General features: G+C 43.0%; 2 protein-coding genes across 3 annotated transcripts; one reads left to right on the top strand and one right to left on the bottom strand.

The window, feature by feature from the left end:
• The first annotated feature begins 6,102 nt into the window (after positions 1-6,102).
• On the top strand, positions 6,103-30,166 carry CLEC3B (C-type lectin domain family 3 member B). 2 transcript variants are annotated; one of them, XM_075271264.1, is made up of 3 exons: positions 6,103-6,213; positions 27,469-27,570; positions 29,500-30,166. In XM_075271264.1, the coding sequence occupies exons 1-3, from the start codon at positions 6,120-6,122 to the stop codon at positions 29,898-29,900; spliced, it is 597 nt and encodes a 198-aa protein (XP_075127365.1). In that variant the 5' UTR covers positions 6,103-6,119; the 3' UTR covers positions 29,901-30,166. The 2 variants fall into 2 exon arrangements, with proteins under 2 accessions (XP_075127365.1, XP_075127366.1); XM_075271265.1 differs by having other exon boundaries at positions 6,104-6,213; positions 27,472-27,570.
• A 19,089-nt stretch (positions 30,167-49,255) lies between these two features.
• On the bottom strand, positions 49,256-95,706 carry CDCP1 (CUB domain containing protein 1). Its single transcript, XM_075272229.1, has 9 exons — positions 95,470-95,706; positions 64,047-64,253; positions 63,072-63,425; positions 60,773-61,129; positions 58,555-58,770; positions 56,583-56,972; positions 54,525-54,893; positions 52,660-52,744; positions 49,256-50,188 (listed from the first exon to the last, which is right to left on the bottom strand). The coding sequence occupies exons 1-9, from the start codon at positions 95,516-95,518 to the stop codon at positions 49,717-49,719; spliced, it is 2,499 nt and encodes an 832-aa protein (XP_075128330.1). The 5' UTR covers positions 95,519-95,706; the 3' UTR covers positions 49,256-49,716.
• Between the last annotated feature and the right edge of the window lie 14,095 nt (positions 95,707-109,801).

The following is a 109,801-nucleotide window of genomic DNA, read 5'->3' as shown; positions in this document are numbered from 1 at the left end:
GCAGAAACTGAGCGGAAACCACATGGACCCCATTATAGTCTATGGGGTCCATGGATTTCCTTAGGTAACCGCTTTTTTTATCCATATAGGTTTCCTTTTGGGGGGTGCCCAAGCAGACTCCCTGAAAAGAAACCTGAATGCAGATGTGAATAGGGCTTAAGATTGAGGTCATATCCTTCCACAACTGGGATCAAATGTTTGAAGAGAAGCAGTGTTTGGACAAGCATGGTCTTGTCACTGAAAAAAAGCACAATGTTATACATTATGAAGTAGCTGTGCTTGCTGTTGCGCCCCATTCAATTGAATGGGACTGAGCTGCAAACAGACCATATGACTGATGGGAATAATGTTACATGGCCCGCAGTTGAAGTGGATAGATTGGCCTCTGTAGTCACATGTATCATAGGACTTACGGCTAGGAAAATCACAGCTGGTGAGAAATTCACATCCACTTTGGCCACACTGTAAAATGCAGTGTCTTTTGCAATGTGGGGCCCCGGTCTAAAGGAGCCTTTCTGAGATATATACTTTAATACTTTTAGACAATGTTTTGCTGCCTAACCCTATTGAATTTCAAATAGAGATTGTCTTTACTTTAGTGTTCAAAGAGAAAGAGGGTTTAAAGGGAAGCTGCTAACAAATGGCACAGGAACTGCAAGGATCATAGGAAATGTTAAAGGGGTTTTCCCAACTCGCCTGCTCACCAACCTGCATGCTGTCTGCTCTGTTCGCTTTCTGGTTTTCTCGGTACATTGGTGGGCGAGGTTTCACTTGCTGTTGCCCAGACAAAGCCAGATCTGCTATCTCTCTTCATAGCAGTATATGTTTGTAGTCAGTAATGAGGGATGGTTGTAAAGAAATCAGCACAGTATCACTGGAAGATGCACAATATATAACAAGTATGAAGCTGATGCACAATATGAAGCTGATGTAGCAGAGCTGGATATGATAGGTGATGAGAATCCCAAATTTACAGGCTACAGGACCAAGAGTCAGCTTTCAATAAACACAGTTTTAGGTCTCTGTTTACATACAGAGGTAACAGAGCTGTGTGAGCAGAGGGAGGGGGCGTTCCTCCCCGCTCCACAGTACAGCGCGATTGGCGGCGTGAGGCAGAAGAACGTCTCTGGCTAATGGTCAGAAACGCCCTTCTGACCATAGAGCACTACGGTACCGGCACCGTAAGCTCTTTACACCGGGCACAGATCGGGAAAGCCGACAGTGCGCTGAAATCAGCGCACTGTCGGCTTTCTGGCAGTATATAACACTGCATGTGCCCAAAAGTGGTGAAAGGTCCTCTTTAAGCACATTTTCCATTCTAAATAAAACTCTTATTGCTGGAGACACTGGATTGCAATACATTATACTTTAGCACAGTTATTCAATAGGAGGGTCTGCTTTACAGAGTGCAAATTCTGTACAGCTTTCTTGGCATTAATCTGATCCAGTTCAGAAAAGCGGTGCCAATACTGGCTTTTGAATCAATAGGCGTGCCAAGTTCTAACTAAAGCTTTAAATTTCCTCTTAAAGTGTCTGCACAAACAGTAGATTGATTCAGTCTACCTGATCTATTTCTATTCCTCTTTTAATGTTTTTCAGTGACCTACTTTTGCTAAAGGATGACACCATTGTTTTGTTTTTTTTATCACACCCTTACTACACTCTACCACAAGGATCAATAACCTTTGGCACTCCAGCTGCTGTGAAACTACAACTCTCAACATGTTCCATTCAAGTCTATGGCAGTTCCAGGAACAGCAGAGCCAGTATGCATGCTGGGAGTTGTAGTTTGACAGCAGCTGAAGTCCCAAAGGTTGCCTACCCTTGCTCTACCAGAAATTGTTTGTCTGACCCAAACTAGTCCTACAATGTAGCAAGATCAGACATCGGTTCTCAAGACAACACATCTTGAGCTTGTATATACATTATAAGAGTCTGTTTCCTGAATTTTGTATTTATCTTCAGTTCCTAGCAGTTACCTTTCTTCCTTTGTCCAACTTACTTTTGTGTTATTGACTACCTTTGCATATTGCAGTCCTTCACATACAGCATAAACTTAAGTATATCGTAGTGGAGTCACATTATTATGATCACCTCCTACCTCTGCAACATGTAATCCATAAAGGAATTGATGTGTCATGGCTTGGCAAGGTAGGTATACACATTGTGTGATAGGCTGTCTGAACACACATACATGTGGACAAAATTGTTGGTATCCCTCGTTTAATGAAAGAAAAACCCACAATGGCCACAGAAATAACTTGAATCTGACAAAAGAAATAATAACCAAACTACATGTTGACAAACCACAAAGCTTCTGGGAGAATGTCCTATGGACAGATGAGACAAACATCGAACTTTTTGGCAAGGCACATCAGCTCTATGTTCACAGATGGAAAAATGAAGCATATTTTGAAAAGAACACTGTCCCTACTGTGAAACATGGAGGAGGCTGTTATGTTCTGGTGCTGCTTTGCTGCTTCTAGCACAGGGTGTCTTGAATCTGTGCAGGGTACAATGAAATCTCAGGACTATCAAGGGATTCTAGAGAGAAATGTGCTGCCCAGTGTCAGAAAGCTTGGTCTCAGTCACAGGTCATGGGTCTTACAACAGGATAATGACCCAAAACACATAGCTAAAAAGAATGGCTAAGAGGAAAACATTGGACTATTCTGAAGTGGCCTTCTATGAGCCCTGACCTAAATCCTATTGAACATCTTTGGAAGGAGCTGAATCATACCATCTGGAAAAAGCACCCTTCAAACCCGAGACAACTGGGGCAGTTTGCTCATGAGGAGTGGGCCAGAATACCTGCTGAGAGGTGCAGAAGTCTCATTGACAGTTACCGGAACCGTTTGATTGCAGCGGTTGCCTCATAAGGTTGTGCAACACAATATTAAGTTAAGGGAACCATCGTTTCTGTCCAGGCCTGTTTCATGAGTTTTTTTTTTTTTTTTTTTTTTTTATTCTGTTGAAGTGGAAAGCAATGTCTGACTTTCATTTATTCATTTTCATAGAATTTTTATTTATTATTACTTTTGTCAGATTCAAGTTATTTCTGTGACCATTATGGGTTCTTCTTTCATTAAACGAGGGATACCAACAATTTTTAGGTTTCCTTTTATACTGTATATGGTTTAAGGAAAGGGGGATGATTTTTTTTTTTAACTTGTTTTAAATCCATTAAGGGTCTGATCATCTATCAATATACTGTAGTACTAATGTATTGCAGTATATTGTAAAATCCAAAGACTTATATTATCACAGTGAAGGCCAGGCAATTATGGTGATGGCTCAGCCTATGAACATACACCATATTTACGTAAAATCCCAAGATCTGCCATATTATTATGGCAGATGTCGAAAGGGGTGAAATCATTTCTGACCAATTTTGCAGTGTCGGGGATAGCGGTCGGGGAAAGCCTGATCCCTGATCGCTATACATATTCTTAATGGGAAGGGGCCCGGCGTGCTGCCAGGCCCCATCCTAATAGATGCCAGCCCAGGGGACGTGATTAAAAATAAGAAATTCTTATACTCACCTCTACTGGGCTTCTGACAGTCCTAACCATCCTCTCCAGGGCTCTTCCCGCCTGTGACTGAGGTTATCGGGTAATGAAATCACCACTGCCCACGTGGCCGCTGAGGCTCAAAAAGAGGCCACAGCTGTGACATCTGGGGCACAGCACCTCAGTCACAGGCAGAAGAGGGCCAAAGAAGATGCTGAAGAGAGCCAGATGGAGCAAAGAACCCTAGGAGAGGTAAGGCAAGTATAAGTGTTTGTTATTTTTAATCACCTCCCTTGGGCCTCTACTGAAGCAGAGGGCCAAACCTCACGAATATTTGTCAAATTTCATGGGGTACACCTGAGGTGGCTGAGAATGGGACATTGGGAGCATTTTATACAGTGTGGAGCCACTGTGGGACACATATTATACTGTGTGGGAGCCACTGTGGAGCATATAATACTGGGTGGGGGCCACTGTGGAGCATATTATACTGTGTGCGGGCCACTGTGGAGCATATAATACGGGGTGGGGTCCATTGTGGAACATATTATACTGTGTGTGGGCCGAGTCCAATATTGATGCTTATAGGCCAAATGCAGGCACTTTCAGTGGTAGACAGAGGTCAGCATGGTCACTTTAACTGGTCTATGGCCATGTGGAAAGCTGCACATCTCTGTGTGTTCTGATATTTTTCCATTATAGCCAGCATGAACTTTTCCAGCGCCATATACACAGTAGCTGACTGGAATTGGACTACATAAGATAGTCTTCTATCCCCACATACATCAATGACCTTGAATGTTCAAGATCCAGGTGAAAATTCACTATTTGGTATGTATGGAAAACTGCTTTCCAGAATACCCCACAAGACTTGCCATTTTGGAGATGCTCTGTTGTCTAGCTACCATAATATGGTAATATGGAATAAGGTATCTGGCCTTTCCCCCATTCAATGTATTTACACTTAAATGGTATTCCTGGGCTTATAAGATTGAGGAACTAGCCTCTGTGAATACCACTTTGGTTTTACAGACCATGAGACTGTTCAGAACTGCAATACAAAGCACAATCTCTATACAGATGTACGGTGTTGTGTCTAGTTCTCAGTGAAAAGGCAGCAGTGTGATTGCTGTAGTCATAGATGGAAACCTCCTTCAATAAAACTGTCATAAATGCAATAATAAATGATGAATATACAAATTTGTAAATATAACCTGCTTTCCTACTTGATATTGAGTGACGAATCCGAGTGGTTCCGTGAGGCTAGGCTCACATCTGCACTCGGGTTTTGGTTTTGGGGGTTCGCGTGGGGATCCCTGAACGCAAACTTAATCCGCATAAAAAAGTGGTTACCTTAGGACACCCACAGACCCCATAGACTGTAATTGGGCCCGCATGGTTTCGGTTCTGTTTCCGCCTGAAAAGGGCCGAAAAATGCGGAGAGAAAATGCAGAGAGGGGAACGTAATCTCCATACGGAGTACAAGCGCAGATGTGAACCGAGCCTTATGGTTCTGTTTTTTTTCCCTGGTAGAATAGCAGATCACACTACACTACAGGTCATCACGAGCAACAAAAATATATGTGTAAGGGAATTTCTAGAGTGACAATTCCCCAGTAGCTGCTGGTGAGCCGTGGGAGAAAGGGCACCATAGACAGTGAGCCCTAAGCTGAAACCCACTGCTGTACCTTCCTACTTGCCTGTCCTATCCTGAGCAATAGGCCACAACTGGTCGACAAAGCCCTTCCTATATATGTGACACAAAGAACGCAGACAAGTCAAAGAACAACAAAGAGAGGTTAGCTAGCCAAGGGTCCGGTAACAGTCGAGCCACACAGTACAGAATCAAAAAACAAGAGAATAGTCATAAGGGAAGCCAAGGGTCAGAGATCAGTAATACAATAGTAGCAGAAGAGGAGCTTAGCAGGGACAAAGTCTAAGGACAGAGCCACAATAGCCAGCAAGCCTATGTGGGCTGATGGCCTGTATATAGGAAGCAAAAGATCTACCCTAGGCTTGATTGGAAGACAGGCTGTCAATAACACAGGCAAGACTAGAATGAACTATTTGATAAACAGGAGATGGTGCAGGAGATGGTGTGGTGGAAATTCAATTACAGAGATAGGTAATAGAGCAGGATTCACACAGTGCCATGAAAAACTGTAAGCAAAGAATCAAACTGTGCAAGCCTCTTTCGCCGCAGCGTGCGAGCTGAGGGTGGCATAGAGACCTGCAGAGATGTTACAATATGACTAAATAAAGCTAGTGTGAATAAAGCCTTATACAAAGCTAAGGCTACACTTATAGCATAATGCTTTCTGTGCTACAGCAACTGAGAAAAAAATCCTTCATATACAAAAAAACGTTTATTGAATTTACATCATTATGGATGTGTCTGATTTAAGTTTATATTGCCAATGTAAGCATCTATCAGATTTTATTAAGGTCTATAACTTTACAGTTATTCATATTAAGAACTTCTGTAGAGGATCACAAGTGCCTGCCTGGATGGAGGAGTTCCTGAACAGCATGTTTTTATTATAGGCGTATTTAATAAAGTGCAGGAACGCAGTGTGCTTCAGACAGGAGACTGCCAGTGGTGAGGTTATCATGGAGCTCACACGAGCCTGCCTGGTTCTGTGCCTCTTCTGCTGTGCCCAAGTCACGTATCAGCAGAAAAAACAAAGACAAAATAGTAAGCAAGGTAAGTAGCCATGCATGTCTCAGGACTCAACGTCATTATTCTTAGGTAATATCAGATTTATCATTTCATAAGATAACACATTAGAGACATAATTTACATTAAGACTAGATTGTGTTCTTCTGTCTGACAGTTTTTATGCCTCGTGTTCATTTCTAGACTTTATTTGAATTTCCAGGACAACTATGATCTCAATAACCTATGCCAGCACTACTGAGAACATACAACTTACCATAGATACAAAGGGGTTTGTGTTTTTTGTTTTTCATTATGGGGCCAAATTTAACCTGATTTATATACTGTCAATTTATAGATAGTTGGATACTTTATACAGAAATTATGCTTTTCGTAGCTCAATACCCTTTGAGGCTTTAATGTTACATAACAGTGATGGAGAGAATCCAGTTCATCATTTCTTGTAATAAGTTTATGAAATGAATATGTCTTCAGATGTCTATAGAAGTAAGAATACAGGTACAGTATGTAGCCTTGGCCTAAGGCAGATTGTGCCCACTACTTGCCATATACTCAACTTAGAATGACAATGGTCTGGTTATGGGTATGGAAGAGGGGTTAATGGGAACATTTCTGAGCCTAGTACCTGGTCTCCAGTGGTCTGCACAACTCCTCATGTTCCAACACGGTTTCTGTTTTAGTCACTGATTCACTGCAAGGATCCTGCCAAACAGACAGCCAAAGGAAGACAATGGCACTTGTAGGGATAGTCAAGGACTGCAACAGTAACACTTATAGACATACAAATTTACACATACACTATACTTGCTATCTTTTGGCAAGTGATGTCAGGGAGATTCCATGAAGCAGCTTGATGTATTCCCATTTACATAGTCCAAGTCCCCATACACTGCTAACCTAAAATTTCATGAAAATTAATAAACCCCATAAATATACTCGAGTATAAGCCGACCCGAATACAAGCCGAGGCCCCTAATTTTACCACAAAAAAACTGGGAAAACTTATTGACTCGTGTATAAGCCTAGGGGGGAAATGCAGCAGCTACTGGAAAATTTCAAAAATTAAAATGGTCGGAGTTTTTGGGTGCAGTAGTTGGTGGGTGATGTGGAAGGGGATGGGGTGTTTTGGTGGTCTGTCTGCCCCTTCCCTGAGCTTGAGGACTGAGGTCTTTTTTTCCCCCACTTGGAATTCAGTCTGGCTGAATATAGGGTATTAATCCCTTCCCGACGGAACAGGAGCACTGCAGATACCCTATATTCAGTAGACCGGGCACTTTCAGACACAGGGATACCTAATGTGTATGTGTTTCACAGTAATTTTCTACTTTTGTATGTATTCTAGGTAAAGGAGTGATTTACAACTTTTATTTATTTATTTTTTTTTTAAATAAAACATTTTTTTTTTGCACTATTTTATGGGAGATTCTATACATTAATGTTGTGGCTGGTCATAGACCCCCCCTCCTAAAAAAAATAAATTAAAAAAAATACTTTTTCAGCACAAAAACTGGGCTGAAAAATTTGGCTTATACTCGAGTATATACGGTACATACACACACATAATATATATACATACAAATGTGGTTATATAGCAATGTCTGTGCAGGTCCTTTTACAATAACGGGTCCTGCACATATCTGTGTCTTCACGTCTTTTCACATATTGTGGTGGTGGTGGTGGGGGTATTTCTATATTGTCATTGTAATAATATTTTTATTTAATGCATTTATAGAAGCATAAATTAGTACATATACATTTCTATATGCCACAACAAAATTATATTTAACCCCTTCCCGCCGATGGCATTTTTTTATTTTCGTTTTTCGTTTTTGACTCCCCTCCTTCTACACCCCATAACTTTTTTATTTCTCCGCTCCCAGAGCCATACAAGGTCTTAATTTTTGCGGGACAAATTTTTCTTCATGATGCCACCATTAATTATTCTATATAATGTACTGGGAAGCAGGAAGAAAATTCAGAATGGGGTGGATTTGAAGAAAAAATGCATTTCTGCGACTTTCTTACGGGCTTTGGTTTTACAGCGTTCACTGTGCAGCCAAAATGACCTGTCCTCTGTATTCTGTGTTTCGGTACGGTTCCAGGGATACCAAATTTATATGGTTTTATTTACATTTTGACCCCTAAAAAAAATTCCAAAACTGTGTTAAAAAATGTTTTTTCTAAAAGTCGCCATATTCCGACGGCCGTAACTTTTTTATACGTAAGTGTACGGGGATGTATAGGGCGTCTTTTTTTGTGGGGCCGGGTGTACTTTGTAGTTCTACCATTTTTGGGAAATGTTATTGCTTTGATCACTTTTTATTCAAATTTTTATCAGAGTCAAAACAGTGAAAAAACGGCGGTTTGGCACTTTCGACTATTTTTCCTGCTACGGAGTTTACCTAACAGGAAAAATATTTTTATAGATTTGTAGAGCGGGCGATTTCGGACGCGGGGATACCTAACATGTATATGTTTCACAGTTTTTAACTACTTTTATATGTGTTCTAGGGAAAGGGGGGTGATTTGAACTTTTAATTCTTTTTATATTTTTTTATATTTTTTTTAACTTTTTTTTTATTTTTTTTTCGCATTTATTAGAGCCCCTAGGGGTGTTGAACCCCAGGGGGTCTGATCACTAATGCAATGCATTACAATGCTAATGCATTGCAATGCATTGCAAAAAAGCATCCTTTCTTTTGCAGGCTGCATAGACCAGCCTGCAAAAGAGAGGATTTGCAGACAAGCCTGGGAGTCTGTACAAGGCTCCCGGCTGTCATGGCAATGGGACGTCAGCCCTGGAGCATGCTCCAGGAGCTGGCGATCCCGGCCAAAATGGCGGCGCCCATGCGCCGCTGGGAAAATGGCGCCTCCGGCGCCTTTGATCGCGGCGCCGGAGGGGTTAATGCCTCCGATCGGTCCGGGGACTGATCGGAGGCATTAGAGCCGGTTGTCTACTGCTTAAAGCATACTATTACGGCGCATGTCGGGAAGGGGTTAATAACTGTAAGCTTTCCCTGTGCAGAGCATGTATTGGTATAAATAGAACCAAAAAATAAGAGATTTGATCTTATATCAGTTATCACATAACATATGGGCTATAATCCAACAATGCCAAACTGAATGAAATGTAAAAAATTGATTTTATTTTTATATACTAGTGTTCTAATTTCTGGCATCAAATATTTGTAATTATTCATTTATTTTGTTAAAATTATACCCCAAACCTGTCGTTCTGGCCCTGAATTCAGTTTCCTGGCTGGAAGTTTCATTTGCTTTGTTCACACACTGGCAGAACTGAGAATACCTATGTCTAAAGGTAGTTAACCTTGTACTAGACATGTAACATAATGTAAAGTAAAAAGATGACAAAGGTTGTATAAAAATAATTTATTAAAATACATTATGTAAATGACTGTATGGTTACCATAGGTTTACTAATCCTAATCTTTATGAAGCTAGTTTAGTGTGAAACCGTAGCATTACCAGGCGATACATTGGTCACAGAGTAGTTATTGGGCACTAACCATCAGGATTTCTTTCTGAAACCTTGCAGTATTTTGTACCAAATATACAACTTTAGTGGCTCATAAGGTTTTTGTTGACTTTTAGCAAATTATGACCTTTTCCCATCTCAATAGATAGTGACAGAGTAATGTGGATAGATGAAATAAATCGATATTCGGAAATGTAGTATCTTTAGATTCTATAACAAGGAGATCACTTGAAATGGGTTTTATCACCATAGCCCTTTTATTATCTCTTGACTTTTAAAAGTCAATGTAATGAATTTATCAAGTTCTGCAGTCCAGAATTCTGCTCTTAAAGTTAGGTTTTTACATTTTTTTGAGCTGTTTTGTCCATACATGGTATATTTTTGATGCAAGGTCTAACAAAAGCAAAAGCAGGAGCTGGCTGAAAACAGCAAACAGTAGAATCAGCTATATAAAGTTAGTACAACACTGTGAGCCAAGACAGACCCCAAGACGCTTTCCAGTGGCGGATCCAGGCTTTGCGGGGCCCTGGGCAATTGACTTTTGCAGGGCCCTAGTTACCGGGGGGTCTGGGGGGTACCCCTTTACTGTATTATATACTCCTCAGTACCCCCCACTGTATTATATACTCCAGTCCTCAGTACAACAAACACATCATACTGTCATACACTGACTTACCCATGTGAAGAGCCACAGGCCACAGCCGAGCGTCCTCCTCCTTCAGACTGCACTGCAGGACTGGAGCGATGACGTCATTGCGCCTGCGTCGGCCTGGCTACACTGACAGCTTTCAGTTCTATGTCTGTGCATAGAACTGAAAGCACAGCAGCGATCCGCTCACTATCAGGGAATCGAATCGGATTCCCTGTTATTTAGTGAGCGATCCACACAGTGGCGTAACTAGGAATGGCGGGGCCCCGTGGCGAACTTTTGACATGGGGGCCCCCCGACACCGAAGATCTCGACCGAGTCTCTCCTACGCATTCCTGCGCGTTCTATTATGTCCCATAGTGGCCCCTGCACACAGTATTATGTCCCATAGTGGCCCCTGCACACAGTATTATGTCCCACAGTGACCCCTGCACACCGTATTATACCCCATAGTGGCCCCTGCACACCGTATTATACCCCATAGTGGCCCCTGCACACCGTATTATACCCCATAGTGACCCCTGCACACCGTATTATACCCCATAGTGGCCCCTGCACACAGTATTATGTCCCTTAGAGGCCCCTGCACACACTATTACACCCCATAGTGGCCCCTGCACACAGTATTATACCCCATAGTGGCCCCTGCACACAGTATTATACCCCATAGTGGCCCCTGCACACAGTATTATGTCCCATAGTGGCCCCTGCACACACTATTATACCCAATAGTGACCCCTGCACACAGTATTATACCCAATAGTGGCCACTGCACACAGTATTATGTCCCTTAGTGGCCCCTACAGGACTAAATACTGTCACGTCACCGCTGACCGCTATACCAGGACAATTGTAGATAAAAAATCTGGTCATGTGCATTACAATTTAGTAACTCACCAGCCGCACTTTAGACTGTCCATTCTCATCTTTTGAACCTGTCACAGAAGAGGAAGTCTCCCAGCTACTTTCTTCATCTCGCCCCACAACCTGCAGTAGTGACCCCTTCCCCTCACACCTTCTCCAATCTCTGTCCCCTGCTGTCACTACTTACCTTACTAAAATATTTAACCTCTCTCTCTCTTCTGGAATCTTCCCATCCTCCTTCAAGCATGCTGTTATAATCCCGCTACTGAAAAAACCCTCCCTGGACCCATCCTGTGCTGCTAACTATCGACCCGTCTCTAACCTCCCCTTCATCTCTAAACTTTTGGAACGCCTGGTTTATTCTCGGTTAATCCGTTATCTCTCTGCTAACTCTCTGCTTGACCCCTTACAATCTGGTTTCCGCGCTCTGCACTCTACTGAAACAGCTCTCACAAAAGTCTCTAATGATCTACTAAAGGCTAAATCCAATGGTGACTTCTCTCTTCTTATTCTTCTGGACCTCTCTGCAGCTTTTGACACTGTTGACCATCAACTTCTCCTCACTATGCTCCGCTCAGTCGGCCTCAATGACACTGCGCTCTCCTGGTTCTCCTCTTATCTCTCAGACCGCACTTTCAGTGTATCATTTGCGGGCTCTGTTTCCTCCCCTCTTTCCCTTGCTGTTGGGGTTCCTCAGGGCTCGGTCCTCGGCCCCCTGCTCTTTTCTCTCTACACAGCCCCCATTGGACAAACCATCGCCAGATTTGGCTTCAGGTACCATCTTGATGCTGATGACACCCAATTATACACATCTTCCCATGACATCACCCCTGCACTCATACAGAACACCAGTGACTGTCTCTCTGCTGTCTCTAATATCATGTCCTCGCTCTATCTGAAACTAAATCTCTCTAAGACTGAACTACTACTGTTTCCACCATCTAACAGATCTGTCCCTGATATATCCATTGCAGTCTCAGGCCTTACTATAACTCCTAGGCAGCATGCCCGCTGCCTTGGGGTCATATTTGACGCAGACCTTTCCTTCACCCCTCATATTGAATCACTCGCACGTTCATGTCACCTCCACCTCAAAAACATCTCCAGAATACGCCCTTTCCTTACCAGAGATACACTAAAGACACTTATTGTCTCTCTGATTCATTCTCGCCTTGACTACTGTAATTCCTTACTAATCGGTCTTCCCCTCACTAAACTCTCTCCTCTACAATCTATTCTGAATGCAGCAGCCAGGCTCATCTATCAGGCTAGACGCTACAGCGATGCCTCCGGTCTGTGCCAGTCACTACATTGGCTGCCTATTCATTATAGAATAAAATATAAAGTTATCACTCTCATCCACAAGGCTCTCCATAATGCCGCACCTCCCTACATTTCTTCCCTCATCTCTGTCTACCGCCCAACCCGTGCTCTCCGCTCACTCAATGACCTAACACTTACATCCTCTATTATCAGAACCTCCCACGCTCGTATACAAGACTTCTCCCGAGCTGCACCACTTCTCTGGAATGCTCTAACCCGGACAATAAGATTAACTCCCAACTTCTACAGTTTCAAACGCAAACTAAAGACGCATCTTTTCAGACAAGCCTATCACAATTCCTAATGCACAAAATTGTCTGAACACTGTATAAGCAATGCTGCCCCTGCTACCTCTTGTGTCACCCCCTCTACCTCATAGATTGTAAGCTCTTTTGAGCAGGGCCCTCAGTCCCATTGTGTGAAATGATGTTCTTTGTTATGTATGTCTGTATCTGAACCCTATAAATTGTACAGCGCTGCGGAATATGTTGGCGCTATATAAATAAAATGTATTATTATTATTATTATTATTAACTCCATGTGCCTCATATTAATAGCAGTTAACCCCATCATGTCCCTCACATTAAGCCTTGTGTACCTCACATACTGATATGTGAGAGACATGGAGGTAATAAAGTATCTTCATTACTATTACCCCCATATGTCTCACATATCAGTAACTCTTATGGTGAGGCACACAGGGGTTAATGTGAGGGACATGATAGGGTTAACTGCTATTAACATGAGGCACATGGAGTTACTAAAACAAAAGTAATCACCCCAAATGCCTGATATTAATAAGTAACCCCAGTATGTACCTGTGGACCTGTTTTCTTTCTTCAGTTTCATTTTCCTGGATCAGCTTCTTCCTTTCTTCTTCCTCTCTTCTGGTGTGCAGGATGGCAGGAGCTCGGCAGGGATAAGCCCCGCTTCCTGGGCTCTCCTCAGCCCTCTCATTGGTGGGCAGAGGACAGGCAGAAAAAGGGAGGGGGGAGAGAGGGGGAGCGTCCTGAAGCGCTCACAGGAGCCAGAGCTGCAGCTCCTGTGTGTCAGCTGTTGCTGCAGCTTCGGGGCCCGCTGTTGGTGGAAAGTATTCCACCAACAGGGGGCCCCGATCATTGTACTCCCCCTGTACCACCTCCCCCCTCTCTAAGTATCGCTGCGCATCAGATACTTGGAGCGGGCGGAGGTGGGCATCTGCAGGCAGCGCTGATGAGCTGACTGTCTGTCACTGTCAGTGTCTGATTCCGCGGGGCCTCGGGCTGCGGAGGTGCAGGGCGCTTCAGGGCCGGCTCGGGCCCGGATCTCATGAAGGCCGGCTCCAGCCTGTGCTTGGCTGAGGCCTGTCCGGCCTGTGTCGTGCCTCGGCGCGGGGCCCCGGGCGGTTGCCTGGCTCGCCCGGCCCTGGATCCGCCCCTGACGCTTTCAGCAGCCCTGACCGCGAGGTCAATGGGACTTTGGTAACAATTCAGATTCCCAGATACAGCAAACAGTAGTTGTACAAATAATAAATGCGCTGCAATCTGAACCCAAAACCAGAAACCACAATGGACTTACTGGATAAAACTAAAACAGGTGATTAGTCATACAGGCATGGGTCAGAACCAGAAGAGGACATTAGAGGCAATATCAGAAGACAAAAGCGATGTCCAGTAGCAAGTCAAGGGTCAAATCCAAATGGGTATGTCAATGGCAGAATCAGCAGGCAAACAAAATGTTTAATAATTGTCACAATCTCATTACAGTAAGGACATAGCATAGTAATTTCCTAGGACTGGTGTTATAATCAGAGATGACAGAATGACATTTGAGAAATTTAGCACAAATTATACCAACACAGACTCCAACTACACTGACTTTAAAAGTTCCCCTTATGATATATTTCCACAACTATGTGATGTATTATTGAAATCAGTGCCTGTATTAACCCTGTGATGTCCCTCACATTAACCCCTGTGTGCTTCACACAGAGGTTACTGATATGTGATAGACATGGAGGTAATAATTAAGCATCTTCATTATTGAGGTCCTTTATTAGTACCTTCATATGTCTCACATATTAGTCATATTAGTAACCCTTATGTGAGGCACATAAGGGTTAATGTAAGGGACATGATTGGGTTAATTGCTATTAATGTGAGGCACATGGAGTCACTAAAACTAAATTAATAACCCCAAATGCCTGACATTACTAGGAATAGTAACACCAGCATGTCCCTGTTTTTATTTTTTTTTTCTTTCTCCTCCTCCTCATTGCTCCTCCTCTTCTTTGCGGGATGCACAGGCATCATTGTAGCAGGCAGGGTCCTTGTGCTGTACAGTGATAAGCTTCACCTCTTGGGCTTTCCTCACCCTTTGCATTGGTGGGCGGAGAGGGTAGCAAGAGCAGAGGCAGCGTCCTATACCACTGCTGTAGCAGAGTACTGAAGGGACACTCCCTCTTCTTTCAGTACTTGCAGGTCCTGCCCTGGCTGCCATGCCAGTAAAATACGTCACGCGTGCTAAGAGTGGCACATGTGCCAGGGTTTGCAGATCCCTGGACTAGATAGTCTAAAGGTATGTGAGATTTAATATCCAGCATCAGCCACTGTGATAAATCTGACACATTTACAGACTACCTTTCTAAGATTACACTCTGTAGCTATTACCTGGGCCATAGCATTTTTTAAAAATCTAGTGATATGAAAAATATTACAAATCTAAAAACATACATTTAATATAAAACTTTACTTTTTTTTGGTGACGCATTCACTTTCCCATTACGTCTTACCAGCAGCACAATGATGGGGGGCATTTCTGTCCATGTGTTACTGATAGGGTAGATGAAATGTTTAATCGAAATAGCTAATCCGACCCCCTGCTATATAAGGGGAATACAGTAGACTCTACCCAACTGTGTTTTTTTCTGTTCTGTGGGAATAGGACAAATGGTTGGAGGGGGGGGGGGAATTAAGTCTTTTCCATTTCTGGTCATAATCTCTATGTTCTTTTTTTATTCCCTCTTTACCCTGCGGGAGGAGGGGATCTTAATGGTTAGGCTCATTCACTGGTAATTCTTGTAGGCTGCCGTTCTGTCTTGGAGTCTGCACCTGCTGGGAGTGCTGTTCTTCTGATGCGGTACTTCCTCCTATTACTTGTGCTTTGGATTATTAATTTTCTGGCATTAAAGGAATACCTCACTTCCAACGTGTCAATTGAGCCAGAAAAATGGGTGGGACAAGGGTGCTGGAGTAAAAGGGGAACCAGCGCGTCTCTCCCATGGCTTCTTCTCTACTATCTTCCCCATTCTCCTCCTTCCCTAAATTAAAGGGGTTGTCCCATGACAAGGATCCTATCTATACTGCTTGTTAATGTGGATTTAAGACATTTCCTAAATACACTGCTTCAGCAAAACTGCTTTGTTTGTCCACTATCTTAATTTATTCACTTCATTGTTGACACTTCGTTTCTATGACGCTTGGGATTATCTGCTCATTTCCCAAGTGACGTAGCTGACTGCTCTCAGGGGGGGAGGGAGGAGGGGCTAAGTGCACAGGAGCGAGCCTGTGTCTGTAGCTGTTCCTGTGTCTACACCACATGTGACCTAGCTTCCTGCTCTCAGATAAATGAGGGGGGAAATGAGTGCTGCTTTCTTATATAAAACAGTCTAAATCCTAGTGGGCTAAAGGACCTGGTCCCTCTTCTCACTAGGATTTAGCTTTCTTATATAGAGCAGGCTAAAAGCTAGTGGGCAGAAGGACCTGGTCCCTTAGCCCTCTAGGATTTAGCCGACGCTATATAGAACAAGCTAAATCCAAGTGTTATAGGACCTTTGATGACATCACAGGCCCTTCAGACATCGCATAGGATCACGCTATGTGGTGGGCGGAGCTACACGCGGATTTGGGGGCGGGGCTAAACTGGAGGTAGTCGGACAGTGTGGCTTTGTATATAAAACCCCACCCACCAATTGACGTAGAAATCCAGGAAGAAAGAAGTCTTTGCAGCAGCAAAGACTGCTGAGCAAGGAACATGGGAATACCTTTAATGAAAGGCATCCTGAAGTTCCCACCTTATAGATTAGATCTCAGAACTTCAAACACCATGGCCTTTGGTCGCTCCATTTTGAAAGAGAAGCAGTGATTTTTATATTAATTTGTTTCCCATTTGTCCTAACAGCAGCATGAGGATCCCTTCCTGTTTGTGTTTGATTTACTTTGCCCCTTATATAGATGGGGGTAGGGATAGTTATTTAAATTAAACATCCCGTCTGTCCTACTAGTAACACAGGGGCAGAAATACCCCCCCCCCCCCATTAGTGTGCTGCTGTTAGGACTAAGAGAAAACAGATTAACATTAAAAAAAATCTGAGTTCTCCTTGTCTTTTGCTCAGAGTGGTATATGTGCAGGGAAACATCAAAGGGTGGTCTTGTATTGTCTTGTTTTTAAAGCCTGAAGCCCCAGTAGAGTAGAGTTATCACTGGTTGAAGTAAAGCTTCATATACTGGCAACTCTCACCTCATCCAAAACACAGAGAAACACATGCAGCAGATGGTGTACAGTGATAGAAGAATACATTTTTATTCTCCTGTTCCTGTCACTTTAGATGCCCCCAGGCAGGGCCGGCTCCAGGTTTTTATGGGCCCTTGGGCGACAGAGCCTCAGTGGGCCCCCTTGTAAAGGAGGTGGGGGAGTCGAGACACTGTGTGTTGCAGATGAAGCGAGTGACATCACACAGGAGTGTGGCGTCACCAACACCATACCTCCCAATTTTTAAAGAATAGAAAGAGGGGCAAAATGCTCTGCGCACCGCGGCAAATTTGGCTCCACCCACTTATGTTGACTCTGCCCATTCTCATTAATTTATCATGTGCTCCCACACAGTATAATTCTCCTACAGTCACCCGTAAATTATATGCCCCCCCTCCATCTATCCCCCAGTTTCATATACACCCTTCCTCTGCCCCCAGTTTCATGTCCCCCTCCATCTCTGTCCCCAGTTTCATCACGTTCTCCCCCTTCATCTGCCCACAGTTTCATGTCCCCCATCTCTGCCCCAGTGTCATGCTGTTCCACCCCCATCTGCCCCAGTGTCATGCCGTTCCCCCCCCTCCATCTCTGTCCCCAGTTTCATGCCATTCTCTCCCCACCCCCTTCATCTTCCCCAGTGTCATGCCATTCCCCCCCTCCCCTTCATTTGCCCCCCGGTTTCATTGGGCCCCCTCCATCTCTGTCCCCAGTTTCATGCTGTTCTCTCCCCACCCCCTTCATCTTCCCCAGTGTCATACCGTTCCCCCCCTCCCCTTCATTTGCCCCCCCCGTTTCATTGGGCCCCCTCCATCTCTGTCCCCAATGTCATGCCATTCCCCCCTCCCCTTCATTTGCCCCCCCAGTTTCATTGGGCCCCCTCCATCTCTGTCCCCAGTTTCATGCCGTTCTCTCCCCACCACCTTCATCTTCCCCAGTGTCATGCCATTCCCCCCCTCCCCCAGTTTCATGGGCCCCCTTCATTATGTTCCACCTTAATAATTAATACAAAAAAAACACTTACACTCACACTTACACTCACCTTCCATCGCTCCCCCGACACTCCTCTCTCCGCTCTCACTCCATTCACATAGGCGATTAAAGCAGGAGCTGTGTGTGAGCTCAGCTCCTGCTTTAAAGCTGCGGCCCTACTTGCGTCTGTAGGCGCGATGTGATGACGTCATCGCGCCTACACACGCACGCCGGGCCGCAGCTTTAAAGTAGGAGCTGATCTCACACACAGCTCCTGCTTTAATCGCTTATGTATTTAATTCAGCTCATCGGCGTCTGTCGGACGCCGATGAGCTGATATCGGGACAGGCAAGTGCTGGGGCGGGCAAGTGCCGGGGGGCCCCCAGAGGCTCTGTGGGCCCCGGCACTTGCCCGACTATGCCATGCGCTGACGCCAGCCCTGCCCCCAGAGGAGGGGGTACCATGGACTTTTGTTTATGATATCACCATTCCCCATTATCAATCAGTGAGCAGACTTGCCATTTAAGGGGAACATGTCTGGTATTTTTTGTCACCATGAACAGGAGGCAGGAATAGCTGGGGACAGCACAACTAGGCTTTTAGAATAGAAAGATTACAGAGGACACCAATGGAAATGGAATTACTTCATCCTGCACATGATAGGACCAGTTTATGATGGAAAAACCACCTGACAGGTTCATTTTAACCAATTAGATGCTGCAGTCAATGCTGGCTGTAGCACCCCAGTGGTTTTACAGAATTAGGTAAAACTAAACTTTTTTCCCCTTGTTCATAAAATAATTTAAAACTCGAATCTGGTAGTAAAACTACAAGATCTTATAAAGCTACATAGAAATTAAATGTAAAAAGTTATGAAAGCTGGTATACAGAGAAGAGATAAAATGTTATTGGTGTAAGGCTAAGGCCTCGTTCGCATCTGTGTCAGTATTCCGTTCGGGAGAGTCTGCATGGGGACCCCCCCGAACATACTACCAAACGCAAGCGGTATGCAGTGAAAGCACATGGACTCCATAGACTATAATGGAGTCCGTGTGCTTTCCGCGTGGTCTCCGCACGAGCCATGCGGACAGGGAAGTAGATCATGAACTACTTTTCTGTCTGTATGTTCCGTGTGGAGACCGTGCGGGAAGCGCACAGACCTCATTATAGTCTATGGGATCCATGTTATCAACTAGCACTGTATAATGGGGTCTGTCAGGTGTCTGTTGGTTTTATACTAAAATCGACAGAGAGATAGGTCCTCCGTGCAGGACTTTTCTCTCTGAAGATTTCAGCCTCCAATGTAGATGTGAACATAGCCTGAAACATCACTGCAGTATGGGTGACCATATATAAAAAGTTATATCATATATATTAACACTCTGCACAAGCAGCTCACAAGTTGCAACCATGACAAGCCCCCTCACAAATGTGCCTATCACTAACACATAAGACACATGACACATGCATACAAATTGTACATAGAGCACATGCCATATGTGCACCACTCACAATCACACTAAGGAACCTGTCATCAGGTTTGGGGCCACTAAACCATCAGCATGCGCTTATTCCACTGGGGTTTAGAGTCTCTCTTTAACCAATTGTAATTTTCTGGAGATGATTTCCAGCCGCTCTGGACACCACTGAAGCCAAGGACAGTACATCTTATTTCACTGCATACTCTCATTGAAGCAATGTGTGATGTCCTTGGCTTTGAAGCTACAATACATATGCACCCAAAACCGCAGGTCAGTCTTGAACTCATCTTCTGACTCCTCCAACTTAAAAACCAACAGATGTACTAGATGGAGACTGATAGGTTTAGGATCTTAAACCTCACTAACATACAGGACAGGTTTGTGGTTTAGTGACCCCCAAACCTGATGACAGGTTTCTTTTAACTAAATAATGTATCTAATACAAAGTAGTGTGCAAATCCCAGGCTACCTTATATATAGGGCACCCATGCCATGTTCCATTTTTCCCTTAACACAGTGGTGCAGCTGCTCATAGAAGTCTCCTAAGCTGCAGATTTGATACCTAGCACTTCTGGTTGTACATAAAAGGGACAGAAGTGTACCAGACGGGTCTCCTCCTGCTCTCTCTCCTCCTTCCTCCTCCTGACAGCAACTATTGTCGGCTCCAATGCAGCATCAATGTATTGTGCTGCCACCTACTGGATAAAATATTTATGTCTCCTCTAAAACAGAGGAGACATATTATTACAGCTTTCTTGTGTGGACTCAACAGTGCCCTCCTGCTGAATTGACTTGTACATTTGGTCTGTTCACACATAAAAATTTGGCCTTCAGAGACCAAAACCACTAACACATCTGCTAGTTAATTGCAAGTGTCACGGAGCAAAGGTATACGTCTTCCTCCGGATGGTCTTTTGAATCAACACGGACGCAAGAGGTCGGGAGACAACAGCAATTTATTGTAATCCACAAAGTTAGTAGCCGGCGGCGGTCACATCAACCGTAATAACAATAAGTCCACAGAAGTCACAATCCAATGATAACTTTGGTTCCTTGGTCCTGTAACTAAGTCCTGGCTCTCTGCAGAGCTGTGCACAGGCCGGCTAACACATACTAACTGCTAGCTATATACTATATACTAAACTGTTACACCTATACCTGGGGGTGGGAAGGGCTGAGCCACAGATCCTTCCCCCCTCACCTATGCCAAGGAGAGCAGACTCCCTGTCTACTATGGACAATGCACCATCCAACATCTTCTTGGAGACACTGATCAGATTATCTCCACCCATTGTCCTCACTAGTTAGAGGTATTTGCATACAATGTGCTAACACACTAGACCCGAATCAGCCAACTACACACTGATGTTTACAACAGGTTAGAGAATACATTCCACATGAAATATATATTACACATTGCCTATAGTATAGACTCTAACCATCCCGTGACAAGTTGTCACGGAGCAAAGGTATACGTCTTCCTCCGGATGGTCTTTTGAATCAACACGGACGCAAGAGGTCGGGAGACAACAGCAATTTATTGTAATCCACAAAGTTAGTAGCCGGCGGCGGTCACATCAACCGTAATAACAATAAGTCCACAGAAGTCACAATCCAATGATAACTTTGGTTCCTTGGTCCTGTAACTAAGTCCTGGCTCTCTGCAGAGCTGTGCACAGGCCGGCTAACACATACTAACTGCTAGCTATATACTATATACTAAACTGTTACACCTATACCTGGGGGTGGGAAGGGCTGAGCCACAGATCCTTCCCCCCTCACCTATGCCAAGGAGAGCAGACTCCCTGTCTACTATGGACAATGCACCATCCAACATCTTCTTGGAGACACTGATCAGATTATCTCCACCCATTGTCCTCACTAGTTAGAGGTATTTGCATACAATGTGCTAACACACTAGACCCGAATCAGCCAACTACACACTGATGTTTACAACAGGTTAGAGAATACATTCCACATGAAATATATATTACACATTGCCTATAGTATAGACTCTAACCATCCCGTGACAACCCCTCCCCCTCTCAAAACATGTGCATGACACAATTGGCCTACACAGGTAAATTGGGGAATGCACATCAGTCTCTATAGCTCATATGTCCTCCTGCCGGGATAACCCATCTGTGTTCTGGTGTTGGTTCCCTCGGCGGTACTGAATGGTAAAGTTGTAGGGTTGAAGGGCTGGCATCTGTCAGAAAATCCGGTGGATCCATGTTGGCTTCTCCCTGAGCTTGGCTTCGGGTCACTGCTCCCACAAAGTGGCACTGTAGATTTCCAACATCGTTGCCTAACAGAACATCGGCCGGCAGCCCGCTCATCACACCAATTGTGCATCGTTTTGGTCCATAACCATAGTCGAGTTCCACGGTAGCTTTAGGAATACGTCTTTGAGTACCCCCTGCCAACTTGATAGAAATGCCAGGACCCTCCTCTAGGGCCTCGGGTCGCACAACTCGGGGGTCCGCTACCGTTAGGAAAGCTCCCGAGTCCCGGAATCCAACAACTGTTCGGCCATCCAGTAGGACCTCCTGCAAGTGCTTCCTCTGAAGGTTTGCGGGATGTGTGGCGGAAGGCTGAATCCCATAGACCCCTGGAGGTGGAACAGATGTGTCATTCATGGAGTCATCTGGAAATGGGGCCAAACTTTCTGTCCTAGGAGTGGTTCCCAGGTAGTGAATAGGCCGGGATGCCACGGTGGCCCGTGCCCCCATGTTAACAGGGCAACTAGCTTGCAAATGTCCAGGCCGCCCGCACCCAAAACATCTGCGCTCTAGCATTCTTCCAGTAGGTCGTTGTCTAGGGACAGGGTTGTTCATAGCTGGAGGCCGATGGGCTGGGGCAGGGGTAGAGGGGGAATTGTAATCCTGAGGCCGGGCACGAAAGGTGGTTGGCTGGCTGAAGGGTGTCTGGCGGACTGTGGTAGTTTTCCGCTCCTCTGCAAACAACCTCTTCCACTGCGGCTTGATGGTCAGGCCCTCATCTGCAAGAGAAGCAGCTTGCTCAACTGTGGCTGGGTTCCGTTCCAGCACCCACTCACGGATCTCAGCGGGGCACTGGGAAAAGAACTGTTCCTTAAGTATGACTTGGAGGATCTTATCGACTGTGACAGCCTCCTCTCCTTCTAGCCAGCGCTTGCATGCTTGCTTCAACTTGTGGGCGAACATGTGGAAGGAGCTTCCCCCATTGTAAGACAAAGAGCGGAACTGAACTCGGTAGGTCTCTGGAGTGACTGCATAATACTTCTGCACCGCTCTTTTAATGGCCTCATAGTCCCGCTGATCACTAGGGTCCATGGCTCTGAGAGCTTCCGCAGCCCCATCTCGTAGGTGCCCCACCAGATACCGGACCCAATCCTTCTCTGGGACTTCCATCAGGTGGCACTGGTGTTCGAAATCCTGAAAATATCCATCAACATCCCCAGCCGCTTCCTCAAAGGTCTTGAAGTGTTTATGGGAGACATATGGTGGTTCTCTCACTGTTGGGCTGGGGGTCGACGTTTGATTATAATTCCTCATAGTTATCTCAGCCATTCGCATTTCATGCGCCATTCTTTCCTTTTCATGCGCCATTCTCTGTTCCTCCTTCTCCGTTTCCTGAGCCCTCTGTAATGCTCTACTCCTTTGCTCTGCAGTTGCTCCTAGCCCCAGCACTGCCAATTCCTCCTCATACAAAACAACCCATCTGCTCTTTTGGGTCTGTACCTGCCACTCCTGTATCTCTACTGTCTCCTGGGGGCAGCCCTCCTCATGGTCGCTTTGCAGGGTCATCTCCTCCAGTGCCTCGATCAGTTGCTCTTTCGTTCTTCCCTGGTAACTCAGGTTTAGTTCCCGGGCCCTTACTTGTAGACTTGCCATAGTCCAGTTCCTGTATTCTGAGGTTGTGGCTCCATTAATCGCTGAGCTGCTGTAGTCCATCTCGCTGTCCACTGTTGATCCCACCGCTGCCAACCAGTTGTCACGGAGCAAAGGTATACGTCTTCCTCCGGATGGTCTTTTGAATCAACACGGACGCAAGAGGTCGGGAGACAACAGCAATTTATTGTAATCCACAAAGTTAGTAGCCGGCGGCGGTCACATCAACCGTAATAACAATAAGTCCACAGAAGTCACAATCCAATGATAACTTTGGTTCCTTGGTCCTGTAACTAAGTCCTGGCTCTCTGCAGAGCTGTGCACAGGCCGGCTAACACATACTAACTGCTAGCTATATACTATATACTAAACTGTTACACCTATACCTGGGGGTGGGAAGGGCTGAGCCACAGATCCTTCCCCCCTCACCTATGCCAAGGAGAGCAGACTCCCTGTCTACTATGGACAATGCACCATCCAACATCTTCTTGGAGACACTGATCAGATTATCTCCACCCATTGTCCTCACTAGTTAGAGGTATTTGCATACAATGTGCTAACACACTAGACCCGAATCAGCCAACTACACACTGATGTTTACAACAGGTTAGAGAATACATTCCACATGAAATATATATTACACATTGCCTATAGTATAGACTCTAACCATCCCGTGACAGCAAGTCTATTGGATATAGTCTGCCATCTACTGCGATATGTAAAAGCTGTAGAAGCCAAATAGTAGAACATTTTTACCACTTTCCCGATGCAGCTATTTTTATTTATTTTTAATTCCTTCCAATAGCCATAACTTTTTTTTTATTTTTCAGTTCACAGAGCTGTATGAAGTCTTATTTTTTGAGGGGAAGATTGTATGCCATAGTGGTAACATTTACAATTCTATACAATGTACTGGGATGCTGCAAAAAAAAAAAAAAGCAACATTTTTGTATGGTTTTTATTTCTATAGTGTTCATTGTGTAGCCAAAGTGACATATTACCTATATTCTGTGGGCCGTTACAATTACAACGATACCCATATGGTTTTTGTTTTTGAAAAAAATTCCATAGAGTCACCATATTGTGACACCTCTTTAACTGTAATTTTTTAATATATCTGTATATGGAGCTGTGTAAGGCTGTGCAAGGCTCCATGTAGCGCTCCTTCCGTTCTGTGCCCAAACAGCAATGTATACCCAAATATGACATTAAAGGGGTATTCCCACCTCACATACTCATCAGTCTTTACTGCTGTAAAATCTTCTTTCTTCCTGGTTTCTTGCATCATTTGGTGGGCGGGGTCTCACATGCAACCTGCCCTTTAGCTCTGCCCCCAAATCCGTGTGTAGCTCCGCCCACCCATATTGGACTATGAAGTACAGGCAGCAGCAACTCCATTCTGTGTTACATACAGAGACTGCCTGTCTCTGCCATAATGAACACAACTGAATTAGCTAGCCTGATAACTGGGAGAACAGAAGAAATGAAAGCAGCTCCTCTCCCCTATCTGCTAACAGGAAGCTAGGTCACGTGGTGTAGACACAGGAATAGCTAGATACACAGGCTCGCTCCCGTGCACTTAGCCCCTCCTCCCTCCCCCCTGAGAGCAGCAGATACATCACTTGACTCATGAGCAGCTAAGTCAGGGCTGTGGCTACAAAGAATTGAATAAAGTAAGATAGTGGACAAACAAAGCAGTTTTGCTGAAGCAGTGTATTTAGGAAAAGTCTTACATTCACATTAACAAGCAGTATAGATAGGATCCTTGTGATGGGACAACCCCTTTAAGTGTGTAATCCCGGGTAAACAAGTGTCATACATGTGGGCATAAACTGCAGTTTGGGCACACAGCAGGGCAGAGATGTGAAGGAGAGCTATGTGCTCTTGGAGCACAAATTTAGATTGTTTGATTTTTGGATGCCAAGGCACCTTTGCAGAGAGTAAAATGGCCCCTACAAAATGGGGTCACTCCTTGGGAAATTCTACCTATGAGTCTCTGCAAAAACTATATGTTGTCCAAAGACCAGTCCCTCTAAATCTATACCCAAAAGCTAATAAGCGCAGAGCTCCTCCTTCTGATCCCTGCTGTGTGCCCAAACAGCAGTTTACACTCACATGTACAATGTTTTGTACCCGGGATAATCCACATTTTAGTCATTTTTAATTTTCATACCCCCAATTTTAATAAAATCTGTTAAACAGCTGTGAGGTCAAAATGTTCACTATACCCATTGATAAATTGCTTGAGGGGTGTAGTTTCAAAAATAGGATCACTTTTTAGGGGATTCCACTGTACTGGTACTTTAGGGGTCTACAAATAAGACATGGCACCTAAAAACTACTCTAACAAAATCTGCTTTTCAAACGTCCAGTGTCGTTCCTTCCCTTCTGTTCACTGCTTTGTGCCCAAACATCAGTTTACACCCATATGGAGTATTCATGCTTGGATATCCATGCTCGGGAGAAATTGTATAACTAATCAATACATGCGTTTTCTCCTTTAACCTCTTATGAATATGTACATTTTAGGGCTAAATGAACATATTATTGGAAAAAAATGAAATGTCTAAATTTCATCTCCATATTGTTTTAATTCCAGTGAAATGCCGCTAGAATTGTAAGCTTTATAAAGTCCAAAATAAATTGAAGGGTAATTAAAAGGAGATGCCAATATAAAGCAGAGATATGGCAGATAATATTTATTAATGTATTTGGGTGGTATGACAATCTTTCTAAAAAGCAGAGTAGTTCACAATAAATGCAAAAAATATTGACTAATGTTTACCATTAGCATGAAGTACAACATGTCATGAAAAAACTATCTCAAAATCACTTGGATAAGTTAAAGCATCTCTAAGTTATTGCCACATAATGTGACAAATGTCAGTTTTGAAAAATGGGGCCATGTCTTTTAGAATTTTTTGGCTGTATCATTAATTGTTTAAATGATTGGAGTGGAGTGGAGAGTATACTCATAATCTACAGATGGCAAAATACTACAGCTAAACCTGTCACTTGGCACACTGTGCAGTGAAATTCATTTCTGGCTCCAATTCACAAAAAGGTAATCCTTAAGTTAAGAAAAGTGTAAAAATGTGCAGCAAAATTAATATTGACATGGAGAATATGAATCATAAAAGATCACAAAAGATAAACACATGAAAATTGAGATATGATCATTTTGGGCGTATTCAAATTTTATTGAGTTTTTTTGAACAAAACAAAATTAAGACATAACTTGCAGGGAAAAGCAAATAAGAAGAGATCTGATCATTTTGTACAGTGGCTGGGACATGGGTAGGTAGGTGATATTATTACTTAGAGCACCATGGGAACAATAAAGGAGGAAACAACACACAAAAGCAACTACATATTGCTGTAAGCTGTATGGTATTTACAGGGTTATGGGGCTGTTTCTCCCCATTATTCAGAGTACAAAAGTGCATATAGAGCAGCTGTCTGTGCATTATAGAGTCTAACCTAAGGGTCTCACGGAGCAAAGAAGAAACTGTCTTGATACAGAAAATTGAATGGTACCTTACAGGACTCACCAGGCACAAGACAATTTCCACCCTTAGGTTAATGCCCCACGTTGCGGAAACGCAGCTTTTATTGTTGCAGATTTTGTTGCAGTTTTTTGAATCAAAGCCAAGAGTGGCTACAAAAGGAATAGGGAATACCTAGGGAATACGTATGCTTCTAAATTTTACTCAATCCACTCCTGGCTTTGGCTCAAAAAACAGCAACAAAATCTGCAACAAAAAAAGCTGCATTTCAGCAACGTGGGGCCATAGCCTCAAAGAGGACTTTTTCATTTCCTCAGGCACATGCGGTTTTATATACCGCTAGAAAGCTGGCAGGGTGCTGAATTCAGCTCACTGTCTGCTTTCTCATTATGCGCCCTGTGGCTGGAGATATCAGTCTAGCTGGGCTGTGAAGAGCGCCTCCCCTGACAGTACACATTCATAGGAGGTGTTCCTTACCGCCATTATTGACTCACTGCAGTAGTTATTATGTGATGACTATTGTTCATCCATGAAGAAAATAAAATTTTGATGTACTGTACATAACTTTACTTTGAGTAATTATTCATACTGTTTATACCATTTGCTTATTTAGCAGATGTAGTGAGTATGAAAATGTATGAAGATCTAAAGAAGGATTTGGACGAACTTCGCCAGGATGTAAATCACCTAAAGGAACAACAGGCACTACAGACAAGTGAGTGGTCAATTGGACACTTCACAGAGAACCTGCCACCAGGTTGGAAGAGCCCAATGACACACGTCATCTGGCAGACACTGTCACTCTGAGCATTTTGGTGTTTTGTATATTTGAATCCTTTCATCTGTACTGAATATACAAATCTTGTTAATGTTGATGCATATTATGGTATATAAGCCATATGGTTGGCATCTCGGGGGCAGGTCTCTGTGTGCTTTATGTAACTCAGTGTTACCATCCACTTGGCTAGTATATCCTTATTTGCATTGACACTATCAGGGCTTATAACTTTGGAATGGCAGAACAGATTTGGATAAACAAAAACACCAAAAAGCTCAGGGTGACAGCGCCTATCAGAGGTTGTATGCCATGGGACTTTTCAGACCTGGGGCCCCATGAAAAGCAGACAAATATAAAATATTTGTTTAGTGTGCTTTATATAAATAAAGTTTTAATTGCTTGCATTTTTAGAACCTGTGTTTAGAGTTCTTCTGCTACAGTATCCCCTTGCTTTCTCCCTAGACTTCTTATCTAAAATCCATCTGTTTTTCTATATATTTCTCTATACATTCCTAATATGGGTTGTCCCACATAACCTCCTTTTTTTCACTTTTATGTCTATCACATCCATAAAAGTTAGATAGAGGTCTGGCTTTTGTGATACTCAATGTTGTCAAGGGACTGAGCGAAGTTTGGATTGTCATTCAATATGGATTTCATTCTATTGAAGATGTAAAATCCTCTGCAGGTTCTTTTTTTGTATTGATTTTTATTTTATTTTATTTTTTTCCACATAGGGATGGGGTTCTCAAAACTCCATGCACATGCATTCTAAGGTAAATTGTGGATTTGCACTGTGTAATCTGCTCTGCAAATCTGCTGTCTATGAATTCACCTCATCCGAATGAGTGGGAATGCATTAAACAACCAAATAAGCATGCCCTTTTAGAATCTCCCATGTATCTGCATAGAGGGCAAGTGATCGCCGCTATAATATCTGGCCATGGAAGAGATTTAGTGCATCACAATTATAGGCAATGGTTGGTTGGACAAATAGCTAACTTGCTATTTTTTCTATCTGATTGTTACTGTTATGGAACAACCACTTAATGTAGGATCCCATACACCAAAAGAGCTACTGAATGTCCATAGGGCATTTTCCACTGTGAAATCACAGCGACAAAAACCTCCCAAAATTTGGTGGTTTTTTTTCTGTGATTCACCTGCAGATTTATCTACAGTCTGCCCAATGGCTCCGTTCCCATGGAGTAACACGCCGCTCATTCTGACACTTAAACACGTGTCGCTGTAAAACAGAATCCCATTGACTTTAATGGGTGCCGTCTTACACATGCTACACATTAAAATCAATGGGTTAAAAAGCCTCCCATTGATTTCAATGTATAGCGCGTGTAAGATGGTACCCATTGAAGTCAATGGGATTCTGTTTTACAGCGCTCACTTTGACATGTGTTTATGTGTCAGAATGAGCAGTACATTATGCTGTGGGAACGGAGCCTTCACACGGAGTAAACGCGCGTGTATTTTTGCAAAATACACATGTAAAAATACACATGTAAAAATAAGACTCCCATTGACTTCAATTATATTTTTTAAAATACGCCTGTAAAATGTCATTGAAGTCAATGGGAGTCTTATTTTTACATTTGTATTTTTACACGTGTATTTTGCAAAAATACACGCGTGTTTACTCCGTGTGAAGGCTCCCCTAAGTTCACACTGAGTAAACGCTAGCTTATTTTAAGAGTGGCAGTGTGTATGGGATTCCCAGACAGTTATTCATTTTCTTTATGGGAAACCCCTTTAATGTTCCTACATTTTAATAAGCTTTTTTCTTTATTTTATTTGCTTTTTTATATATTTTTATTCTAGTATTATTCTAAATAATCTTTTTTTTTTCTCCAGTTTGCTTGAAGGGTCACAAGGCCCTAAACAAATGTTTCCTAGCCTTTTCTGAAGCAAAGACTTACCATGCAGCCAGTGACACCTGCATTTCACAAGGAGGGACCCTGAGCGCTCCAGAGAATGGCGATGAAAATGATGCTGTATATGATTATGTTCGCAAGAGTTTAGGTTCAGGTTCAGAGGTGTGGATAGGGATCAATGATATGGCTAATGAAGGAATCTGGGTTGATATGACTGGTAGCCGTATCGCCTTTAAACATTGGGAAACTGAAATAACCACTCAGCCTGATGGCGGCAAACAGGAGAACTGCGCGTCTCTTTCTGCTGTTGCCATAGGCAAGTGGTTTGATAAAAACTGCAAAGAGACGCTGCCTTTTGTGTGTCAGTTTGCAATTGTTTAGCTGCCTCCATTACTATACTAAGCTAGTCACGCTTTAGAGCACTCATGTAGCAAAATTTACAAGAAAGTCACCTGAAAAGCCTTAAAACTCATGATAGTGTAAGCATAATAGTAATAGACTAGACCCAAGACTTTAACTTGCTGCCACAAATATATTTATTTACACATTATCTATTGTATATAGCTTATTGACAGTGGAAGTAATTAATGTCAAGCGCAATCTCAATTGTTTGATGATGAAAGTATGCAAATAAAGTCTTTCTTATATAAGACCGTATAATGCTGTGAATTGTTGGACTATATAACTAGATGGATTAAAAAACAAATGTTTATGTTTACTGATATGTTATTATTATTTACCATTAAGGCTCCTTGACAGTCCGGGCCGCCAAACTTAGGACAGATTCTATTCCTGTCCAGTTTTGTGGCCATGCTTCACTTCAATCACGGCCAGTGGGTGAGCACACAGTCCTGTACAATTAGACTAAGTGTATTGGGTTGTGCTGTAATATCAGACCCTGCTAATGGACAAGAGTGGTGTTGGAAAGCTGGCGAGTTCATGGTCAGAGAGCTCTAGTCAAACACATAATGGTTAAGTTAAGATTAGTAAATCAATGAATATTTTAAGCCTCATTCAGACATCTGAAGTTATGGCAACTGAACCACATTGAGGTGAGTGAGCTGAATTTACATCACCACGAAGCCCCAAAAGAAGGGATTCTAGGTCTTAGAGACACATCGAAGTCACATTAAACCTAGAAATATAAAATACATGTAAATACTCGTACTCGATCGAGTACTACTTGTTATTCAAATGTAAAAGTTCGATGCAGAACCAGCATTGATTGGCCGAATGCTATACAGTCGGTCAATCAATGCTGGTTCTTCTCCTACCTTTAGAAGTCTTCTCCGTGCAGCTTCCCCACGGCCTCTTCCGGCTCTGAATTCACTCTGCCAGGCATCGGGCCTGGGCAGAGCCGACTGCGCATGTCCGCTTGTAGTGCGGGCATGGGCAGTCGGCTCTGCCCAGGCCTGATGCCTGGCAGAGTGAATTCAGAGCCGGAAGATGCCGCAAAGAAGCTGCAAGGAGAAGACTTCTTGGAGCATCCAGCCCAACCCTCACTCGTGGACTTGGTAAGTGTAATTTGATCAAATGTTGCCTACCCCTGAAACGAGCATTTCCCCCCATAGACTATAATAGGGTTCGATTTTCGATTCGAGTAGTCGAATATTGAGGGGCTACTCAAAGCGAATATCGAACCTCGAACATTTTACTGTTCGCTCATCTCTAATAATTAAGTTTCCATAGTTTGTCAGTCTGCAGAATTTTCACCATGTTCCTGAAACAAGGTCCTGTAGAAATTCTATAGAGAATATAGGGCTTAAAGGGTTTTCGGGCAGAAAATCTTTTTTTAAAATTTTTTTAAAGAAAAGTCTGTTAGTGCTAGTAATGGGTTAATAAATGCACTCATATACCTTTAGTAGTATTTGGAGCGATTTCTGGGTGTCTCTGGTTGCTTTTGCGTCTTCTGCCGTTGTTTACATGGTGTTAGCTTCCTGCTGTGCAGCATCCTGTGTAGCTTCTATACTAGTTCCCTCTCACTCAGCCCCCCTCCTCTCTCAGTCCATTACAAAACCCTCCCTGCCTCACTAAGACTAGCGATCCCACCCATTACTAGCCCATTTCACCCTCCCCCTGTCTATCCTAGCTAACCTATTCCACCCACTGCTAGAAGACAGGAAGAGGGGAGGAGCCATCCCGGACATAGGAGGGCTTGGTAAGTATTGATGGAGGTGGGGGAGGGGGGAGAATACTGGTGCTGTTTTGTTTTGCAAGCGGTGAAACGGAACATCACCGGATTATCAGAAAGTGTCCCTTGGGTGGCCATATGACTGCTCCAGGAATATGAATAATTCTAGATTTTTTTTAAATTGAAGTAAATTAGAATTTAGGTAGGGGGAGGGGCTTTAGTTTGTGGGTTAATTCTCAGTTTATCCTTGAAAACCCCTTTAATTTCCTGCTGATCTGCTCCATCTTTGGTGGGAGTTTACACATGGTGTTAGACATAAGAATCTTTTGTTATTACTGTAGACAGGCCTGATCAGGGAGGCTACTTGCTTCAGCCAGTTGTCTTGAAGCCAGATACAGGACTGTGAGAAAAAGCAACATGGCTGAGCTCTTGTGACACAGAGTTTTCTTCAAATATTTCTTAGTTACACTTCCAATAAGAGATAAATTAGAAGCAAAAGATAAAAAGGAAATGAATGGAGTAAGGGTTGATATATTTATGGCCGTTTTCTATGTTTAACAAAACACAAATGGTTAAAACCTACAGTATACTTGGGTTATATTTTTGGAGACAGAGTGCAATCCTCTGCAATATGTCGTAATCACTTTTGGCACATGTTTTATATTTCTACAACTCAGAATCTGTTTCAGTTTTGTTTTATTGTGTGCAACTCTTCTGAAAGTGGTGAAGACTTAATTTACAGAAGGGAGATTGACAATATCAACCCAATAGGAAAATATAAAACATCACTTTTATTGATAATCAGATAAAATGTCCAAAAGAAAACACTAAAAAGTGGTTGAATCACACCACATTACAGTGTTATACATAATACTGTGAGATAAGAACATAGGGAGTAATGATTAAAGGCTATTTCGCCCTACAAATAATTACTCTTGCTCCCAACATGTATAAATGTGGCCATAACTCAAAAAGCTGTCTATATACACAGAGACTAGGATTGAGTGATTGAGAAAAATTCACGATCGCGATCGGAATCCCGAACACAATCTTTTTAGGTGGGATCGAGATCGGTGATCATTTCCCACAATGCTTTGCTAGCTAGTCTCCCATTCATTCTAATGGGAGACTAGCTAACATTTCTAGTAGCTACTTACTTGAAGAGATGGCTTGTCCGGTGCCTGGTCTTCTCGTTCTTCTTCGCCTCACTGTCCCCTGCTTCCCAGATTAGGAGAGTGCGGGCGGGTCAGGAGAGTGTGGGCAGGTACTGGGAGGGGAGACGTCACGGCTCCCCACTCTGTTCCCGCCCACACTCTCCTAAGCTACAAGCCCCGCCTTCCTAGCTCTTTAAACACTAACCTGGAAGGCGGGGGCAGCGAGGCAAAGAAGACCGAGAACACCGAGCACCGGACAAGCCATCTCTTCAGGTAAGTGGACACCAGGGGGCACTAAGTAGCCAGAGGATTAAAAAAAAATCCTCTGGCTACTTAGTGATTAAAACAATTCACTACACAGCGTGGATTCTAACAATTAAAGCGTTAAATTGTTAGATTCCATGCTGTATAGTGAATAGGATTGCTATTAAAATCCGATCTCCGATTAGTAAAAAAATCCCATTGACTTGCATTGGGATCGGAATTGGGATCGGAATTGGGATCGAGATCGGGTTCGAATTAAAAATGATCGGAAATCGGATTTCAAAATCGATCCTGAAAAGTCAAGATCGGCTCAACCCTAACAGAGACCCATACACATAGATTCCACAACAATCCACCCATTCTTTGAGATTACTGGTCTATTCTCACCCCCCAGAGGAGAGGGCAGGTACTTTGAGCTGGGTCACTATTGGAGACTAGCTAATACGAGTATGACTTCCACATATATAACTAATTCTTAAACTGTTCCTACGCGTTTCGTCTTACGATCAAGATTCATCAGGGGCTCTTAGATTTCTTTTCTACAACAGGTAGCAGTCAAAACTGCTGTTGTTTCAGATATACGATATAATGGACTGACCGTCATGCATCATACATCAATTAGCATAAAGCAGATCTATAATAAATTATATTTATTAACTAATTTGGGTGGTATGACTATCTGTCTGAAAAGCACAGCGTTTCCCACTTTGAATATTAGTAATTTTTCCAAATTTACACAAAATTTCCTATTTTTCCTATGTTATGTCACAAGAAAAAGTTTCAAAATCACTTCAGTAAGGTAAAACATCTCAAAGTTATCACCACATAAAGTGACAGATTTGAAAAATTGGACACATTTCTTTAAAGAGGTTTTCTGAGCGATAAATAATTTTTCAAAAAAAGGTCTGTTAGTGTAATTTATAGGTTAATAAGTGCACCCAAATAGCAGTGTTTTGAGTGATTTCTGGGTTTCTCTGTGAGCTCTGGCATTTTCTGCATTTGTTGATATGGGCATCTTCCTGTTCTGTGTTTTCCTACAAACACCATGATGCTTTGAGTTTCACTCAAGGCGGACTAACACCACCTCCCTTTCTCACTCCCTCCTCCTCCCTTTCTCACACCCCCTCCCTGACATCCTAGCTAGCTAACTCAACCCCTCCATCCCATCATACTTACCTGTCTTCCGGTCTGGACCTGCTACTATTGTACCGGTGTAGGCAACCGGCAGACATCAAGAAGAGGAGGTGCCGGCCACCCAGAAGAAATGAACTCTTGTGCCCTAAAGGTCCGGACTGGTAAACAGGTAAGTATGATGAGATTGGGGGATGGGGGTTTACTATAGGTGATGTTCTGTTTCCGGAATAGGAAATGGAACGCCAAAATTGAAAATTAGAAAATGTGCCTGAGGCGGTCCTGGCAATCTAGGTACACTAAGTGGTACACTAAGTAATTTAGAAGGTAGGTGGGGGAGTAAGTTAGGGAGGGTGTTTAGCTTAGATTAGAAAGATCAATTAATTTCAAACAATCTCTTTAGACTGATTTTTGTATGTGTAGGGTTTACAGACATGAGAGAGGTTCTCACTGTTAGACACAGTTAACAAACCTCTTTTGAAACGTTCCCCATATCATCTCTATGAAGTTAGCTCTATGCATTCCGGCAGTACGTTCTGGCAGTGACGTATTATAGTACAGATGGGGCGCATATGTGAGATGATTGATAGTGTTTGATCTCTATGATTAAATTAAGTTTTATACTCTACATACATGATACAATAAAATACCTCCTGCAAAGTATTTCCAGATAGATGGAGAACGTGCAGAACATGAACATAGAGGAAAACCATATTCAGGCAACTACTGTAAGCCAGATGTGTCCTCTATAAGAAGCTGAGCTAACGGAATGTACTTTATATTCTTAGAATAAATTTCATTTTGTTTAATCAAATAGTTTTTGAATCTACAGTTTTATACATTTGGAATGTATCATGAGATGCAGTTTATAGATATATTAAAGTAGATTTTCACTTTTATAAACTTTGACATATTAGAATATAACATCTACAGCTCAGAATCTACAATATTTTTGAAGGCATCAGTGACTTCAATTTTGCTTGACTTTTCTAAAAGTGACGAAGACTTGACCAGTTCTTGTTATGCAGGTTCTACACAAACCATCATTCTTAAGCGAATACACCAATGATAATCTCTGTGTGAAAAGCCAAACATCATAAAATAAACATTCCACTAGTGGCCATTGTTTTCTTTTGATTGAAATTAGCTTTATTTTACAATCAGTCGTCAGATCATAGATATACATGGGGGCCATGACCAGTGTATATTGGATAACGATACAATAATCTCTCAATCACAGAGACTTCCTGCCTCCACCACCATCAGGTCTGGGGCAGTGAGGTCCCACAGTGCTTCACAGAGCTATGCTGGGAGACATCTCTGTCTGGGAATCTGCCACGCCTGAAGGATATTGAAGCAGAGATTTGTTCCTCTATCATGAAGGGTTCGTTCATTACCAATACAGCTACAGGATCAACAGGGTTAGCAATACCTGACAGGAGTTTGTCAGCAGCCTCTAGATCAGTGGTCTTCAAAGACTAGACATTGCTGTCGTACTCTCTGATAACTGCCATCACCCCCTTCTGGTACTCCATATTAGATTTTGTGTCCGTGCAAAAAAAACAAAACAGTTTCATGGCGGAGAGGCTGCATACGGACATCGGCGGTTTGCTTTAAAAACCCATTGAAATGAATGGATTTTTAAACTAAGCTGTTTTTTTCTCCAATTTTGGCGGAATTACGGCGGGCAGACAGCGCACAAGTGTAAACGCCCCCTAATATTTTTCCCAACTCTTCAGTCCAGTCCTGGCTTTGGCTAAAAAAAACCCACAGCAAACTCAGCAATCAAAAAAAGCAGCTTTATCATTTAGCCTGAAGTGTCCCTTTCACTCACCTTCACTAAGGCTTCAAACTGAGAATAAATCCAACACAAAACAGTCCACACAGCACAGATACATGCTGCCACCACCTACTGATTTTGGAGTTGTAGGAACCCCATTCACATATGCACACGTCTCTTTAACAGTCAGATGCAAACACACTTTAAAAGGCAATAGCTCTGTAGAACATACCTGGACCAACAATACATTGAATGTTTTCATGCCAAGAGGTTCAATGCTTATATAAAAAGAATACAAAAATAGGTGATATAGACATGCAAAACTGATTGTAAATTAAATAGGAGAAAAAAACTGAAAAACTTTGTAAGTTATAATTCTTCTGGTTCCATGGATTTTGGAAAGAATCTCAGATGACGACCAGCACCCAGCTCAAGTGGCTCCAAAGGTGTGACTAAGTTTCTTGGTATCAGCAGTTTTTATAATGATAAACATGCCTTCCCTATTCATCAGTTAGGCAAATCTGGGTTCCTCTAAACCACCCTTTTTCTGATGCAAGGATGAAGTTCCCGTGTCTCACAGTTATAACCCCCTCTCTTATGGCTGGTTGACCTCTATGGTAAACACAAGTCATAAATTTTATCTGTGTTGTAAGTCTGCAACTTCAAAAGGGATAATGTCTTACTCTTTAGCGCACAACCACATGTGTACGAACATAAACAATATAATTAATTGATCGTATATATATATATATATATATATATATATATATATATATATATATATAAAAGTAAAGGTTGCATTACAGACATATATCCTTTAAATAATGTCATTTGATGGAATGTAAAAATGCACCATTTATTATAGACACCAGACCTAAACAGCAGTAAGAGAGGCTTCGTACACACGTACACCATGGAAGACTTACTGATGATAATAGAAAACAATGCAACAAAAGGACATGTCTTTAAATGCATCGGTGTTGCCAAAATTTTGTCAAACATTTTGCAGAAAAGTGCCTCCTGACGAAGCCGGGTGTCGGCGAAACGCGCGTCGGGCGTTTCAACAAGTCCCATCTTCTGATGTACTGAGAGTCTCCTTCTGCTGAGTATCTCCCCCTGTGGCATTGTTGACATTTTGTCATGTCTTTACCAACGGGTATGCATTTACATTATCCTCTTAGCTGTATTTATTGACATGTGGTGGGAGTACGAATGTGAATATATATTTATCATTCTGGCCAGAATATCCCATCAGCACTTCAGAGTATCTATTTTATATTGTGTATATTTTTGATAGAAATTATTATATCGGATATTCTATCCAATTCTGCGATACTATATTCATATTATAGGATTTCTCTCAGTCATCATTAGTGGGAGGGTTAGGTGTCATACTGCCATCGATTGTGTGGGGGGTTCTGTCCCCTTGTGTGTTTTCCCTATTTTATATGTTGTTTATTAATTATAATTGTTAATAAATTGATTATTTTTTTTATATTCTGCGAGTCTTGAGTTGTTATGATATTCATGGTTGTTGTGGTTTCAGGACCGCTCCAATAATTTTGGTGTTATTTTGGGTTTAATTTTGCAGAAAAGAACAGCAAGTCAAAACCAACCAATGGGTAGTGTCATCTTAGACTAAATAGAACAAAGACCCACCAAGTGTTAGCCCTCAGTCACTTGGATACTTTTGGCAAAGACTGCCTGGTCTGAGTTTATACTGTCTAACTGTTATTATTACTATTATTATTTCTCTTACTTATATAGTGCCTTCATATTCTGCAGCGTAATACACACATTGTCAGTCAGGGCTCGTTCACATCTGCGTTGTAGGGTCCTTATTGCAGGTTCCGTTTCCTGCATAAAACAGATGCAGGAGACGGAAGCCTGCAGGAGACTTTCTCACCCATTCATTTGAATGGGTGAGAAAGCTGTCCGGCCGTGCGCGGCAGTGAGCGTTTTGCGCTCTCCGCCGCGAAACTGGGTTTTATAATCCGGACACAGAGTCGGACATGCAGTACTCTGTGTCCGGATAAAAAAATCCGGTTTCGCGGCGGAGAGCCTAAAACGCTTACCGCCGCGCACGGCCGGACCCAGTCTATGGTTTCCGTCTTCTGCCATGCAGAAGACGGAAACCATAGTACGGAGACCCTGAACGCAGGTGTGAACCCAGCGTCACTGTCCATATTGGGCTACAGAATCTACTGTACATTCCCCATCAGTAGAGCTATTGGAATGTTGGAGAAAACCCACACAAACACAAGGAAAACACATGAACTCTTTGCAGATTTTGTCCTTGGTTGGATTCAAACCCAGGACTTTAGCGCTGAAGGTGACTGTGTTAACCACTAAACCACCATGCTGCCCAACTATTTTAATCCATGGACAAATTTGGGGTTAATTTTTCTATTTATTTACCTACATTTAACATAAATTGTCTTAAAGGATATGATTTTACACTCATTTGTACAGGAAAACCTATGACAAGGCTGTGAAACACTGTTTGCTTTTATGACTCAAATGGCAGCATGCAAGTCCAGGCCTAGCTGCTCGAATTATTCTAGCAGATACCTCATTCTGAGAAATTATAAGTCTAAAGGAAGAAAAATGTTCCTGGCAGAATTATCAGTCAATGAGGCCAACATTTAGGGAGTGGCAGCAGTTCTAGTCTGACTTATGTTCTGAAATAGCAACGTGCAGTAATCTAATAGACTGTATAAAGTGCATGTTGGTCTAGTGAAGGATGTCCGCTTTGGAAATACATAACTCTTTATTAGGGAAATTTCAAAGAACAACCTGTAAATTATAGTAACTATTGCCAAAGTTCTGTGGTTCTAATAGAATATCATATTCATACTCTATATAATGTAATTAGAGCTTACACAGAATAAAGGTTGGTACAAATGGCTACTTTATTCCACACACAATGCCAGGACAGTATCGGCATGTGGATAACTGGTTCTAATCGAGCTTGTGATCCTGATAATAGTTAGGAATACCCCAAGCATTATCAGACTATCCTCAGGGTAGGTATAACCTTCTGGACCCCTGCTGTACAAATGGAGATAGCAGTGTCTCAGTCCTATCATCTCATATGTGACTTCAAAATAGTAAATTCACTTGTGTATGATGAAGCGCCAGTGGAAAAAGTATTTTCTTTTAGGTTCAATCTTCACCCTCAGGGGCTAAATGAAAGCCATTGGTTTCTTAGAGTGACTCACATAACTGTCCACTGCAAACTACACAACTGAAATACTGAGGCCAAACGATTCCCTGGAGACCAACGTCACCCAGACCCCACCCAGTGGCCTGTGATAGGCCAGGGCTATACCAAGTATGGGGAAAACCAGACAGTGGGGGGAATGAAGGGAATTACAAAAGCAAAAGCTGTAAACAACAATGACATGCAACATAGAACTTATAGGAAGGACATAAAACACACCCAGAGGCACAAAGACAATATCAGCAGGAGCACTCTGGGATGCTGCACCCTCAGACAGTTCTCTACTTGAACAAACCGGGAGGAATTCAACACCAACCCCTTCTCAAAGAAGTGGGGATAATCTTGAGATGGGCAGAGAAGAACTTAGCTCATCTCTCTGCTCTTCATTTCAAAGGGTTGCTGAATTTAATAACAGACCAATTGAGTAGGTCTCTCCATTCCAGGGAATGGTCTCTGTATCTAGAAATCTTTCAGACAATCACCCAAAAGGGAGGGTATCCAGAAATGGATCTGATGGCGACCACACTCAATGCAAGGTGAAGTTCTGCTCTCTTTACCAGGAGGACAATCGCTTGGTTGTGGATACCCTGTCCATCCCATGGAGGTTCAGGCTGGCATATATATTCTCTCCAATTTCCATGATATGGAAGGAATTGATGAAAATCCGACATGACCAAGCCTTCTTAATTGCCATCATACCATTCTGGTCAAAAAGAGCTTCATTTTCCCATCTCATATGGATGAGATGTGAGATTTACTGGAGGCTTCCCACATTTTAGAACCTGGTATTTCAGGGATCTTGGCTCTTCCCAGATCTGAAAACCTTCAATCTGACAGCCATTAGGTTTACCAGGCCCTATTATGATCTAGGGGGCTCTTTGAAGCCATCCTGAATACACTCTCTCTTTCCAGAGCAGAGTCTACAAATAGGAACTATGCCAGGATAAATTCCATCTTTATTCCTGATAGTTTTGAATTTCTTCAGGACGGCCTGGGCAAAGACCTTAGCCCTTGTCAATCTGCTTGGGTAAGCAGCTCTCTCAGGAACCTCTGATAAAGAGATTCCTTAGAGGAGCTACAAGATGAAGACAATCTATAGTTCATCATATCCCTAATTGGAATCTGTCCATGGTTTTAAGAGGGATGTATGAACCTCTCTTTGAACCTTTGGAGGAAGTGGAACTCAGGTATATGATGGTTTTATGTTGGCAATAACTTCCACTAAGAGAATTGGGGAGCTATATGTGCAATACTCCATGGAGCCTTATATATCCTTCCACACAGATAGAGTTCAGCTACTATTTATGCCAGGATTCTGTCCTAAAGTACCATCCAATTTGAATCTGAATCAGGGGATATCTCTCCCTGTTTTCTTCCCTGTTCCATCCTTTCCTTAAGAGATTAAGCTTCACTCCTTAGAAACTGCAAGACATCTGAGAATTTATCTCCATAAATAGTTGTATAGAGCAGCACCAGAAAAAGACCTGACCCGGTCAGTGGGTGCAAGTTCCAAGTGATCAGGCATATGACCACATTTGATCCAATTTTTTCATGAAAAAGCTGTGGTGAGTGCCCTGTTTTTTCAACTTTTGATATTCGATTTTTTCATGACTTTTTACTCAGTGTGCACCGCCAGGCCTGCGTTAAGCAGTTGAATGCCAGCGATTCATGCTGTTCACATTTTTATTGCCTTGCCCTGTGTTTTCAGGTTATAACCTGTAAAGGTATTCTGGGAGCAGTGGTGCCGTCGGTGTTATTTTTTTTTTCATTTACGCTATGTGTTGTTTTTTTTCTATGGCACACTGTATGAGTCCCAGATTTTTATACCTCATATAAGTGTTTTTACAAGATGAGTTGTAACAGAGGCAGAGAAGATGCATCTGAAGGATCTGTCAGACAATAATAACTTTTTGATAAGTACAGGTAGAGAAGATGCGTTAGCATTTTTCATCATGTGTAACGCTGTGGTGTGTGCCCTGTTTTTTCAACTTTTGATATTTGGTTCTCTGAAACTGTGTTTGTCCTAAATTGCACACAGTTATCTCTAAATTTACATACAGATATAACAGGAACTGCATAAGAACCTCTCTAGCCCTTATCAGGACTCACCATGTAAGTGCACTTTTGCAGGGATAGCAGACTGCTGTCAGTCATAGAGAATAGAGATGAGCGAGTACTGTTGGGATCAGCCGATCCGAACAGCACGCTCCATAGAAATGAATGGAAGCACCTGGTACTTCCGCTTTGACGGTGGCCGGCTACGTCCATTCATTTCTATGCGAGCGTGCTGTTCGGATCGGCTGATCCGAACAGTACTCGCTCATCTCTAATAGAGAAGAGAAGAGGCTGAGAACAGGACTTGATACTACCAGCAGAGCCACTGCTAATAGATAGCAGAGGTGGTCTGAAACCTAGGCAACACACTGTAAACACAGAGGAGACATATTTAACAGTATCAAGATAGAGATAGGAGCAAGATAGATAAAGTTACAGCTTTAAATATGATCTCAGAGAGAAGTATACGCCTTTAAACCACACCTCAACGTTAGTAGTGGTCCTAACATACTCAAAGAATTGCAGCTCTTACACCCATCCAGATTCTTCCCTACATGATACATAATGCCAAAGAATTCTCAACACTGCTCTGCAACCAGATGGCAGGATTATATTCTCAATAACTAAGTAGAAACAGTCAATATTTAATGCAGTGATAAGTGTTTGGCTCACGCATAATAATTGTGATAAAACTATCACTCTGTTACACTCATATATGATGTCACCTTTGTGACCTATTAGTCACATACCCGATGGAAAAAAAAACAGCATTCTGATACATTAAAACCATGAAAAACTTACTGCATCACTTTGTAAAATCCAGTGTTGCCAGCAGCTCCATGCTTGAGAAGGAACTCTGTAATTCAAACTGTATCACTGTCTATGCAGACATCCCCTATGTAACTACTAGCAACACTGGATTTTAAGAGATGATACAATAAAAGGTTTCATGGCTTTAGACTGCTGGATGTCCATTTTTTGCTGTACCGGATATACCTGATCATGAGCCAAGGGAAGAACTTTAATGGACAGAAGCCTGTTTCAGTAGAAATTTGGGTCAGCACTTCACTTGTGATTTATTGTCTTATTAGTCACATAAACAGAATTGCAGGTGAGATCGGAGAACCTGATGATCCAGTATTCTTACTAAGCATTGCTGCCACTGTGAAAAGTTATTGCAGGGCCTGAAGTGACAACAGGGCCTATGAGACTAGGGCACAACACTGGGATTCTCTTTAGTGTTCTTTAAAGGAGTATACCTTCTATTAGCTTAGCTATTTTTCTGTCTCATGGCCACCTCTCCAATGAATTCTATAGGAACAGCAGGCAGTCTAAATTTGAAATCAAGGCACTAATGCATTTTCTATAGTGTAGATATGCCAAGAATGTTTAAGAAGGGATTCCTTTTTAAACCTCCAGACACTGTGCCTACACTGCGCTCTCAAGCTCTGCACTAGGCATAACAATGGTTCACATTTTTAGATCAAATACTTCAGGAAACACTCAGGTTATGTTCACACAGTCAGTGGCGTAACTAGGAATGGTGGGGCCCCTTGGCGAACTTTTGACATGCCCCCCCCCCCGACCGACGCCGAAGACCTTTACCGACCCCCTCCTACGCATTCCTGTGTGTTCTTTTATGTCCCATAGTGGCCCCTGCACACAGTATTATCCCCCATAGTGGCCACTGCAAACAGTATTATCCCCCATAGTGGCCCCTGCGAACAGTATTATCCCCCATAGTGGCCCCTGCAAACAGTATTATCCCCCATAGTGGCCCCTGCAAACAGTATTATCCCCAATAGTGGCCCCTGCACACAGTACTATCCTCCATAGTGGCTCCTGCACCCAGTATTATGTCCCACTGTGCACACCCATAAACAATTATTATACTCTGGGGTATTTTCAGACCCCAGAGTATAATAATCGGAGACTCGGGGGAATAAAACCATAAAAAAACTACTGTTTCTTACCTGTCCCCCGGGTCCTACGCTGTCGGCCTCCGCTGCCGTCCTTCTGCAATGACGTCGGATGTCACATGACTCGGGACACAGGCCGGGTTCATGTGACATCAGAGACGTCAGACAACAAGGAAGGAGACCTGGCCAGGATCGTGGAGAGGTAAGTAACAGTGTTTTTTTATGTTTCTTGAAGTTAAATTTTTCTGCTTGTACAAATACGTAGTTAGCTGCACATCTTAGTACAAACTATATCACACAGTAATAGAAAATACATATGGACTTTTATACACCCTGTTTTCCATGCACACTATAAGACTCCGTTCCCACGGAGTAACGCGACGCTCATTTAGACATGTAAACACGTGTCAGAGCAAGACCCTTCAAAACAGATCCCATTGATTTCAATGGGTGCTGGCTTAAGCACGCTACACGTTGAAATCAATGGGAGGCTTTATAACCCATTGATTTCGATGGGTAGTGCACGTAAGCCGGCACCCATTGAAGTCAATGGGATCTGTTTTGAAGCGCCTTGCTCTGACACGTGTTTACGTGTCTAAATGAGCGGCGTGTTATTCCGTGGGAACTGAACCTAAAAGCATAGTGTGTCAGAGTGGTAAAAAGAGTCCCTGTGGCTCTGTTCTAGAGACTATACTGAGGAACTTTCTCTGTGATAATATCTAGTGCCCCTGTACAACTCATATTAGAGATTTTCTCCTCTAAAAACATTGCTTCTAACTTTGGAAATTAAAAATCTCTCTCCATAGTATGGCATAATAAGTCAGATTTCAGATACCTCTATATAAATTTGGAGGTTACCCAACCCTAGCCCAGCAAATGTAGTAAGCAAAATTAGACCCATAACCAGAAAATAAGATATAATAATATACATAAAATAATTTTATTATCAATGTGCTGGCATTCTAAATGAACAATCTGAATACTTATGGTGTTGTACCCACTATGAGTTCTGAATTTCTTATGTAACCAATTGTCCAGACAGATCCCAAGAGGTCGCAAAGTCCAAGAGTGCATTCTCTGCTTCATGCCAAAACTTGCAGCCTGAACGGTAGAGAAGTATATGGTTTATACATATACAATAAGAGATTCATCACTAGTTGTATATCACATTTTTTTTTTATAAATATCATGCTTCGTCCACACTTGCACCCCTGTTCAGTGTTTGTCATTCCGCTGGGTTACTGTCTTCAGCCCCAGCAAAACTGGACAGGGGACGGAAAACTGGTGTTCAGCTTTAAAAACTATTCACTTGAATGGGTTTGTAATGGTGACCACCGGTGTCTGCCTGCGGCTTATCTGCAGGGAAACCGTTTTTTTCGGCCACACACAAAGTCGGACATGCAGGAACAAGTGGAACAAGATCCATCCACATCCGAGTGGCCCAGGAACAGGTGTTCATGAGTACAGGGTGAGCTGAATATACATTGTTTCTTGCTATGCAAGACTTTGTGTCTGGCTAAAAAAAAAGTGGTTTCCCTGCGGAGAGGGCATAAGCGGACACCGGTGGTCACCTTTACAAACCCATTCAAGTGAATAGTTTTTAAAGCTGACCACCGAGTTTCCATTCCCTGACCAGTTTCGCCAGGGCTGAGGATGGAAACCCGGCGGAATGCACACACTGGACACAGGACGCAAGTGTGAATGCCCCCTAACACATGCATGGTTTATAAAACCCAATGGGATTGACAGGTAAATCATGGTGACAAAGCTAGGGGTCCACAGGTACATGGTGTTGTTTAGGGTAAAATTGTGGGATTTTTGTAACTCCATTGTAATATCAGTGCTACCCTATAGTAAAAATCACCATCATCCATAAAAACTTCCACAAGGACAGCATTTTGTGATTTTGCCATGATTGTAGGGTAAGAGTGTGCTATTGTGGAACCCTAGCCCAATAAATGGTTCAGTCATTCTCCTAAAGACAGAAGGGTACCTTATGTAAAATCTGTGAATGTAAAATCATTGATTCCTACTCCTCAATATGTATGTGATAGCTGAAGATTAGAGATGAGCGAGTACTGTTCAGATCAGCCGATCCAAACAGCACGCTCCATAGAAATGAATGGATGCACCTGGTACTTCCGCTTTGACGGCGGCCAGCCGCTTAACCCCCCGCGTGCCGGCTACGTCCATTCATTTCTATGCGAGCGTGCTGTTCGGATCAGCTGATCCGAACAGTACTCACTCATCTCTACTGAAGATGACTTATCTAGATCACATCTATGCTAGATCCGCTTTCCAGGTTTGGAATTTGTGTTAGGAGACAACATGGTTAAATGGTCACTGTCGCTTCAACTAAGGGGGCGTTCACACTACCGTCAGTGTCCAACAGGTAGTGTCCGCTCCTACTGTCCGTTCAAAATCTCTCACGGACATTAGAAGCAGACACTAGCTGTATCCGTGACACTTGTCATTCATTTAAATGGCGATCGGGTGCGTTCTTTTGCACTCCGTGCCCTTCCTTCACTGTCCGCATGTGAAGATGTCCGACTTTTCAAGCGGACAGAAAAACTCGACATGTCAGGTTTTTCTGTCTGCTTGAAAAGTTGGACATCTTTACAAATGGACAGTGAAGGAAGGGCACGGAGTGCAAAAGAACACACCCGATAGCCATTTAAATGAATGAAAAGTGTCACGGACACAGCTAGTGTCCGCTCCTAATGTCCGTGAGAGATTTTGAACTTACACTAGGAGCGGACACTACCTGTCGGACACTGACAGTAGTGTGAACGCTCCCTAACTTTCACAAGGTGCAAATAATTTTATCTAAAATTATACATATATGATGAAAACCTGTTTTAGGCTGAAGCCCCTCATTGCAGAAACTTACCTTTTTTGTTGCAGATTTTCTTATGGTTTATTGAGTTAATGTCAGTAGAGGATTGAGCAGAAGGTAGAAGTATAAGAACTTCTTATACATTCGCTATTCCTTTTGTAGCTACGCTTGGTTTTGGCTCAAAAAACTGCAGCAAAATTTGCAAGAAAAAATGCTGCATTTCTGCAATGTGGGACCTCAGCCTTATAGTGCTGGCCACAAGGTGTTAGCTTTCTGTCTATGAGAGGGAAACAGATGGACTGCAGAAAGTGGTAGGAAGGCTTTATTTATATAGTCAATGCTTTCCTCTTAGGTGTTAGCCCTCTTTTTTTCACAATGCTCAGTACTGCCTCTAATATTAGTCTTTTCCTGCACTATTTTACTCCTTTCAAAGGCAGGTACTATATCCTAGCTCAGTATGCAGTTACAACTATCCTGTGTGTCTTAAACAAGCAGGACACATTGTAGTGGCATTAGTACTAGTACTATCCATAACATCACATGTGGGAAATGTTGGCTATGTACACACCTCTGCTGCATTGTCTCTACAGTCCCTACATATGAGATACAATCAGCGGCAGTAATAATACTGCCAGTACAATGTGCAGATGGACTGGCGCATATACTTACATGCTGCATGCATAGGACACACATGATAGTTGCGGCAGCAGATAAAGCCAGAATACTTTAGATAGGACTTTGAATAGGGAGCGGGAATGGGATAGTGTTAGGTGCAATCCTGGGTTTCCCAACTGCTTATGCGAAACATGATGAGAAGTCATAGACAGGAAGTTGGACACGTAATAGACAGAAGAGCTAGAAGTGATGCAACATTATAGAGGCTCTAATGGAGATAAACATTTCTTCAGATTACAGTGAAACGATAGGTAAGGCTAGATTCACACATATTCATTCCACTTTAAAAATGTGGAGAGAAAGGTCCAAGCAGAACTTTTCGCACTGCATTTTTCTGCCCTTTTCAGGAGGAAACCTTGCAGACCCCATTATAGTTTATGGGGTCCCCGGGTTTCTGAGGGTAACCACTGTTTTATGCATATTAGGTTTTCATTACGCAGGTGCAAACCTAATGCAAGCTTTATAAAAAAAGAGATTCAATAGCATATACGCACATAGGCTTCATGCATAAAAAATATCTGTCAATATCTACGCACGCGCAAAAAGACTCACGTTATACAAACAAGCGCTAACTACATTTTACACGTGTATTATTACACGTGTAAAAAGGAAAGAATACACAGAGCGTAAACTCCGTGTGAAGCCACCCTAAGGCCTTCTGCATAAGTCTAATAACTTACAGCTTCATAGATCTTCACTATGTTAAAGGTTTGGATTATTTGACCCACAGTCAAGAGGTAATTTGCAACTGAAATATGGACCAGAAAGTCTGGACAAATTGCGGCTGTGTAGAGGAAGCCTAAGACGTACATCAGACATGACTCCGTGCGGGTTATTTATTTACTGCACCTTTTTATCTAAAATTTTCACAGTTGTGTCTTTTTTCTCAGCTTTTCTTTGTAGTGAATATTTCTTAAATGGGCGCAGTTTCTTGGTACTTTTTGAGCAAGTCAGTTATTTTAGGTGCACCTTTTTTTGGGCCGTGTGCATAATAAATTGTGCTTCCAATGCTGTGTGACATGACAGGCTTTTTTATGTACTGGAGTGTATTTGTTCCTTTGTTTGAGCCTTTTTAAAAAGGCGCAAGTTGACAAAAGAAACTCTACTTTGGCGACAACCCCTTTCGTTGCCAAAAAACATAAGTGGCAAAGGTAGAAATACATCTGGGAAAAAGGCAAAAATATGTCATTCATAAAGCAAAGCGAACACAGTTACTTCATAAATGTCTCCAGTAAGTGTAAGTACTTTCTTACCTAAAAGACACAGCCAGTGAAGTCACTGATGCCCGATACCACTCACTCAGTACATCTGTCAATCAGTAAACATTAAGACCAGTTATAGTCTGGCAAGTCAGGTGTTGTCCATAGTGATATCACTTCAGTGGGCAGCAACAGTCCATATCAATGTCATATCAATCTAGTGGCCAGTAAACTGAAGGAGTAGTATTGGAGGTGCATGGCATAATGGGACATGTAAGCAAGCTAAGAAGGTTGTTCAAGTTGAATTTTAGTCAGACAATTAATTATTCCAATTACTATTCCTTTTAAATCTGCATCTGACTTTGCCTCTATGAAAAATTGCTACAGATGGTGGAATAAAAAAAACAAAAGCAATGCTGGGCGTGAAAGTCTTTATGTCATAGTTATATGAGCTTTGTTTGTGCCATTTACTTCCCATTAGGCACAAAATGCGCTCATACAAATCTCAATAAAAAAATGGCAATGCTCATACAAGAGATGTAGAGCTGAAATGACTCTGGTGGTACAATTGGACGGAGGAGAACATAAGGTTCTTAGGGTCCTATTGCACAACTGTGTTTCGTCCAACACACAATATTTCTTGGTCCAATCTCCCAACTCGACCATGGTCCTCTGAACTGAATTCACAGCATCATATTACATTATAGCGCTGTTAGCTTCAGAACTATGGTGGCTCTGCTGTCTCATACTTATATGATGTTGTGAGTACAGGAGACACGTGGACTGGATTTCTCAGTTTCACTCGAGTATGTTCACATTATCGGTTTGCAGGATCACCCATAGTAAACTAACCATACATCATTATAGGGTTCGTCATACTGACTAAAACCTTTGCTATGGGCATTCCCTGCAGTATAGAGAGAAATTACTACTTTTATAAATATGCAAATGAACGTGCAAGTGCTACATTGGCTGTAGCTTTCTTTGGTAGAGCTCCATCTTTCCTTCTTCTGCCCCACCCCTCCAACATTTGTTTCTTGTTTTTTATAAAAAAAAAAAAAAGGCATTTCTTAGATCACAATTCCTCCTAGCCACTGGCCAGTCTTGCACATGCACAGTGTATTTGAACTCTGGCACATGCTCAGTGCTTCTTCTTGTATTCCAATGCAGGTATGAGATTTTCAAGCAGCGTGCAGATTTTTTTTTTAGAAAAAGTAATTGTTCTGAATTGTGATCTAAGAAATGCCATTTTTTTTATAAAAATATATATATATATATATATATATATATATATATATATATATATATTTGCATATTTTGATATTGCATAGCCTGTGGGTTCTTTTAAATGACTACTTTTGCAGTTTAACTTTTATTTGAAGACTTTAAGAGTTGGAAAGTATTAGAAAAACATGGCTGCTTCCAAAAACAGGACCACATCTATTCAATGATTCTGTCAGGGATTGCAGGTCAGCTTTATTGGAATAAAAGGGCCTTAGCTGCAATACCATACACAGCCTGTAAACAAGTGTGGCACAGTTTTTGGCAGAAAGAAGCCACATTCCAGAGATGCACGTTACACATTTCTATAAATTAAAAACAAAAATATACAATGTCTCTTTCCTTATGGATTTCACCTTACACCTGCTGATAAGTTATTCACATTACTAAGTAAGCGGTTCTGTAAAGACTGTAGCATGATACTGTACATAGGAGTCCTTTTTCTCCTACAGGGTGCTCTGCTGCTCTCTGAATATAATGTACCCCGTGTCTGGTCTGTATTAGTATTAGACAAGCTGAAATAAATAAAATCTGTCTTTCTTGGAAACATCACACAGATGACATAGTTCCCATTCTTAGATCATCCATGTAGGCTAAACTAGTATCCTCGTCTTCTACTGGTTGTCTTGAAATTGAATGAGTGAACATGTAAATCTCATTATCTTTCATGGAAAGAGCAAGAGGTTCCTCCATTATATCTGTATTGGTACTTCCATCTTTTATATCTTCTTTGATACTTCCATCTTGTACATCTTCTTTGGTCCTTCCATTAGGGAAGTTGATTGGAGGTACAGGTGGCGCATCACCCATCGGGCCCTCAAAAGGTCGGTATACATCAACCTCTGGGTCTGTTCCATTGGTTTCTGGTAAGAGGTGGCCATAGACCATGTTATCATCAATGACTGCATAGATATGAGACTCATTAGACTTTCTTCCCTTCTTGAAAAATGCCTGGCGTCGAGGTGCCTGCGTGTTCACATTGGCGTTGTATATACCCACAGGAGATTCGATTTGCTTTTTCCTTCAAGTTAAAAATAATAGATTAATAAATGAAAATAATAGCAATACTTAGTACTTTTTAATGTTTTTAAATATTGGCATTTCTATCCAAATGATATGCATGTGTGGATACTATAGAAATAAACAAAAAAAAAAAAACTATTTCCTCAAACAGGCCATCCTTTATTTTTCCTATTTCCTTTGAATTTTTTTTTCAGATAACTGAACGGCATTAAAAAATTTTCCAACAGCTGCAGCATGTCTCCAGAAAATAATGTCTGTGAAACCATCTTTAGGCTGGGGACATTTAGGGAGGGCCACCATTAGGAGGTATCAAACTGGGCAATTACCCAGAGCCTCTGATCTCAAAAGGGCACCGAAATCCAGAGCATCAGACTTTATGTTAACCAGGGACTCCACTTACAACTGTATTAACGTGATCTGTACACCAATACTGCAGAGAGCTGTCCCTGCTCTGCCATAGAAGACAGAGTCCTGGACAGGAATGTATTGCACCACATTAGATGGACCAATACCAAGATGAAGTAGCGGGTAAACGTCTTGGCAGCTTCAATCATCATGGTTAGGCAAGTATAAGATTTATACTTGCCTATACTTGTTTTTTTGTTTGTTTTTTTATAAAGGAAAAGGGTCATCATCGATAAGTGGGCACTAATTTACGAATGTGGCGATAAAGGGGCTCTTTCAGCAAAATGAAGACGCAGAAGAGCCAGGACCGGAGGGCGTCGCCGAAAGAAGAAGAAAGAAGAGCAAGGCGTGCCAGAAGATGACGTCGGACCGTGCATCACTGCCCAGTGTGCACGATAAGTATAATTTACATATATGTTTTATTTTAAAACAGGTTGGGGGGGGGGGGTTAAAATAACATTAGCGGTGTCTGAATGGCCTTTTTAAAGGCTATTTACGCATATGTGGGGCTCGTACAGCATAACTTTGCTGATAGAGCCCCTTTAATATTTACTAGAAGGAGACTGTTACTTATGGGGGGATATTGTTTATAAAGAGGCTATTGTTTATAGTGTGGGAACTATTATATTTAAGGAAGATTACTATAAAGTGGGAAATGGTTATTATGGGGGTTGTTCTTACTGTCTTGGGGAAGAAAAGGAATGCTATTGTCTTAGTGTCACCAGATAGTGGTAATGAAGGTGTGGGGGTACTCTACTATTTGGAAGTTGTATTTTGTGTATTATTTGTGTTCTGTGTACCGGTATTTTTTGTCCAGAGATTGTTTGTACAGAAAATACCAAATCCTGCAATTTTTCATCTGACTCTAAGCCTACCAATAGCCTGGCACTTGCCAATTCTGTAGGGCTTTTCTTTGAAGCAGTCAACTCATTTACATCAAAAACAAGACAAATAGTATTACAATATAAGATAACACCCCAACAGATAATACCATTGACCCCCATCATTGCATCTCCTACTGTTAATAGATGATGCATTAAGCAGGTCTAGAAAACTCTTCCATAGACCACAAAGAGTGTGAGAGCCAGGGAGCGGGTCGCTGTGGGGTATATGTGCATGTTTTGGCATCAGGAATTGTGTGTCTGAGTAGGTAAACTAGAAGAGTTATAGGTTAGGAAGACGGGAAGTAATATGGACTAATATATATGGCATTCTTGGAGAGAAAAGTAATAAATCCTAGTTGTTCACGGTACAGCTGGAGTTAGGCATTCCTGTGATGGTTCTTGGTCCGAGGAGATACAATAAGACTGTGCATCTTTATTTGGGTGGCCGTTGGTTAGGTGGATGCAAAGGTTGATATGAGTACTGTAAAGTATGGTGGAGATAGGCTGGGGCCTCCAGGGATTCTTCCTGTAAAACTGAAGTTATGTGCTCAACTTACCTGCACAGAAGTGTTGCCGCTCCCCGTTCTTCTTGCTCCTCTTCTCTCTCATTGACATGCCTTCAGAGCGCCCTGCGCTCCCCCACCTCCCTAGACTAGTGTTAGAGATGCTGGGAGAAGGCGGGGCTTGTGGCTTAGGAGAGTATGGGCGGGTACTGGGAGGGGAGATGTGAGTGATGGACTCACGTCTCCCCGCCCACACTCTCCTAAGCCACAACAAGCTCCGTCTACTCCCATCATCTCTAACACTAGCCTAGGGAGGTGGAGGCGCGCATGACGCTCTGAAGGCATATTAATGAGAGAGGACCGGACCGAGAAGAACGGGGAGCGGCAGTGGATCTGTGCAGGTAAGCGGACACCAAGGGGGCTAAGTAGCCGGGGGATTTTTTTTCTTAAGTCTATTCCTACCTGTATTTACTGTAAAAAGGGTTTATGATGATAGAATTCCTTTATATGTTAACTGGAATCTGATTGGGCACCTCCTTCAGTTTTCCTAATCTGTCATTGGGAACATTACTGTTGTATTCAATATTTACACTGATAAGTATGCAGATCTTAAATATCCGGAATATTTTGAATACTGTAAATTATTCATCTTGATTGTCTATAATATACATTCTTACTTTTTCTTGATGCAGCAAATTGCTGCTATTACTGCCAAAACAACACCAACAGCTGAACATGCTGCAATCAGTATAATCTTCAAAACTGTGGAAACAAAAAAAACACAAACTTTTATAAATCACAGTATATGTATGTATATAATGTATACAAAACACACACAAACACACACACACACACACACACACACACACAGTCATGGCCATAAATGTTGGCACCTCTGAAAATTCTCCCAGAAAATTACTGCAATTACACAAGTTTTATTATAAACGTATTTATTTCCTTTATGTGTATTGGCACAACACAAAAAACCTCAACAAATAAACAGAGAAAAAGCGGAAAATTCAACGGAATTTCACTCAAAAAAATGGGCTGGACAAAATTGTTGGCTCCATTTCAAAATTGTGGGTAATAACTTTATTTCAAGCATGTGATGCTTGTTCAAACTCACCTGTGGCAAGTAACAGGTGTGAGGTGTGGGCAATATATATATATATATATATATATATATATATATATATATATATATATATACACACACACCTGAAACCAGATAAAAATGAGAGAAGTTGACTTTTTGCATTGGTTTTGCATTGTGTGTCTGTGTACTGCACTAAGCATGGAGATCATAAAGGGAAAGATAATTGTCTGAAGACCTGAGAACCAAAATTGTGAAAAAATATCAACAAAATTCAAGCTGTCCTGCAGGCTCAGGGTGCATCAGTGTCAGTGCGAACTATCCATTGACATTTGAATGAAATGAAACCCCATGGCAGGAGACCCAGGAGAACCCCACTTCTGACACAGAGACATAAAAAAGCTAGACTGTAGTTTGCCCAAATGTATGCGAGTAAGCCAAAATCCTTCTGGGAAAAAGTCTTGTGGACAGATGAGACCAAGACAGAACTTTATGGTACAGCACATCGTTCTATTGTTTACCAAAAATGGAATGAGGCTTAAAAAGAAAAGAACACAATACCGTACAGTCGATTGATAATAAATAGATTTAAGGGGTTGTCCCATCACAAGGATCCTATCTATACTGCTTGTTAATGTGGATGTAAGACTTTTCCTAAATACACTGCTTCAGCAAAACTGCTTTGTTTGTCCACTATCTTACTTTATTCATTTTTTTTAACACAACCGTTGACTTATCTGGTCATAAGTCAAGTGATGTATCTGCTGCTCTGAGGGGGGGAGGGAGGATGGGCTAAGTGCACAGGAGCAAGCCTGTGTATCTAGCTATTCCTGTGTCTACACCATGTGACCTAGGTCCTGCACTCAGATAGGGGAGAGGAGCTGCTTTCATTTTTTCTGTTCTCCCAGTTATCAGGCTAGCTAATTCAGTTGTGTTCATTATGGCAGAGACAGGCAGTCTCTGTATGTAACACAGAATGGAGTTGCTGCTGCCTGTACTTCATAGTCCAACATGGGTGGGCGGAGCTACACGTTAATTTGGGGCAGAGCTAAACGGCAGGTTGCATGTGAAACCCCGCCCACCAAATGATGCAAGAAACCAAGAAGAAAGAAGATTTTACAGCAGTAAAGACTGGTGAGTATGTGAGGTGGGAATACCCCTTTAAGGCTCTCACAATATAACACAGAAGTAAATTTTTTAAAAAAATAATTTTTGGCGTGCAAGAGTAGAAAATGTAGAGAAAAAAACATTTATTTTCATCTCCAGCTAAAATCTTCAGGGAAGTTCAAAAAGAGACTACAGGATTTTGCAGATTATGGATAGTAACCAGTGTTATCCATGGCAGAAAATAGAGGAAATCATAAAAACATTATTTTTTTTTTGCAAAAATTGTAGTCCTGATTATTCCTAGATAAAATCATTACTCTGGTATTAATAGCTTTGTCTCACCTGGAGATATTTCATTGAAGGTAACAGACAACTGGAGTTTAAGTTTCTTTGTTCCTGTCAATGGTTTGCAGTTGGAAATGTTAACCCAGAATGCAGAGTACATATCCAAGAAACCTGGTAGTTGTTGATCCTCTCTTCTCACTATGCCCGGCCCATCATCTTTCAGTTCCTTTATATAGATATTTGCATGGTTTGTTTCACATGATATGTCCATCTTTTCTTTTCCAAATTTCAGCCTTCCTGTTCGTTTTGTAGGTAAATTTATACCCCACGAAATAGACACATAATCTGGAAGCCCAGGATCCCAGTTTGGTGTTTGTATGTAAATGGTATCATCAGTTTTTGGAGACATGGTGAATATGCATTCCTCTGAAAAGAAAAGAACCACTAATCATTAGAAGTAGAGATGAGCGAACAGTAAAATGTTCGAGATTCGATATTTGTTTCGAGTAGCCCCTCAATATTCGACTACTTGAATCGAATATCGAGCCCTATTATAGTCTATGGGAGGAAAATGCTCATTTCAGGGGTAGGCAAAATTCGATCAAATTACACTTACCAAGTCCACGAGTGAGGGTCGGGCTGGATCCTCCGAGCAGTCTTCTCCTTTCAGCGTCCCCGCGGTGTCTTCCGGCTCTGAATTCACTCTGCCAGGCATCGGATCTGGGCAGATCCGACTTCGCATGTCCGTACTACAAGCGGGCATGAACAGTCGGCTCTGCCCAGGCCCGATGCCTGGAAGAGTGAATTCAGAGCTGGAAGACGCTGCGAGGAAGCTGCATGGAGAAGACTTCTAAAGGAGAAGATCCAGCATTAATTGGCCAACTGTATAGCATTCGGCCAATCAATGCTGGTTCTGCATCAAATTTTTCCATTCGAATAGCGAGTGGTACTCGATCGAGTACGAGTATTTCGAATACCTTAGTATTCGATCGAATACTACTCATCTATAATTAGAAGGCATGGACACTAAATATACACTGATATCCAACACTTTCTGTAGGTCCCCTCATGGGTTCTGTGCCCCCATCTGAATGGACACATGGTCTGCTTGCTGCTGCTCCATTCAGACTCCATAAAACTGATGGAGAAATTCAAGTACAGCGACTTTGGATATCTCAGTCAGTCGTAGCAAGCATGCATGACCGCTGTTCTATTCAAACCTTTTTCAAGTATTGTGAAGGTCTCAGCAATGAGACCCAGAGAGAATATATGCAGTATATCACCTATACTGAATAATTTCTGCAAAGTTCCAGAATGCATTATCCTGCTAAGGGTCAGTTCATGCAGAGTTTTTTGTCAAGGATTTTGACGCAGAATCCGCCTCAAAATTAGCCTCCAAAAAAATCCTCGCCAAAAAACTCAGGGTCCATTCACACGGAGAAAAATGGTGAGGAACTTGGTGTGGAATTTCAGCGCTGAAAAAAACAAAACCTCACATTGACTTCAAAGGGTTTTGCTTGCTAGCAGAACCCATTGAAGTCAATGGGAGGCTTTTTTTTTAGCGCTGAAATTCCACACCAAATTCCAAACCATTTTCCGCTGTGTGAATCGACCCTAAGGGGGCATTCACACGGAGGAATTTGGCGCTGATTGTGATGTGATAACTCGCATCAGAATTCACGCTGAAATAAAGCCTCCCATTGATTTCAATGGGTTCCGTTTTCCGCATGGAACCCATTGAAGTCAATGGGAGGCTTTATTTCCATGTGGCTTCTGATGCAAGTTATCGTCCCGGAATCAGCGCCAACTTCCTCCTTGTGAATGCCCCCTAAGAGTAGTCCAAAGCTTTTTTCCTTGACTTGAAGGTGCGTACTTATGGTAATCTGAAACAATGTTTAGGTGGGTGAGAAGTATCAGAGTAACATTCATATATTTGCCAGGGCCAAAGGTTACCCAGCCGGACATTGCACAGAGCATCACACTGCCTCTGCCCGTTACCTTCTTTTCCTAGTGCACTATGATATTCTCTCTTCCCCAGCTGACATACTGTACATGCACCTAGTGATAATCAAATTAACATTTAACTCTTTACAATACTTAGTACTTGCACTATACCTTTAATAAATGATACAAAAGACACATTGAGGTCATGGGTCAGAAGTTTTTGTGGATTTCCAATCCTTGGAGTATTTAAGATGATTGTAACATTGTCCCTCATCTGAATCTTTTCTATTGATCCATTAGGGCAAAAAGTCCCAAGTTTAAATTCGGCTTTGTTAGTGCAACTGAAGATGTCATATGTAAACCCCACCGCTGTGGTGTTGCATGGTTTATCTGAAACATTCTGTTGCAGGAACATGGACTTGGATACTATTTCAGTACTGATGTGTTCCGGAGCGATCAGCTTCCAGGTGAAACTCTCTAACTGTACAGGAAAGTCAATAAAGGACTCAGGGATGGTAAGGGGCATATTGCTTATGTTACAAGTGGCAAGATTCCAGCATTCTGAAAAACAATAAAAGACAAAGAAAACACATTATATACTCTGTACTGGAGCTCTAACTAAAATGATATTTAAAACAGCAATAAAAGAAAAACGAATTTCACTTTTTACTAAAAGCCTTTTACAACCTGTTATATGTTACTCACCTTTCCTGGCCCCAGGACTGCATCTCAGTGAACAGCAGAGGCTATTGGTGATGGCCATGTCTGGTTCGCAAGCAGCTGGATGAATATTTCCTTGCGGATTCAGCTCCTCTATTCCACCATTGTCCTGCTAGTTTGAGCCATTTCTCTTACTGCACGACTGTGCACTTTTCTAAGGTAAATAGCCCTCTGAAGATTTTATCAGGGCTGTTGGTCTATACACTGATGTTTATTGCCTGTTTGACTCCTAAATTACTCAGATCCTGACTTTAATCTTGTTCCTGGATATTGTCTCCTTGCAGGCATTAAAAAGGACCTTTCATGTCTTCGGTCACATGCGGTTTTATATACTGCTAGAAACCTGACAGTGTGCTGAATTTAACGCAGTCAGCTTTCCCGTTATGGGTCCTGGTGGAAGAGCTATCAGTGCCATTACCGATAGCTCTTCACTGTCAGAAGGGTGTTCCTGACAGTCTAACTGGGAACGCCACTCCTGACACTATACTGTGAAGGGGTGTTCCCTACTGCCCAGCGATGACGCTGAGTGGTGAGGAACATCCCCCAGTTCTAGTCTATGGATGAGTAGTGTCAGAAGGAGGGTGGCGTTCCTCAGGGAACACCCCCTCACAGTATAGCGTCAGGAAGGGCGCTCCCTGTTAGACTGTCAGGAACGGACTTCTGACAGTGAAGAGCTATTGATAAATGCATCGATTACTCTTCCACCGGCGCACATAATGGGAAAGCCAACAATGCACTGAATTCAGCACACTGTTGGCTTTCTAGCAGTATATAAAACTGCATGTGCCTGAGGACATCACAGGTCCTCTTTAATGTGTAGGCCAAATGATTCCTTAAACTCCATATCTCAGTCTAATAAGCAGCAAATGTGGTTTAGAGAATCGACATTCCAAAATGTGCCCAAAAAATATGCTACTACCAGGCAAGATGTTGGGAGATTTGCTGTTATCTAATGTTTACATCTATCTTTAGTCAGCCATATATTGTATGACGGTTACTGGAGGGTGGGGTTCCGCACAAAATTATTGCCTAAACATCATCTTGATATGGCCCTATTGATGTGGTTGAAATTGTTGGTGCCATTTGGGGTCTAATGTTGACAGTCATGAACATCTCTCATCTTTCCAATTGTATAAATGATTGCACCTACACTCATGAGTGGATTAAAAAAATTTCCCTAGAAGTATGGTGGAAGCAGAAAGTGCTGCAGGAAAAAACGAGATACCGCTCTGGTTTTTCCCGCAGCGATTTTTTGCTGCAGCCCTAGCCTAACACATTAGGAAAGGAAATTTAAAAAAAAACCTTAAATAGAGAATAAAAACAAGTATCTTTTAGACCACATAGACCCAGAAATATTGTAAAAGGAGCTAGTATTAAAAAAATAAGGAGCACTAAACAATATTGTACATATTCATATTCCTACCTATTTGTTTTTCTGCTGTTGCCACTAGGTTTTTCAGATTGTCACAAAGAAAGGAGATTTTGTAGTATTTTCCTCCTTCAATCACAAGGTCAGCTTCACACACATTTTTTTCCTTGCAGATGAGACAGACAGGAGAAAATGTGCGTCCAAATGATCTCTTGCGTATACGGACAACCAAACCTTTTTCTTTTGTCAGATCCAGAGGGTAAAGAGTATCTGAAGACAGATGCAGGCGCATAAATTATTCTTATTTTAGAACCCCATTAATTCCATGGTGTTGTATCAAAGAAAAGGTTTACGTACAGAATGCAAAAAACAAGTACAACAAACTTCAACTACCTGCGCGATTGACTAGAAGACCATGACCCTGCCCACTAGGGCTTACAGTAAATTATACAATATTAAGTGCAAATAACAACCGCCAAAAGAAACTATGCTTAATACTGCTCTATATAACAAATGTAGTGATAACATTCTGTGTCCCTTTCTGCTCCAGGGGCTGCTGGGACATCTGCACTCGGTATAATGAGAGGTTTGTGCTACGTGAGACAAGCATGGAGTCCCAATATACCGTATATACTCGAGTATAAGCCAACTTTTTCAGCACACTTTTCATGCTGAAAAAGCTCCCCTCGGCTTATACACGAGTCAGAGTCCACGGAGCACAGAAAACTGGGGCCTTGGCTTATATTCTGGTCGGCTTATACTCGAGAATCAGGAAAGGAGAGTTTGGAGCAGTTTACAAGTGTGTGAAGAGACTGGACGGCTGAATCTATGCTACAAAGAAGTCCAAGAGGCCACTAGCCAGATCTATGGACAAATCTGATGAAGGGGTGGAGTTTTTTGTCTAACTCCATTACCCCGAAACACGTTTTCTTGTTACAATAAATTGTTTGTTGAATTTACTTCGAACCATTGATCATCATTTACTTCCGAGTGAGTGTGGAACCGGACCTTTTGTTGGATCATTTCCAATACTTACCTGTGGATACCCAGTCAACCTTGTGTCATATACCGGCTGACGCTGCAATCTCTACTTGATCTTCCAAATGCATATGTGCATATGTAACGGCTATTGTTTTCCGATGGCTTAGACTCAAAATAGTTTATCAATATCTGATCAGCGGGGGTTCTACCTACAGCAATTCAATGAACCAGCTGTTCTCCACTTCCTCCAGGCACCAGAACTATACAGTGGAGGGAGCCAGAAGCAGGCTATGGCATTAGTGTAGTGACGGTACCCATTCTTATTTACTTAATTGGGCCTGAGCTGCAAGTCAGGAAAGGCCACTATAGAGTGAATTGAGCAGCCTCTTTCCAGCTCCATCCACTATATACCATGTATACTATATACACTTTAACTTGACTTTTTTCCATTTTATTCAATTACTTTTAACTTATAACAGTACAGCAGGTTATCAGATTCAAGTTGAAGATGGCTACATCTATAATTCAGCTGCTGGTGGCAGATGTGGTCACCTGATCATGGGGAAAGCTGGTGTTGGACCCTCACTAATAAGACATAGTTAAGGGGATATTGTCACTCCTTAGGGAGAGACCACCATATGGGTGTGTGGAGACTTGTTAAGCCTTTAGCACTCCACTTTGCAAGGAACTATGGGAAGAACATGCAAATCTGCCTTCCATGATGTAATTAGGAAGACAGTTGCTGCCTCAGTATTGTAAACCAATAGAGGGCGCTCACTGGAATCCCCTTAACCCTGTCTAAGCCTCTCACCTCTACCAGGTTATAGTCCTCTCTACATCGAGCTGAAGAGATCCAAGTAGATCGAAACAGCTGTCCTCGATTGAGAGACTATACCTGGTAATAATCCCAGCGTCATTGCAAAACAAAGGCTTCTTGGAAGGTCGGGCATGATGCTAAAGGGAGCAGCCATTATTGGGTTATTTCACTGGAATCCTGTCTTAAGACAGGCTTGCACATTCCAGTGAGCGCCCTCTATTGGTTTGCAATACTGAGGCAGCAACTGTCTTCCTAATTACATCATGGAAGGCAGATTTGCATATTCTTCCCATAATAAGACATAAATAGCCTATCTTAGGCTCAGAAAAAGAAGTTATTTGTGTTAAACATAAAACTTGTAATGGGAAGGATTTCATCTCCAGGTTATTAATACAATGTAATAATTATACTGAAAAAACACTGAAATTGCCATATAGTGAGTATTACCAGAATACGGATATTACAACTACTTACAGCCTGGATTTTTCTGAACGGTGATGCTGAAGTTCAGGGTTAGGCCAGGGTGACCAATTATCTGTTTATCGACCTCACAGTTCTGCAGCGATAGATTGAAGTTACCAAGTATATTTGCTGGCTGCTTATCGGTCAGTTTTAACAGTGTGGATTTGGGCAGGTAGTAAAGTACATTTTCCTCCTTTTTTACACACATGGGAAGAGTATAATTGAGAAACTGGACAGTGGCCGCATGGTTTTCAGGCAGGATGAATTTCCAGGTCATTTGTTCATTATATGGAAATGGACTAGGGTAGTTTGCGGAGAGCAGAGTTACAAGTGTCTCTTGACGGAAAGTAGATTCAATGATACTCAGTCCTGTAAATAGAAAAAAAAATCCATCAGTACAGAATTTCAGATGCTTAGTCGCAATACTGCTGTCTAAGACTCTGACGGTGGGCAAGCTTACTGTTGGAGGAACACATTAGGAGAATTACCCAAAGTATACCTGTGATGGAAGGGTCCAGCATATGTCACACTATACCACATGGTATTGTATTTGTTACCAATCACCAATGTATACTGTCCCAATGAAGACCAATATCATTGGTCTCTGTGAGATGAATGGAGGCCTAAGGTTACACCAGTATCATAGACAGGGATTCCTTACTGTAAGATCAGTGAGCCCTTTATTATTCCTTGCATCTGGTTCCATGCAGGACTTCACATGTTTTTTCACAGACACAGTTTCAATGCGGAGAGTCTGCATACCGACACTGGCAGCGTGCTTTAAAAAGCCATGCAAATGAATGGGTTTTAAAACTAACTGCCAGCAAACAGTACCTAAGCAGTTTTTCCGGGGATTAGGGCGGAACCCAAAGGGGGGACAGGGGCGCAAGTGTGAACGCCCCCTTACTTGTTTTGAGACTGTTTCAGATACCCTCAAGCTAAAGTACTAAGTAGTCAAAAATATATTGCAACATTGTTCATTCATCCAACTGTACCTAATTCTCTTATGTTACTAAATGAAAAACGGACTTGAGCTCCACCCTATCTGACAAATAATGGCCCCAAATTTATGATGCTACATGTAAGAGTGCGTAAAACATTCTCATGTTGGAAACCCCCTTTAAAAGTTTTATTCTGTTGGTATCCCATGCACTTCCAACCTTCCCAAATAATTGCTATAGGATGCTTTTCCCCAAGGGATAAGTTTCATACATCGTGATCCTGCCCCAAAGTAAGAGATAGATAAGAGTTTACCACCTCACTGTAGTGAAGAGAAGGCTGAACCAGTGTATAGATTAACGAGAAACTTTCATACACCCTTTTTAGACAGGCACAAAAAATTCCTGCAAGTTTGGTCCCCATGGGTGGAATATACTACTCCAACTTTCTCAAATCAGCTTTCGTTTTCCATCTAACTGCTGCCCCCTCTTTTGAGTAGAGTAGAGTAGCTTTTACTTATCTTGCAGAGATGATGACTACACCCCCTACCCCTTCTTCAGTGGCGTAACAATCACAGTCGCAGGGGGGCGTGACAGAGACCAGGCCCTGCAGGGTATAGAGCCGGTCGCCAGCTGGAGATGGCTGGGGCCCCAGACCACTATGACAGGAGAATCAGGTTCCCTCGACCGCTCTACATATCGTTAATGGAAAGGGGCCCTGACATATCGCTGGGCCCCTTTCCAATTGATGCCAGCCATGGGGAGGTGACTAAAAATAATGAATACTTCTCTAACCTCTCCTGGGCTCAACATCCTTTCCGGTGCTCTTCCGTCATTTGACTGAGGCCTGTGATTAGGCCCCATCGGTCATATGGGCTATACTGACTCATTACGCCACCGCTGGCCCAATCACAGGCTCCATCAGTGACGTCTGAAGGGGGCCGAAGATGCAGAAGACAGCAGGACAGAGCGAAAATGCCCAGGAAAGGAAAGGTGAGTATAAGTGTTTGTTATTTTTAATCACCTTCACTGGCCCTCTGATTATTATACTCTAAGGTCTGAGACCACCGCAGAGTATAATAATAGCAGCTAAGCGGAGGTGGGCTGTTGGGAGCATATAATACTGGGCAGGGGCCACTGTAGAGCATCTATAATACTGTTTGGAACCACTGTGGACCAGGTTATACTGCATGGGGCCACTGTTGAGCATATTATAACTGTCACCATCTAAATTTTGCTGTAGGGAGAGAGTAAAATTTTTCAGAAAACAAAAGTTTTTGTGGCATTCAAAAGGATTGGAAAATGTACAAACACAATGTTACAAAAGTCATAGAAAAATTATAAAATGTAATAAAGTTTCCTTTAACACTTACTTTTAATGGAAGATCTGTTTGTGATGCTAAATCCTGGATCTTTGATATTAACATTCCATGGAAGACTTAAAGCAATAACTCCTTTTTCTTGCACTTTAATACGTGTAATGGTACCATTCCTGCAGAAAGTTCCAATGTTATAGGACGAGTCACGAACGTAAGTGCTGACCTTGAAGCTAACAAGTTCTGAACAAAGACTCGAAGGATGTATCTGTCTAAGCCATGGAGTGGAGAAGCCTAGTACAAGACCATTGTTCTTTGAGGTCGAGATGTTCCAGATGAAGGTCCGATTTAAGAAATTTAAGTTCGAAGGTTGTAGACTAACATTTAGAGGACACACACCAGAGCTGCAATCTAGATATAGAGGGAAACAAAAATACAAACATTCTGTAAGACCTGCAGTTAGCGCAGAAATAAATTAGCATGTACGTTAGGTACCCCTGGGTATGAAAATGCACGGAATACAAACTTATAAAAATATTTTTCCCATTCGGTAAATAGTACAGTAAAACCATAGTAGGAAAGAAAAATCCAAAAGGGTTGACTTTTGGAAGGTTTTCGATTTTCAAAAAGGACAACATATCCCATATACCTCATATAAATTAAAAGAAGCAATGTTTTTATAGCAAATCAAAGCAATCCCTCTCTACAGATAGAATATACCGTAGGTTACAACATTCTGTGCAATGTCTTGAAAAAAACAGATGTTTATGTTGGCTCTAATTCCAATATTATAAATTTCTTACACTAGATTCACACCTGAGTTCGGATTTCCGTTTGGCAGGAGTCCGCTTGGGGACCCCCGAACGGAAACCTAATCCACTTAAAAAAAGGCAGTTACCTTCAGATACCGTGCAGCACTTTTCGCTCTGAATTTTTTAATCAGAATGGGGAACGTAATCCCCAGACGAAGACCGAGCACAGATGTGAACCTAGCCTGAGCTCAGATGCAAATATAAGGAGTGTTGTACCCACCTATAGTCCGATTGATCTCCATGATGAAGTACATTTCTGGTGTCTTGCAGTTGAAGGTGAAATCCACTTTTTTCCCTCTGGCTATCTCAAGACTTGATTCCTTGCAGTTTGGTGTACAGATATAACAAGGTGGTGATGGGGTAGTTATTCCACGTTTTATAGAGATAGTTATGTTGTCCGTAGGCTGTAATGAGATGGTGATAGATTCTGGGAGACAAAAACAAAAGATAAGTCTTAGCATAGGTAATCCATACAATACAGTCACATACTCGAAAGAAAGTGTCATATGTGCTCCGACCCCGGTGGAGATCCAAGGAACATGTATTGAGATAGTCAGGACCTATAAGTATCTGGGTGTGCTCCTCAATAATAAACTAGACTGGGCTGATCACCTGGAGGCTCTGCACAGAAAGGGCCACAGCAGGCTCTCCCTTCTCAGGAGGCTGAGGGCCTTCGGAGTCCAGTGGCCACTTCATAGGGCCTTTTTCAACTCTGTGGTTGCTTCAGCCATCTTTGTTGGTGTGGCCTGCTGGGGGAGCAGTAGATCAACCAGGGACAGAAATAGACTTGACAGGCTGATCAGAAGGGCCAGCTCTGTCCTGGGGAGCCCCTTGGACCCAGTACAGGTGGTGGGTGACAGAAGGATACTGTCTGTGGTGACCTCCATGTGGGAGAACAAATCCCACCCCATGTATGAGACCTTGATGGGACTTGCCAGCACTAAGTGACCATCTGCTTCACCCAAAGTGTGAGAAGGAGCGCTATCGTAGGTCCTTCCTTCCAACCGCGACCAGGCTGTATAATCTACATCAGACCAAGTGAAGATCACTCCGCACAGAGAACTAATGATTAGGACTATGAAGTCCTCCTTCTTTCTCTTCCTTTCCTTAGCTGCTATGGACTCCTAGTATATCTTCTCTTCTCAGCATACGTGTGTCTACGTCTGTAATATATTACTGTGTATTATCCTGTATCTGTACTACTATGCTGCTATAACATTCTGAAATTTCCCTAATGTGGGACTATTAAAGGATTATCTTATATATTATTGGAAAGGGGAATTATGGAAATAGTTATTCCTGACTTCTGCCTTCGTTTCTTGAACTACATCAGTAAAAAAAAAAAAAAAAAAAAAAAAAGGCGTAATATCTAGAGATGAGCGAACACTAAAATGTTCGAGGTTCGAAATTCGATTCGAACAGCCGCTCACTGTTCGAGTGTTCGAATGGGTTTCGAACCCCATTATAGTCTATGGGGAACATAAACTCGTTAAGGGGGAAACCCAAATCCGTGTCTGGAGGGTCACCAAGTCCACTATGACACCCCAGGAAATGATACCAACACCCTGGAATGACACTGGGACAGCAGGGGAAGCATGTCTGGGGGCATAAAAGTCACTTTATTTCATGGAAATCCCTGTCAGTTTGCGATTTTCGCAAGCTAACTTTTCCCCATAGAAATGCATTGGCCAGTGCTGATTGGCCAGAGTACGGAACTCGACCAATCAGCGCTGGCTCTGCTGGAGGAAGCGGAGTCTAAGATCGCTCCACACCAGTCTCCATTCAGGTCCGACCTTAGACTCCGCCTCCTCCGGCAGAGCCAGCGCTGATTGGCCGAAGGCTGGCCAATGCATTCCTATGCGAATGCAGAGACTTAGCAGTGCTGAGTCAGTTTTGCTCAACTACACATCTGATGCACACTCGGCACTGCTACATCAGATGTAGCAATCTGATGTAGCAGAGCCGAGGGTGCACTAGAACCCCTGTGCAAACTCAGTTCACGCTAATAGAATGCATTGGCCAGCGCTGATTGGCCAATGCATTCTATTAGCCCGATGAAGTAGAGCTGAATGTGTGTGCTAAGCACACACATTCAGCTCTACTTCATCGGGCTAATAGAATGCATTGGCCAATTAGCGCTGGCCAATGCATTCTATTAGCTTGATGAAGCAGAGTGTGCACAAGGGTTCAAGCGCACCCTCGGCTCTGATGTAGCAGAGCCGAGGGTGCACAAGGGTTCAAGCGCACCCTCGGCTCTGATGTAGCAGAGCCGAGGCTGCACAAGGGTTCAAGCGCACCCTCGGCTCTGATGTAGCAGAGCCGAGGGTGCACAAGGGTTCAAGTGCACCCTCGGCTCTGCTACATCAGAGCCGAGGGTGCGCTTGAACCCTTGTGCAGCCTCGGCTCTGCTACATCAGAGCCGAGGGTGCGCTTGAACCCTTGTGCACACTCTGCTTCATCAAGCTAATAGAATGCATTAGCCAGTGCTGATTGGCCAGAGTACGGAATTCGGCCAATCAGCGCTGGCTCTGCTGGAGGAGGCGGAGTCTAAGGTCGGACCTGAATGGAGACTGGTGTGGAGCGATCTTAGACTCCGCCTCCTCCAGCAGAGCCAGCGCTGATTGGTCGAGTTCCGTACTCTGGCCAATCAGCGCTGGCCAATGCATCCCTATGGGAAAAAGTTTATCTCACAAAAATCACAATTACACACCCGATAGAGCCCCAAAAAGTTATTTTTAATAACATTCCCCCCTAAATAAAGGTTATCCCTAGCTATCCCTGCCTGTACAGCTATCCCTGTCTCATAGTCACAAAGTTCACATTCTCATATGACCCGGATTTGAAATCCACTATTCGTCTAAAATGGAGGTCACCTGATTTCGGCAGCCAATGACTTTTTCCAATTTTTTTCAATGCCCCCGGTGTCGTAGTTCCTGTCCCACCTCCCCTGCGCTGTTATTGGTGCAAAAAAGGCGCCAGGGAAGGTGGGAGGGGAATCGAATTTTGGCGCACTTTACCACGCGGTGTTCGATTCGATTCGAACATGGCGAACACCCTGATATCCGATCGAACATGTGTTCGATAGAACACTGTTCGCTCATCTCTAGTAATATCGATTCAGGTTATTACGGACAACAAAGCTACATACTCTCCAAGGTGATTGGAGTGCTATAAAACTTCATATTGATATTCATATGGTAGCATTCAGTTATTAATTCATCCTGGAAATGTATACAAAATGAACAGAAATGACAGCACACAAAAGATGTCCTCAGAATTGTTATTTTATGGGGGAACGAAAGAATTTACTAAAACAGACACGAGAGAAGAAATTGCTGAAAAAAAAATGTTGAACAGATGTTCATGACAACCAGATGCTTCGTACACTTTATGTGCTGGAAAAATCCCAGCTAGAACCTTTCATCGATGGTTATAGAGGCTACTGCTTTCATTTTCCACGAATGTTTTTTTTCTTTTATATATTTTTGTACTTTATATAATGTAATCCTGAAGGTATCATTAGGCCCATTAAATGTGCTGAGAGAATCCTAAGGTTTCCCACTCTAGCTTTGAAAGACTATGCTTGTTCAGGGCGGCCAATAGAGGCTTCATTTCATTTAGATATGGTTTGCTTAACACCCCATGCCTTGATAAGTTTGACTAGATAGCCTGGTAGCAAGACTTGGGTACTACACTGACCCTGACCCGATGGGTTGACTATTGTACATCAATTACCAAAGATAGTTGGCAGGTCACCTCCATGGAGTCCTCCTTGAAAGCCCTTCATAGGACATATTTGGTCCCCCATTGACTCCATAGCTTCTTCCCTAGTGTCTCACCCCTTTGCTTCAGTGGCTTTAGTGCCCTGGGTACTATACTCCATGTGTGGTGGACCTTGATAAGGTATAGATGACTTGGGTCCACAGGTCAGGTATCCCGAGGATTCCGTATGGTCTCCAACTTTAATCGTGTGACTGAATTGAGCTTCCACTCCCTTTACTTCTCCTCTTAGGCAAGCCCTTAGCGTTTACTTTCTGCTATGCTTGAACATTGTGCTATTCTCTCCCTCTTGTCCTCTTTCCCAATTTCTCCTGTCCCAAGTTTTATTATTTATTGTTACCTTATCCCTTTTCTCACCTGATATTTTGTATGTATTATCTTGATATATGTGATGCTGTATTTGATATTTTATATTTTCTCCCTATTGCACCTTGTCTGCTAGGCTGTTTAACGTGTTTCTTATGGTTTCCATAACAAAATAAATACCTTTGAAACTAAATGTGCTGAGAGTTTACAAAGCATTGTACATAGGGCACCTCTATAATATACAGTATAAACCCGCTGCAGAAAAGTAATGGTTACTGAAACATCAGAAAGTCTTTAGAAGTTGTTCTTGAAATGGATCGCCAACAATTACTAGAATAAAATTTATGTAGGGCGTATCATATATAAACATATTAACCCTCTGTGTTACATATCAAAACATTTATGGCACTTATCAAGCCTCTTGTGCCGATTTTCTTCTAATTCTGCCCCTTGTTTTTTTTTTGTTTTTTTTTGTTTTATGCTGTGTACACAAGATTTATCACGTTTCACATAGTTTGAATGCAATTAGGCAAAGATAATAATTTTGCTTTATTTGTCAATAATAGCAGACATGGCTTACCTGGAGTAAGATTTTAATATGCACTTATGACATCCCCTTTAAAAAAATAAATAAAATACATACAACTGTATTCCAGCGCATGAGCAACATAAAAAAAATGAAATACCTGACAGCAGTGAAATCAGAAATTCCATGAGATGAATTTTGCGCAAACTTTTTGATACAGTCGGGGGTTTAAAAAATTAGAAGCACAGAATGAGAAGACACTGTATGTGTGTGTCCGAAAATTATTTAAGCACACTAAACACATTAAATGTTGATCCAGTAAACAGATCAATTTCAACAGATTCAGCAGACTCTGATAAGGTAATATATTATGAGCCTCCCGGCACTCTCTGATGGTAGATATAGGGGGAGATAATGATCAAGTAGTTGCATTCCAACTGACAAATTCTTGCGTTCAAACCTTGAATAGATGGATAAAAAACATCTCTCTCTGGAAGACTTAACGGCTGGGTTCACACCAGCGCTGAAACTCTGTTCGGGATTTGCGTCCCCCGAACCGGTTTAAAAAAAATGCAGAGAAAAGCGCTGCATGCATGCAGGGTCACTTCATGGACATTATAATACGTACAAACTTGCTTTAGATATCACCAGAGATATCTCTGATATTTAGACATCACTTTCACTTTATTGTCAAGAAGAGAATATCAACTTTCATATGACACCAAAAAAAGTTTCTACGATTTATAATGTCTAAGATATAACTGTTTGAAGTGACCCCACACCCTCACTTTGTCTACATGGCTCGTACACCCATACATAGTAACATTCAGAGAGAGGTCTAAATACAGAAACAAGTGAAAGAGTGGAAAGATGCAGGATTTCATAGAAAGGATCCAACATTTGTTAATAAAGTATATTATACAATTTATTATTGACATAAATACCGCCAGAAAATCAAACATTGGCCAAAATTTTAGCTATGCTTTAACTGCCCAATAGGTTACAGTGTTCCACAGACAACAGTCTAATGACTTGGGAAGAGTAAGTAATGCTAATGTTCACACTATGTCACCTAACTATTGGGCTGGTCCATCACAGGATACGAACAACAGAAAGGCAGACAGAAAAAAAAAGCGGTTACACACAGAGTCCAACAGACCCAATTGACTATGGGGGATGTGCTGGGTGTTCGTAATTTTAAATCTGGACTGCAGATTTTCAGGCAGACACTGTGAACAGATGTGAATACAGGCTGAGCCTTTGCTCTTGTTAAGATAATCTCAGATAGAACAGAATTAACCTCTACAATTGGTTAACCTTCTGCAGTGTGACACCTGATCACAGACGATAATATAAAAACAATGAAAAGTCACTGTTAAATCCTCTGCGACGACTTATTGTTTTTTTTTTTTTGCTATGATAGGATATCACACCACAGCAGTTTAACCAACTGGAAAAGTATGGGTTACCTATATCTGTATATATGTCGCAGTGTAATCATGATGAAACTAGGGATTTGATCAAATCCCGGAAGATAACAATGCTGTGGGGTCATTTCCCTAAAGAAAGTCAGTGATTTGATCAAATCCCTGAACTGTTTTAGTAAAATGACGAAATAACATATTTGAGGACATGTACAGCTCTATGTTTCTCTGGTTATCACTCCACTTTGAGGCTGGGTTAACAAGGGGGGTTCTTTGGGCTGGATTTTGATGCAAAAAGAATCCAGACCATAAAATGCCTCCCATGGCTAGCCACGACTGTTGCGGCATTCCAACAGTTGCTGCATTCCGCTCTGGATTAGGCCCAGGTGAATGGGTCTAGTTGGGAAGGAGTGTTGTGCCGTGGAAAGATACTGCAGGTCACTTCTTTTTCCAGCGAGTGGGAAAAAAAACGGAAAAAGGAAGTGAATGAATCCCATTGAAGTCAATGGGAGGCGGTTTTTTGAGCCGGATTCCACATCAAAATCCTGTCCAAAAAACCTGTCCAAAAACCAAGCTTAACTCACCGCTCCGCGCTTCTGACGTGACACACACGAAAAATGGGTTCAGATCTTAAAAAAAACAAAAAACCCTCACCAGAAATAACACAAGTTCTATGTTTTGCTTGTTAACACGTCCCCTTTTCTTCACTGCTCCCCTCCGACGTCCGTGCCGCCCAGAGCACCGCGCTTCTGACGTGATGCACGTGAAAAATAGGTTCAGATATAGAAAAAAAATTAAAACTCAAACTCTGACCAAATATGTATCTGAAGAACAGTTTAATGAAACTATCAGGACGTGTTTTGAACAAGCGGCATGATAAAACCTTTGTGGATTCACGAAAGGATAGAAGAAGCTTCACAGTCATTGAACAATTTACAATTAGCGCCACTACTAACACTACAACGGACACATACACAGGACTATTATGGTAAAAATTACGATGTTATGCAAGTAGTTACTAAAAAAAAAAAAATATCAGCTTAAGTACCTGTTTTGTTAATGAGTTTCGAATAAACAATGAGTGTTTCAATGACTATTGTTGTATTGCCTATCACCTACTGTAAGCCGATGGCTAGTCAGGTAATGGAGGGGGTGTACATCTCACCCAGACTACTCAGGTGAGTGAGATGAGAAAACTCTAGAAGGAACGTTTGTTCTCAACAGACAACTTTTGTCTGCCGAGCATCTTGGTAAATGCTTAGTGTAGGTCTAGATTTTTAGGAATGGCAGGTAGGATTGTTAGTGAGACCTGTCATTCCACCCCCCCCCCCCAGTCCACACTTTGAGGATGTTTCAGCATCGACTCAGCTGCAGAGAGTCTCCTCGTCAAGGAGGCTTAAGAAGTCAACTCCAGCAGCAGACTCTGGGGGCAGAGCCTGGCTGGAGAGCCAACAGAGAGGTCATATTTTTGGAGCGGTGTCCTGTGTGATACTGGCTTTAGGAGTTCTGTTATTCTAGGTGAGGTAACCTATTCTATCTTTAGTTAGAGCCTAGCCGGGCAGGTATTTATTTTTGTATTGTTTCCTTTTGTTGCTGCACTGCCTTTTTGATTGAAAATAAACTCTACCTTTGTTTTGGACTAAAGAAACTGGACTTGTGTGTCTATGCCACCCCACCTAGCAACCCCAGACCATGACACTACATTTAATAATGCTGCTTTACTAAATAAATACTTTTCATATCTAAACAATATTATTTCATCATTTCACTAAAACAGTTCAGGGATTTGATCACTTACTTTCTTTAGGGAAATGACCCAACAGAGTTGCTATTTTACCATCTTCCGGGATTTGATCAAATCCCTAGTTTCATCATTTCCCTGCGACATATACACTGTCAACCAATAAGTATTTGGACACCCATGCAAATGAAGATATCTGCGGTTGTGACGTATGTCACGCCTTCCACAGTTAAATAGGTAATAGCATTGGCATTAGTCACATGCAAGATGCCACAAAGTGCAGAGTTGTCTGATTTCAAGAAAAGGGGTAATTGTGGGGTACAACAGAAATGGGCGATCCTTAATGGACATAGCAAGCGAACTGAATTACCCAAAACCGACAGTGGCCTATGTGATTACAGAGAGTAAGGTGAATGGTGATTCTCGGAACGTGCCCTGAGTTGGCAGACCCCAGAAACTGGGAGATAGAGACCGATGGGTGCTGGCCAAAGAAACCACACCCAACCGATGGCTCACATACACTAGTATTGCGTCGATCAATACCATCCGTAAGGAAGCATCTGCTGGGTTCTACCTACTATTGTAAATGAATAAATGTAGTTTTTCTATTCTACCACAGGTGTCCAAATACTTATTAGTAGACAGTGTATATTCATTTTAAGGTCTGGAAGCTAAGCATAGATATAGTCTATTCATTGATGCCAAGTTCGTGAAAAAAACAACCACTGTGCCAAGGCTTTCAGTTACATACTTGTCCATACATGACCTGAAATAAAAAAAAATGGAAGATCAAATCTCAAATATCTGTCTCCATTACTGTATGTTCACACCTCAGGAATGTAAAAAATAGACTTACAATAGGAAAAGTGATACAATAAAATACCAATGAGAGAGGTTGTCTAAATAGTTTATAAAACATCTGACGGAACTTCAAATAGGGTTCAATTTGCCCATTGGCTGTTCCCCATTTCTCCCTGACGAAGCTGTTAAGGTGAAACGTGCATTGGGACATGCACATGATGTTTGGTTGTTATTTTGTGACATGTTGTTTGTGCCTTTACTTCATGTAGGGTTTTTTGAGGGGTCTGTCTGCACTCCAGCATTTCATTCTATTGTATGCCTGTCTGGCAGCTTATGCATGTATGTTTATAACTAAGTATATTCTGACCTCCCTTCCCACATGCATGCCTTATATTTATGTGCCAGTCCTCCACAATGTCTTTTATGTGTGGTTATTTCCTAAAGCTTCCTCTTTTTATGTAGTGTTACCAATTTTACCATTTGTTTAATAAATATGTATATTATTATTTATTTGGTGGGCTTTCCAAGTGAATTCAACCAATGCTCTGGTGGTCCTAACTAGTCTTTACATGTCCTGCAGTGACTGAAGGGGTTAAACTTGTCTGACTTCATTGAGACAATTTCTTCATGTCGGACCCAGGAGTTCAGTTCAGGACTGGCTTCAACCCTGGGTCACATAATCGGAACTAACTCCTGACCCTCGGTCACTCCATATCCTCCCCTCCTAGCACTAAAACTAAGTCATCACCCCAATAAAATACAGAAAGACCAGAATCTCAGCACTGAAGTGGCAGGACAGTATTGTTTTTTTTTTTTTACCAATCACATTTTCTGCTGTTAGCCTAAATTTAAATTTTTTTTTAAACTGCTAAAAAAATGAATTATCACTTTAGTGGTCTTTCCTGTATCTCAAAGATCAACTTTTCCACATAAACTTGTTTTTTTTTTTCTTGTCTGACTTTATTTTCTGTAACAAAGATGGCATGTGAGAGGAGAAGGAGGCTCTATCCCCACAGGTGAGCAACTAAAGAAATGACTACACATGTCAGGAATGAATCATGTGAGGTGGACAAACTAGATGACACCTGGTAGGAGAGGAAGTCTCCCTCCATGCAACCCCAAGACAAAAATGCAAACAACAAGATGACCCCAGAGCAGACCAGCTGTGGAGTAGTGAAACACGAAGGCCATTCAAAACCAACTGCTGATATGACGGGTAAGTTGCAGGCCAAGGTCGCATGACATGTGACAATTAGAACTAGATTATTTATATTGAGACTGTTATAGTGGAGATAAACTGTTTATGCTCGGTTCCAAGTAATGTGCCCTCCTGTACCTTCCAACCACATTTACTGACACCATCCCATACCTGAAAAAGTTTACAGTGTGATGTTGTGTTTTCTACCACCATCTAAAATGTAAAAGTGATATTTTCCTTTGTCATCTTGTCTGTGATGATAAGGGGATGACTGCCAAGAAGTGTCCTCTACAGAACTGAAAGTGCATCAATGGAGAGTGTGAAAACTATCCAGCGAGAATTTTTATTCCAAATATGACCCTTCACTATGGTTGAGCCAATCTTGAGATTTCAGGATCGATTTTAAAATCTGATTTCCGATCATTTTCCAGCCGATCCCGATTGTGAAATTTGCTCAATCGGGATCTGATCTTTTCCGATTCCGATTGCTCAAACCTAGTCAATGTTTCTCTATGGGAAAAGTCACTTTTAGGCTCATATCTTGAGATTTCAAAATCCGATTTCCAATAATTTTCCAGCCGATCCCGATCGAGAAATTTGCTAGATCGTCGATCAGGATCCGATTGCTCAACCCTACCCTTCACATGAAACAAAATCTCAATATATCAATCTAACAGTAAATGAGAAAAAAAAAGGTTTCTGTCAACATCTTTAAGGCATTGTGGAGCAGTATGGTTCAAAGAAGGAGGGTGTAAGGATTTGGTATTATGGAACACACATTTCACAATACATCGATTTAGGAACATATGTGTATAAATAAATAGGACCATGTGCATAGGCAAATATAACACAATGAGCAGCATTTTGCATATCTTATCAGGTAGACCTGCAGGGCCATAAAGTATAAACACAATGGGAAGCAGTTACATGACAAAGTAGCAGATGTTATCAGGGTAGTAAATGCTGCTTGTAGCACCTGTGCTCATTTTATTATGTTTGTTAAATAAGAAGAGAACAGATACTGCACCAGCGCTGAGCCATTGTTGTATTCTGACCTGTATATGACCATGATACGCTGCTTTTGCTACTTAGCAACTGTAATGTATATTCAGTGTCACTCTATAACATATTGTGAAAAATGTAAACTGCATATGAGGCATTACCTGTATCCTACGTAAGGCTATGTTCACACTAACACATCTCTGTCCCTTGTTCTGATCAGAGGATTAGAACAGAGAAAAGAAAGGTTCCATCCATCCAGTGTTCATTTTATTTTTAGGTACAAAAAATAATGCAAACATTTATTTTTTTTATTTTTTTTTAACATTGACTTCAGTGAGGACGGATACAGGTGGAATAGCTTTCTTTTGTATCAGTCAACCAGGGAACCTTAATTATTTATGTCTGACGGATCAAAACAACAGATGTTCATTGTCAGCATGAACACACCCAAAAATGTTCCTCAACTAAATGTGTACAAACACGAGGTTTAACAAACTGCCTACAATAAAACAATTGTATTATTAGGAGCATTTATTTATTATACACGTCTTGAAAAAGGAAAGCTGTTACGTGATTGGTTAATATGGGCAATGAAGTCCAAACATAGCAAACCACAGCCAAAAAGCGCAGTGGGGAAAAAACAGGGAGAAAACACAGCACTTTCCACAGAAAGTCCGCAGAGTTTTCCTCTGTAGATTTTCTGCTTCTATTTTACCTATATGGAAAACACCAGCATTTCCATATAGGTATAATTGACATACTGCATTGTCGCTGCACATTGTTTTCTGCAATGCGTGGATGGGATTAGCCAGAATCCCATCCACTTTGTAGGTACTGCAAAATGCTGTGTCTTTTTGTGTATCAGAATCGCAGTGTTTACGCTATGTGGGGCACTAGCCTTAGACAGTTTTCATTAATCTACCCTGTAGTCTTGTTTCTTTTCCTTTGAATGCTCCAGCTTGCACTAGTTAGGATCCTATTTTGGAATATAAGAAGAATTTTTGAATTACCAGACCGACATTGATATATCCACTGCATATGTTCAGGCTCAGACTGGCCCACCGGGATGCCGGTAAATCCCCCAGTGGGCCTCATGCCATTAGTGGGGATTATCAAACCTTCACTACTTTTTTTAAAAAAAATTTTTACTAGCAGGAGAATCCGGCTTTGCACGGGTATATTACATTTTTTGATTGTGTAGTGGCTCAATAAGAACTGTCCAATTTTGCACTGGTATATTTTGAATGTTGTTTGTGTGTATGTCCATAAGCATCATGTGATTATGTGTATCTCATTTTGGATATCAGTGAAAAACCTGTGATCAGTTGTTATGGATACCCGGAGTACCTGTGTGAATGTGAACTTGTGTAACAGTGTCATCCAATATGCCATGCTTCTTTAAAGCTGACATACAGTAGTGAAGAAAAATGGCTGGGTTGCTATGGAAACCTGGAGTAAAACTTTAATGAGTGGTACTCTGTGCAGAGCCGTCTATCTAATCCTCCAGTGTATGGTACTGTGTTCTGAGGCACATATCTAATCTTACGGCTTGTGGTACTGTGTGCAGAGGCACGTATCTAATCCTCTCCCATGTAGTACTGTGTGTAAACGCACATATCTAATCCCCTGGTGTGTGGAACTGTGGGCAGATGCGCGTATCTAATTCTCTCCCATGTAGTACTGTGTGTAAAGGCACGTATCTAATCCTCTGGTGTGTGGAACTGTGTGCAGAGGCACGTATGTAATCCTCCTGTGTGTGATATTGTGTGCAGTGGCATGTATCTAATCCTCCTGTGTGTGGTATTGTGTGCAGTGGCATGTATCTAATCCTCCGGTGTGTGGTATTGTGTGAAGACGCATGTATCTAATCATCTGGCATGTTGTATTGTGTGCAGATGCGCATAACTAATCCTTCCCCGTGTAGTACTGTGTGCACATGCAAGTATCTAATCTTTGTTGGTGTGGTACGGTGTGCAAATGCACATATCTAATCCTCCGGCGTGTGGTACTGTGTGCAGATGCGCGTATCTAATCCTCTGGTGTGTGGCACTGTGTGCTGAGATGTGTATGTAATTCTCCGGCGTGTGGTACTGTGTGCAGATGCGCGTATCTAATCCTCTGGTGTGTGGTACTGTGTGCAGACGAGCGTATCTAATACTACGACATGTGGTACTGTGTGCAGACTTGCATTTCTAATCCTCTGCCGTGTGTAACTTTGTGCAGATGTGCATATCCAATCTTCTGGCGTGTTGAACTGTGTGCAGATATGCGTATCTAATCCTCCCCTGTGTGGTACTTTGTGCAGACACACGTATCTGGTGTGTGGAACTGTGTGCAGATGCGTGTAATCCAATCCTCTGGCATGTGGTACTGTGTGCAGAGGCATGTATCTAATCCTCCCCTGTGTGGTATTATGTGAAGAGGCGTGTATCTAATCCTAAGGCGTGTGGAACTGTGTGTAGACTCGCGTATTTAATCCTATGGCATGTGGTACGGAGTGCAGACACGTGTATATAATCCTATGGCTTGTACAACTGTGTGCAGACGCGTGTATCTAATCCTCTGGTGTGTAGAACTGTGTGCAGATGCGCGTAATCCAACCCTATGGCATGTGGTACTGTGTGCAGACGTGCATATCTAATCCTCTGGTGTGTGGAACTGTGTGCAGATGAGCGTAATCCAATCCTCTGGATGTGGTACTGTGTGCAGACGCATGTATCTAATCCTTCGACATGTGGAACTCTGTGCCGACGTACATATCTAATCCTTCAGTGTGTGCAACTGTGTGCAGAATCACGTATTTAATCCTCTGGTGTGTGGGACTGTGTGTAGATGCGTGTATCTAATCCTCTGCTGTGTGATACGGTGTGCTGATCTGTGTATCTAATCCTCTGATGCATGTATCTCAGTTTGGATATCAGTGTTGGATTGTGCATTGCAGTTGGAATAAGTTGTGGGTACTATAGTGGTATGCTAATACTAATAAACTAGTAGAAAAAGATCATTCGTCTGATAATACATTCAGTATTTTAATGGGATGCACAAGTCACCTTCTAAAAGCTGAATCTCTAGTCACCTTCTAAAAGTAGGGGCCCCAATGAAAAATAGTGCCCACACTCTTGAAAAAGCTTATGTATAGCATAATGTTACTGAATAACTTACAGACAATTTTATGTGAATTACACTGTGTAGGCTTCAATCTGGAGCAATGATTGACTGGCACAGGTTTCAATTCTAGCACATGGGATCTGTAAACGTAGTCTTTCCCTTTAACCCCTTCACACAAAAACATGTAAGTCAATAGGCATGAAGCATGTGCGACCACCCTGGGAGAACTGTGCAGGAGGCTGGACTGTCACGGTGACCTTATAGGCACCAGAACTCCCAGGAGAGGTGCACAGGGAAATAGGCAGAGTCAGTTAGATGTGACGCCAGTTGGAGTATTGAGACACCCGCTGGTCCCTGGGCTGAGATGGTGATGTGGGTGCCAGTGCTCTACTCCAACAAAGAGCATTTGCCCAGGGCTTAGCTACAGGGAAGACAATGTCCAGGCCAGGATCAGTTGAAGTACTCACTGCTTTATTGTAACAGGCATCTGCTGGTCACTTGTCCTGTAGCAGTGAGCTGTGGCACAGTGGCTTGTAGCTGGCTGACACCTTCCCATGTATTAGCAGAGAGTCTAAGATGGCTGCAGATCCAGCTTCTGGTCTACTGCAGGGGCTCAGTTACCTTGTAGAGGTAGGTGCAGGCTGCCAGGGTTATAGCTCTGCTCAGCCTGATGTAATTCCTGTCCTCTTACTGATAGTGATGCAGGGCGCTGTCACACAGCTTCTCTGTCCTGCTGCTGCTGTGGCAATCCTCACAACACAGTGTCTGACACACAAGATGGCCACTGCCACCCTTCTCCTTCCTTCACCTGGCTCTTACAGAATACTACTTCCTCTCTCTGCTATGACTATTTCCTGTTCCAGCTACAGATCCACTCACCATAGTGTGTGTTGCTATGGAGACCACAGCTCACTAGGACAAGTGAAACCAGAGAACAATAGCTTAACAACATTACACAAATGAATACAGAATGAACATGGCAACACATACAATCTATCATACCATGTAAGGCACTTCTATGGCCAAATAACCATTAGTAACTCCTGTGAGGGGGTTACATCCCTCCCTTCTTGAATGTAGCACGTCCTCGGGCTACCAATAACACAGAAAACAGTCAATGGCTTAAATATCCCATAGTCCAAAGTAAATGGAATAAACGTAATAAACATAGAGGTAGAACTTTGGGCAGTCCAAGCATGGTGTCGCCACTATGGCACCAGGTATATGGCTTATTTGTTGAAGTGAAGATTAACAACAGTCTCCAAGGCAGATGATCAGCTGAAATGCACAGTCTACTATGGCTGAGCTTGGCATGCTCCTTTAAGGGCTGTAGCGAACTGAGGGTTTACCCTTGTTTACCCTTTGGGATCTCCTTTGAGAAATTGTTTCAGGCTCTGAGGCCTCCTCTCTGTCAACAGGGAGTACCTGAGTATCCGGAGTCTCTGATACAAAGTCCTCTAAGGAAATGGAGTCACTTGTTTCCCTTGACACAGAAGGAGTCTCTCTTTGCAACGGTGTAACCGTAGGTCTCACAAAGAAGTATAAGTTAGGGGAAGCCAGAGCAAGTCCTAATTCTGTACCATGTTGGCCAGGAATGGGTATACAGGGTAATGTCCGTCTTGGTTGTGACAGAGCGTGTGGAGTAGCTGGTAACCGACGGGTCACTCTAGGACTTGTATAAGAGGAGGGACAGACTTTGAGATCATCTCGAGACACTAGCTGGGATGGACCTTCTCCATCCTCTGGAACAATTTTACACACTTTAGAGTTATCATGTGGTGCCTCTTGGACAACATAGGCTTTGTCTTCCCAACGATCCTCTAACTTATGATGCCTAACATGTCGCCTTTTTAGGACCTTATCTCCAGGTTGCAAGGGTTGAGCATTTGCTCCTTTGTCATACTGGAGAGCCTGTTTGTGTCTAGCCTGGTCCAGAGATTTACACACAAGTTCCTGAAGTTCTCTACTAACCCTTAGTCTTTCTGCTACCCAAGTGTCATTTGGTAAAGGTGGGGACCTAACCTCTGTAATCACTCCCATTTGGTGATCAGCGGGGAGCTGCCCTATCTGTCCTCTAAGGAGGTATGCAGGAGTGTACCCTGTGGAATCCTGTCTGGTGTTATTATAGATCTCAGTGATCTCTGGCAATAGCTCTGGCCACTCAGATCGTTTTTCACGGGCAACTGTTCTCAGCATGTTGATAATGATTTGATTGGCTTTTTCACAAAGCCCATTACCCTGGGGATGGTAGGCTGTAGTGCGGATCTTTTGACACCCATAGAGATTGCAGAACTCTTGAAAAAGCTCTGATTCAAATGCAGGACCTTGATCAGTAAGGATCTTTTCAGGATAACCGTAGGGTCGCCCAAAATGTCTTTGGAATTCCCGAGCTGCTGTTTTACCAGTGAGATCTTTTACTGGGACTACAACCATGAATTTTGAAAAATGATCAATCATTGTTAGTGCATAAGTGTAACCTGACCGACTTGGTGTCAACTTGACGTGGTCAAGCGCTACCAACTCTAGTGGTCTGACTGTGACAATGCCCTGTAGAGGGGCCCGTTGGTTAGATCCTCTCCGCAAAGCACATTGTGCACAATCCCGGCACCACTGTTCAATTTGAGGGCGCATTCCCACCCAGTAGAAACGATCCTTAATGGTTCGTTCTGTCTTTTGGGCATTGAAATGTCCTGACTGATTATGATACGCATCCAAGATCAAAGGAGCGTCTTGTCTTGGTATCACAATCTGAAACACTCGCTCATGGGTACGAGGATTTACATAACGGCGGACCAGTTTTCCCTGCAGATAGGTTAAACGACCGCGCTCTCGCCAAAGATTTTGAAGTTCAGGGCTTGCATTGTTATCTGGACCTATTGAATTAGAATCTTTTAAAAGGTCTTTTAATCTTTGCAATGTTGGATCTTGTTTTTGGACTTGTTCCCAATCCATATGATGGAGGGACTCAACTCGCACGGTCTGAAGGGTACAATATTTAGTCCGGACATTTTGATTAACACGTTGAGTGACTTTGTCATAGAAGTCAGGGAGTTCAATTTCTTCCCATATGTCAGGGTCATCTAGGTCATTAATTGACTCTTGGGGTAACCGAGATAAAATGTCAGCATTAACATTCTCCCTCCCTGCACGGAATTTTAAGGTAAACTGATAATTGGCAAGACGTGAAGCCCAACGCTGCTCAATTGCTCCCAATTTGGCAGTGCTAAGATGGGTCAGAGGATTATTATCTGTGTATGCAACAAAAGGAGTGGCGGTGAGATAATGATGGAATTTTTCGGTAACCGCCCAAACCAAGGCCAGAAACTCCAACTTAAAGGAGCTATAGTTAGAGTCATTACGTTCAGTCGCCCGAAGCGATCGACTGGCAAATGCAATGGGTCTAATCAAACCTTCTTGTTTCTGGGACAGGACAGCACCAAGTCCAGTTTTACTTGCATCTGTTTGCAGAATGAACGGTTTACTGTAATCAGGGTAAGCAAGGACATTCGGACCGACTAAGGCCGCTTTTAACTCATCAAATGCTTTTTGCATTTCAGGGGTCCATTGGATAGTTGGACTCTTACCAGATCGGGTGGTAGACTGACCTATCAGTACAGCCTGTAAGGGTGCAGCAATCCGGGCAAAGTTTTTTACAAATCGGCGGTAATAACCGGCGAACCCAAGGAATCTACGGATGTCTTTTACCGTTTCAGGAGTTGGCCAGTCGCGTATCCGTTCAGTGTACTGAGGATCTGGCGACACCCCATCAGCGCTCACAATGTGTCCCAGGTATTGGATTTCAGATTTTAGGAGATGGCATTTGGAAGGTTTGAGTTTCAGACCATAGCGATCCAAAGACTCAAACACTCTCGCAAGGTGATCCAAATGCTCTGCATATGTTCTGGAGTAAACAATTATATCATCCAGATATAACAGGACAGACTCAAAGTTTAGATGACCTAAACAGAACTCCATGAGCCGTTGGAATGTGGCAGGCGCATTGCACAACCCAAATGGCATCCGGTCAAATTCAAACAGACCCATTGGTGTTGTGAAGGCAGTTTTTTCAGCATCAGCTGGGGACATAGGGACCTGCCAGTATCCACTGGTAAGGTCCAGGACAGAGAAGTAGGCTGCAGACTGAAGAGCTGCAAGGGACTCCTCTATCCGGGGCAGTGGATACGCATCCTTGTGGGTGATATCATTCAATTTGCGGTAATCCACGCAAAGGCGAATGGTACCGTCCTTCTTTTTGACGAGTACTAAGGGAGCAGCCCAAGGGCTTCGGCTGTCCCTTATGACACCGGAATCCTTCATGTTTTGGAGTAAGCCTTTTACTTGTTGGTATTGTGCTGGGGGAATGGGCCTATGTCTTTGCTTGATGGGAGGATGATCACCAGTTTGAATTGTGTGTTCTACTGCAGTGACATGCCCAAAGTCCATAGGGGACTTGCTGAAAATGTGTTCGTATTCGTGAACTACCCGCAATACCCCTTCCAGCTGAGATGAAGGCGTCTCAGGGGTTCCAAGGTGAATCTCTTGCCACCATTCTTTTTGCTCCCCAGTGGGGTTACATGTGGGTTGTGAATTGGTGGTCTGAGCTTCACAATGGACTCTCTGGAGGCAATCAGCATCCTGAACTCTGGATAATTTGGCAACCACTGTATACCGAGGTAGTGTAACTTCAGAATCCCCAAAATTCAACAATTGTATAGGGACTCGTCCATGGGTCACCTTAGCCAAACTACGGGCAGCAATAACTGTACAATCCGTAGGCATTGACTCGATGAGCACGGAGTAATCCCTGCCTTTGACACCAAACCTGGCCCGGCACCAGACCATCATCACATGACCAGGTGGTAAGATGATGGGTCTAGCGTCAGTCACCCTAGCTTTTCCAATCTCACCTTGGGAAAGTTGTACCTGTTGTTGTTGTACCAAAACCTTAATGGCCTTATGGTAGATGTGTCTCTCTTTTGGAGCGGCTATTTGAAGAGTGTCAGACAAGGCAGCAATGGCTTCATCAAAACAATTAACTAAGACATTGGTCCCAATGATGATGGAGGGAGTGTCTCTGTCTTTGGCAACGTCCACAATGACAATCCCTTGATCCTTCAGTTCGGTTTTGCCAATCTTAAGGGTGGCTAGGAAGTATCCTACCTCTTTAAGTTCTTGTCCATTGCTGGCAATTAGAGTCACCTGCTCATGAGGATTGCATGGTTGTAGCTGATCTTGAGACCAATATTTTTCAAACTGGGCAAGGGGCATGGTAGTCATCTGTGATCCCGTATCCAAGAGAGCAGTCAGTGGGATGTTGTTCATATTGATGGAAAGGATAGGACGGTCTCCAATGAAACGTCGGCCCCATTCAGGTGATAGTGGACCATGGTGGTGGTTGTCTCCTGGGGGTAGGTCCTCTGCCCCAGGATGGCCTAGTTTAAAGACTGGCATTCTCGTTCAACGTGTCCTGGTAAATGACAACTTCGACAGATGGGCCTTCCGCATGAATCAAACTGGTCCGTGACCCTGCGACCGGGTCGGAATAACGGTCTGCGTGAATACTGACGTGGCGAAGGTCGCTGCCAGTGCCGGGATGAGGGAGACCTCGGTGGTGTCAGCTGAAGGTCCTCCACTTTTTTGCAAAGCTTAATTAGATTCCTTGAAAGTTCAGCGATTTGTCCTTGGAGTTCAATGTTGGAGTCAGAAGGTTGGATCTGTGCGCACTGAGCAATGGATTGTTGGATTACACAGGGCGGAGGTGCTGTAGAAGCTGAGGGCACATTATGCTGCTCCTCTGGCATTGTGTCCACTTTAAGGATTTGGATGGCTGTCTCTTTAAATAGGTTGAAGGGTCGGTCAGGGTCTTGAGAGTTAAGCATACGTAGTTGCATTTTAACTGCATCAGGTGTAGCACCCTCAATGAATTGCTCCTTCAGCGTGCAATCATAATTGTGAAGCTCATGAGGATCTAGTTGCGCAACCTGGCGGAGAGCTTCATCCAAGCTCAGAGCATAGTCTCTAAGACTTTCACCTGCGTTCTGCTTGCGGCAAAAGAACCGAGCTTTTAGTTCTGACAGAGTCTTAGTTTCAAATATGGCGCGCAGTTTATCAAAAATTTGCTTACCAGTTTGTTTCTCCTTAACATCCCAGGACTTAACTTCACGGAGGGCTGCTCCTCCCATCTGACCCATTAAGATAGCAACCTTCTGCTCAGCAGTGAGGGGATAAACTTTGAAAGTTGCTTGCATCTTTTCTTTAAAGTCCTTTAGGGTATTTGGCTCGCCTACATAGAGTGGCAGCCATGGCACGCCTGGGTAATAAGGCATTGTGATTGGCATTACTGCAGCTGTGGGGGTTGAAACACTACACCACTCTTCCTCATCCTCACTACTGGACCCTTGGTGTTTAAAACTGACAAAATCCCTTTTTTCTTTGTTCCTAAACATACTGGCAGTACGTGGCTCACCTGCTTTTGCCTGTGCTGTAGATTCAGGTATAGCGTGCGATGCAGGGCCAAGATGGCAATACTGCACAGTGTCGCAGTCACGGATCCTTTTTCCTGCCAGCAGCTCAAGTGCCTCCCTTCTTTTTCAATGGCACAGAAATCCTGTTCGTGACGCCAACTGCGACCACCCTGGGAGAACCGTGCAGGAGGCTGGACTGTCACGGTGACCTTATAGGCCCCAGAACTCCCAGGAGAGGTGCACAGGGAAATAGGCAGAGTCAGTTAGATGTGACGCCAGTTGGAGTATTGAGACACCCGCTGGTCCCTGGGCTGAGATGGTGATGTGGGTGCCAGTGCTCTACTCCAACAAAGAGCATTTGCCCAGGGCTTAGCTACAGGGAAGACAATGTCCAGGCCAGGATCAGTTGAAGTACTCACTGCTTTATTGTAACAGGCATCTGCTGGTCACTTGTCCTGTAGCAGTGATCTGTGGCACAGTGGCTTGTAGCTGGCTGACACCTTCCCATGTATTAGCAGAGAGTCTAAGATGGCTGCAGATCCAGCTTCTGGTATACTGCAGGGGCTCAGTTACCTTGTAGAGGTAGGTGCAGGCTGCCAGGGTTATAGCTCTGCTCAGCCTGATGTAATTCCTGTCCTCTTACTGATAGTGATGCAGGGCGCTGTCACACAGCTTCTCTGTCCTGCTGCTGCTGTGGCAATCCTCACAACACAGTGTCTGACACACAAGATGGCCACTGCCACCCTTCTCCTTCCTTCACCTGGCTCTTACAGAATACTACTTCCTCTCTCTGCTATGACTATTTCCTGTTCCAGCTACAGATCCACTCACCATAGTGTGTGTTGCTATGGAGACCACAGCTCACTAGGACAAGTGAAACCAGAGAACAACAGCTTAACAACATTACACAAATGAATACAGGATGAACATGGCAACATATACAATCTATCATAACATGTAAGGCACTTCTATGGCCAAATAACCATTAGTAACTCCTGTGAGGGGGTTACACATGTATCCAGGGGGCTGAGGATCTGAGCCCTGTCCGTAAATGGAGGATGCTACCTGTATAATACAGCCAGCACCCGCCGCTAACAGCTGCGATCGATGCTGATCACAACTGTTAATGCTTTAGATGCCACGGTTTAACTTGACCAAGACATGTAAAGGGCACTGCCATCTTTAACCAATGCCAAAGCAGCCGGGAGCCTATTGAAGACATAGGCAGCGCGTAATAGAAGTCAATGAATTATACACTGCTGTACATTAGTATTGCAGTGTATAGTATGAGTGATCAGACCCCCTAAGGTCCAAGGTCCCTAGGAGGTCTGAAAATAAACAAAAAAACTCAATCTTTAAAAGTATAAAAAAAAAAAAAAAATACATAAAAGAAAAATATAAAAGTTCAAAAAATGGAATATAAAAAAAAAAATATCAAACCATCAGACCTTCCCCCAAATGGTATCAATAAAAATATTATCTTGCCCCTCATAAAAAGACGCCTTACCCACCTTCACACATTTTGCAAAGATTTCCATTTTTTTAAAAAAAGGTATTAAAAAGGTATCAAACAAACTACTCTAGATCGTGATCATACCGACCCAAAAAAATAAAGGTAACGTCATCTTTACCACATAGTGATGCCGAAAAAACGAAACCCATAAGAAATTGATGCAGATGTGTTTTTTCAATTCCACGTACGTTACAAAGTACAATTTGTCCCACAAACAGTGATCATGTGACAAAGGAAAAATGAAAAAAATGATGGCTCTTGGAATGTGGGTAGGGAAAAATGAAAATGCAAAAACGAAAATTGGTATCGGTTCCGAATGGGTTACAGCGGATCCATCAGGTGGTTTTTCCATCATAAACTGGAATCATCGTGTGCAGGATGAAGTACCGTATATACTCTAGTATAAGCAGAATTTTTTAGTACAGTTCTTGTGCTGAAAAAGCCCCCCTCAGCTTATACTGGGTGGTCTATGGTAAAATTAGGGGGGTCGGCTTATACTCGGGTCGGCTTATACTCAAGTATATACGGTAATTCTTTTTCTAATGGAGTCCCTCTGTAATTTTTCTTTTGCAACAAAGTCATATGCCAAATAGGCTGCGTAGTCATGGTGTCACTCATGTCCAGGAGGCATGAGCAGAATGACTCGGTTGAACCTGTTGCCGACCCCCCCCCCCCCCCCCCCGTGACTACTTAGGATAATTTACATACAACATTTTATGCTTTCCATTTACACCTTCACTCTAGTGCAACAGAAAGATAAGAGATGGCTCTAATAGTAAGGGAATTACTTTATCCTGCATATTATGGGGTCACTTTATGGTGGTCACTTATCACATGATGTTAGATCTGAATAGATATATTATGATGTAGTCTACAATAGTCTGTTGCAGGTAATATATGCTATCACAACATGTGCCTTTACCCTAACTTGGTTATGCTGTTTCTTAATAAAAACTAAAGTTCTAATAGTAATAACCAATAATACCATAAATTAGCTCTACCTTGTTATCATATCACAAATAGTATCTGTAAGAATCTATGAAGAAGTCAGCATATTCCTGAGCTAGTCAGGCAGTGACTTGTTACAGAGGAATTTCCAGATGATCATTGATGAGCAATAAGAGAATCTAGCCAAGGGCATTATCAAGAAGACAGGAAATACTGTTACCATAAGTAACCCGCGGAGACAATGATTGAAGACAATCGTATTGCTTGTCATATAGTCAGGGCTGCTGTTTAGATTTTAACAACTAGGATCTTGGTCTAATCTCCAAAAGTGAATCATGGAAGTTTCTGAAAAATCAAGTTTTTTTTGTCAATAGGCAAAGCTATGGGGGTGTTGCTACTTAACTCTTTAGAGCAAAGACAACACCCTAGTTGCTCGAATGACAAAAACAGCAATAAGGCTGGGTTCACATCTGCATTGGAGCCCATTGCAGAGACCACTGGAAATCTGAAATTCACAGAGGACTTTTTACCCCGCCACTTTCAGTTTTTAATTGGTGAATAGCCAATGTCTGGGTGTAACCGGTTTTGTAGCAGTCTAGCTCTCCATCAGTCTTGACCCCCAATGGAGCCAAACAATGGGTGAACCCAACAACAGGCACTGATTCACATTTAATTTAGGTAACACAGACCTATCTATAGGAGCTACAAAAAAGGTGTGTGTGTGTGTGTGTGTGTGTGTGTGTGTGTGTGTGTGTGTGTGTGTGTGTGTGTGTGTGTGTGAGAGGGGGGGGGGGGGTGTTACCAAAAAGTATCAACAAGGATAATATAAATAGAATCTACTGGCATGATGGAATAGACACAGAAAACATGTGACAAGGTAATGATAGTGATAATGACCAATATCTAAAATGCAATAAGATGGTAAAGTCTAAGTGTAAGGCCTCGTTCACATCTTTTTTTTTTTTTTTTTAAACTCGTTTTATTGAAAAGTGCATAACAGAACAGATAATACAGTGGAAGACAATGGAATGGAAGCACAGATAAACAAAAAGAAAAACTACACACGAGCAGAAATAAGCCACAACATCATCTCCCTCCATCCCCAAACCCCACCCACCGCCCTCACAGTTCAGAGCAGAAGATCACATACGAGTCCCACAAAATGAAACAGTATCAAGACAGGGGTAGCCGTGAACCCAACAGGTACAGGCCGCCCCTTATGTAGTGAAGGCATCAATAGCCGAGCGCATTGAAGGGGCAGAAAATTGGGTCATGGGGGAGTCACCCCAGGCCCCCCAAACTTTAGAAAACTTCTGGGGACAGCCTCTCCCTTTATATAGGATCTGATTAAACGGAAGAACCGCATTAACTAGTTTTCGCCACTGGGAGACGGATGGGGGTCTAGGGGCCATCCACCGCAAGGCAATGGCTTTCCTCGCATAGAACAAGCATTCCTGAAGGAAAATATGGGTGTGATGCTGCCATAACTCCTCCTCCAGCACACTGAATAGGCATATTTCGGGAGAGAATGGAACAGGACGGTTCAGGACAACCGACAGGAGATCCACCCCCCCCCCCCTCCAAAAGGCCTGGATAATCGGGCAGCCCCACAGCAGATACCAGAAGTCTGCTCGGGGGCACGGACACCTAAGACAATTAGGGCCAGACAGTCGACCCATCCGGTGTAACCGGACTGGGGTCAGATAACATTGGTGCAAAATGAAAATCTGAATCAATTTGTTGTTAGCTGAGGGTGAGACATGAAGAGGAGATTCCAAAACAAAGGACAGAAAGGTCTCCTCCGTCAGCTCTGGGATATTGGTGCGCCAGTACATCAATTGCGGGGTTTCGGCTAGAGATACCTTCACAGTAATCAAATGATCATACAAAACTGAAATAAGGCCTCCTGATATGGCGCAGGGTTGGTGAGGGAATAATGAGGAAAAGGCATGCCGAATCTGAAGGAATCTAAAGAATTGGTGCCTCGGAATCTCATGGGAAGAAGCCAAGGAATCTAAGGTGATAAACACTCCTTGTGAATATAAGTCTGCCAGGGAAGACACCCCATATCTGGACCAGGACCTAGCATCAGGCAATGCAAACAAATCAGGCAACCCAGGATTGTCCCATAAAGGGGTCTCCGCGGGGATATCGGAATACAAAGACACCTTCCGTGCATGCTTCCAGGAGCTGACTTCTTAAGCCTCCTTGACAAGGAGATTCTCTGCAGCTGAGTCGCTGCTGGAACATCCCGAAAGTGTGGACTGGAGGGAGGTGGAATGACAGGTCCCACTACCAACCTACCTGTCATTCCTAAAAATCCAGCTAAATACTGAGCATTTACCAAAATGCTCAGCAGACGAAAGTTGTCTGCAGAGAACAAACATTCCTTCTGGAGTTTTTTCTTCTCACCCACCTTAGTAGTCTGGGTGAGATGTACACCCCCTCCATTACCTGAACGGCCATCTACTTACATATTAAAGAACTATTTTTAGGTTAGCTTTTATAAAATGTACCGTGCTGTGCTTGATAAACAGTGAAGATGCAGCAGCACCCATCTCAACGCTGTAGCCTCTTCAAACAGCTGATCAGTGGCAATACAGCAACCACCCGTCACTTAAAATTCTGCTCCTATGTAGTGTACAAGAGAGGAGTATGTGTGGAGGAGGGGGAATCCTGTTAGCACTGGGGGAGGTAGGAAGCTAAAGGAGCTATGGATACTGAGGTACCTATAGTCACTACGGAACATGCAAAACAGCTGTTGGAACTACTAGTTAAGGGGTTCATGGAAAAAACGGCACTTGGATGATGCTCATATGGCAATACTCTTTATGGACCAGTCATGTTCTGCAATGAGCTCTGGACAGAAAACAGACCAGAAAAGAACCTATCCTGAGTTTTTCTCTCAACTCATGACACAGACATATGAATGAGGCCGTAGAAAATAATGGGTTAAAATAATTTGCTAGCCTTTAAAAACATGGCTAGCACAATCACAAAGGACATGTTCATCTACATGGGGCCATAGGTTGTTTTCTATTTACATCGAGGAAGCTCTCTACTCTGCAGCTAGGAAAGTTCAGCTAAGACAAAGTTTACAGCTTAAAAGTATAGCATGACCTGAGAGGTTTTTTTCCCACAATCTCATATTACTGGACACATAGCTAGAGAGGCTGGCATGAAACTAATAAAGCAATTGCGTTGTGCAAGAAACATCCAGTTGTTAGTGCAAACATACTGTTAAGTAATACCGGGCATGTGTTCGACACTGTTGAATACTGGTGGATATAACACAAAGTATTCTACTTGAAAAATAAAAGTAGATTCAAAAATCATCATAGATTATTGAGTGGAAACTAATCATGAGGACAGGGGTTGTCCACATGGATTTATGGAATACAGTCTATATGTTCCCAAACCAAACACAGGGCAGGGATCGGGCCTCCAAGAATCACAGTTATCTATGATGCAAGGAGTCCCTTCCTCCCTGTGGGATAGCTGAATACAGTATACACAGTAGTCCCATGGGAAGTTAGATCACTACAGTCATGGCCAAAAGTTTTGAGAATGACACAAATATTATATTTTCACATGATCTGCTGCCCTCTGGTTTTATGTGTGTTTGTCAGATGTTTTTATCACAAACAGAAATATAATTGCAATCATATTATGAGTAACAAAAGCTTATATTGACAGTTAGAATGAGTTAATGCAGCAAGTCAATATTTGCAGTGTTGACCCTTCTTCTTCAGGACCTCTGCAATTCTCCCTGGCATGCTCTCAATCAACTCCTGGACCAAATCCTGACTGATAGCAGTCCATTCTTGCACAATCAATGCTTGCATTTTGTCAGAATTTGTAGGTTTTTGTTTGTCCACTGGTCTCTTGATGATTGACCACAAGTTCTGAATGGGATTAAGATCTGGGGAGTTTCCAGACAATACACCCAAAATCTCTCTGTTTTGTTCCCTGAAGCCATTTAGTTATCACCTTTGCTTTATGGCAAGGTGCTTCATCATGCTGGAAAAGGCATTGTTGATCGCCAAACTGCTCTTGGACGGTTGGGAGAAGTTGATCTTGGAGGACATTCTGGTACCATTCTTTATTCATGGCTGTGTTTTCAGACAAGACTGTGAGAGAGCCGATTCCCTTGGCTGAGAAGCAACCCCATACATGAATGGTTTCAGGATGCTTTACAGTTGGCATGAGACAAGACTGGTGGTAGCGCTCACCTCGTCTTCTCCTATTAAGCTGTTTTCCAGATGTCCCAAACAATTGAAAAGGGGATTCATCAGAGAAAATGACTTTACCCCAGTCCTCAGCAGTCCACTCCCTGTACCTTTTGCAGAATATCAGTCTGTCCCTGATGTTTTTTCTGGAGAGAAGTGGCTTCTTCGCTGCCCTCCTTGAGACCAGGCCTTGCTCCAAGAGTCTCCACCTCACAGTGCGTGAGGAACGCCCTCCCTCTCCTCTCAGTACTCGTCCATAGACGAGCATTATCAGGGAGGGAGGGGGGGGGGGAATTCCTCCTGGCTCTCACAGCACAGCGCGATTGACTGTGCTGTGAAGAAGGACATCTCTGACTGACTGTCAGAAACGCCCTTCTGACCATAGAAGAGCTACGGTACCGGACCGTAAGCTCTTCACACTGGGCCCACATCGGGAAAGCCGACAGTCAGCTTTCCGGCAGTATATAGAACTGCCTGTGGGCAAAATGGTGAAAGGTCCTCTTTAAGTTCAAAGCATCATGAACATAGAAGAGTCATGTGCAGTGTATAGTAGCACATGTGAATATACACTACATGAACATATAATTAAATAAAAAGATTTGTCCTCCACAATGAACCTGTGAGGGTAAAACCACATATAGCACAATTCATATCTGGCACAATAATGTGTAAGACATGTTTCAACACTCCACCTCTGAAGGAAAATGTATCACTTTGTTCTAGTCATTTTATAATGCATCAACTGCTACTGTATCTTGCCAACTGTACAAGAAATTGTAAGTGTTAAGTAGAGTTTATTGTGTAGCATGGATTTGCAGGTACGGGACACCAAACAGTAATTGATTTCCTGAAGGTAGTCTTATCTGGTAAGTGGCACAAACAAATGTTAAAAAAACAAAAAAAACAAAAACAAAACAAAACATACAGACCTGTCCCCAATGCTGCAGTACCCCAGTGATTCTTCTGAAAAAAATCCTTGTCTTATGTCTCTGCTGAGGCCAATCAATGGCCTAAAGAAAGGAACCAGGATGCTACTCACATACGTCACCTGTAACATCCTGTGTCCTTTCCTGAGGTCACTAATTGGTCTCAATCGTCATGTGCAGTGAAGACTTCTACTGGAACAAGACCCCCTGAGCAGCAGGACCAGACCACACTGTGTAATACACCACTCCCACCACTTTACAGAGTGGCAGAGGTGGTTATCCTGAGTGTTGTGAAATTAAAGAGGACCTTTCATGTCCTCGGTCACATGCGGTGAATTCAGCAGGATATAATTCAAACAATGTGGTGAATTCAGTGCACTTTCTAGCGGTATATAAAACCACATGTGCCCGATAACATGAAAGATCCTCTTTACATACCTCCCAACCGTCCCGATTTCCACGGGACATTCACAATTCCGGTGACGTGTCCCGCCGTCCCAGTTGGAGGGAGGTATGTCCCGATTTCAACTCAGATCTGCGTCCAGAGGATGCAGATCTGAGTTGAACACATTCGTGGCTAACGCAAGGAGCTGTCACAGTTCAGCTCCTTGCTTCGCCGCTGCACGCCACCTACTGGCTGTGTAGACGCGATGTGATGACGTCACATCGCGTCTACAACTGTGTGCGAGAGAGAGGCACAGAGAGAGCGGCGGGGGAGCGAGGAGAAGGTAAGTGTAATGTGTACACTGAGGTGGAACGTGAAACTGGGGGCAGATGAAGGAGAGGACGGCATGAATCTGGGGGCAGAGATGGAGGGGGGGCATGAATCTGGGGGCAGAGATGGAGGGGGGGCATGAATCTGGGGGCAGAGATGGAGGGGGGGCATGAATCTGGGGGCAGAGATGGAGGGGACATGAATCTGGGGGCAGAGATGGAGGGGACATGAATCTGGGGGCAGAGATGGAGGGGACATGAATCTGGGGGCAGAGATGGAGGGGACATGAATCTGGGGGCAGAGATGGAGGGGACATGAATCTGGGGGCAGAGATGGAGGGGACATGAATCTGGGGGCAGAGATGGAGGGGACATGAATCTGGGGGCAGAGATGGAGGGGACATGAATCTGGGGGCAGAGATGGAGGGGACATGAATCTGGGGGCAGAGATGGAGGGGACATGAATCTGGGGGCAGAGATGGAGGGGACATGAATCTGGGGGCAGAGATGGAGGGGACATGAATCTGGGGGCAGAGATGGAGGGGACATGAATCTGGGGGCAGAGATGGAGGGGACATGAATCTGGGGGCAGAGATGGAGGGGACATGAATCTGGGGGCAGAGATGGAGGGGACATGAATCTGGGGGCAGAGATGGAGGGGACATGAATCTGGGGGCAGAGATGGAGGGGACATGAATCTGGGGGCAGAGATGGAGGGGACATGAATCTGGGGGCAGAGATGGAGGGGACATGAATCTGGGGGCAGAGATGGAGGGACATGAATCTGGGGCAGAGATGGAGGGACATGAATCTGGGGGCAGAGATGGAGGGGACATGAATCTGGGGGCAGAGATGGAGGGACATGAAACTGGGGGCAGAGATGGAGGGGACATGAATCTGGGGGCAGAGATGGAGGGACATGAAACTGGGGGCAGAGATGGAGGGGACATGAATCTGGGGGCAGAGATGGAGGGACATGAAACTGGGGGCAGAGATGGAGGGGACATGAATCTGGGGGCAGAGATGGAGGGACATGAAACTGGGGGCAGAGATGGAGGGACATGAAACTGGGGGCAGAGATGGAGGGGACATGAATCTGGGGGCAGAGATGGAGGGACATGAAACTGGGGGCAGAGATGGAGGGACATGAAACTGGGGGCAGAGATGGAGGGGACATGAAACTGGGGGCAGAGATGGAGGGGGACATGAAACTGGGGGAAGAGATGGAGGGGGACATGAAACTGGGGGCAGATGAAGGGTGTATATGAAACTGGTGGAGAGATAGAGGGGCACTTAGGAGGATTATACTGTGTGCGGGCACATGAAAAATTAATGAGAATGGGCGGAGTCAACACAAAAGTGGACGGGGCTAAATTTGCCACGGCGCACTACGCGCGCCGCATGTTTTGTCCCTCTTTCGGTTTTTCAAAAGTTGGGAGGTATGCGCTTTAAGCTGAGGCCCCAAGTTGCAGAAAAGCTGCTTTTTTGTTGCATATTTTGCTGCAGTTTTTCCAGCCAAAGCCAGGGGTGGATTGAGCAGAAGGTACAAGTAGAAGAACTTCCTATATGTTTCCCATTTCTTTTCTAGCCATTCTTGGCTCTGGCTCAAAAAAACACATCAAAATCTGCAACAAAAAAAAAAGCTGCTTTTCCGCAACGTGGGGCCTCAGCCTTAAACAGGAATGTGGTTTCCCTGATAATTGAAGCCACAATTTCAGAAATGCCTTTGTAAGGCCTGCACACAAGAGACTTGGATGTCAGAAGTAGGGACTCTCAGCTATTAAGTGCATCAGAGCAGTGCAAACATACATAATACATTATATATATATATAACTCAGTACCTATAAAATGTGATATAAACTATAGCAACTCAAGGCACCTATATAATGTATAAATAGGAAAGAAAAAAAAAGGGAAATAATCTAGAAAGCAAATCAAAGTGTCGGCTATTTACCTACCACTATGCAATTCAACAGTTTATAAAAGGTGAATTCTGAACTCCAGTGCCAAACTATGATTCATGTTGGGCGAGGTTGTACATACAGAAACTGCTTGTGTACTCCTGTGTGATCAGACTACTATAGGGAGTCTGAAAAGGAAGACACATGAACTGATTGCAACAGTCAATCTATACTTTACATCTGATGAAGATACAAGAATATATTAAAGACATATTCCCAAGTCGGACATTTATTGTATATCCACAAGATATACAACCCAGGGATGATCAATACTTGCCAACACTCCCATAATATGCTAAAGATGGATGGCCTCCCAAACTCCCAGAAGGGTGGGCAAATTGCCCAAGCTCAGCAGAACAATTACGCAGCCACTGGCAGTAAATTTATAAAGAATGCCTGCAACCTTTGGACACTTCATGTGCCAGTCACATTTTGAAAAGTGGTATGGGCCGGACTTGAAGTGCCCATATTACAGAGACGGGGGTACGTCAAGGCCCAAAAGGAGGCTTGGCCCCACCTGAAAAAAATTGCAGTGGCCTGTTCACCTGGACCTTAGACCTTCATTGTTGGCAAGTAGACAATTTCAAACCAAAGTATTGTATACACTGCTCCAATATTCAGGAAAACATACAAAGTACGATCAAGAGAGTTGTAACACAGTTTGTATGGAGATTGCCGAGAGCTGAATGTACAGTTGATCTGATAACCCCTTTATGGCAATAATCTATGTGTATCTGGCGACAAATCCCAGAACAATACAACACGAACAGCACAAATTACTGTGAACAGAAAAAAGTAATCATTAATATTAAACTCTCTTCAAATCATAGAACATAACTTTATACATCAAAAGTCTACTAGAATTATTATATTCTATGTCCTAAAACCATTCCTGCAACCAGCATAGCCACAACTAATGATGTCATCTCTCACAGTGTATTTTACAGTAAGTCAGTGGCCCGGGAACAATGGAACAAGAATCTGGGCCATGTGGACACCTACCTGTTAGTGGTGGAAGCAGTAAGGCTAACATACATCCCAGGAGAAGCATTGTTCTCGCTCTATAGTCCAGGCCACGACATGTACTGAATCAATCCTTAGTGAGTGTCCACTAGCTGCCCCATACACCGTCTGCTTTACTTTCTCCAATATCCTGGGATGATCTTCATTTCATAAAATGAGATTCAGCATTTCCCAAATATTTCACATTTGAGACTGCGAAGTGTTGTCTTCTTTAGCCTCAGCTTTCAATAAGCCCCAGCCCACAGTTTACAGGAAAAGGATATGAAATCCAACCCTGCACACTCCCAGCTACACACTACACAAGGCGTGTCCTCCTTGTGCTTCCTTATTACCTTTAAGGTGCTAACAGGTAAAAGCGAAGCTCAGGTTACAGATAGCTGTTGTCTAGTGTGAACATTGCGGCAGGTCAATGAACAAATAAACCACTTCTGATTGTTCTGAGTATGAAGGTGAGAATGTAGGATTAAGGACAGACAAATTGTCTTCTATAAAGAATATAAACTGTTTAGGGGAATTTAAGAAATAAAACCTTCCTCCCCCCTACTGGTCTGGACTTGATGGCCAGGGTGAAAGGCGTTCGAAGTATGGAATACTTGACTGCCTTCCTCAACCACCCCTTAGACACCTTCCAAGCTGTATGGTCGTCTTGGGACTCCTACTGTATCTTTAATGGTCTGTGACTCCCTGCCATTGCCCCTTCTCTCTTTGGTTTGATTTATTCCATTGTTGATAGGATTATTACCTGTCTTTATTTGTTTGTACCACATACCTTGTTAAAAAACTTCAATAAAAATTACAGTTAAAAAAAACAATTGTTATCCTATGACACAAGTTTTCTATGTTTAGGCTAATGCCACACATATGTGAAAATGTAAGGACATCAGCATTGCACCATTGCAAAAGTACCTGAAATCATGTACGTTCTACCTGGGAATCATCTGCAGATTATGCTGCAGTTCCCCGGTGGCTTTCAGTCTTAGCAAATTTAAGGTAAATTTTAGCACAGAGAGGTATGTAGACTATCTGTATAATTCAGCAAAAGCACTAAGGCGGGGTCAGCAACCCCCATCATTGGCGCTGGAGTCAGCACCCCAGACATATCTACCTGATACAGGGCTCTCTCTACTGCTTTAAACACATAGCAGTGCTTTGATAAAATAGACTAGGTTGTGTGCCTCATGTTCAGCTGACATTTGTATCCACCAAAGAAAGATCATATTTTCTAAAGGGAAAAAAAGGGACAAGGATTACATTTGAAATGTAAGTATACGCGACTAATTGATTGCAGTTTTGGTTTGCGCTATATGATTTTCATGTAGTAGGTTGACATTCATACAATTTCTGTTCTTCCAAATTGGCACCTCATACAAAAAAAATTGCTGCCCATGCACTTAGGGGTTAAAGCAATCTCATGCACATGGTGTGACTAAAACCATTAGTCCAATCTGGCCTGCACTGCAGGTTTAGTTTAAAGACACACTATGTACCTAGATACAGTTATAAGTGCACTCCCTGCTGGGACCACTGGTGCTGTCACTAAGGAGCCGATCACTTCATGTTCATGGCATCAGTTTAACTGATCATTTTTTTGGTTACAAGTGAAAAATGGATGAAAATGGAAACCGATGACCACCCAGTTACATGGAGTCAATGTTACATAAAAGTAAATCAGTCTGGTTTTTTTTTGTTTTGTTTTTTTGTGGGGCCCAAAAGTGTGGTTTGTTCTTCTTTTCTATCCTACAGTATCTGATATATTTAACATAGGCTCATCGTTTCCAACATTTTCATTTGGTTTTTCACTTCAATTTTTGTATCTGCAAAACTTATCAATTAAACTCTAAACTCGTGATCAAAATGTGATATGAATGGCCCCTGATAAAACTGCTAATTCCAGACTAGTTTTTATCAGCAAAGTTTCTCAGTCAGTAATAAGAACTAGCCTGGATTTGTTTCACTTCTGTATACAAAAAAGCACCTATAACTCAAGAATTGAGTACAGTAAGGTTGGGCTGCACAGTATATTTTTGCTGGTAAAAAACACACCGTGGGAACCTGACCTTAGAACTGCGTCCATGTAGATAGTAATGGTGCGTCTTTATCTTTCAATGTCTTTCAATATGGTGGCTCAGGAATCCGCCTCAAAATCCTCCTTCAAAAAACACCTCACCATACAGGTCTATGTAATCCACTTGTAATTGTTTTCCACTAGCAGAAAAAAGAATCGACGTGTACATTCTTCAGGTAGTTTCCGCCTGAAAAAATCAATGCAAGTCCATGGGAGACGGAAATACCACCTTGTGGTTTTTGGACATGAAGTTTGACGTGTTTTTGAGGCATTTTTAAGAAGATAATGCATGACCACATTTAAAAAACGCCTAAAAAAAAAAACGCCTGAAAAAGTGCCTCAGAAAATGTGACCAAAAAAATCAGTGCAAACACACCCTTAGGTTTGAGTCCAGACAACATCTGCAAGGAGTTTGTATGTTCTCCCCATGTTTCCATGAGTTTCCTCCCACACATCTAACGCATACAAAAAAACAAAGATTGGGAATTTAGATGGAGAGCCCCATATAGGGCAGTGTTGACAATAGATCTGTAAGGCACTGCAGAATATTATGGCACTATATAAGTAAGCAAAATAAATAAAACTGTGCAAAGGAAACTCTAAAAGCTGTTGTAGGTTTGTTTTGGGGTTTTTTTGCAGCAACATTTAAGGGGAATAAACTGCTGAATTTCCCTAATGGAAACAAAGCAGATTTATGATAGTCTGGGTCCCCAGCTTACAGGAGTCATAATTGATATCCATGCCTTTCATGATATTTGATATCCTACTAATATTACAAAGGTGAAAGTATGTATGTGTGTTTGGATGTTTGTGGGTTTGGATGTTTGTTCCTCAATCACGCCCAAACCGCTGAACGGAATGGCGTGAGATTTCACACATACCTAGATGGTCACCAGGAAGGATCGATAGGCTACTTGGTATACCGCTCCAGCCCCCGAAATCCCGAACGTTACCGGCGAATGTCTGCTCTGGCTCCACTGCAGGACCTCATGTGACGTCAGCCCGGCTCTTTCAGGTGGCCTCCGATAGGTTCGTGTCACATGCGGGGCGGGGCGATGGACACTGTGCGCTACAGAGGAGGTGGAGCTATAGACGCACAAGCCGCCCACCGAGCGACAGGAAGACGATGGTGTCGCGTATGCGGAGGACAGAGCAGGCAGCCATCGGTGGAGCCCGCCGCCTGGCCTGGAGAAGTAAGTCCTCTGGGACCCCGGGGGTGAGAAACTGAACGAGTGACTGGGACACACTTCCCCAAGCCACCATCTTCCCCTAGCACGGCATGCATGGCCTGCAGACTGCAGACCCTATGCACACCTTCACACTAGGCGCACGGAGGGTGGGGAGGAGGAGGCCGAGGCTTGGGGGTGGGGAGGGGAGTCCGTGGTCGCGGGGTTGGCGGGTCTACTGTAAAGGAGGTCGCGGCAGGAGGGGTTTGTAAAGGGGCTGGGGTCGCAGGGGGGGGAGGCTTCCTGTAAAGTGGGACAGGGTATGAGGGGGTGGAGAGGGGACCGGGGTTGCTTCGATGGTGGAAAGGGGTCGGGGTTGCGGGGGGTGGTGGAAAGGGGGTCGGGGGAGAGGGGTTAGAAAAGGGACGCAATGGGGGAGACAGAGCCTGCGCTTCAGGTGGGTCGCGCAAAGCGGGAATGCTGCCGTGGACGAAGTCGCGGGTACTGCTAGTTAGACTATAATGTTGAAGTCGAGTATCTTTTATTTGACATTAACACCATTGATGCCTTTCACCGAACACAATGCAAAGCCTATCAATACTTATTTAGTATTTACTGTTTTTACTGCTGCTGAATCAGGCAATTCAGGAAGAAAAAGAACAGGAAACTGCTTTTTAGGCGGAGGCCCCACATTGCGGAAAAACATCTTTTTTTGCTGCAGATTTTGTTGCCATTTTTTGAGCCAGAGCCAAGCATGTCTATAAACGGAATGGGAAATATATAGAAAGCTCTTAGACTTCTACCTGATGCTCAATCCACTCCTGCAAAATCTGCAACAAAAAAAGTTGCGTTTCCGCAACGTGGGGCTTTTGCCTTAAGGCTTGTTTCACATACAATTTTTTGGTCTGTTTTTCTGGGTCTAAATAAAATATACATTTTTGGTCACATATTTTTAATATATGTGTTTATTTTAAGGCGTTTACATTGCTTCATGAGAAGTCTATGGAAAACTCCTGAAATAACTCCAGGCCTAAATTAATCTACGTTTTGAAGAAAAGAAGTCAAACCCAAAAAAGTGAGAACAAAAAATCAACACAACAAAAAAGTGATTTAATTATTTCTCTGATAATACTGTATGTAAAACCACCCTCAGGCCAGTTACAGCAGCCATGTTCATCAACCAAGGAGAAAGACAGCACTCATAGTAGAATCTACTCGGTGCACAATTACAGGGAGGACTAGCCAGGCTCCTCTGCTTACTTCAGACACTCAAAAAAGGGGTGGAAAGCACTCTGGATAGTTTTCAATTGAGTTTGCTTATTTATTATTATAATATTTCACAGTTCACATAAGTTAGAAAGCCGCATAATGATTGCACAGAAGATTTGCAACGTTTCGGCCAAAGACTGATCTTCATCAGGAAAAGTGGAGAAATCAATATAGGTAGAGGAGAACCACGAAAGGTGAGGATAATGGTAGAAAGTGAAGGATAAACCAGGCAGCGGTTAGCGCTGGAGAGTTTTCATTTTCATCATCTTTTTATCTTATATAAACTGTGAGATATTGTAATAAAAAATAATCAATTGAAAACTATCTGGAGTTTTGTCCACCCCTTTTTTGAGTATCTAACAGCCATCTTCAAGCTGGAAAAAAAATGGTGTCCCATATGCTCCATGATTAGCCCACAACCATATTGGTTTTAAAGGGATTTCCAGCCCCAGATCAAATTTTCATACTGATGACCTATCTACAGTTTGCTAGGGAGAACGCTTTTCCAGGCCTCTTTGCAGGGATGCACAGGATAGGAATGCATCAATATAGCAAACATGGTCCTTGTGCTCTACAGTGATGCATCCTCTTGAGCTTCCTTCTCTTTTCTCATTTGTGGATTGAGAGGGTGGAAAACCAGAATGAGTGTCCTTTACCGTTGTTGCTCTTCTTTTAAATGGATGCTTCCTCTTTATTTAATTCTAGCAGTATATGGGTTGCCATTCTATGTAAATATGTCTCACATGCCCCCAGAGGACCAGTCCTAATAAGATGAAAACCTACATGGAAGCACAAAACAATATACACAGTGGCACAAACACATTACAACAAGCAATCCAGGTTCACCAGTTTCCTCCCACACTCCAAAAACATGCTGATAGGGAATTTAGATTGTGCGCCCTACTTGGGACAGTGTTAACAGTATCTCTAAAATGTTGTGGAATATGATGGCGCTATATAAATAAAGAAAAAGTTTGTGGTTTAAAATCTTGGGAAGCTCTAGGAACAGGTCAGAGGTTCAGATTGAGCGTTTGAGACCCCTGCATTAAGCAGTGTCCATTGAGATGCTGCATATACACATTTACTTATGTCACTATGTCTGTTGTGTATGTTTAAACTCCACCAGAGTAATGTATGGCTCTGCTTCCAAATTCTTCCATCTCCTTGGCAGGCTTTTTTTTTTGCACACTCTTACTCACATGTAGAGACTGCTGTTTCCACTGCTTTGATCCCTGAAGTCTCAGTCTAAGTCTCAGTCGACTTAGTGTGGTGATGTTGAGTGAGTCCTCCAACTAGTCTATCTAGTCCAGAACAGACCCTACTAAACGCCAGGCTTATGAAAGGTGTCTATCCCTACCAGGGCCGCCATCAGGAATTTTGGGGCCCCATACAGCCTAAATGTCTGCCCCCCCCCCCCCCGCCATTTTAAAACTACTTTATTATGCGACATACCAATTATGTATTAAATTTCCCTTTATTTAGCAGCCTTACAAGGCTTAATCAGATTCTATTTGCAGGTAAAATCTGCTACGTGTGAAAGCACCTCTAGAGAGCCAACACCATTGATAAGAGCCCTCTTAATAAATCCTCAGGGCTTGTTCACATTGCGTTTTTGGCCTCCCTTGCCGGGATACGTTGGTAACCAGTCAGAATCAGCTGTCAACTTATCCCTGCACAAAGAACTGGCCATTAAAAAAAAAGGGGGGCCTGCAGTTCTCCGTGCAGGGATAAGTGGGGAGCTGATTGTGACTGGTTACCAACGTATCCCGGCAAGGGAGGCCAAAAACACAATGTGAACACTCCTTTAAAGTGAAAGTCCCACCCCCAAACAGGCTACTATGCTAGTAACATAGCCGCCTACATCATTATTAATACAAAGCACACATACCTTTGGAGGTATTGTGTGCTTTGTAGTTCTCCAGCTAAAAAACTTATATATGATATATTATTGCCCCAGTTCCCTCTCCGCAGTGCCGCATACCCGATGCCCCAACAATCCCCTCCCCCGTCCACCCTCTAACATCTTTCCACTGCCCCCTGTACCCATACCTCCCAACTTTTGAAGAACCGAAAGAAGGACAAAATGTGCGGCGCACTCTGTAAATTTAGCCCTGCCCACTTTTGTTGACTCCGCCCATTCTCATTAATTTTTCATGTGCCCGCACACAGTATAATCCTCCTACAGTCACCCGTAAATTATATGTCCCCCCTCTATCTCTCCCCCAGCTTCATATACACCCTTCATCTGCCCCCAGTTTCATGTCCCCCCCTCCATCTCTGCCCCCAGATTCATGTCCCCCCCTCCATCTCTGCCCCCAGTTTCATGTCCCCTCCATCTCTGTCTCCAGATTCATGTCCCCTCCATCTCTGTTCTCAGATTCATGTCCCCTCCATCTCTGCCTCCAGATTCATGTCCCTCCATCTCTTCCCCCAGATTCATGTCCTCCCTCCATCTCTGCCCCCAGACTCATGGCCCCACCATCTCTGCCCCCAGATTCATGTCCCCTCCATCTCTGCCCCCAGATTCATGTCCCTCCATCTCTGCCCCCAGATTCATGTCCCTCCATCTCTGCTCCCAGATTCATTTCCCCTCCATCTCTGCCCCCAGATTCATGTCTCCACATCTCTGCCACCAGATTCATGTCCCTCCATCTCTGCCCCCAGATTCATGTCCCCCATCTCTGCCCCCAGTGTCATGCCGTCCTCTTCTTCATCTGCCTCCAGTTTCACGTTCTACCAAGTGTACACATTAAACTTACCTTCTCCTCGTTCCCCCGCTGCTGTCTGCGTGCCTCTCTCACTCGCGCACAGTTGTAGACACGATGTGACATCATCACATCGCGTCTACACAGCCGGCGTGCAGCGGAGGCAGCAGTAGCCGGCGTGCAGTGGCGAAGCAAGGAGCTGAACTGTGTCAGCTCCTTGCTGTAGCCGCGTATGTGTTTAACTCAGATCTGCATCCTCTGGACGCAGATCTGAGTTGAAATCGGACATACAATGACTGCAGCGGGCGCCAGAGGTCCGGCACATGGTGGCGGGCCAAAACCGGGCCCTCCCCCATTTTTCAATTTGGCCGGGCCCCTGACGCCAGTAGCTGTAATACTGGCCTATCGGCGGCCCTGATCGCTACTCTCCAAACTGGCTTTACGGAGCATTGGTTGTAGTGATGTAGTAACATCACTACATTGCACCTGCCAGCTTCCAAACTGCCGAGAACAGAGACAAGGGCTTGATGGTTAAGCAGGGAGCAGATGGCTTCCTACTTATTATTGTACTGAACTGCATCTGCATTCATAGGATTCAGATGAGTTGAAGCCAGGATAAACCTCACCCTGCCCATGACAGCTACCAAACCTGCAGCATTCCTGGTGGTGCAGTGTTCACAGTCACTTAAGAGAAAAACTCGATGTCGAAAATCCACTGATCTGATATTGATGTGTTATGCGGTCACGTATGGACCATCCTAGCATGTGATGTGGGTGTGGCTGTCAGGGTTCAACTCACTCCACTAACTCAATCTTGCACTTGCCCTGGACCACAATGCAGTCCAAGCACTCCAAATACACACTGTCACCACTACTGACTTTTGGGTCAGCAGAAAACTCACACACATATAAAGGCGTCTCCCCAACAGTCAGACACAAACACACTTAAAGAGGATCTTTCATGTCCTCGGGCACAGGTGGTTTTATAGACCGCTATAAAGCCCAATGGACTGTTATACCCCATTACTGCCCCCTCTAATCGCCCATCCATCTCTGTATGTTCCAACCCAACCCCCCCCCCCCATACCCAACACTCTCTTTCCCAACCCAATTCCTTCGATACCCACCACTCTCTTTGCTTTGGCAATAGCAAATGTCTATTCGGACGTGCCAATAAAGCTTTTTTGATTTGATTTGATAATCCCAATATCTCCTCTCCCATGGACACTTTTAGGGTGCATTCACACTGAGTAAACGCTAGCTTATTTTGTAGAGTAAAATTACACTTGTAAATTTTGCTATCCCATTGACTTCAATGACATTTTACAGGCGTATTTTTACAGGCGTATTTTTTACAGGCGTATTTTTACACTTGAAGTAATCATTGAAGTCAATGGGATAGCAAAATTTACAAGTGTAATTTTACTCTACAAAATAAGCTAGCGTTTACTCAGTGTGAATGCACCCTTAATGTTCCAATAGGTTGAGATGGTCAATTACCTGATACAATCCTTTTACTGGAGAGTTGCTATGTTTGTTCTCCTAACAAAATAATGGGGCCAATTAATTATATCAGTCTAAAAGCAAAATACAATACAAAATGCATGTAGTCCCTTTGTGTACCCTGCAATCTCATTGCACGGAATCCGAGGGGCTGAAAGGGGGAAGGGGCTATTTTTCTCCCTGCCACCCAGATTCTGCTATTGATCATGGTATCTGAAGGGTTAAGCCACCAGAGTTAGGGCTAGTTCACACGTGGGCAAAGGGGAGTTTTTTGACAGCGGATTTCGCTTCAAAATAAGCCCCTTTACAATGGAGCCCTATGTGAACAGCTAGCTTTTTTTTTCCGCTAGCTTTTTTTTCCACTAGCTTTTTTTTTCTGCTAGTTATTTTTCAGCTAGCAGAAAAAAGAAGCGACATGACCTTTCTTCAGGCGTTTTCCGCCTGAAGAAAGCAATAGAAGTGAATGGGAGGCAAAAACAGCGCAGGTTTTTTTCAGCGTGTTTTTTTTTGCCCATTCACTTCTATGGGAGGGGAAAACAGCCTGGCTTTTTTTGGAAGCGGTTTTTTTTAAAAAAAAGCTCCAAAAAAAGCCTGGCAATGTCAAAAAAAAGCTTCCTAATTAGGAAGCGGTTTTTTTCAGGACCAAAATAAGCCAGGAGGTTTTTACGTGTGAACTAGCCCTTAGAGTATTTCCCAACTTTGGTGGCTAGTCCCAAGTTCTGGCTGTGTAATACAGCTGCAACCCAAAGGTGCATTACACTGTATATAAAATGATAAAATATTTATTGTACTTTTCCAATGAATAAAACCAGAAAATGCTCATTTTATTTATATAAAAAGGGTACAAAAATAAATTATCTTTTTATTAAAAAAAAATATATATATCTTATGAATATCAAATGAAGATTTTGGAGCCATAAATACAATACATATCAAGTAAAAATACTGTGGTCGTGAAATGGTTTCAAATCATGTAACTACAAACTAACACCATCTACTGGTCATTATACACAATTACAATGTGTGTTGTGTATGTTGTAAACATTTTCTAAGAACCATAAATGCCAACACCCCTAACAAAACAGACAGGAATAGTCAGTTTCAGGACATATAGTGCACAACACTGGGTGAAGAGGTGACGCATCAGGAGTTTTCAGACATAGAGGAGCTCTGTTAATACTTAAGGGCAGCATGGTGGCTCAGTGGTTAGCGCTGATGCCTTGGAGCACTGAGTCCTAGGTTCATACACTATGTGATCAAAAGTATCCAGACACCCCCAAAAACACACGTTTTTCATATTAGGTGCATTGTGCTGCCACCTACTACCAGGTACTCCATATCAGCGACCTCAGTAGACATTAGACATCGTGAGAGAGCAGAATGGGGCGCTCCGCGGAACTCATGGACTTCGAACGTGGTCATGTGATTGGGTGCCACACATCACACAGGTCAATGCCAAACAGCACCTCGCTTGGTGTAAGGAGTGTAAACATTGGATGATTGAACAGTGGAAAAACGTTGTGTAGAATGACGAATCACTGTACACAATGTGGCAATCCGAGGACAGGGTGTGGGTATGGCGAATGCCCGGTGAACGTCATCTGCAGGCAAGTGTAGTGCCAACAGTAAAATTCTGAGGCAGTGGTGTTATGGTGTGGTTGTGTTTTTCATGGAGGGGGCTTGCACCCCTTGTTTTGCGTGGCACTATCACAGCACAGGCCTACATTGATGTTTTAAACACCTTCTTGCTTCCCACTGTTGAAGAGCAATTCGGGGAAGGCAATTGCATCTTACAACACGATCGAGCACCTGTTCATACTGCACGGCCTGTGGCGGAGTGGTTACACAACAATAACATCTCTGTAATGCACTGGCCTGCACAGAGTCCTGACTTGAACACCTTTGGGATGTTTTGGAACGCCGACTTCGTGCCAGGCCTTACCGACCTACATCGATACCTCTCCTCAGTGCAGCACTCCGTGAAGAATGGGCTGCCATTGTTATGGTCTCGGGATCCTTGACCACGGACTGGCCCCTGACTGATAACTTCTCAGTACAGTACAGGAAAAACACACCGAAAGAAAACAAAATCGGAAGTATGAGCAGTTTGGACTTCTAGTGTGGATCCTCCTACACCCTGCCTCGCACAACTAGAAGTAGCCGTGGGCCCGACTAACTTGCCTGAATGGGCACGAGCACAGCCGGAGAAGTAGCTAACCTACCAAGGGAAATAGAGCCCCTGTCTAGCTTCACGTTTACGAAGGAGAGGCAGATACAGAACAAGCCCCCCACGGATGTCCAGACGCGGACTAACGGTGAACATGAGAACACAAAAGCATAGGAAGAGAATAAACGTGAAACACAGAATAACTGAACTAAGCAAGGGATAGGGAAAAACAGAACTTAGGATCACACACAAAAAACCCCTACCAAAATTCCAAACTTCCAAACAGAAAAATACCTAGGGCTCGCTGCGCCCGGAACACTATGTCTGGATACAAGCTCAATACTTAGCGAACAGTCCTGTGTGAACAGGAGCAAGAAACTGGATGGGCCAGGATGCAGATGGTAGCAGCTTCAGACAACAGACATTCACTGAGAACAGGAACAGACGTTTAAGACCAGCATCAGATAGCATGTGCAACAACCTTATATAGTAAGGAGAAGGCCTCACACATGGCCTGTAAAGTATTCAGTACTGCAGAGAACTTAACCCCTTCAGAGGCCAAGACACACCAGGCACTGACACACCAGGCAACTCACCACGTGATCCACGCCCGAGTGCCAGAGCAGAAACAGCATGTCTGGTGTGAACATTCCCCTGCCGTGCATCAGGTGATTCACGTGCTGAATGCCGTCCGGACACTCTGCGCCTGAACCTAACAGGCCGAGACTGCTGAGACCGGGTCATAACAGCCATTCCCCAAGAAACCTTCCAGAACCTGATTGAACGTATGCCTGCGAGAGTGGAAGCTGTCATCAAGGCTAAGGGTGGGCCAACACCATATTGAATTCCAGCATTACTGATGGAGGGCACCACAAACTTGTAAGTCATTTTCAGCCAGGTGTCCGGATACTTTTGATCACATAGTGTATATTCTCCCTATGGCGCTATATAAGTAAGCAAAATAAATTCTTATGAATCTTAAAAGTAGTGTGAGGAGAGAGGAATAAGCCACTTCTAAATTTTTTCACATTTAACATATGGGAAGAACCAGGAGTCCGCCATATACAGCAATTCATTGGGGGAAGCCAGGGGACTGGGAGGAGTAGTACTTGCAATGGTCACGGTGGCTAGCAACTTGAATGAGCTGAGCAGGGATTATTCCCATCTCCTCTTTGGTGGAATCATTTAGGACTGTGCTTGGAAGCAATTGATTTGAGGGATTGGAAAAAGGTTTTTGGCAGATAGATTGGCAGCATTTGCATAAGGTACAATATTTTAGGGACTATGTAGGTTTGGTATAAATTCCGTCTTCCAATCCATGAAAGAAAGGGGAGATCATACGAGTGGAGAAGAGATTTAATGTCCGTTAATAGGGGTAGATAGTTTCTTGGGTAAAGATCTTCTAGATTGGGGGTGATTTTAACACCTAAATATTTAACAAAGTCATCCCTCCACTTATAAGGAGAGTTAGATCTAATTTGATTTTCTATGGTTTTTAGTACTGAGACATTAAGAATCTCGGACTTGTCGGTATTTATTTTGAAATTTGAATCTTCTCCATATCTAGCTAGGAGGTCAGTTAGTTTGGGTAAGCTTGTAGCAGGGTTCGAGATTAGAAATAGTATATCATCGGCAAATGCCAGTGAATACAGTTCTTGTCTGCCAATTGAAAAACCTGAAATTTTAGGGTGTTGCCTAGTTGCACGTAGAAGGGGCTCAAGCGACAAAACGAATAATGACGGGGACAAGGGGCAGCCCTGCCTTGTGCCATTCGATATCGGAAAATAGTCTGACAGGGAACCATTCACTTTAATGCGGGCGTGGGGCTGAGAGTAGATGGAAAATATAGCATCTATGAAAGGGGGTGGAAACCCAAAAGCACTGAGTGTGTTTCTCATATATGACCAACTGACTCGGTCGAATGCTTTTTCGGCATCCGTGCCGAGCAGAAGAAGTGGTGATTTTTCTTTTTTAGCTACAGCAATAGAATGCAAAAGTCGAATTGAATTATGTTTCCCTTCGCGACCTTTCACAAAACCTGCTTGTCCTTCATCTAAGAGAGATGGGAGGAGATCTCGGATTCTCAGGGCCAGGAGTTTTGCCCAGATTTTAATATCTAAATTTAAAAGGGAAATGGGCCTGTAGCTGCTACATATTGATGGGTCTTTCCCCTCTTTTGCTATTAATGTAACATGCGCTTCTTGGGTTTGTTTTTGCATAGGGACACCTTGGAGAAGTGCGTTACAGAACGCGGTCAAAGGGAGGATCAGTTGGGGTTGGAAAGTCTTAAAATATATCAATGGCAGACCGTCAGGGCCGGGGCTTTTCCCTATAGGGAAGGTTGAAAGTGTTTTAGTGATTTCCTCGCTGGTGACTGGCATTAATAATTGCTTCCTATCTTGTTCTGACAATCGGGGGAGAGAGATGTCATTAAGAAACTTGTCAGTTTTTTCCTGTCTAGTATGCGCCGAAATATCGGAGTCAGTTTCCAAGTTGTAAAGCGATTTGTAATAAGAGTGAAAGTACCTCTGGTCCAAAAAGCCGCCAAGATTATCCTACCAACTTCTTACGAGACCTAAACAAAAAGGTGGTTTGGCTTTCCCCGATATACTGTTGTATTATCATGCTATTCAACTCTCCAGGTGGATGACAATGACCTATCCAGCAGGGGACGAAACCCTTACTGAACTTGAATCAGCTCACTTTGGCCCAATGTATAGACACTCCCTGTGGGCCCCAGACACTAAGACAATTAAACATTTACCCTCGAACATTCTACTGAGAGGCCCATGTGAAACTTGGTCGACACATGGTCACTTATTATCTCCTGGCCTATCCCCAATTTTACCCGCCTCCTCGGTACCAGCAATTTTGCGAAAACACTCTCAAGCTGACCTTGTCTTTTGGTCCAAACTTGCCAACTTTAAATTGACTGACCTAGTGGCTAATGAATCACCGATATCTCTCCATGATCTTCAACAATTGATCCCTACATACCGACTGAATTTTTTGCAATATGCAACTTTCCAGGCCTGGATGACCGAAATATTAAAGATCGGTATCCCTCTCAGGACTTTAACACCTTTTGAAACTCAGCTATCCTCTGGTAACCCAAAGTTTAGAAAGACTTCTCATTTAAAAACACTTCTCTTAAACTTACGGAACTCTTCGATCCCCAACTATGTTTATTCTTGGGAGAAAGAACTGGATACCAAATTTTCTGAGGAAGAGGTAGAGTCGATTCTGAGAAACTCACACGGTTTTTCTAGATGCGTCAGGTTGCAGGAAACCCATTTTAAAATTCTAACTAGATGGTATAAGACGCCAGAATGGTTACATACACATGGTCTGGCGGACACAAAACTGTGTTGGAGGTGTAAGTCACAAACTGGTAGCTTGCTCCATATCCTATGGTCCTGCCCTGACATCCAACCTT

The sequence above is a fragment of the Leptodactylus fuscus genome, chromosome 4 (genome assembly GCF_031893055.1).
Source record: "Leptodactylus fuscus isolate aLepFus1 chromosome 4, aLepFus1.hap2, whole genome shotgun sequence".
Taxonomy (NCBI): domain Eukaryota; kingdom Metazoa; phylum Chordata; class Amphibia; order Anura; family Leptodactylidae; genus Leptodactylus; species Leptodactylus fuscus.
Note: the sequence above shows the minus strand (reverse complement) of the source record. Positions and strands in the feature narration are given on the sequence as shown.

Coding starts and splice junctions, on each gene's coding strand:
- CLEC3B (XM_075271264.1), top strand. CDS start 6,120: ATGGAGCTCACACGAGCCTGCCTGGTTCTGTGCCTCTTCTGCTGTGCC. Junction 6,214..27,468: donor AAGACAAAATAGTAAGCAAG/GTAAGTAGCCAT, acceptor TTGCTTATTTAG/CAGATGTAGTGAGTATGAAA. Junction 27,571..29,499: donor ACAACAGGCACTACAGACAA/GTGAGTGGTCAA, acceptor TTTTTTCTCCAG/TTTGCTTGAAGGGTCACAAG.
- CDCP1 (XM_075272229.1), bottom strand. CDS start 95,518: ATGCTTCTCCTGGGATGTATGTTAGCCTTACTGCTTCCACCACTAACA. Junction 61,130..63,071: donor AAACAGATCTTCCATTAAAA/GTAAGTGTTAAA, acceptor TTCTATTTACAG/GACTGAGTATCATTGAATCT. Junction 56,973..58,554: donor AACAGCAGAAAAACAAATAG/GTAGGAATATGA, acceptor ATTGTTTTTCAG/AATGCTGGAATCTTGCCACT.